Source organism: Lycorma delicatula, chromosome 2 (assembly GCF_047948215.1).
Source record: "Lycorma delicatula isolate Av1 chromosome 2, ASM4794821v1, whole genome shotgun sequence".
In the NCBI taxonomy this organism is placed as follows: Eukaryota; Metazoa; Arthropoda; class Insecta; order Hemiptera; family Fulgoridae; genus Lycorma; species Lycorma delicatula.
The window spans coordinates 129,238,369-129,382,547 of NC_134456.1; the positions used below are offsets into that span (position 1 = coordinate 129,238,369).

At 29.2% G+C, this 144,179-nt stretch overlaps 1 protein-coding gene across 1 annotated transcript; it reads left to right on the top strand.

The window, feature by feature from the left end:
• Positions 1–6,388: 6,388 nt before the first annotated feature.
• Positions 6,389–64,227, top strand: LOC142320251 (uncharacterized). Its single transcript, XM_075357954.1, has 3 exons — positions 6,389–6,423; positions 57,095–57,406; positions 63,282–64,227. Exons 1-3 carry the CDS (start codon positions 6,406–6,408, stop codon positions 64,194–64,196), a joined length of 1,245 nt encoding a protein of 414 aa, XP_075214069.1. The 5' UTR covers positions 6,389–6,405; the 3' UTR covers positions 64,197–64,227.
• The last annotated feature ends 79,952 nt before the right edge of the window (positions 64,228–144,179 follow it).

The window sequence follows — 144,179 nt, forward strand, 5'->3', positions numbered from 1 at the left end:
TTTTGGCTCTAACTCGGGTTCTTGTAATCGATTCCCTTGAAAGTCAATAGAGCTCTAATCCCAATAATTAGAAACTTATTTATTGCCCTACTCTGTTGCATCAAATCGGTCAAGATTTGTATCCGGTAGAGAAGATGAAAAAAATCTTGTGCATACGTATGTACGTAAAAGATTGCAGAATCGTGTTCAGGAGACTCAAAAACGTTAAGTAAAGTCGTTCCTCCCTGCCCCCGAAACCCTCTTAGAAAATCTTACCAGACGCAGTAGCGATTTATAAAAATTCTTTGGAAATCCGCTAAAACGTATAAACAAATAACCTAGAACTTCCTTTACTAAATTTAATGTCATTAACATTGTCTGCCAGCCTCCGTGGTGTAAGTGGTAGCGTCTTGGCCTTTCATCCGGAGGTCCCGGGTTCGAATCCCGGTCAGGCATGACATTTTCACACATGCTACAAATCATTCATTTCATCCTCTGAAGCAATACCTAATAACAGTGGTCCCGGAGGTTAAACAAAAAAAAAAAACAAAACAAAGAAAATGTCATTGTCTATATCGATAGATATTGTATATATTGATTTTTATTGACAATATCGACTTTTTCAGACAATTATGTGGTTACTAAATTTAATGTAATTATCTAAAAAGTAGATCCATTTGTATTATTATCGTAGTATACGTAAAAACAAATTAGTTTGATAATAAAAATAGAAGGAATGACGAATATTTACTTATTTAACAACTGAAAAGTTATTATACAAATTAATCTATTTTATCCGGTAAATTGTGAATAGCGATAACTCTAAAAGCACAGGTCACACATAATCACTAAAATAACAACTTCCAATTTTTGAAGTTCTATACACATGTAACGCGGGTGAATTCGCGATTGAGTATGCTGGTATTTTTATGGTTAAATATATTTATTTAAATTTTAGTGATTTAAAAAAAATAATAGGTTAATATAACTAATAATTTGATTAAATTTTGCAAAAGAAGAATATTAATAAAAGATTAAGAAAGTTGTTAAAAAAAGTAAAATAATTATTTTCTATTTTACTTTAGAAAATTTTAAAATTGTTACTAAATTAATAAGTCATTTTATCAGAGCCTTGGCATTTTAAATAATAACTAGTTACTAGTGAAGTCTGAACGGCTTGAATCTTGAGAACGAAGGTCAATATTGTAGCTTCTTAGTTAATTCTTTAAATTAAATGGATAACAGTCACAAATAATGATATTATATTTATTTATAAAAAAGATAATAAGCCAGTAAGTATTACGTCAAGTATTTTTTGTATTTATTTAAAAATAATCCTATTTTCCAGATTAGCTAAGTGTATTAAAATAGTTTATTTAATTGATGTATTAAAGAATAAGATAGCTGAGATATATATTCGATGGAAGCATCTTGTTCATTGGTTTTGTTCGGTCTACTCTTAATATTATAATTGAGTACATGTATTTCGTTGATTTATGAGGGATTCAAGTACAAGGACCTTGCTGTTCAGTTAACACTACAACTTTCAAAAGTTTTTAAATCACCTAACTAGTACAGTTGTTATTGTAACGATGAAAAAAGTACTTCTATCTTGGCTTACAATTATTTTCTACCACTTCATATTTCATAAGATATTCCAGTATATTTTATAAAAGATAAGCTTACGTAAAAAAAACAAAAAAAAAAAAAAAAGAACAGAATGACTGGCTGACTGGCTCTAAAGCGTAGGAAAACTATGATTTGTAGCGTTGCGTTAATGTTACCACTAAAATAAAAGCAAAGAAAGTAGAAATCGTTCGCTACAACGCGTAACTTGACCTTGATTGTAATAACTACGTTATTTAGAATATTCCCAGTAATTAGATAACACTATGGTATTAAATTAGGTAATTCATTACAACTAGTGGGTATTTATTTATTTTTTCTTTGCTCTGTCAAAGTTATTTAAGGAGAAAAATCTGACTGCTTCTTCCTACAGCAAACGACTTCTAATCGACCATGATAATGTCAGAAAATAATCTTACAGTTATGTCTGTTGAGTAAGTTTTATCGTTTTTCTAATATAACCGATGTTATTTACAAACATTATTTTAAACTGTATATTACTTTTTCGTATAAATGTACATATTAAGTTACGTATAATTTATTATTTTAAGGTTAATAAATTTCAACATTTTATTTGACTTTCTAAATTTCTTACTTTGATTTTTTACTTCAAACAGAAAAATATGTAGTAAATGTTTGAAACGTAAATATGTTATTTAGAAAAAGTATACGGTAATTGAATCGTAAATACTCACAGCAAATGGTTGTTTTTATACAATGGCGGGATTACCTTTAAAAACTGAGAGTAGCACTTTTCATTTTCAGTTTTCCCTCATCTGAAGGCATTTCTAGATACCTTCTGCCGAAAACTTCATCTTTTTAGCTTTCCGAAAGTTTTTCAAATAATCATCTAGACCTTATGGTTTTTTATATTCCTCTTGGGAGCATGGATTCAAGATACCTCCAATTTTTTTCTATCTGATTAAAAATGCCTCATTTTTAAACCTTCTTTCTCTTATCTACCCAAAAGAGGGTAGTCTACAACCGCTTAAAGGACTGAGAAACAATCATGCTACTTTACACTGTTTCCAATCTAGAAGTAATAATACTTCGGATTTCTGAAAATTTCAGTTTTCCAGCTTATGAAGAAGTATTGAAAAAACTCCTGGAAAAACTAGCATACTGAAAGCTAATGTTTTTTTACGTAAGAGAACTATAGTTCAATTATTAAGAATATAATTATTTTATGGAGTCCAGAAGAATAAGAACTTTGAATCTATTTTTTTAACGATAACGAGTTAGAACTGGAACATCAAAAGGAATTTCATTGCACGCTTTGGGATAATTTTCTTTCTTCGAAATTATGAAATATTTATTCTTTTCTCTTTTGTCTTCTTTATTTAATTTCTTCTTTTTTTTGGTTTTTCTTTATATTGATATATATTTTTTTACTTTTATCGTGTTTCATTTTGTAATTAAATATAAAGTACACACATAAGTAATTTTTTTCAACATTCTACTTATTCTCAGAAAAATTAATCGAAATTTTCAGTGATAAATATGGCTTCGAGGCAGCTATTTAAGATGTTGCTTTAAAAATACATAACTGAACAGTTCCTTTTTATTCCGTGTGGTTTTTTATTTAATTTTCTTTTTCTTCATTTTAGTTTTATTTTTATTTCCTTATGTTTACGTTGCAATCTTTTCAGTTAGTGAACAATAAACAACCTCTCCACAACACAATGAAATGAAATGAGGATGATATAGAGTTGTGGCTATTAAATAACGAGATTAATGCTGTAAAATATTTTATTCTAAATTTATACATATTTAATTATCATCCCCTTCAATATAAACCCCTCCTCTATCCCTTTAACGCTCCATTCGAATTTTCCATTGTTCGAAACAGTGCTGGTAGTCTTCTGCGTCTCTTTCATGACGCGTGCCGTTTTTTCTTTCACAGCTTCAATGGTCTGAAATCTTGTTCCTTTTAATGCAGATTTGACCTTAGGAATGTCTCATGGTGCCAGGTCAGGCGAATGGTCTAACACTGGAATGTTATACTTGGCTAGAGACGTCTTGACAGACAATGCAGTGTGAGCCGATGCGTTGTCCTGATGAAGAACAGGACAATAATAACAGGACAATAATTTTTTCTGTGTTGGTATAATGTATCTTCTGTGTGTTTATTAAGTAAATTGTAACAAAGTATTCGGCCGCTATTCTTTAGCTAACTGGTATTATAGTATACAATGTTCGCTGACTTAGTGGAAGGGAGATTATAAGAACATCGTGAGTGTCTGTTTAAACAGCATGTGGTGTACAGGCAGTCACTTCTTCCACAATTCGGGTAGTTTTTTCTTATTTTTTCACGGAGTTGAACAAGGACCTTGAATAAAGACAAGAATAGTTAACCGACGGTCAGATCGGATCAGATAACTAATTTTTTCAGTATTTTATCCGTTTTTGACGTGGGAGGGCGATCTGGACGAACATCATCTTAAACGTCTTCTCGGCCATCTTGGAAACGCTTAAACTACTCAAAAACCCGCGCACGTGAAAAACATTCATTGCCATATACTTTTTTTAATAAAAGATAAGTCTCAGTAGCGGTTTTTCCAAGTGTCATATGAAATTTCACAACAGTTTTTTAGTCTAATAAAGTTTGTTCGGCAAAACAAAAACAACTGATGTTATCCAAACGAAGGCCACGGCCAGACTAATATGTCTACAGAAACTGTAGTGGCAATAATCGAAAAAGAAGACTTCACGCTACACAGCTGTCGGTCGTACGAATTTGGCGCATGCACAGTTCTTCTGTAGCAGCATTAGTAGTCTCGTTATTTAATAGCCACACCTCGTATATGACATTTGAATGAGATTTTGTCTTATACAGACTCAGGCTGACCATTCCAGAGACGTGTGGTTAACTGGATCCCATCCACCAAAGTACGAGGGCTATCAGGAAAGTAACTTCCAGTTCGTTATAAATAAAACACCAATTGATAAAAAAAAAAAAAATTTATATATATATGAAACAGGGTGGATAAAGTGACAAATGAAGAGGTATTGCGGCAAATAGATGAAGAAAGAAGCATTTGGAAAAATATAGTTAAAAGAAGAGACAGACTTATAGGGCACATACTAAGGCATCCTGGAATAGTCGCTTTAATATTGGAAGGACAGATAGAAGGAAAAAATTGTGTAGGCAGGCCACGTTTGGAATATGTAAAACAAATTGTTAGAGATGTAGGATGTAGAGGGTATACTGAAATGAAACGACTAGCACTAGATAGGGAATCTTGGAGAGCTGCATCAAACCAGTCAAATGACTGAAGAAAAAAAAATGAAACAGCTTCATATTTTAGCTACTTTTCTACATAATTGCTGTTCAAATTAAGGGACATGTGATATCTGTAAACAAATTTTTGAAGTCATAAAACTTGCCGCCTGTGAATTAAGCCAGGTAGTAGTCCCGTTATTCAAAATCTCGTCATTTTCAAAACACTGCGGCGCTAACCATTTTTTCATTTTCTGGAAAAGGTGATAATCAGAGAGAGCTAAATTAGAGCTATATGGGGGATGGTTAAACAACTGCCATTTGAATTGTCGATTTGGCGTTGACTGCGTACTGCAGTATGCGGAGGAGCCTTGTCATGAAGAAAACGATGCCTGAACTCAGCATGTCGCGTCGTTTGTTTTGTATGATCCTTCTCAATTTCTTCAACGTCTCGCAGTGATTATCAGCTTTTTCCGAAAATGAAGAAATGGTTAGTACGCAGCGTTTTGAAAATGAGGAGTTGAAAAACGGTATTACTACCTGGTTTAATTTACAGGCGGCAAAGTTTTATGACAAGAGTATTTAAAACTTACTTACAAATATAAAAAGTACCTTAACTTATACGGAAATTATGTAAAAAAGTACCTAAAATATGTAGCTATTATATATATATATATATATATATATATATATATATATATATATATATATATATAATAACTTATTTTTTTATCAATCGGTGTTTTTTTTAATAACGAATCGAAAGTTACTTTCCAAATAGCCCTCTTACACCGATATCCACTGTCTAGTATTCAAATCTGTATCAAAGCAATTTATTTTAATTTACGTTTTATTAGTTTACATTGTATTACTTTTTTTATCATTAATATTTAACCGATATCTTAATCAAATCTTGCATGTTTTATTATTGCGTTCCTTGTTGGCATTTTTGGTATACTAGTTTGACTTATTTTGTTTTACTCTTCATTCAATTGTAAATTATTTTTCTAAGGAGCCAAAATAAATTTGCACATACAAAAAAAATAAATAAGTTCGCGAGAAGAACAGTGATTTCTGTTCTTTAGTTTAAAAAAAATGCTTAAGCTATATTTTTACTACGTTTCATAGTATAATTAAAAACATGATTTCCTACCAACATTTTTCAACATTTGTTTAATGGCGAATTTAAATCTACTTCATAAGATTGGTTTTCAAATGGGTTTTTTTAAGAAGTGTGATTAAGTAGATTATGCTAAAGCACATCATATTACTTCTTTACCTTAAAAAATAATGAAGTGCTCTTGGATTAAAAGGAGTATTGTAAAATTTAAATAACTGATATAAATCTATAAAACAAGTTTTAAAATTTTATCTTTTTTTGTAAATAATTTTTTCTGTGTTGGTATAATGTATCTTCTGTGTGTTTATTAAGTAAATTGTAACAAAGTATTCGGCCGCTATTCTTTAGCTAACTGGTATTATAGTATACAATGTTCGCTGACTTAGTGGAAGGGAGATTATAAGAACATCGTGAGTGTCTGTTTAAACAGCATGTGGTGTACAGGCAGTCATCAAACAGCATGGAACAACTACTCAAGGTAACTTTTACCCTTGCATTATATTAATTAATAGTTTTTATTGTTTTCTCCCTTTTGTATAATAAATATAATTTGACTACATAAGGTCGTTCATCTTTTTAATAAACTGATTTAAGTTAATTAAAAGTAATTTTTTTTTTAATTGTTTGTATATTTTTATTTTTTATTAACTAAGAGTTGTTTCAATAAAAATGGGTTGTTGTGTTAATACACTAAACATATCGTAATGTTCAGAATTTAACTAAATTTTTAAGTTGCACAGGTTCGACAGATTTTTTGATAAATTATAAAATTTGCATATTACACTCGGCAAAAGAAAGTAAAACTTTTTTCGTCAACTTGTGTGTTTCAGAAATTAAATATTATCACAAAAATAAATGACTTATTAAAGTAAAAGATTGTAAACATTTTTCTATAATGAGGTTGATTATTAACTTTTTTCTTTCTTGTACGAAGTAAAGGAAATATTGTGATCACGAAAAATCTCGGTTTTCAGATTTCAACGGAAATATCTATTTTGACCATCCTTGAATCCATTTTGACTAGTTTCGGCGTAACGTCTTTACGTGTGTATGTATGTATGTATCTTGCATAACTCAAAAATGATTAGACGTAGTATGTTGAAATTTTGGATTTAGGGCTGTTGTAACATCTAATCGTGCACCTCTCCTTTTGATTGCAATCGACTGAACCAAAAAAGCCCAGAATACAAAACAATTTGGATTTTTTACTTTTTCTTAACTGCAGTAATAAGCTCTCATTGAGAGCTTTTCAAGGATATATCATAAGTGTTACTTATGTTTATTGGTTCCAGAGTTATAGCCAAATAAAATTTTAATTAATGAAATATTTGGATCTTACAAGGGAAAGCATATCGGTTCAAATCAGACTTCAATTCATTTTTTTCTATAACTTTTTTTAAATTTATTTTTTCAACTTTTTTTTAATTTTCTTATATAAATTTATTAACAATTATTATTAACCCGTGATTGTAAAACCAAAAAAATTACAATAAATAATTATTCAATAATAACAATAAAAAAATATATATATGAAAAAAAATCAGAAGTTATTAGTGAAATAAAATTTTATGTACTTTTAAAATTGTTAATATGTAATCTAACAGACATTATTACATATGAGTATATATAATAGATTAGGTAAAACATCTGATTATTTAATATTAATTGAAAATTATAATTTAGAATCGTATTATTTTTAGATTTTCTATTATAATTTTATTTAATTATTCAGAAATTTCTGTTTAATTTTATCTACATAAAATTTAACTACGGAGTAACTGAAAAACAGACCCTCACAAGAACAATATATACACTGAGACATACATGCTCGATCTTTAATAAATTGCAAAAAGTTTTTATCTTTTAGTTCATTACTCCTCTGATATTATCGGACAATATTCTCCCTAAGGCGGAGTTAATTATCAAATCATTTATTTGTTTTTTATTGCCAATCATTTAATCGCTCTTTTGTTTGATTTAATTCTTCTGATCTTAAATTGTGTACACCTTCTCTAGTTTTCAAATTTTCTCTTTCTTTATATTCATTATCCTCTCTTAATCTTTGTATTCTTTCTTTGGTTTTAACATTTTCTTCCTCTTTATATTAATCATCTCTTAATTTTTTTATTCTCCCTTGTACTTAACATTTTCTTCCTCTTCGTGTTATCTTTCTTTTTCCTGTATGATTTTTTTTTTCATTTTTGATTATTCACCAAATAATCCAATAATAAAACTGAATATTTTACACCGTAAACTAACATTTGTAACCAGTAACATTTGTAACCAATTAACATTTGTAACCAGTATATAAGAGTTAGCTAAACGGAATAGTTTAATTATTACTAAGTTTTATTTATACTACACACCAGAAATCTGAAACTTTTGTTAATCAGCAACTCAAGAAGATATGAATAATACTGATCTAGTAATACGAGTAACAAAGAGGCTTTTATTCTAATATTTCATGTAAGATTGTTGAATTAATAATCGTATAAGTATTTGATGTTATTAAAAACTAATATTTCAGCAGTCGTGTAATTATCCACTTTATTAAAGAATTGGAAGATCGTATCTCACTTTCAAATGAAATAAATTTAAATGAAGTGCATTAAAAATGTGTATATGTAATTTAATAAGCGTACAAGGAAGTCATGTGGTGTTGACATCAGATTTGTTATCATATAAATTAATTTTTATAAAATTTCTTATTTTGTGTTTGAAAACAAAAAATATTTAAAATTTATTTATAGATCATTTACATAAATCAGTAGATATAGAAATTAATTAAAATAAGTAAATTAAAACCAAAATTTAAAATTGAATAAATAGAAATTCTTTAGAGAAGTAGTACGAAATTGATACTACAGAAATTAGAAAAAAATTTATTATAAATTACAAAAATAAAATGGTTTGAAAACTTATGGTATAACTTTAAAAAATATTTAATTTTTAGGGTATCATTTGTAACGTTTTAATTATATAAGTAAATACCATTTAAAAGAAAAATTTTTGAATTTTAAAAATACATTTTTAAATTTCTGAAATACTTAACACTATATACAACCGTTTCTGTTTAAACTTTTTCGCAATCTTTAATTTATTATTTGGTAATAAAAATAATTTACTAACTTTTTCAATATTAAATATAATTATTTTTAAATATAATTATTTTAAATAATTTTTATTTAGTTTTATTTAGTTTAAATATAATTATTTTTATTTTATATTATTTTTTTCTTTACTACCGATTAATCCCCCAAATTAATGGTTAAAGTAGATTTAAAATTATATCAATTTATTTGCGCACGTGCTCGTGAGTGTGTAAGGATGGGTGGTTACCCATCCTTACCACAACCAACCGGTTGTGGTTATGGTTAAAGTATAATACATTGAGCTTTTCTACAAATATGTTGACGTAATTATAACTGCAACTATTTGGTAGGGTTATTTCTGTGACAGCAGAACAATATAAATTTAACGAATTTTTATACCAGTAAATTCAATATGTTATGACGATTGTAGTGTGTTCTTTTTTTTAAACAAAATAACTCAAAAATACAGTGAATAGCAAAAGCTGCCTCTTTACTTAAAAACAGCAGTTCTCCCGGAATACTTGGTAAAATTCTATTAGTTTTTTTAAGTTTGAATTAAGGTCAAAACAAAATCATCTTGTCAATTTAATTAAAAACGGACAAGCTTATCGAAGTGATATCAAAACAGTTAAACTATTTAATATGAAATTTTTTGTTATTTTCAATATGTAAGTATTTAATATGAAATTTTACATCGCATGACCATTTATTTTTATTTCTAATCAATCACTCATTTTTAATCTTGTTTTTAGTTAATTATAATTTTTAATTTATAGGAAAAAGGTCTGATGTGGGCACCACATGACTTCCCTGTACGCCTATTAAATTGCATGTACAGGTTTTTTTTTTTTTAAATGAAAAGTATATAAAATTTTATTTCATTAACAACTACTGATATTTTTTCATATTTTTTTTTTATTGTTATTGAATTATTATTTATCGTAAAAATATGTTTTTACAATCAGACATTAATAAATTATTATATTTAAATTAAAAAAAGTTACAAAAAAAAGGCGATTAAGTCTGATTCGAACCGAGATGCCTTTCCCTTCTAATATCCAAATATTTCATTTGGATATAACCGGAACCAATGAAAATAAGAACCACTTATGATATATTGTTGAAAAGTTCTCAATGAGGGCCCTTATTACTGCAGTTAAGAAAAAGTACAAAATCTAAATTTTTTTGGATTTTTTTAGACACTTTTGGTTCAATCGATTGCAATCAAAAGGGAGGTGCACAACTAGATGTTACAAGAGTCCTAGTTCCAAAATGTCAACATCCTACGGTTAATAGTTTTTGAGTTATGCGAGATACGTACGTACGTACATACATACAGACGTTACGCCGAAACTAGTCAGTAACGGATTCAGAGATGGTCAAAATGGATATTTCCGTTGAAATCTGAAAATCAAAATTTTTCGCGGTGACAATACTTCCTTCCTTTACTTCGTACAAAGAAGTAAAAATTAGTCCTTCCATAATAACCTATGCTATATTGTATTACAAATCATAACTTTTTGTTTACTTACAAACCGGATAAATAATAAGTTTTGTAAAGCAAAGTTATTTAATCCAATTTAAAAAAATAACCACTGACGATTTATTTTTAATTATAGTGGAACTCGTACTAAAATTACAAATAGTACCGTAAAGGGCAAAAAATATTTTTTATAATTTACCAAAATTTGAAGTCTGACGCTTGTAACATAAATTGTTACATGAGTTACCAATACTCACTAAGTTTTATAATAGTAAATCCGAAATGGATGGTTACATAGTCTAATTTAAGCAATGGATAAATTAAAATGTCATATACTTGAATAATTAACTACATTGTAAATTGCTTACTTATTTATTTTCCTACAAGTAATCCTTTTATGAAGGTCATTACACCAGAGAAGTGGTTTGATATATACGTTAAATGATACAGGTGAACTTAATTAGTGGCATCACTAAACAATGTCAAGTGGGAGCCGTATACGTCATGTACAGCATAATATATATATATATATATATATATATATATATATATATATATATATATATATATATATATTTAACCACATGATTTTATAAAGTGCAATATTATTTATTTTTTATTTTCATTTAATATATGTTTCAATAAAATAAACTCATTAACATTTATGTTTTAAGTGCGTGAAATAAATTATCGAAATTGTTTTATTTTTATTAAACAAGTTTTAGACTAGCTAGGGGCTCTTTCCCTTGATTATCCAATTATCCAACAGCCAAATAAAATGTAAACTTAAATACGTGTCCATCAGCTAGGAACAACCGTCAAATATGTAATTGATGGATTTTTAAAATTATTTTTCTTTCAAGCATAATTTCTGTAGTTTTGATTTGGTTTGTATGTTTTATTATCTCTTAACTGTCTGTTGAAGTATAACCACACGTAATTCATTCACATTACTCGTGAATATGTATACTGTTGTTATAAAATGAAAGAATTTTTCTATCGAAAAAATGATTTTGAAGTTGAGAACACGCGCATTCAAACACTATACTCATCAAATATTTAATATTAATAAATTGATATAATATTAGTTGTTAAATTTAATTTTTATTAGTTTTTATTCATTACATATTTTTACGCAAAATAATATAAACAAATATATTAATCATATTATTAATAATAATATATAAAATTATGTTTCGTGTAAAATTTATGTTTCGTGTAGTATTTTTTTTCGTTACCAAAATACTGTTTATTATTATGTTTAATTAAGTATAATTATTTTCCAGACGTATTTTATTTTAAAATTATTAAATTTATAAAGTAAATTACTGACTATTTTTCCTTTGCCATTAATATTTTGTTCCACCTAAATATCTGTATGAAAAAATTGTTTTTTCTATAACTGACCTAATAAAGTCTCTATAAATGCCTGTGGATAATAATGATAAATAATATAAGGTAACGGAAGTAGTACAGTAACATAATAGGCATTTTTTTTTATTTTTGACAGTTAATAAATAATAAACAATAACTAACAATTAAGTTCATTGGCCATCGGTATCTAACTTACGCGGTCCAGTGATCTAAGAATCATACGATACGTGCCTCTCATTAGCAGTTACAGACAAGCTTGTAGGCACAACCTGTAATTTAAGTAGCCTGCATAACAAAACTTGAAAGAAACATAGACTATACGTGTGCTAATAGAATTTTATACCGATATTAAGATTTTAATGAAAAAATCGTAATTGTGAAAAAGTAGTATTTTTTACAGCATTAGAGTTTAATATTTAGTTTTAGAATAAATGACATTTTTCAACGAATAGTAACAAATAAAAAAGAAAAGAAATATTTATATAATGATTACCTTCGATTTATTTACATAACATGTAGTTTTACAAAGTGACCTTTCGTTGTATATGTAACCTTTAGGATTTATTTGTTCACCAATTTTCTTAATTATTTAACATTGTAAATCCAAAAATATATTTTTCTTTATTTTGCCCTAAAATCTATTTCAGTACTTAAAAAAATAATGGATACTTTTCTATTGACGATTAATGGATAGTCAAAAATACTTCAATGTTTATTAAGAATATAACACATCCAACGTTTCAAAATGATTACAGATTTTTAAAAAAAAATCGCTATCGTAACAATATTTATGCTGCCTAATTTTAATTATTTTTAAAAAAGTTAAGTTTGTTTTATCTAACGGTAAGTTTTTATTCGTTCTAACAGTAATCTTAGCAAAAATATAACAAAAATAAATAACTTCACTTGGCATGAAATATATCTCTTGTGTGTACAAGTATTTACTCGTGCATAACATATATACTATATAAGTACCAGTATATTATGTATACATATTTGGTTTACTAGCACTTCTCCCGCCACCACCCCATTCGGTCGCCCTACAACATAAGATCGAATGTCCGTGCCACGAAGGGCTACTGTGCCTCAAACAGTTTAAGCGACCAATATCCTATTTAGCTCCTTGAGTTAACGTAATAGCGTGAACCGTATAAGCTTGGTAAATACACCATTAGCTTTTTTGTGTCCAGCCGTTCGCTTGTCATATATTAAACTAAATTGGGTAGGCGCACCGTCTATACTATAATATATAACTACCATAAGTGTAAAATTTATCGCGTCAACTTAAATCTAAGGATAGCAATTCGCTACCACGCCTAGGTCGCTGAATGCCAGCAATTACCTGTCCACCATTTATAACGCATGGAGCTATTGACCGATGGCCGATCATTCCTCGAAGGTAGCCTCCTACAGCCGCTCGGTCGGGGTCTTTTCCCTTAATATACTACTGATGCCGGTTGAACAACGGAACCGCATCAAAGAACTCCCACACGGTCCGACAATCGGCTCACGCCATATTGACTTGCCGTTTGTGGGTGGCCCGATTTCTGTCCCTCCTAGAGGGGGCAGTTGAACATCATATGTTCCTTTGACCTGACCTCCTTGCAGATGCACAGCTCATCAGTTACCAGGCGGAAACAGAACAGATATTGTCTCAAATTAACGTGGTTGGTGAACACCTGGACTCCCGTTGCCCATAAAAATGAACTTAAGGCGTACCATCCCCCCACATCCTATATAAATTTATACAAGGATCGTCCCTTAGAAGTGGTGTTCCATTCCTGCTGTCATACTTCCATCGCGAGGCTCTGCATCCTCTTCCACAGGCGGGATTGGAGACTGTTCGAAATTTAGATCCAGAACATTGCGATCACCGTTCCGCTCCTTTACCGGCCCGGCTCGAAATCTCATTCCAAATACCTCGGCCTCCGACCTTTACTCAATTTCCTCACCACTAAATCGATTGGGAGAGCCTTTTCCAATACGGTAGTAGCCTCATAGAAGGCTGTTTTAAAAACACCAGTATATACAATCAAAGCTTTGCGCTGGGCACTCCTTAAATTAAAGTAAGTTCTCTATTCCTATCCAACGTATGTGCCCATAGGGGCGCCACGTACGTGGTCATATTCTTGAAGACACCATGTACAGTTGACAGCCCGACAACCCATAGTCTTTCCGAGCAATTTTAAATTTGTGCATCACAGAGATGGCGTTCGCCGTTACTTGTTTGACGTGGTTGCTAAACAGAAACTTCTCATCGAACAAAACACTTACGTACTTATGAACTCTAACCCGAATGATTACACGGCCTTTATATTTAATGTGGGGGTTTCAACTGCAAAATAATTTGTCTGCGCCCTTCAGAAGCTTATACTGCGTATAAATTTTGATTGTCCATCCAGCCCTCTGCAGTTGACAAGGCTGGTTGTGCCCTTTCTTCCAGCTGCGGTCGGTATTATATGTACACATATAATATTTCTGTATAAATTGTTTAGAAACCACCACGCTTGAGTTCAGGATAATAGGCTATGTCAAAACACTTGATCTTTTCAGACCGCATGTCCTATCCGTCCTCGGATAAGCTGAATTTTGTGGACTTCCATAATCTTCTAAATCACACCATAAACGTCCATCGTAAATGGCTTTATGACCATTTATGGTCGTAAATGACCCACTCCTACCACTGTATGCTTATTTGACTGATCAAATACCAGTATGTAGAATGCCCTTCCTTTGACCAGGTGCCTTGACGTCAGAATGACGATAAAGGTATAGATCTAAAGTTCTACTCTCACGTTAGGTATACTCTTTAAATTTAGTTTTCCAAGAGCGCCTGAAGCCGTCCCAGGCTATCTCCTTCAACATGACATCCAGGTACGTTAGTAAACGAATGGTCAATATCACAAGATATAATCTCACTTTTTCTACAAGCTGCACCATTTCCAGTAGAGTAGTTTTGCAATATATGACAGTAAAAATTCCAGTGAACTACAATGAGGAGCTTCTCCTGACTCTCTGTTCATGAAAGAACGAAATATTTGCGTGAAAGTATACAAATAAATCGCCCGGCAAGCGATCTCTGAATATCCATCTAAATTTGTCCGATGAAAGATGGATACCGGCGTGGATACCCTGAAACAAACTTTGTGTGAACGGTGGTTTAAAAAAGATCTTTTTCAAAAACTTATCCATCCTGTCCGGGGTAGACACTTCATGCGATCTGAAAAGGCTTTTAATCTTATGAAAGCAATTTTGCAGTGCTCTACTGTATTATCAGCTAAAAAATTAATATAAAAAAATATAAAGTTACTATTAAATAATAATTTGTACATAAATATTGTTCAATGCTGCCATGATACGCCCGGAATAAGTTATTTGTATCATTAGAAGAACATAGTATCATTAAATAATAAGTTAATATTGGCCACAAATTTTTCTGCACCTGTCACTATCTAGTTTTTCGTTGAGGGCTTTTGATACGTACATGATTTTTAAAAACAAGAATGTATTTTTTTTAAATAATATAACAAAGTATTTAACCACATCTGTTTATTTATATTATTTGATATATTTACTTTATGTCGAGTTAGTCTTCTCTGCCCTGAAATAAATAATTTTCCAAGTTTTCGGTTTTGTATTCTGTTAAATGAAATATGTAATATTAATTTTGTAATAGCAAAGATACGTCTAGAAAACGTCTTTTAAAAATAATTATCAATAAATCGCAACTTTTTTTCTCTGTGAATTGACATCTCATTATATGGAACGAGTCTGCAGTTAAGTAAATATTAATTACGGAACATTATTTTCTGAAGCTTCAATCCTTTAAAAAGGTGTGTGCACGCGCGCTTATGAGTGTGTCTGAAAATATGAATTTTGTGAATAATAGTTTTAGTTTTTTCTTGAAAAATAAACAAAAGAAATTAAATTACCAAAACTTACCAATACAGATTATTCTCCAAAATACGCTTGGTATTTTGCAAAATAGTATCAAACGATTTTGAATCTGTGATAAATAACGACAATTTAGATATAGTTAAAAACGTATGGAAAAACCCGTAATATATTTTATTCTAGGGTTTATTGATATAAATGATTATAGGGAGCTTCAGAAATACTAAATAATAATTCTAAAGCCGACATACATTTTCTCACTCATCCTGTTATTGTAGTTATCGTGATAAATCTTAATCACGAAAAATAGATTTTTTAAAATCTTTTCTAAAAAATCATATTTCAAATCGTGTTTATTTACTTATTTAAATGAATTACATCTGTAGTTTTTCCTTTTGCAGTAATCAGTTTCAACTGTTCTGTTTACTTATTTTCAATAATTCAACTTAAATTTATTTTAAAATAAGTTACCTCTTCATATTTATTAAGCAATTATCAGATATGTTAAAATTGCCGGCATCCGTGGGGCGAGAGTTAGCGTCTCTGCCTTAAATCCGGAGTCGCGGATTCGAATCCCGGTCAAGCATGACATTTTCACACGGTACAAAATTTTTATTTCACCTCATTATCTGAAGCAATACCTAACAGCAGTGGTCTCAGAGGCCAAGTTACCAAACACTTCGATGTAAATTTATTTTTTGGAATTTTTGTTCATCGTTTCAAGTAATTTTTGTTTACGAAAAGAAAATCGTTTACCGTTTTGTTTTGATTTTTTTAAATATCCATATTCCAATATCATTGGCGCAATTTAGGCACATCATCTGATACTAATTTAATGAAACTATCTGAAATTTAAGTGAAACAAACATAAACAAAATTCATATATCCTAAATTGTCAAACAAGTTATCCATTTTTAGGAATTGAGTAAAAGACGTCTTAAATTTTATTTTAGCCTATGACCTTTTTTATCTGGGTCTAAATCTGATAAAAATATCTTATTTAAAAATAAATTATTAAAAAATTAGACCAACGTTAATTAATAAAAATTTAATGTTATATTATGTTTATCCGCTAAACAACAAATTAAAAAATAGTTTATTAAAGGAAATTGTTTAACTCTGTATAAAAATAAAAACTAAACTATCTTACAAAATAGTTAGTGAATTTAAAGTCTAAACTCACATTTTGCAAAATATTAATTTTCCTGAAATTTATTTATAAGTTATAATTATTAATAAATGATTATTCGGTAAAGTTTAGAAAACGTAAACACATAGTAGTTCTGTTTAGTAGCAGTAGTTCTACTTGGGGTGTCTGAAGTAGTGTTTGCAATATTAATACAGAGGGTGATAGGACGATATAGATACCAAGAAACCAGTCGTCGTTCTAGCAATCCATCTCCACTCTGAGCTAACCTTGACGAGTAACAATTTTAGTCCGTGGAAAATGCCGATCCTGAGTTCGAACCGGTTACGAACTCAATACCTATGGGATGAGGCAAAGAGACTACCATTCCACAGTATTTTATTAATTTTTTTGTAAGAAAAGAGTAATTTTAATATTTTTCGAACTTAAATTTGACTATACGCGCCTCCGTGAATTAAAAATTAAAATACTTAAGGAAAAATGTTACAAAACAATAATGCTTATAACTTTAAAAAATTAACAAGTTTAAAATCTTTGTAACAGATCATACTCAATTACATCAGGTTATGGGTTGTGATTTTTGTAGTTTTTACTTTCACTTATTTCTTTATATCATACACACTCATCTTAATTTTACGTATGTGTTTTAGTACAAACTATTGATTGATTGAAAATAGCATTTTTAACTCGGTTAAAATGAAATTTTATTATTATTTTGTTTACTATAAAATTGGCTTGTTATTATTGTACATTTTAATGTAGAAGTTGAAATTCATTATTACTGTACATATCATAAAAATCAACATGTCTTTTGAGGCATACCGAAGTATTTCGTAAGTTCGCTTATTTAGAAACTGTTATGTTACTATTCTTTAAATTAAATGTGCACATTTTTTTTAGCTTGCATGTGATAAAATAAAAACGTAATGTAATTTTGATATATGACTGCTGTAATAAAAGTTTGTTTGTCTTAACTGAGCAGAATTAATATGTGCTGCTGTAAACTTTCTTTATTTGGTTCTTAATGATTATTTATATAATCTTGATCGGTTCTGGATTTTATTATACAGTGAATTATTTATATTGCGATAAACAAAGCAGTAAAGTTATTTAATGATTGAAAACAATAATTAAAAAAATTAATATTTAAATATATAATAATAATGAATCGTATAAATACTCAACAATTATTTATGCCTTTGGAATAATCTTGCTCTAAAATATATAAACAATTCATTTTTATTACCTATCCAGTAAAGTTAACATTATTACTTCCATAAATAATTTAATGCGCTTGTATACATTGGTTGATAGTACAAAAACCATAAACCCTTTGACAAAATACGAAAAAAAAATTGTAATCGGTAATTAAAAACGGTAAAACTCATTTGTATTAAAATACAAGTCTATATTTGTAAAGTCTGTTTAGTAGACCGAACTTCTCCATTCTTTACCAGAGGTGTATTTTGTGGGCGGTAACTTCAACTTATTTTTAAAAATGAGACTAGAATCTTGGAGTACAAATAAAATTATCTCTATAATATTACGTTTTATTTTCGCGATTATTATACATGTAACGAATTATTTGATAATATCTCTATTATCTGTTTATTTATTTTATTTACGAATGCATGAATACTGCGATAAAATAATTAGCAAATAAACTAATCTTAAATATTATTACTATATATTAATAAAGAAAAAGTTTATTTATATGTTGCGGAATGCGGAACAAACAATGTTAAAATCACGCAATGTTATCGTATTTTTGTATCTCATACTAATAATTGTAATAAACTTAAATACAATAGTAATTAAAGAAAGTAACTCTAAATAAATAAAGACAATAAGAAAAATTAATAAAGTTCATCATAGTCAATGTTTTATTCATTAAAATTACAGTATTTTAAAATAAGTATAATGAGATAAATCAAGGACTATTAAATCACGTTTTATGTTTGGGTCTACTTTTGTATAGTAGAACTCATGTAATAATGATAATAATGCATAAACAAAAGACTGCTTCAATTTCATGTAATTCACGTATAATCATTCATTCGTTCGTTTGTTGGGTGCTTTTTACGATAACAAAGTATTACGATAATTTTTTTATATTATTATTTTTTATTAAAAATTTTATAAACGTGAACGATAAGTTTTATAATTAAAGTAATACAAAGATATGGTGAAATATTTTTGTGATATAACGGATTATAATTGTTCACAGATTTACCTTCAAAATAATAATAAAACTTAACCTATTTTATCAGTATGATGATGTCTAATTTAAAACAAAAGATTCATTTAATTGATTAAAAAATGAATTTGATTATTTTACTCAGCACAAAAAGTAACACAAATTATGAAGAATAACAACTACGGTTAAAATACAAAATATATTATTGATATATAAATAAGTAAAAACAAATGTTTTTGTAATAGAAGATTCAGCGGAGACTGTAAAATCTCAATTCTTATTTTCTAACACGTGAGGTTAATTTGTTTATATCATTGAAGCTTCAAAAGTACATAGTCTCTACTGATTTTAGTGAAAGGCGTAACGAATTCTTCGTTATAACCTTGCAAGTGATGTTGGGTACATACAGTTTGAAAATAATATACCGGTATCCACTAGATCGTGGAAATCGGTGTTCTTTGGTGATTGGGTTTCAATTAACCACACCTCTCAGGAATGGTCGAACTGAGACTGTACAAACTACACTTCATTTACACTCATACATATCATTCATCCTCTGAAGTATTATCTGAACAGTAATTACCGGAGGCTATACAGGAAAAAGAAAGAAAAGAAGTTTGAAAATAAAAAATGAAATTTACGTTTGTGAAGTACACGGAAGCTAGCGATAGTTTCTCCTTGTTTAATTGTAACTATTTTGTTTATTCTTTCCAAATATTTTATTTTAATCTAATTAATTATTAACAAGGATATGGAATTTCTTCCTTAGTAACATAATCAATTTGGTTCTATACAATTTAACAACAAATATACATAATTTGGTTTTGTTAAAAAATATTTATTTCAATCGCAATACAGATAAGTAAAATACAACGTGTTTACTATATATACCTGGAGATTATTTTCTGCATATCACATGTTCAATATGACCATCATCAGGTCTACCAACTTCTTCGACACTCTATGTTGATAAAAACTCGACAACACATATCCTCGGTTTTATCGTTGCACGCTTCGATGATCAATACTCGCAGTTCCATCATTGTTTGAGGATCTTTAGGGAAAATCTTCTCCTTTAGAAATCCCCAAAGAAAATAATCACGCGGATTCAAATCAGGACTGTTAGGCAGCCAGTTCTGTCCACATGCAAAACGATCAGAAAATCAGTTTAAAATGACATTTGCGTTAAAAGTTTCATACAGAAAATCTAAAACAACATTAGCTGTGTGCGGTTTGGCTCCATTCTGCATCAGCCATTCGTTTTCTAATCGAAACCCTTTTGCAAGAAGGTGAGGAACAAAATTATGACGCAGCATGTTTAGATAACGTTCACCGTTCACTCTCTGTTCAAAAAAGGATGTTTCTATTACTCCAAGATTTAAGATACCGGCCCGTATCGTAGTTCTTGGAGCATGATGCACCTTTTCATGAAGCACGTGTGGATTTTCGAAAGCTCCAAAACGCACATTTTGTTTATTAACAACCCCGTCTAGGTGAAAATTGCCTTACTTGAAAACCAAACATCGTTCAACAATATGTCTTGGTTCACAGCCGTTCATCGAATGTCATTCTTTGTTGTCAACCGTTAATTTAGGCAAAACTGTTATTTTATACGGATACAAATTCAAATCGGTTTTTAAAGTTCGCTGCTTAGATCGCCTAGAAATCCCAAGCTGTGCACTGTTTTTCTTGTTGATTTGCCCGGGCTCTGACAGCTTCGACGTTCTGTGGAGAACAAGATCGAAAATAGGTGAGCAGGCCGTTCACGCTTACTCTCAAATACTGAACCATCACTATTGAAGTTTTCGTAAAGTCTACGTTTTTTTTTTTTTTTAAATGAGGGCGACCACCGAGTTTGAAACTGTCCACGAAACCGTCTTTGTGTAAGCACCACACTTTAATTTTATTAAAAAATAACACAGTCTTTATATGCTGTTAACAGTCAGTCTTCCTTTTTCAGCCATCTTGGAAAGATACAGAAAGAACGCACTAAGAAAGAGAATAAACTAATATTCATGAACTGCTGTCACTTCTGCCAACATAAATCGCATTAATAAACATAAATAATTATTGCCAAAACAAATGTTGGATCATTTTTTGCGCCACCTGTATAGTGAAAAGAAACTATGAAATACAATAAAAACTTCCCGAAAAAAAATTACAATAAACAAAATAAGTAACAAAAACTTACGTGCATTAATAAAGCCAAATTTAAAAACAAAAAACAAACTTTTTAAAAAACAAAAATTAATTGACCAAAAAGAATATAAAAAAAAAATAAAATAAAATAGTTAATCAACAAAAAAAAGGCATTAAAACCCAATACAAAAGAAATAAAGAAATTATACGTTAAAAACATCAAATAAAACTAAAATTAAAAAATTAAAAATATATATATATATATATAAAATTAAACCAAACTTTTTGGTTCGTTGTTAATTTGTGGCTTGTTTACTAAAACTAGATTAGGGGGCTAGTTGGTGCTGTTTCTTTTATAATTGCTCACGGTTTGGTTTCGAGTAGTCTTTTTTATTTCACTGGTATTGTTTTTTTATATTTTTATGTGCTGGTATTGTTGTTTTTTTTTGTGTTTATTTTAAACTACTTTCTTTTGTTTATTTATTTTTATTCTAAATGTGAGGATGAGTCTTTTTTTAATACGTTAAGTTTTAAAATTCTATTTTTTAATCTTTTTAATGAATAAAATTGTTTTCATTACTCTACCAAGTGAAACCAAGCATTCTTAGGAAATAAGATATTAATAAATATAAACACAAGTCTTGTTTTTATATTAAATCATTAATTGAAAATAATGCATGTATAGATTTCTTTTTATATAAATAAAAATACATTCATATAAACCCAGATTTTATGACTTCTGGGTCGATATTTTTTTAGAAGAAAAAAAGTGTTAAAACTAATCCTTCTGAATTGAAGAACACATAACATGTACAAGCAGAATAAGCTACTTTTTTTAAATTATTATATTTAAAGCATTACATTTTTATTTGTGTAAACAAAATTAGTTATTTATTCCTTCATTAGCAATTAAGCCCGTTGGATGAAAAAATACAGAACGGATTCTGGAAGTCGTTGTAAGTGTATTTTATTAAGATTAAGAAGTAAGCTTCCACATTTTGCGGAAAATTTAATCTGCATAATGTAAGATAATAATCATTCTAATCAAAGGGATGTGAAACCCCTTCCCTGTTTTCTGCTTTTTTTCCTTATATCTTAATTTTTGGGTTTTTTTAACATATGTAAAGGTGTTTTTAGTTTTTATTGTTTCTTACCTTGCATTATTTATATCGTACAGTTGTTTGCAAATCAATCATACATGTTAAACGATTTTTTTATACGCAAAAGTATATTAATTGTAATGAGAAGAGTTGTTTATTATGTTTAAAAAAATAATATGGTTAAAGGAAAAGATTTGGTAAAATAAAATTATAAAAAAACTGATTTCATAATATCTTAATTTATCTTTAGCAAAAATAACTTTTCTGTTTAGGGGGTAGAATATACAACTTGACTTCTTAGCTAAAATGTGAGCTCTCGGCTGGTGTGATAGTGATGTGGAAAGGAATGAATGGACACAATTTACAATGACATTTAATTCTACATACTCGTCTAAGAAGAAGAAGTGTCGACCATTATCAATCAAAAACATTTCTTAACAAATTTTGCGATACAATTTCCAGATTTAATTTTTACACAAAATATCTTTAGTTTTCCAGGTCGGAGAATCTATTAAAAAAAGTTCAAATTCGATATATTCAATGGTTAAGTAAAAATCGGATAACCTATTTTCGATTTTCAGAGAAAAACGGCACTTTAAGAATTCCTGAAATACGAGTATATACTCAAGAATAAGTTTCAAATATAACAACAGTTAAAATATCGGCCCGATGGAATTTTTCAAATAAAGATGTATTTCTTATAAAAGATTATTTTTTTTATTCTTTAAAAAAATTCCACAACATTGTAAGCTATAAAAATTCTTGAATCTATTGAACCAACTTAATAATAATTATTGCGTTCTGCTATAGGAAAGTATTAATAATTAGCATATTATAACTGAATCGTTAAATGAGATTTAAAGAAATTGTTGCTATAATACAGTTTTAACTGTACAGTATACAGTGAAACTCATTTCTATTCCAAGTTTGAGTATTTAGAATTAAATTTTGTAAAATACAGCTTATTATATTAAAAAAAAACCACCAAATGTTGCTCATAATATTGAAGAATTCATTTTGTGTAAACTCAACATTCTCCAAATTCAGATATTTAATTACTTTGTAAACTGCAATACATTTTTTATATAAATTTGACTACAATTTATGTAGTCAATACAATTTATACCGTTGGACGGTATCAGCGCTTAACGCTGTCGAATACGTGTTGTGAAATAGAACTTAAGCAGAACTCTAAAATTTTTCACGACTGTGAAATGTATAATGTTGACAACTTACTTTTCTATACAGATGCGTCAACTACTACTACTAATCGATTCAATAACAAACTAAGTGTTTACAACATAATTTATAGATAACTCTTGAACTTATTGATTAACAATAATTAATCTTTCCAGATAGTAGGAAAAATTTATGTATTAAACTCAGAATTTAATTTCAATATCATAACAATCTTAAATTATTGTAGATTTTGAAGAAAAATTATGTGACCTACCTTTGAATGCAGAAGCGATTTCTCTATAGCTTAACGCTAACTTTTGTAATAGTAAATTTGACTATAGGCAGAATTTTTTTTTTAAATGTGCGACTTTTGAGGACATAAACTCATTTGTAGGCAATAATTCCCATCCTCTAGCATTTAAATAAATTAACTGCACCTTTTTATGAATTTTTAACTTAATAAAGTTCTGTTTTATCGGATAAAGATAAATAAAAAAATAAATCAATGAAATAATTTTATTTCCAGTTTCTCTAATACCATCTTTTGATAATTTTTCACCCTTTTTGAGATCACTTTCATAAAATATTATTTTCTCGGAAAAGAAAGTTGCTTGCATAAAATGGTTATGTAAATTTTATATTTTACTTTATAAGAAATTTCCTTTTGATCGAACTTAGGTTCGATACGATTGTACTCAACGGTAAAGTAATAAAACTAAATATTATTTATCATTAATTTTTTTTTTGTCTTCAGTCATTTGACTGGTTTGATGCAGCTCTCCAACATTCCCTATCTAGTGCTAGTCGTTTCATTTCAGTATACCCTCTACATCCTACATCCCCAACAATTTGTTTTACATACTCCAAACGTGGCCTGCCTACACAATTTTTCCCTTCTACCTGTCCTTCCAATATTAAAGCGACTATTCCAGGATGCCTTAGTATGTGGCCTATAAGTCTGTCTCTTCTTTTAACTATATTTTTCCAAATGCTTCTTTCTTCATCTATTTGCCGCAATACCTCTTCGTTTGTCACTTTATCCACCCATCTGATTTTTAACATTCTCCTATAGCACCACATTTCAAAAGCTTCTAATCTTTTCTTCTCAGTTACTCCGATTGTCAAAGTTTCACTTCCATATAACGCGACACTCCAAACATACACTTTCAAAAATCTTTTCCTGACACTTAAATTAATTTTTTATCATGAATAAATTTATGGTATTTTGAATGTGTAAATTAATTCTGTTAATTATCAGAATTTGATTTAAAATTTTATGTTAGGACTTTAAGGTTTCAGGCCCGCATGTGTTCATGCTGAGATAAATTAAATTCCATTATTTTTCTCTGAACACATCCACCCTCTATCTTCTCTTTCACACACACACACACACACACACACACACACACACACACACACACACACACACACACACACACACACACATATATATATATATATATATATATATATATATATATATATATATATATATATATATTTAACCTAAATAATTATTTTCAAAACAAATGTTGTCATTTCGTGAGCCGCCTGTAAATATATTTTATAAATTTAAGTTCAGTAATATTTAATTTTTTCGTGATTTTTTAAAAACTTGAAATATGTAAAATATTTTTATTTCTAAGAAGTAATTTCTTATTACAAAATTAATTAATATCCAATAGAATAGATAGTTTAAAAGCTGAATTTAATTAAATAAATAAAATTCTCCTATGCTAAAGTTGTAAGAATTAATAAAAGTAAAAACAATTAATAAATATATTTCTAATTAATTTAAAATAAAACAATATATACAAATAAGTTGATGTGATGGATAATAAAAAACTGGACAAATATTGCATGACTTTCCCGGCTAATTCGGTCAAGTCCATGATTTTCAAAATAAGATATAAGCATCAAAATTCCCAAATTTAGAACAAAAGATTTTTTTTATTTTTTATTTTGTGGGTTCCTTACTCTTTGGAGAAAATTTAAGAAACATTTATTTATAAAAAATTCATCCCTAACCAAAAAAATAATAATTTAAAATTGTTTGAAAATATTTAAAAAATAAATTATAAAGTTTATGAAATAATGAAAAAAAAAATTGCTTATTGGGTCCGGAATATAATATAGTTGCCAACGCTGCTTTAATTTTAATTCCCCTTAAGTGAAGAAAAAGTACAAAAAAAAAAACTTTTAATAATAAGAATTAAAAGAGTTAGAGCCAAAAAAAAACAACAAATTATATATCTCTTAGAGGTAGGGAATACATTTTAAGAAAACTTTCTAAAAATACTCATTTTTAGGTTGAGTTTAAGAAATTTGTTACAAATCATTCTTATCATCCTCTGAAGCAATATCAAACAAAACAAAAAAAGAGTCCAAGTATATAATTTTTTTAAAATTGTAAACATTTCTTGACAGCTTTATATATGAACTAAACTTTTCCGAAAAATGTTTGAAAAATATTTTAACCGAAGGGAGATAGAGCAAAAGAACAAAAAACATGTATTGTAATTTTATGAAGCGAGGATTGATATTTTGAAAAAAAAAGATTTCTTGGATAATTTATATATGCATTATAGCTAACAAATTTACTTTAATAAAGTTTTCTTTAAAAGGTCTCTGAGAAAAATTGAAGTTGGTTTTTATCCCTCACCCCGTTAACGAATTAAAAAAATAATATGATCAATGCCCCAAATATAGTAGTAATATTTGAGCAAAATTTTAAGAAAATCGATTCGGTCAATCCTGAGCAAAGGCAATGCGATACATGTTTTGGTCTAGATGAACTAGTTGGACCCTAAAACATATATAGAAACATATCTATGTAACTATAAAAAAAGACTGTCGATAAATTCGTTATTTTTTCACAGGAAATTATCAAAGAAAAATAAAAAGTTCAGGAAGAAAATAAAAGCCAGATTACTCGGTTACACTGTTTTTTATACTTATTAAATAATTAATTTGTGAATTAAATTTTTAATGTAAGAGAAAACAAATATAAATGAACAATTTTCAGCGTACTTTTAAAAATGTAGTAAAAGCACGTTAATAAATAATATCTAGTAAACAATTATATTAGAGAAAGAATGGAAAACCGTGTTAGTTTATTTTAGGGCTACTTAATAAATAGAAATAAATAAAACGTTTCTTTCTTAGTTTTGTTCTTATATTAAATTCTCAGAGAAAGTTTAATGTGGGAAAATTTTATCTAGATAATTACTGTAGTATTTGTTTATAAATAATATTTTATTGTTATTTTGTATTTGCATGCATAAATATAATGCATTTTATTCATTCTCAGTTAGAGAAAAAATGAAATGCATAAATATTTTTCATACTGCTGAAGGGTTTATTACTCTGTGAATGTTTACAAATAGTACAAGTGTACTATGTGTGATACAATTACAATATAAGATCTTAGCAATAATAGTAGCTGATACTGTGCACTTTCCGTAAAGAAAACCTTTTGTTAATGTAGCCTTAAATTGCTGACCTGGTAAAGGTTATGAGAGGTGAAACAGTGCAATTTTTTACAACTCTCGTTTTTCGGATATGTTAGTCTGTAAATAACCCACTTGTTCTGTGAACAGTAAATCCCGCTCAATTTGTACTGTATTTGACAAATTGAATTTACAATAAAATTGAATTATTGAAGTGAGGATTTAAAATAAAAACTGGAATTGACGACGATCTTAATCGATTAAGGAAGGTTACTAAAAATATTATTCTATTTGCCATATCGTAAGCATTATTTCAATAGATTGACTGTCAAGAAGATATTTCCATTTAATACATTATCTCTAACACACACACACACACACACACACACACACACACAAACTATATCCCTCCCTCTCTCTACATATATATATATATATATATATATATATATATTAAATTGGAGACAAGCGTAAGGTTTATAGATGAAATAAAACGTAAAAAATGAACTACCTAACGAGTCTCCGCTGATAGATGACTAAAAATAGTTAATAGAGAGGTCCCAATAGACTCGGAGAGGGGACATTTAGAATGGCAATGGAATGGAGTTGAGAGAAATGTATTGATGGTTTGGCGACTGAAAGTTCCTCTATCACGGTAGCTTTCCAACCTGTCTAAGTAAATAACAGCTGTCAATTTTTTTAAATGTTATGAAATATTGTTATAATAAATCAATCTGACTCCAGCGAGGAACCAACCATGTTGTAAAACTGCAAAAATAAAAATAAAAAATTCCATCTAAGTCGCAGCACGTATAGAAATAAACAGATGAAATGCCAAATAATCGAATTAAAACAATACCTCACTTTGCTCTGTCAGTTCAGTTAATTTGAATTTAATCAAACAGGATTTTAATTAAACGCCTTCACACTGTGAAAATGTGGAAGTACTTGATCGAATAGTTCAGTTAAGTACTTTCACATATTTCCACAGTGTGAACGCTTTCTGTATAAATCGTTCAGTCAGATCCCCACAAGAGGGTAAGATGTGTTATTAATTGAAAGCCGGTGTAGAACGGTGGCCAGAACACAGAATGAGATTTTAGCGTTAAAATATAACTGTAAGGCAACTATCAATCTCCGGGACAGAGTTGGTGTAGTGGCTATTGCATTCTTTCCTGAGCCAGACAGTCTCTCGTTCAATTTCCGAATTTTTTCAATGATTATTTTTCATTTACATCAACTTCCTCATTAAACTTTGAGTATGCATTTCGGGATCTTAAAAAAAAAAACATTTATTTACAAACTCGTTTTATTTTTTTTATTTTTCAAAGCTTGCAATTACTTTAACACGTTTTTTTTTTAACTTGCGTGTTCAAGTTAAACAGAATAATAATTTCTCTCATAAAATTGAATAAAATATACGATATTACTGATTCAAGAGTAGGCATTTTTTTATATAAATAACAGAATGGTAGACGTATAACTAGTTATAATTATTTAATATGTTTCACAAAATATCCCAGTTTTAAAAGACATGTGAGAATTAAACGTGATGTAATAAAACAAAACATACTGTTAATTACAAAGCAAAACCACCTTCTCTATCATAGATTATCACGCAACTGAAAGTGTATAACGTAGTGGGTCTTTATTCTGTGAATGAATTTCAAATAGCTGAGAGGAGGTAAAATCATGCTGGTTAAGCAATGCTGGGAGTATTTATTTTTTTCATTATTGTTCTCTTTGTGAAACTCGTACTGACAGCGAGAGCGCCCTACCATTTGTGTAGTATGTTTTAAGCGTCAAAAATTTAATCTTAAGTAAATTATTAAAAATAATTTTTTATATTTATACAAATAATATATATATATATATATATATATATATATATATATATATATATATACAAATCTTAAGTTAATATGAAAATAAAAAAAAAAAACTGTTTCTTGAATTTATTTAAATAGTATTGCATGTTCTATACAAAAAATATATATCGATGTCATTTACATAGAATGATGTTTGTAGTTAGTTTGTGTTCTAAAATGATAAATTTGATGATTTAAAATTTATAAATAATTTTAATGAACGTATAATTTGATCCGTATTTTATTTACATTTTTTTTACGTACCTCTTCGTTAGATTATTAACTATACTTTCTTAAGATAAAAAATCTTCAATTCAGTTATTACTCGTTCGTCACGTTGTTGCAAGATAAGATAAAATAATTTATCTTATAATCTACTCCACACTCCAATTCGACGGCAGTATTTATTATTTTTAACGAAAGAAATGATCTTTAATAATATATATTACTCTTTGTTTTAAAGAATTTTGATTTTTTTTTTCTTGTACATTAGACAACATGATTATTAGTTCCTCAGTAAAATGATTAATATAAGCTACTGAAATGAAAAACATAAATCAATTTATTTAAGTAGCATTCACGACTATTCGACTGATCTCAACTAAGATTATTATTAATATTAAACTCAATAACGACCGGACCAGTTTATATTAAAAAATCGTTTAGCTATTTCAAATTAATACTATTAAAGATTTATTATGTAATTCTTATCTTATTTCAAGATTAAATTGTTATAAAATCTGAAAACTCATATCCAAAATCCATGACAAAACTTGTTTTTATATCGCAAATAAATCTGATGCTTAGTAAAGCTTATGTTAAAAAAATTAATATTTAAAATAGCATTAAATAAATAACTTTTTTAAATTCCATAAATATAAAAGAAATTCTTGCGCAGTTCTGCGCAAGACTGAACTTTTCGTTATTTTTTCGCTTCCTTTTGAAAAAGTATCAACTCATTCTTATCTAAAGTTTTACCAAAAAAAATAAAAAATAAATAAATAACCTTTGATCCATCAAAAAATAGTTACACGACAAAAACGCACTGCAATAAAAATTATAAATTTCAGTACTTGGAAAAACATGCCATGTTTAACTCAACAATAGATACCGTAGATAAAGAAACGTCAACGTTCCAACTTGCAGCATCATAGTGAACTAAGCTTCTAACTTGCCCCGCTTAAATTTTTTCGACTTTAAATTGAGCGTAACTCAAGAACGATTCAACCAATCTTCATCAAATTTTCACATGCACAACTACACTGCTATAGCATACCTAAATTTCAATTAAATTGATGAAGTAGTTTTGGAGAATTTCGAGCCACAAAATTTAATACATAGGTCTATTTATATAAAAATAAACTATATTGTAATGTTCAGGAGTTTCACTCAGATTGCTTGATAATTATATAACTTTATTCAAAACTTCCTCAGAATACAAGACATTTTGTTTTTCACATTTTCTTTTTATAAATTTTTTATAGACATTTTATAAACATTTTCTTTTAATAAATATTACTGAAGTTTAAAGTTTAAAAGTAGATTAATAAATCTTTGATCTTTACTAATCGTTAATAAAAAACGTAAATTATTTCAGATAACGGTTTTGCTTCATAAAAATAAAACAAAGTTAAATTTATATATTCACACACATAATTCGTATTTACGCAAATAGAACGTTTAGCATTGCGAAAGCTATGCTGGTTACTGAAATATAACAATAAAAATGAACTTGTGGAATGTTAAAAGAGCGAAAGACAAAAGAGGAAATGAATTTATTTTAAATGTGTGAAAGTGTAACAATAAAAAGCAATTAAGATTACTTTAAGACAGTTAGTCAATTCATAGAGCACTTCAAAATAATAAGAGAAACCAGTCTACAATATTAATACTATACGTGTTTTATTTAAAGTTAATATTATTATAAAGCTCTTTATATATATATATATATATATATATATATCGTATATATCTCTTTATATATATATTTTCACACTTAATGTTGAGAATTAAAGTGAAATTCTTACACATAATTGAATTAAGATTCAACAAGAAATAATTTCTTCAATCATAGAAGAATTAGAATTAATTTAAATACGCACGTAAGGAGGATTTATACCGTATATCTTTGTTTGATATAAATTACAAAAGCAAGTTAATACCTTTTGATATCAAATATGGTAACAGGAATTAGCTCCAAACTTAAATCGTTTATTTTTAAAATGACATTCATCTTCTTAGGCCTACTTTATCTCTTCACTGTTACAAATCAGAGAATATAGTATACTGTAGATTCTTCTTGTATTTATATTCATTAGACGTATTCAACAAACTATAAACTTAAAGGATGTGTTTGTCGGCCGTACAATACGACACTGTAAGTCCTTCATAATATAAAGGCCTCATATTAATCATATCATCAATATCCAGTACAGTTCATAGACCTTCATTAGCTAAGAATTTTTTCCTACTCTTGGTCTTCTACGATTTCTTCACTAGTCAGCCTGTTAGTCAAATTTTTACAGAATCGTCAATCTTATTAATTTTTTTATTTAATTTTAATTAAACTCATCTTCTCTTTTAAAAAATTCTAACTCTCATTCTCTTAAATGATCCAAAAATTAATATCGATTAATCTTAGAAATTGTATTTCTGTTATTCGAATACGGCTGCATTCTCCTGTTTGCAGTATTAGGACCTTTAATTATAATTAATTAGAGAAGGTTCTGTCAATGTCTTAAAAATTGCTGTTTTATGTACTTTTTTTTAACTTGTTGACTGAGACGGAATAATTTTCTAACACTAATAACTTATTTTTACTTTTGAATATTTTTTTTTTCATCAAATACTAATGGACCCGGCAATGCTTAGTTAGCTATTACTAAATTTGAGTTTGAGAATTGAGAGGAGAGTGGAGGAAGTGTTAGGAGAAGACCAATTTGGTTTCAGGAAAAGTGTAGGGACAAGGGAAGCAATTTTAGGCCTCAGATTAATAGTAGAAGGAAGATTAAAGAAAAACAAACCAACATACTTGGCGTTTATAGACCTAGAAAAGGCATTCGATAACGTAGACTGGAATAAAATGTTCAGCATTTTAAAAAAATTAGGGTTCAAATACAGAGATCGAAGAACAATTGCTAACATGTACAGGAACCAAACAGCAACAGTAATAATTGAAGAACATAAGAAAGAAGCCGTAATAAGAAAGGGAGTCCGACAAGGATGTTCCCTATCTCCGTTACCTTTTAATCTTTACATGGAACTAGCAGTTAATGATGTTAAAGAACAATTTAGATTCGAAGTAACAGTACAAGGTGAAAAGATAAAGATGCTACGATTTGCCGATGATATAGTAATTCTAGCCGAGAGTAAAAAGGATTTAGAAGAAACAATGAACGGCATAGATGAAGTCCTACGCAAGAACTATCGCATGAAAATAAACAAGAACAAAACAAAAGTAATGAAATGTAGTAGAAATAACAAAGATGGACCACTGAATGTGAAAATAGGAGGAGAAAAGATTATGGAGGTAGAAGAATTTTGTTATTTGGGAAGTAGAATTACTAAAGATGGACGAAGCAGGAGCGATATAAAATGCCGAATAGCACAAGCTAAACGAGCCTTCAGTAAGAAATATAATTTGTTTACATCAAAAATTAATTTAAATGTCAGAAAAAGAATTTTGAAAGTGTATGTTTGGACTGTCGCTTTATATGGAAGTGAAACTTGGACGATCGGAGTATCTGAGAAGAAAAGATTAGAAGCTTTTGAAATGTGGTGCTATAGGAGAATGTTAAAAATCAGATGGGTGGATAAAGTGACAAATGAAGAGGTATTGCGGCAAATAGATGAAGAAAGAAGCATTTGGAAAAATATAGTTAAAAGAAGAGACAGACTTATAGGCCACATACTAAGGCATCCTGGAATAGTCGCTTTAATATTGGAAGGACAGGTAGAAGGGAAAAATTGTGTAGGTAAGCCACGCTTGGAATATGTAAAACAAATTGTTAGGGATGTAGGATGTAGAGGGTATACTGAAATGAAACGACTAGCACTAGATAGGGAATCTTGGAGAGCTGCATCAAACCAGTCAAATGACTGAAGACAAAAAAAAAATTTGAGTATACGAATTAAATAAATTTTGTATTTTATTTGACAAATTATGTTACGAAAATAATAAAATGTACAATATTAATTGTATTTCAATTAAGTAAATCAAAATCATTGCAATGTTCTGGGGAATAAAAGTTTATATAAAGATAAAAGTTATACACATTTTATCACAATTTTATACACATTTTTTGCTGCACTTCATTTGAACTTATTTCATTTGTGAGAGAGATACGATCCTCCATTCTTTAATAAAGTGATCGATTTGTTACACAATTTCATTGTGGTGGACACCACATTGCATCACATTTTTTTTGTAGGGTCCGTATCAGCATTTTATATTAGTTTATATATTTTGTTTCACGTCGCTGAAATAGTTATGTGGTGTAAGTGAGAATGTGTTAGATCCGTAACCAAGGATATATCGGTTCGAATCCGACTTCATACACATGTATTTTTTAACTTTATTTAATTTAAATATATTGATTTGTCAATAAATATTAACCTGTGTAAAAATTCTTGAATTAAAATGAAAACTACATAAAACTTTATTTCACCAATACTTCTAATTTTTTTTAATTTTATTATTGAATTATTATTTATTGTAAAAATTTGTTATAGTGCTTAATAATTAATAAATCAATATATTTAAATTAAAAAAAAAGTTAGATATAATATATGTATATGAAGTCGGATTCGAACCGACGTGCCATCCCCTTGTAAGATCCAACTATTTCATTAATTAAAATTTCATTTGGCTATAACTCTGGAACCAATAAAAATAAGGACCACTTATGATATATCATTGAAAAGTTTTCAATGAGAGCTTATTACTACAGTTAAAAAAAGTCCAAAATTCAAATGTTTTGGATTTTGGACTTTTTTGGACATTTTTGGTCCAGTCGATTGCAATCAAAAAGGGAGGTACACATCTACTCGTAGATGTTACAACAGTCCTAAATCCAAAATTTCAACATTCTACGGCTACTCGTTATTGAATTACGCGAGATACATAGGTACGTACATACAAACGTACAGATGTCACGCTGAAACTAGTCAAAATGGATTTAGGGATTGTCAAAATGGATATTTCCGTTGAAATCTGAAAACCGAAATTTTTCGCGATCACAGTACTTCCTTTACTTCGTACAAGGAAGTAAAAAAAGGTATAAATAAATAACCTAAAACTTCTTTTACTAAATATAATGTCGTTGTATATATCGAAAGTTATCTTCTATATCGATCATTGTCTATGTCAATATCGACTTCCTCAGACAGCACTGACAGACAAAAAAATTTTTTTTAATGTTTCTCTAAGTGTGATACCATTTCTTGAATTGGTTTTTTGCATACATTACAGATCTGTAAATACAATTTTTCTATCACCCGTAGTTTTAGGTAAATTACTCTTCAAAAAAAATTAAGGGAAAATATAATTAAAATCTGTAAACTTTATCATTTTTCATGGCCATACCTGTGTTAGAATGATTTCACTGATGCTTTTCTTTTATAAATAGCCTCAAGAACATCCCAAATTAATGTTCTACTGTAATCGGCTTGCATTTAGTATTCCATTTCCCTGTATAGCGGCTTTCAATCACCTAAATGTCTTCGTGGAAACGTTCACCGTCTTTGTCACTTACGTCTCCGAGGTTGTCCGGGAAAAAATCCAGATGTGAGTGGAGGAAATGGATTTTCAAAGATATATTACATTCCATAGCTCTGTATGAAGTAAGAAATTGATTAACAATATCGGGGTAATTGTCGGATTGACCAATCCTCTTATTTGAGGACCAACAAGTATTCCTTCTTTAATTTTTCCGTGTCTTATATTCGAAAATCTCTGCCTGATGTACAAAAATTTGTGACTATCCATCTTCATTGCTTTTACAAAATTTTTCAATAGTCCTAGCTTGATATGGAGAGGGGGTAAAAATATTTTTTTGAGTTCAACTAAGGGCTCATAAATAATATTTTTCCCATTTGGAGTTAAGTTATCTCGTTTCTTCCACTCTTTGGTAACATAATGTTACCATGTTATGTTAATGTTAACATAATGTTATCCCTAGCTCGGCTGTCCCATTCGCAAAGAAAGCACATGCACTTAGTGTAGCCTAACCTAACTGCATGCCTAACAAAATAGCTATAACTTTCAAATCACCACATGTTCCAGCTATTTTTTTTTATAATTTATTTTTTCAAGAACATCTTTCATCACATGTCTCTTTCAAGTTAATACCATAAGCGACTGGTATCGAAGGATATTTGTTACCGTTGTGTAGTAGAACCACTTTATGAACTATACTAGGACGAATGTATGAGAAGGCTCCAGTCCTCAGGTTTATGAACTTGTCCTAAGTGCAACAGAAGCTCATCAATATTTATGCAATAAACCAAATTATTTTCATCAATAAAGTACTGAGAAACTTCTTTTTATCGGCTTCGAAAGCCCAAAATTTTTGTATTTTTTGAAGTAACCTTGCTTGATCCTAACAGTTCAGCTTGATTTTTTGATAAATTTAAATTCCTAATCAAGTCATTTAATTTACCTTGTGGTATAAGATGTTGCTTACTGGAAGATAATTGAAAAGCAAAATCAGTTTTGTCTTCTTCAGTACTGCCTGATTCTTCATCGCTGCTTTCGAAACATACATTCACAGGTGGCTCAGGAACTGGAATGATTTAGTGTGAGGTACAGGTTACATGATCCTTTGGTTTACGCCAAACTTTAGATACACCAAATGGCAAAGCCTTTCATGTACCTTTCAGCAATCCTCTTAAATATACAGAACAATTAGTGCATACTATATGAGGATCCCACGTTTAATCCTGATCACCAATTTTACACTGAAAGTACAAATGATATGCTTTTTTAATTAAAGGTGTAATGTTTTTTCTATTTGATTTTACGGTAAACTCACCACATACATAACAAAAGGCATCCACATCATTTACACAATTTTGAGACATTATGACACTGTACTGTTAACTAACTTAAGACAGTAATAAGACTGAAGAAAATTAATTCATTCCTAAATCCAGTGCTTAATACAAACAGCACAGCTGTGTTTCCAGCTGCATGTTTTGACCTGCACAGACATGATTAAGCTTGTTCATGAAGGCTTACTCTTCAGTATTAGATATGATTCAAATTAAGTGACATATCATACGATTTAATTCTTTATCTAGTATTGTTTATTTATAGCTTACAAATTATGTTAACAAAGATAAACAGTAGAAAATGCGCTAACAAAATACAAAATAGGAGCTTAAAATGCTAACTATACGTTGAAAAATGAAAAAATCCTTTAATTAAAATTTTAATTTTTTTCAAAAATGGTGGATGATAGAAAGATTCTGAGTTCATATTCGTTTTCAGCATCAGAACCAGATTAAAAATATGTATCGCGTGTTAGAAAACAAAAATTGTGTTATCAGTGCAGTTAATAAAATGCACTAATGAAGTGCATAATAAACTTTAATGCATAATAAAGTGCTGTTTTTTTAAACTTTTAATGTATCTTTTTAAACGGTCTTGAATATATAGAAATAAAGACATGTAAAGGAGTTATCGGCTATCGATCATTCTCTATGTCAATATCGACTTAATCAGATAGTTAATAATGGTCTGTGTTTTTAATTGTTTAATGTATCTTTTTTAAACGGTCTCCAACATATAGAAATAAAAACATGTAAAAACTCCCGAGACAAATAATTATAAACTGTGAAATTTTCAGCGAAATCGGATAAGTAGTTTTTGAGTTATTAGGGCACACAAAACGAAGGTTGTCTTATTTATATAAAAGATTAGATTTCTGTTGTTATTTTAGCATTAAGATTTTTTTTTAAAGTACTGTAAGTGATTGAAGTTTTACTTTCAATACAATGTTTTTGTATTATTTTTAACTTTTATTTGTCTCACTACAACCAGTTCACTCGTTTATAGCCTAGAAAAAAATCTAATTAAAGTGAAAATGTTAAACTTGTTTTTGGTTTTATATTTTATACATCTTTAATTCATTGCATCAACTTGTATTACATGTAACGATTATATTTTTAATCGTAATAATAATAATAGTTTTATTTATTTATTCATTACTTGAACAGTTAGTTAGCTTTATTTATTTGTCTTTAAATTTACACTTTATAAACAGAGTGTATCACGAAGTTCTTCCGGACTTTCATAACCTAACCTATTCTACTCGTGAAAATAATGGAAAAGGTTCATATAAACATACATCCTAAAATGTTTCGTTTGCGAATTATGATAAGTGAAATATTTCGCTCAGATTTCACCTACCCAGGTGAATTTTCTAAAATTAAGGGACATAATTAGTGATTTGTTACAGTTTTTGACCTGGAGAACCTAACAGAATAGGTCTCAAAACCTTAAGTTATCTTAAGTTTAATAATAGTTCATAAGGATAAATTAACTTTATCATAAGAATAAATTAAGAAAATGTAAGCAATATTATCATACTAATTTGAAATTGGTTCTACGTAAGTTGTAACACGTAGATCACCAATAAAATTTTAATTAAATTTACACTCAATAGAGTTAGTAACTGATATACTACAGGAAATGGGTTGATTTATCGTACTGAATTTACAATTTTCGTTTCTAATTCAGATACAAAGTATTAAGTATTCAAATTTTTATCGATTATTACATAAATCTATCTATCCAATTAATGATGCATATGTAATATTTAAAAAGTTTCCCCATTATTTTTAAAACTTATGTTTTAGTTTTAATATTATTAAAATAAAAATGGAGCTCTTCACAGTGGGATTTTAAGAAAAGTTCATTCAAGTAATAACCAGACAAAAACGTTGCTCTATAAAAAAATAATTCGTGATGACATTTTTTAAGGATTTTAGGGGTTACATATAGCTAATTAATTTAAAATTTATGAAATATATCAGTTACAAGTTAAATTAATATTTGAAAGGGTATTAGACTTAACTTATTATATAGTACGAATTTTGTTGGTTGCATAAAACGCATGTAATTCTAATAATTAAACCGTTCTACTAACCACTTTATATAGCGTAATTGATTTATAATTTAGGAATTTTTTAATGAAACATTTATTTCCATACCCTTTTTATCTATTTTATTGCTCCAGATAAGTGTTAAGAAAATCTTTATTCTTCTAAATTTATTCTGAGAGTCTTTCAAATCCATGCAGATTTGATATTGTCTCGATCAATTTTTTACCATTTTGTTTATTCTTAACTGATGGAGGGGTTAATTTTTATACTAGTCAATTTATGTATTTGTCAATATAAACACCATGGTCATTTAATTTTAATCTCTGCACTTTTTTTCTACTATGTAATATTAATTAATTAGGTGATTAATTCAATGCTGAAAATTTCCTTAAAAAAAGTTGACGGCAACTAAGAAAACTTCTCCGTTTGAATAATTTTTTAACCTAAAACGACTTTAATCATATACTTTTTTTTAATTTGATGAATTAATTCACCACAGAAACTTTGAACAGCCTGTACTTGGAAATATGAAAAAGGAATTTTGAAGCGTATGAAAAATGCTACGCCTGAACGGCATTCGAACCCGGCACCCCTGGGTGATTGACCGAGACGCTACCACACGTTTACGAAGATCGACTTCCCTTTAAATATATATGTCCTTTAAATTGCTAAATAAATAAGTCTTTCTTATAGTTTTTACTCAATATTGATCAATAATTTTCCGGTAATCGGTCAATTTTTAAGTGACGGATATTTGAATAAGGAATGTGGTTCTTCTTTCGGTTTATTGAAATAAAAAGAATTTCTAATTTATGACGTGAAATACATTTTCAATTTCTAAAAGTAACCGACTAAGCAAAAAATAATTTGGTGATAGATATTTTAGGAATATTTTCAGAAGCTGTTTTTGCGCAGTTGTTATGAACAAATTTCGAATTATGTTAAAAAACTATTCCAAAAAAATACAATATTCTTTAATTTATTGCTAGATTTTTTAACTTCAGAGATAAAATGAATTACCTAATATACTATAGTAGTGATCCGGAAATAGAACAAGAGTCAACTTTTACCATAATTATTTTGATTGAAAATATTGTCTAAAAAATAATAATGAATATAAATTTTTGTAAGTAAATCTTGTAATAATTGGAATCTTGTAAATTTTGTAAGTATCTGCATTATTATTTATTTAACTTTTTTGCCAGCTTGACTTCTTTTCAGGTAAATTTATTACAATGAGTGATAAGCTGTATGTATACTAGTACATAGAAATTTTATTATCTATTCATGTATGTATGTTGCAAGATATTAAGCACTTATTATGTTATTGACTGTAACAATATAAGAAAAAAATAAATTCCCACAATTTGAAGATCGTGTATACATATATGCATATTCCTTAAACGTATAAATCACTTTTATGAATATTAAAAATACATGTAATAAAATTTATAAATAAGGGGTAATTAGCATGACAATGTTATTTAGTCACATAGAGGTTTAAGGATTTCTTTTACCTTATTTATACGCTGGATGAGGTGGGTCAAGGAACTGAGTAATCTGACAAGGTCATTTATTTGACCCGTTTATAAATGAAATAGCTTGTAAGCCATTAAAAACATTATTAGTTATTGAGAAAAAATTGACTGGATTTACTTTATTACTAATTAACAAGCACTATTTTTCTATTTTTTTTATATTAGCTTTGTATTAAATTAAATGTAATAAAATATTACTTTGTTTCATTCTACCTAAGATAACCCTCAGGTCATATTGAATATGTGTAACTACTGACTATTAGTAAGAGCATGGTGGATTTTACTATAGAACAGATCTATTTAATTAATACATACGTCTAAATTAAATATCATATCTTCAGGGCCGCTGGAGCTGAAGGGTCTCGATTACAAATCAGCTTTTGTTGGAGAAAAGCTGGTGTTGGAGAAGGTCGAGACTGCATTAATATCGAACCTGAAAATATTTATACTCATCTAATAGGACAACAAAACTAATAGTTGTACTTTTATTTATGTACCTTTTATTTATTTATTTAATTTATTACCGTTTTCATGTTTTATTAGTTATAATTCATTATTACGTAATTAGTATTAATTTCATAAATAAAGACTGCAAACACAAAAATTTTAATTTATGTATTTTTTTAAACTAAAAAAATCTTAACTAGTGCTTGAATGTAAATTTTATCCGTAATTACACTAAATTAGATGTACAATTTTTTTCTCTACAATATTTAGAAGTTTTTATTATTTAGAATTTTAAAATTCTTTTTTTTACGATTGTTTTCATTGTTGATTATACTATTATGATTGTTAACACTTGAAATTTGCATTATATATCCAGTTTCTGTGCAAGTTCACCATCTTCTCTGTCTTCTTCAGAAGAGTCACTTTCACTACCACTGTCTCAACTATCATTCGTTCTCACTATCATTCTATTGTTTCACTATCATTCGTTCTCAAAGCGGGCGATAACGCCCCCTTGTGGGCGCTGGTGACCTTCAGGGGGGGCGGTAGAAAGCCCACAGATAAAATTTGGAAGATTCAGGCGGTCTAGGAAGGTTATGGCTGATTAAAAAAAGGAAAAAATTATATTTTCCTGATAGTTTTATCTAAAATATAAAACAAAATCTAAGTTTCAACTGGAAATAGGATATGCCACGTTTAAAAACAATAATTGCAATTGCTGTTTTTAAGAGTACATTTTAAAACAGCAATTGCAATTATTAAAGTAAGTTTAAAAATGTTGGGGGCGCTAGAAAATGTTTGATTTTCAATGTGGGCGATGGGCGAAAAAATTTGAGAATCAACGGTTTAGATGTATGATAAATTTATCTGTCATTTCGTGGATTAGCGGTTCCATCTTTTAATACTCGGTTTCTTTTACATGTTCGCAATGAGGTCTCCAATCATTCTTATTCATTTCATTAATTTTTTCCTTAGCTAATTGTTTAATGTTTGATATTAATAATGTTGTGTTACTTACTACCAACATATCTTTTCAGAGCGGACTATACCATGTCAGTCGAATTTAAATCGGGTTGGTAAGGTAGAAATCGCAGAGCCTGATTCCCGTTTTTTTTTTAATACTTTATCGAAATGGTACTTTATTTTTGAATTTCTATGTGATTTAATTATTTCATACAATTGTGATTTTTAACACTGCTTTATTAAACGAATATTATTCTTTTTAACCAATTAAACATGCCAATTTTCCTATCATTTGAATTCGTAGGCTTCTTTAAAAGCGAATTTTGGTATGGCGCATCATCGATAACAACCACTGACTGGGGAAAGACCAGTAATTATTTATCAGATGCCCGTTTCATGAAATGATTGTTTTTGATGCTATCATGATAGTCACATCTTTTTGAACTCGAAATGGGGAATAAATCCCATTTTCCCTCCAGCGTGGATTATCTCTATTAATCGGCATTTTTACTCCTGAACCACTGTCATCCGATAACGATTTTTTCGCCGAATGGGAGTTAAAATATACGATTCGTTCAAATAATAAACAATCGAAGAATTTTCTTTTCTAAAATCGGCCATTTTTCTTAAATATTCTATCCTCTTCCACCGGATGTCTTCTTTCTCAATCAAATGTTTCCTATTATTATCAGTTTTACTTAAACCCTAATTCTTTCAGGATAGCCGCTAGTCTAGTTCCAGAACCTTTAAATTGAATATTCTTTTTGAAGTTCTTCGCGTAATCTATTTAATATTGGCAGTTCATTATATTTTACGTGAAATTCATCAATTGTTATTACAACGCCTTAATCAAAACTATCTAATATACAAACTGGTTTTTAATGTTGTCATATTTTTTGGTGTGTTGAATGAGCACGACTGCAATTTAGATTTAAGAAGATCCTCCTGTTTTTCTTTTCCGAGTTCTTGAACTTGTGTTCTTGAAATCCCATAAGCTGCAGCGGTTGTTTCTTCACATTTTTGAATGCATATTAAATCTTTGTCATTTTCTAATTTTCCTAATTTTATAGCTTCTTTCTTCGTAAAATGGTATGCATTATTAATTATTGACTACGGAACTTTTTATTCTTAACTATAAATTTAAATTTTGCCATTACAAAAAAAAACATGAATTTATTAAAATACACAAAAAATTAAATAACGCGCCACACATTACAGAAGGAAACAACGTTAGTATTTGTACACGCCAAGAATTGAACTAAATTAGTTCATGAAAATGAAAAGTAAAATTAATATTGAATATTAATCAACAATGCAAAAAAAAAATTACTTAGCTATTCTGTGAATACGTACAATTGACTAATTTATTAATGAATTATTATAATTTGTAGGGTGAAGGCTTACTATTTGGTGTTGATGTGTTTATGCAATCATCAACAATACGAATACCCATTACAATAGATCATATAAATACAACTCAAATTAAATATTTTGATAACCTTTATTCCTATAAAGTGGTCATTCATTTATGACTCACTTGATAGCGAGTATAATAATAATAATTTATCAAAATACAAGTATAAACTATTCTTTTTTATACTACGTACAGTAAGAAATATTTATAAGTAGTATGCTAAATATTTTAAAGAGATTGAAAATATGTGAAATTAAACAAAATGGTAATAAATTTTAATTATGGAAAGAATTTTTGCTACTTATGAAAATAGTTAAACACTCTATTGCAGAATACTCGTTTTCTGAATGAGCTGTTACGAAAAAAGAATAATATAATTCCCTGCAAGACTGTCTCTCCAAGCAAGCTTTTATTTTCAACGTACGCACTATATATTTTCTCTAACTATGTAAATTTAGAAAATGACTGAAGTAAAATAAACATTCTTATTATATTAATTATTTTATTGGTTAGTATAAATGTCATTCATATAAGAAGATAAATTATTACAATAGCCAGTAAAACTAAAAATTCTTCCCCAGAAATTATGAAAATCCTTTCTCATTGTCCACTTCGAATCATGATGAAAGTTCCTCAAAATCCAACAACAAATGATGGGCATCACGTAACTTCCTTGTGAGATTTCTGCTCCTTAGAGATCTAGAGACATAAAACAGATGCGTATATATTCATTTCTGCGCCTACATCTCGATTAAGCATTCCATGAAACTAAAGAATCATTTCCAAAGCCGTGCTAGATGAAACATGGGGAGCATTTTTAGCATAACAAATAGTGTCGGCAATATTTCTTCTGATATTCCAATTCAAATAAATAAATAAAAGGTAACTGATCTATTTACTAAATAAATGCATTCAGGTGAGTATTCGAATCCATTTATCTGTAAGTTACAAAGGAACTTACAGATACAGAGAAAGTTACAAAGGAAATACAGCGTTAAAATATAATCATTCGGGCTTCGAATTGTCTACCTCCTGTATGGAAAGGCAGGTTTTCAAAACCCTTTCTGTCTTAAAACAATGCCTTATTTATCATGATCTGCTCATTAAGAGAGATAGTGGTGGTAATTTATTTAAATTTTAAATAAATAACGAAGATGAAATTTTTGAAAACTATAAACCATTATTAAAAAATATGTTTAAAATAACAGCTCTTTATGCTAAGTTTTTCAAAAAGAATCTTGAGATTTTAAATAACCTTTTTCTTATAATGAATATTGCAGAAGATACTAAATAAGTAAAAACTTCAATAGCACAAAACTCTCTCTATTTAAGCTTCCGAATATTTACTTAATTTGATTGGCTTACAAAAGTATATTAAAACATTTTGAGAAGGAATTGAATCTTACTGAATATTTATTTAGTTTTCAATTAACTAGAATACATTTACTTAAAAATAAGAATAAAAAAGATTAAAGATAAATAAAGAACATTTTATTTGATTTATTATTTCATCCAAGGATTGATAAATTAATCAAAATATTTTAAATTTACATTATTTTTTATTAAAGTAAAAATAAGTAAATGCAATTTCTTATTAAAGTAAGAATGCAAGAAACAGTATTGAATCAATAATAATGAAAGCTTAAAGCATTTCAGCAGATGAAATTAAACGAATATAAATACTTGTAACGTGGTCTTAGTTCACAATCTCCTTACTTATAATCATTTTTATTAACTTAAAAAAAAATAAATTTTGTATTTGTCTACTTACTCTTATGTATCGGTAATATTCTGTAAATGTAAAATAAACTTTAAATATCCGGAAACTATGATGACCTTAATCGTACAAGCATTATGTTCGTGGATATAATTATTTATTTTCAATATATCATTTACTTAAAAAGAAAATAATAATGTCTATATATTATTACTGAACTATTATTTAAAATTAGTTTTCTTACAGTGAAAGTAAGCGAATTCGTGTAGCGTATTTCCTGAATACTAAGGTAAGAGATAATATTATTTTGATCAAGATGGAACCGATCATCTTGACGAATGATGTAAGTATCACTAAATTGCAGATTTATTTTAATGAAAATTATGTTTGTATAAAATCAATAAAGATTCTATTCTAGAACTTCTTTAAAATCTTATTTTTTAAACTCTAATTAATTTTTTAATTATATATATATATACATATATTTAATTATGAGTTATAAATTATCCCTACTGATAATATCTCACATAATAGCATTAATTAAAATATAAGCCTGTCAAGCGTTTGAGAAGTTACTATGTAAAAAGACTGTTATACCTCATCACAATATAAATGAAAAAAGAACCTATAGAAATTGTTAGACTGCATCTTATCTAATCGAATCAAACACTGTGTTTGTATAAAAATGATTAAAACTAACTTCTAAAAACGTAAAACAAAAAAGTAAAAAGTTTTAATTTTTTATATCTTTAAATTTCATTTATTTGAAGTTGGCGCTAAATTAAAAACAGTTGTCTGTTAAGTTGTTGATAGTTATCAACAACTTACAAGATCCTTTATTGGCGTAAACATTGGACTTTGAAGTCGAACTGAAAACAGTAGTGACTTTTTTTAAAAAGTACCTCTTTAGTACGTTTCTTGAGGTAGTTCATGTATGTTTTTGTATTTTATAAGCTGTTTTTTTACCTATAAAATGTGGTAACATTCTAAAGTCACTGCACAAGAAAAAAGCCGTTTACAAGAAACATTGAACATAAGAAACCTTCATAACAATATGATAAAGAATCCAGAAAAACGATAAAGAACCAACCAAGCTTATAAGTTAATACTCTCTGGATTGGAGAACTTTATTACTTTTCATGTTGACTTTATACATCATAAAGTTAACATTCCACATACTGACAATTCCGTTTAACTTACTAGTCTAGTAGACTTACCAGCATTCTTTAGCAGGATTACCTAGTATTTATAGGTTACTCTTTAGTTTCTATGTTTAAATTTATATTATTTACATAGTTTACGTTTGAATAAAGAGTAAATGCGTTTTAATGTATCCGAAACTGTTGGTGTGCGTGTGCATGCCGCATAATCCGTATATTGGCATAAAATATAATATCAAAACAGTTTTGAATATTAGAATTATATCAAAATATATTAAAAATAATAATTATAATAAAAACAACAACAAAATTTTTGAAAGATTTTAAAATCGTCCTCACAAATTACATAACTTTTCGTTTCAATTATTTTCTACTTACTATGAAGAACAACTTACCACGGAAACAATTACAAAAAAAAAGTGATGTGGGCACCACATAACTTCCTTGTACACCTATTAAATTACATACACCCATATTTTTAAAAATAAAAGTACATAAAATTCTATTTCTTTAATAACTTCTGATATTTTTTATTGTTGTTATTATTGAATTATTTATCGTAAAAAAAATGTCACAATCACAGGTTTAATAATTATTAACAAATCAATGTATTTAAATTTTTTTAAAAAGTTAAAAAAAAAAGGAGATTAAGTCTTATTCGATAAATAAGTCTAATTCAATAAGTACCACTTATGATAAATTGTTGAAAAGCTCTCAATGAGGGCTTATTACTGCAGTTAATAAAAAGTCCAAAATGCAAATGTTTTTGGATTTTGGGCTTTTTGGGACACTTTTGATTCTGTCGATTGCAATAAAAAAGGGAGGTGCACAACTAGGATGTTACAGCAGTCCTAAATCCAAGATTTCAACACCCTACGGCTAATCGTTTTTTAAGTTATGAGGGATATGTACGTACGTACGTACGTATGTATGTATGTACGTACGTACAGACGTCACGCCGAAACTAGCCAAAATAGATATAGAGATGGTCAAAATGGATATTTCCGTTGAAATCTGAAAACCGAAATTTTTCGCGATCACAATACTTCCTTTACTTCGTACAAGGAAGTAATAAAAAAGTCATCTAAATCGGTGCGTTTGATAAAAGTTAAGGTTATTTTCCTTTCTGAAAAGTATCACCTCATTCCAATCAAAAATTTAAAAAACCTTTGAACCCGACATACAATCATGAAGTTTCAACTCGTTCACCACTGTCACTCGCTACATAAGCGCGTATGAAAAATACACCACCACGCAGTCAACATAAAATCCTTAGATAAAAAACACATACCCAATCATCATGACTCTCAAAGCATGCAACGCTACCTTATTAGGCCGAACAATATTGCTAACAATCGATAATGCAGATAAAGAAACGTCAGCGTTTCAACAGCATGATAACGAACCACGCTTCTAACTTGCCCCGCTCAAATTCTTTTCAACCTTAAATTAGCGTAACTCAAGAACGACTCAACCAATTTTTATCAAATTTTCACATGCTCAACTTCAGATACACTACACCATATTCAAATTTTAATGAGATCTTGTAGTTTTATGGATTTTAGAGTCCATAATTTTATACACAGGACTCTGAAAAAATATATTAAGAAACCACAATTTAAATGAATAGTATTTTAGTAGTACTCTACCACAGAAAATTCAATTTCATCTCCCACCCACTCTCAACGTGCGACCGACAGTAATACTGTTCTTTTCTTTGAAAAGTCGGTAAAAAAATACGTGAACCGAGAACTTCCTACTTTTTTGAAGCAGATTTAAAATAGAAAAATATTTCATCTATCTTTCCAGTTTTTTAAAACTTATTCATTCAGAATATAATAATAAACTGTAAAGGAAGTTTATTTCCAATCATAAATAAATGACTAGAACAAAATTTGTTAAAAGATTTTTTTTAATAAACAAAAAACATTCTGCCATTATAAATCTGTAAGTTATTATGAGATTTTCCAGTGAACCATCAGTCAGGAGTCTTCAATTTACCAATTGTTAAGAAAAAATTTTCCCACTGTTTTATTCAATATCATTAATAATCTTACTTATTTAGATGACATTGTTTAATCGCAAAGAGAAGAGATAAAATTTTTAGGGGAAAATATTTATTTATTTTTTTTTAATAAAAGTTTCCTAAGAGTTTATTTAAAAAATCGTAGATAATTTTCAACGGTGTCTTCACTTCGGCAAGCCATCTTCCAATATTAACAAGCTACATATCTCACAAGACGGTAACGAATATTTTGTTGTTATTCCTACTTACAAAAGCAGTGGTTAGCTGAAACTCTTAAATTTAGTAAATAAAAAGTTGTTAATAAATCTTAATTTATTAAACTGACCTAATGACAGAGTATCATTGTAAATTCACTGAAAAAGCAAAGTATCAGATAACTTTCTTCCCCCTCCCACACTCTTTCTTTCTTTCTTTCTTTCTATATTACTAATACTTATACTGCTTGTTGCTATATTAGTTTTCAGCTGTACTAAATATTATTATCTATTACTTGTTTACACATTGGTACCGTCGTGCTGGATTAAGTACTGTATTGTAGCCTATTACATAATTATAATGCTGCAGGTATAAACACGAATGATTTCTCAGCTTTTGATTGATCTAACAAAATAATTTCAGGGCATTTTCAATATGCTTACAGAATGAATAAAGAATGCCCTTTATTAGTTATGTATTTATTCCAGTATATAAATATATAACTACATACATTTTTTTTTTAATGCAGGCTATACCTTAAAGAAAAATATATCCTTCATAGATAATCAATTTTGTTTCTATTAAATAAAACATTTGATTAAAAGTAAGATTATTTCTTTAGAATAATTCTTTTAAATTCAGTAGGTATACTGCTCTTTTTCTGTTTAGCCTCTGGAACCACCGTAAGGTATTACTTCAGAGGATGAATGAGGGTGATATATATGAATGTAAATGAAGTATAGTCTCATACAGCCAGTAAAGGCACAGTCTTATAGTCAGTAGGTATACTGTAAAATGTAAATTTTGCTTATAATACTTAATAAAGCTTTAAAAGTTTCTTAAAAATATTTTTTATGGTTAAAAGTCACGAATTATAAAAGAAGAAAAACTTTTACCGGTTCAAGCAAATTAAAATTAATTTTACTCCAAGATAGAATTTAGAATGAGGGATTTCATCATTACAGATAACACAATTAAAATTACAAACAATAAATTTTATTTATTTATTTTTGACAATAAAGGAATCATGCTTCTGATGTTCTACATTTAATGTATTAAATGCCCATAATGTGAAGAGAATATAAAAACGTACAAGTGTCAACGCAATCAATATTTTGTAATGTTATAATGAAAAGTGAGTTTGAAATTGACAGATCAACATGAAATTTATTTTAATTAGTTTTTTCTGATATTTTAATTCAGAAAATTGTTTATGGTTTATTAATTAAAGTATATTATTCAATAATTAATTAATCCGTTTTTAAACATATTTAGGCAGCTATTTGATGAGGTAGGATTTTTGGAGTAAAAGGAATTAAATAGTTCAGTATTAATTAAATAGTTCAATATAAACTTAAATAATATTATTTGAAGTTATATTTGATATATATTTTTAATCTTGTTTGAGTACTTTACTGAATTAATGAGTGTATGATAGATATTGAACTGGTCGCTATTTAGAAAGATTTTTATGTACCTAAACAGGTAAAATTTTTAAAATAAATTATTCTGAACTATAATAATGATGAGAAGAATTAATTTTGAGAGATTATTATTCTGTAGTTATGTGAATATAAATAAAAACTACTTAGAGTAGGATCTAAAACAGAATCATTTTTTCTCAGATTTTCAGACCTTTGTAGTTAATTTTTAACCAATTTTCACTTGACTATATCTGAATTTTTCCAAGAGTTGTAATTAATTAAAATAAATTATTGAGAGAAAAGAAGTGACATCATTAATCAATTAACATTCGTAATTTTTATAGATTTAATATTGATATTATAATTTTCTTTAGATGTAGTAAAAGTTGGTTTTATTTCAGAATTTAACAAATTATACTTTATAGGCTTATTTAATTATTAATGTAGTCATCCTGGTGAGTGTAAATTTGTAAGAATAACACTTTTAGATTGTGGTAAGTGTCTATCAACAGTGATAAAACTAACAGTGTCCAGTAGTACATCCAGGCCTGTAAGGTTGGTGCTTGTTCCTACACTCTGGTGACATTAAACACATTATATATTTCCTGATGAATTTGTGGAATAAAAACTCAATTTGTAGGGGCATTAACAAATTGGCTGCTGCTTAAAAAAATATGAGTATAAATTAAATTTATTGCTATGAGACAAATTTGTGTCTCATATAACTGTAAGTTAACTGCTGAGTAAAATGCAACAAAATTTACCACTAGCATTGATTTTCTTCTTTCCTAGATTTTTATATTTTACATAATAAAATCACACTACAGACTTAAATTTTATGTAATAAGAAATTCTAGATGATAACAGTGAAAAAAAGTTTTTACATAAATTTAGCTCTAATAGCAATACAATGTGTGAGATAAGAATATAATGCTTCAAAATTAATTAAAACACTATTAAATAATGGTGATATATTATTTTGTATAGTACATTAATTATAAATCAAGTAGCAATTTCACTTATCTCTAACTGATATTTGAAACAATGAAAAAATATAATACTTTAATCAAAATACGAAACATATTATTAATTTCATTGTAAAGCTTGTTGTGAAACACACAATTTCACTTTAAGTTAATTTAAGTTTACACACTACTTAAATTTGCAAAAATAATTGATAATTTTAAGAATATTTACATTAAAATTTTTTTACAATTTTGTACTTATTTTGCTTTAATAAAATAAGTGTTAAAGAAACACTCACAACACATTTGAATAATACACACTGGATAGCATTTTTTCACTATTTTTCTTTTTCTTTGAACAGCTGCTTCCCCACATAAGAAAATATTTTCTTATAATATGGAAGGTTTTTTTTGTGTTTTTATAGGATTTATTGTTCCAGAACTGATTGTGGATTTTTTTATGTTTCTAATAATGATATGACAATTTGTTCTTTGAATATTGTAATCTTCTTATTACTGGTAACTGCACAATAAATGCATAAAGCATTTACAGTAATAGTTGTTAAAAATAAATCTAAAACAACTTTACAGTACAATTCTATGATTTGCTGTACTAAAGCTCTATGGAATCCCATTTGGTCTGACAAATATGTATGTTTTCCCTTTATTATAATCCACAACTACGGCAGTCTTCATCACTTCTTTTCTTGAAGTTGTTTACTAATTATTTCATCTGTATTTTTTGTATTTACCATTGGTACATCTCTCTTGGCCTTCTATTTCAGAACAACTATGATATTTTCTTTTTTTTTAACAATACGTTCACTCAACTTCAGCTTCTTTCTTATTACATCATGTGGATTTAATTTTTGTTTTCTATCCAATGTACCAACAAGATGTCTTCCACAATTCAAAAGCTTTTCAGAAAGTTCTATTTCATAACCATGGTTCTATGAGTTCAAGTATTACTTTCTGGGAAACAGGTACATTTTGAGAGTATTTTTCCTTACTGTAGTAAACTTTATTACGAAATGTACATTATTCTAGCACGCATAATTTAATAATCTTAATACCATAATGATGGCATTTGTTTTTCAAGTGCTGCCAAAAAATTTTTTCCAAGAATAAAACTATGCTTTCATCAATGATGTAATTTTACCATTCTTCTAGATTTTTGGCTCATTTTTCTTTTGTTTTATTTCCAAAAATAACTACTGATGTCTGAAATAATAACTGCTTGGAAAAATGGATAATAGCTAGAAAAGTTCTGTGATCCAAAAATTTCAAATTAAACAAAGCTTATACAAGAGCAATAACAAAAGAGTAGAAATCAACAGCTAGTAAATAGTTAATAAGAAATTATTTAGAAATTTTTATGGTATTCTAAGTTACTTTTTCTCAAAAAAGGATTAATACTTTATTTTTATTTTTATTATTATTTGTTTTAGTACTTAAATTGAATTTTTGTAATGAAATGAAAATAAATGTCAGGAAACTGACAAGGAAATAAAATTAGAACTCTCTGGATTTCTTTTAATGTTAATGTAGTATGTCTTTCAGCCCATCATTATACACTTATGACTGATTGACTATGTCTTAGTCAAAATCATCGGTGATTAATAACCTGAACGTTTTGGAATTAGTTCCTGATAATAATTTGAATTTTTCCACAAAACTGAACTCCTCTTATAAAAAATAAAAAACTACAAAAATTTTTAATAATTTTTGATGTTACATAAAATAAAAGAGAGAACAAACTCTCTCTCCACAGGGGGTGGAAAAAATGGGATTTTGAAGACAAAAAACAATCATTCCTCCCTTAATAGGCACAGTATCGAATCAGTTTAAAGTGATCGTTAGTCCTCTAAACATTACCTAAAACCTTTGTCTGAAACAGTTTTTGATATGACCAACCCTTACGGTAAAGGATGACCAAAATTTGCTGAAATTATAAGAAGATGGGCTTGTCGTATGCTAAACATGTGAAACGTTTTTTCACATGCAACCATTGTTGTATTGAGTAAATTTGACGTTTTTCTTCATTTTAAGGTGGAAATCTTTTTATCCCCTACTTAGCAGTGATGAAATCTACCTCTTCCTTATGGCGTGCCAAAAGGGGTTTTTAAATTTCAACTCAAAAAATAAAAATCAAATAACTCAACAAATAAATGAACATAAAATAAAAAGATTAGTTGGGTGAGTTTCCTAATACATGTAGATAAATACATTCCTACAACACTAAATAAAAAATTTTGTTCATTACCTTAATGGATTTTAATTAATTTTTTGTATCGCTTGCTCATGAGTGATGAAGAGTAAAGTATTGGTGATGAGTATAAAAAGTATACATACATTTTAGTGATCTATTTTTTCTGGTTTTGATTTTATTTCAGTTTCAAATCTTCACAGTATCTCAATACATTAATTTATTATTAGTATCTCAATATATTTATTATTTTTTGCGAAAATAGAAATAATAATTGAAAATGAGAATTATGGGGAGAATTTATTGTTCTCAAACTGAACTTTTTTTATAACATCCTTGGTAATACAGTAATGAGTATAGGTGAGAACATTAAACTTATTTTTTTCTTAAAACCTATCCTAAACTACCTAGTATTGGAAAGACAATTCTTTAACAAAAAAATGTTCTTTAGAATTAAAAACTGCTGAAACCTTTTTAATAAAATGTTTGTATTACCAGCTGACAATAATTTTATTTAGTAATTTGAGAAGATGTTCAAGTAACGAAGCTCTTTGAACTTCCATAAACCTACTTCTTCCTTCTACTTTCTTTTTTTTTTTAAAGGACTGTTTACAGGTTTCATATTTGCTTTGCTATGTAAATTATGTTTATTAATCATAAATTTTTAAAAATTTTTGCAAATATAATCTTCATGATCATTCCAAAATATATGAAAAGAACATAAATATATGTTTTAGTTTATTATGATCAATATCCATTAAAAAGCAAAAAAACAAATAATATTGACTTCCCTTTTTGAAGTCTCCAGATAAATAAAAATAAACACAAACATATCTAAGAGTTCCTAAAAATAAACTACCTAGGCTTTTGACAACTAAAGACATAAATTGTAATTGCTGTCCTATAGTATTTTTTATTGTTATTTTTTTAATATATGGGTATCTACTTCTAAGGTGATTAGCCCTGATCACATCATTTAAAAGTAAAGAAAAATCACCAATAGGAACTTCAGATGGTGACCCTGACATTTAAATAAAACACAAAATTAATCATAACAATAAAACCATTTAAATAGTATACATAAATTGTTAGATTATACAAAAAAAGGCCTATGATCATATGTTAAAACGCCTACTCTCAGGGAATTGGCAGTCAAACATAATACAAACGGTTTAGTAATCTACTGGAACAAAGATAAGCAACTATTGTATCTTCTTTAACATTTTCAAAATCAGCAGCAATATAATTTCTTAATCCATACCTCTTTCTGAGGTTATCATAGATTGTACATTCTTCAAGCAGATGCTTAACACTGAGCAGTTTGTCACATACATTACCCACTGGTCTTTCTTCACCATTAAGCATATATGAATTTTTTATTCATGTGTGACTGATTCTCAATATTGTCAATGCCACTTGTTCCCGGTGAGTCAGTTTCACATCACTTTTCAATTATATGGAATAATTTTGATTACATTTAATTTGGCATTTAATCTTCTCCATTCTTTGCTCCAAGTAAAGTTTCTGATAATGTTGGTTAGATGATTTTTGACATCTGCCACTCAAATAAGGATTATATCCATATTCACACTCTCATTTACTTTCCTAAGATACCAGCATAGCCTGAAGTCCATGTAAATACACATCACTCTCTCATTCACTATAAAAATATAGAACAGCAAGATGTTTGCAACAAGAGTATTCTCAATGTTTTTGTTCTGAACAGCAGTTAACCCGTTTAAAGAGCTGACATTATAAGCACTCTCTGTTCACAGAAATGTTCTATGAAATGAAGATCTTACTGTATAGAAATGATCTCTGCTGTATAAATACTGACTATATTTGGCAATCTTCAAGAATGAGCTTCTCCAGTAATGTATGTAGCTCATCCAACTCCATGTCCGATTTTAGAAACATCAGTATAAATTTTCATATATCCTTTGTAGCAACTGAGGATCAATGAAAATTCCTGTTAAATAATCACTTCTGGTTTCTCTTTTATTTTTCCATATGAGTGATCTAATCTTGTAATATTTGACAAAAGCCATGGAGGTATTATTTCTCTTGTAAAAATTTCTAGACTGTCAAGCAAAGCTATTTCATGTTTAATTACTAACTTGTGGTAGTGTATTGTAGCTGGTCTAGAATAGGTAGTGTGGTGTTCATATTAAGCAGCCAATGAGTTTTATTAAAATATTTATAATTTATATCAGCAAGAAGGGACCAAATATTTAATGCATATCATAATAGTAGAATTTCTCTTCTATATTGTAATGGCATTATGTCAGTTTCAGACATTAGCCTAGTCACCATTCTTATATAGAAAGCACCTGTGAAAAACCTAATTCCATTGTTATAAATGATATCTAACTTTCTTGGATGAGACTTTCTAGCAGTTGAATAAGCAGTAAACATGTAATAGATCGTTGATTGAACCTGTGCTATATAAAACCACAATAATGTTTCTTTACGTGAGCTCCAATTAATATTTGATAAAATTTAATATTGAGGGTTTTCTTGCATCTTATGCTTAAATCCTGTATGTGTAATCCCCAAGTAAGGTATTTATCTGATATTAAACCCCAAAAGCTATCTTTGTACTGAAATAAATGGCCATCAATAGTCAAAATAAAACTAGAAAGTGGATTTCTTTTTCTGCAGTAGTGAACACAGCATGTTAACTCTGGTGAAAATTTCAATCCATTATTTTTCATAACTTCACTATAGATTTTTTCAAATATTCATTAGTGTAGGTACTAAGTTACTGATGTATTTCAATGAACACACTGTCGTGATATAACGACAGGGGGGATCGTCAGTTGAGCTATGGTTACCATGAGTAGAAAGCAATGTGCATACTGTGATTTCATGAAAACAGATTTATTATTATTGTTTAGACATTTTGTTTAGTGTATGCCCATGATCCTCCTAATAAACCTTCTTATTAGACATTGGTATCAGCAGTTTAAGGATAAAGGAAGTGTAGTACACAAAAATGGTGGTGACAGACCTCCCGCCTCCAAGGAAGTTGTGGATCAAGTAAGAGAAAATTTTCTGAGAAGCCCAAGTAAATCGACCCTTCATGCAATTTTAAAACTGGGAATACCAAGATCTACAATTGTGAAGATTCTACATAAGTGCTTAAAACTTCATGCATACAAAATTTAGTTGTTGCATCCAATTGAAGATGACAATAAACCATTCATTTACAAAAACACATTATCTTTGGACATTTTTTATAAAATAAACAAGGATAATGTGTTTTTCGAAAAAGTATTATTCTCTGATGAAGCAACCTTTCATGTATTTGCCATCATAATTTCAAATTTGTTGTAGCGGAACCCACATTCCGTTTGACAAACACAACATGATAGCCTGAAAATTAACGTTTGGTGGGCGTTGAATGCTTATGAAGTGATTGGACCATTCTGTTTTGTCTACTAACAGTTACTAACGCTAGTTATCCAGATATGTTACAGGAGTGTGCAGTGCAAATTGAATATTGGCAACCACCAAAAGTTTACTTCCCAAGATGGCACACCACCACAGTGGGGTTTGCGTGTTACGGGCTACCTATATGAACCCACCGGGTTGGTCTAGTGGTGAACGCGTCTTCCCAAATCAGCTGATTTGGAAGTCGAGAGTTCCAGCGTTCAAGTCCTAGTAAAGCCAGCTATTTTTACACGGACTTGAATACTAGATCGTGGATACCGGTGTTCTTTGGTGGTTGGGTTTCAATTAACCATACACTTCAGGAATGGTCGAATTGAGACAGTACAAGACTACACTTCATTTACACTCATACATATCATCCTTATTCATCTTCTGAAGAGAATTATCTAAACGGTAGTTACCGGAGGCTAAACAGGAAAAAAAAAGGGCTACCTATATGAACAATTTCCTCAATGTTGGATTGGTCGTGATGGACCAATTTCCTGGCCACCTGATTCCCTGACGTTACAATACTCAATTTCTTTCTTTAGGGGTTTGTTTAAGACAGGGTGTACACAACGAAAGTTGTCAATATCAATGAACTAAATCATCAAGGCTGTTGCTGGATTAGCTGTGGAGGCCACCAATAGCTAATATGCTCATCAACGTTGGTTGGAGGGTACTGGATAAATAAAATACTCAGGGTGGACAAAAACCAATGAAGGCAGTGATGGCCAATGACACTGAAGGCAGAAAGGGAAGACTTCCCCACAGCAGAAGGGGTGGATGAGCATAGGGAGATAACCTGAATAAAACCCAGGGGAAATAAAGCTCTGTAAGCTGGAGAAGTAGTCTGTTTGAGAGAATCGGACTCTTAGAAGAAAATTCACTGGTCCTTCAGGTTGGGAGTTGGGTGTGGTGTTAAAGAAAAAAAAAACGGCTACAAAACCAAATGATGAGCCTTGAATCAGGATGGATTGGAATTAAAGATAATGGAAATGAACATGTCAAACACAAACCAGATCAAAAATGGAAACTTACTTTAAATATTGCATTCTAGAATATACAAATGATAAAGAATTCTCTCGAGTCCTGCAGATTGTGCATCGAGGAATAGACACGAGTAGGGAAAGAGGCAGGCCAAGAATTAACAAGAGCTCTGACATTGATAGGGATGAGAAGATGGAGAAAAGTGGCAAGAAACAGAGAAGATTGGAGGCAAGTCAGTGAGGAGGTCAAAGCCCATGCCAGGCTGTAGCACCAGGATACACATACAAAAAGAAGAATCAAAGGTATCATTAGATAATAACTGCAGATATTCTTCATAATGTGTGATGTGAAACTGAATATCACTTAGACTTTAAGTACTTCAAAAGGTGATCATGTGAAACTTGCTTGAAATTATTAAGTGTGTAAATAAAACTGTTTGAAATAACTTGTTCAGCAACAAAAAATTCCTGAATGTATATATTTTTTTTTTATTAACACCTAAAATGCACTGAATAATTTACAATCACTCTGTATTTAATTACGAAAATAATTAATTTTAATGTATAATAACATAAATTGTTAAGTTATCGTTTGATATTTATTTTGAATAATCAGTAATTTAATTGCTTTCGTTTTTTGTTACAGAATGCACTAATTCTGTTGTTGATGACAATATCAGTCATCTACAGCCAGGAAGTACCAGTTCCAGAACGGTTCCTCAGACCTAGAACTTTTAATCCACATCCATACACAGCTGATGCTGGTTTAAGGGATTATTCAATCGAATTAGAACCAAATGTGGAACCTGAAGCACATCCAACATTAGATCAGCATCCTTATCCATTGTTCCAAAGAATTGATACTCGTAATAACGATAATAGTCCAGTGCAGTTCCCAGTTGTACCACCTGTCCTTAAGAAAACACTAAAAAGTAAAACCTCTTCAAAGTACATACAAGTAAGTATTTCATAGACCACTCTTTACTTTCCTTTATTGTTTGTGATTAGTAACTGTACATGTATGTATGAACAGTAAGTGTATATATCTGTATATCACAATAGACAGGTCTCCATTATAGTAATATTTGTTTGTAAAGAAGAATTTTCTTTAAACATTCCAAATGCTGAATATTGAACTAATTAGACAATTTTTATAAAAATCACACATATTGATTATTTTTTAATGAAAAAAAAACCTGTATAAAATTTAAACTGTTACATCAATTTTGAATTAAAAAAATTTAGTCACATCCAAGTTCTCAAAGATTCAGTGTCATACATAACAAATTACACTTTGTGTAATTTTTATCAATGATTGTATAGACAATTATAGCTATTAGGATATATTTTGGATACCATAAAGTTGCAGTTGAAGACCTAATATGAAATACAAATTAATGATGAAAGTGGTCTCACAGCTCTCAGGAGCATTAAGCATACTGGCTCACGAATATCAGTGAAGAAATTAAAAAAAAAAAAAGAATGATCCGGCCGATTTCAAATTATTCATTTTTAATCTAATTATTAATTTCAAATCGCATTACCTTTCAGAAATTTTGTTTTGCATTTAATGATGTTAAACAGCGATTGTTTTACTAATTTTTAAAAGTATGTAGTAAAAATGAAAAAAGTTTTCTATCCTTTATTCTGACCCTGATGTGACATTAAAAAAGTACCTTACCAATTATAACAAAATTTTGCACAAAGTAGCTCATTCTATAAACTTACTGCCCCACTAAATTTCAGATCTATATCTGAAACAGGCCTTAAAAGTAGAGCTAAATGTCTACCGCTTTCTTTCTTTTTAAGTTAATACCAGTATAACATTCTGGAGATCAAAGTAAATCATATCTTTTATTTTAAAGAAATCAATCAATTTGTTTACATACTACCATTAAACTTCTCATTTTTTTACAAAGCTACAAAAAAATTAAATAATTGTTGTACTCTGTTAAAGATTAAAAAGAGTAAGAACAGCTTATATGAAATAAATTCTAAACAGCTCTTCAGAAATGTGAATAATATGGAATAAATAAAATCTTAAAAACTAAAGCAGTAAATCACAGAGTTTATTTTTACTAGCTTAGTCTTAAATACAATCCTAAAAAACTGATGCCAGTAACAAATTTTTTTCATGTCATATAAACAGTAGTATTCCAAAAGTAAAAAAATACCATTTGACACTTTTTTCATTAAAATTTATTAGTCATTCCTTAAATTTACAATATTAAACAAGAAATGTAAGCATTAAATAGATCACTAGCCTTAGTTGTCCGATTAGGTAAGAGGAATATTATTATAATTTCATGGAAACCTGCTACCTTCCATCTTTTAGGAATTAATATGGAATTCATTTTTTAGTGGTATTCCAGGGGATCACCTGTCGAAGATTTCCTGTATTCCCAAGAATTAGCACATCTTAATATTCATACATTACACTATCTTGTGTATATGCATATTTTGTAATGTTTAAAAACTAAGATGCTTTTGAAAATGTAAATAAGAATTTATAGAGGAATTTTTTTTAATGTATTTATGGTTTTTAAAATACATTCTTTAATGTTTATGTCTTTAAAAATTGATTTGAAAATTTCCTGTATTTATAAGTGGCAGATCTCTATCCTAGTAAACAAACTCTTTATAATGTATGTGTAAAAGTGTTTTAATTTGTTACACACCACTTCACACTACATATCAAACATATAAAATCCAATGAAACAGGAGTAATTCAATTGTCTGACAAGAGTATGAAGGATTATGTCCATATGAACTGGATACATATCTTGTTGCAATCTAGACGTCAAGAGAAAGTACTAATTACATGTGCATAATATGTTGTCATACTTCATTAAAAGCAAAATACTTTTTGTTGTGTATATTTAAGTACACACTCATATATAAGCAAATCCTTCACAAGAATTATATTTTTATAATATAATAATAAAAAGAAAGTATTTTTTTTTTTTATAGAAAACTCTTATTTATAAAACAAAAAAGCAAAACGGATCATGATTTAAATTTATTTTAAAGTATAATTGTGATTACTATTCTGAAACACTGCCTCATTTCAAAAAATAATTCAAGCAGAATTAGTTATCCAGCCTACTATTAATAATGGTTTTTATTGTTTGATAAGTTTCAAGTATTGATCAGGAAAAGGTGTCTATACTGTATTTCTTTAACTCCAAAACCACCATATAAATTTTTACTTTTTGACTTGATTTTTCTATTATGGCTAGGATCCATAAACTCAATGTTTCGATGAAGCTAAATGATAATTTTCATAGAATTGCAACAATATTATATTACAAATTTTACCTAACTGATGGTACTATACTAACTATATAGAATTTTAACTTAAATAATGTTTACTTTTTAATATGCACGCTTTTAAACATTTGCTACTTGTAGTAATAATAAAATAAAGGTACTTTAGTAGCCCTGAATTACAATTCAACATTAACATTGTATAAAAATTCCAGTCTTTACCTCTGTGTTCAGAAGAAATTGCACCTTTTCTAACTTTTTACTCAATTAACTAACTGATGAAATTGGAGAAGGCTTGGACCAGTATGATAAGCAAGTTTCAACATTTCTAAAACGTCAACAAGTTTAATATCACAGATTAGTTATGACAAGGATAATAAACATTGGCAAACATATCATTTCTCACAGAAATTTTTAAAAAATTCTCTTTTATATTTGAATAACCCTCGTATTATTATTATTATTGATTATTCATTTAAAAACTATTTAACCAATAAACTTTATAATATTAGGTTACTATAACTATTAAGTTACTGAATATTAAATTAAGAATTAATATTTCTTCAGCTGTACCTTGTTATATTACATCTACGAGTATGATGCTTGTACATTTATTTATAAATACAGGCAATAGGAGAGAATGGATATCACTTAAAGATTACAGATAATAAGAGAATGGATATAAACATTTTCAAATTTGAGACTGGTGGTTGAATTATTGTTTCCGCTCAAGAAGTAATGCATTTTCTCTCTTTCCTGAACTGAATGTCTCACCGTGTTTTATTGTTCCAGTTGTCACCATGCAGGTCTGCATATAATATTCTATTTTATTCAAAACTTTTCTCAAAAATATTTCATTGTGTAAGGTAAGAAACATGTAAGTTTTATTTAATTACTTACATGTTAGCCCCTTGACACTTCACCATGCAATATGTTAATTATATTTCATATTCAACTAGTAGAAATCCTCAATTTCCTTATGCAATACTTTCATTGTCTCGTGTGGCTTTATATCTTTCTATGATGTTTAACATAAGTATAATTAATTAATTCTCTATCTCTCTTCTTCATTCACACTGTGTATTAGCTTAGCAGTAAAAAGTGAGATTCCCCAACCTATATTGAGTCACTGTATTTGGTCACCCCAACAGCTTCATTGTAGTCAACTATTATTATTGTCTTCATTTCTAGTTTATACTGTAAATAGTCTTTTTTACTCAATGCTGCTCTTAATGGGAGATAGGAAGTTCTTTTAATTTTTTGTTATTCTACTCCAAATACTGAATAAATGAATTTGACAATGATTATGAGATCTGAATAATTTAATTATGTTTTTAGTATTAATATCTACTAGTAATAGATTTTATTTTTTATTTAGAAGAAAGCTATTTTGTGAAATGTTTTGAATAAATAAGTGAGTAATAATAAGACTTTTTTTTTTGTTACATTAACATGATTTATTTCATTCAAACTTACACTTTTGCAATATTATTATATCAATTTATTTCAAGTTTTAAGTATGCTATTTTTATTTAAAGTTAATTTATCTCATGTGTTTAATTGACTCCATCTCATTAAATTACTAAAACTAATAGTATTTCAGACGATATATAATGTCCTGCTGGTATTTTAGAAACCAAATATAAAGATAATGTTAAAGGCTTGAAAAATTGGCAGGTTACAGTGAACTACAGTGTATTAGTACACCATAGTGTACCTTATATTTACTTATTTATTCATGTTTCCAACTACAGAGTGATGCCAAATTATTATTAATTTTCTTTGTTTTTGGATAAGAAATGAATGTTGTAATATGGAAAACATGCCTGATGAGGACTTGAAACCAGAACCATTTAGATGAAATACAGAGATTGACACAATGTTTGGCATCTTAAATATAATTATTTATAAGTCTTACAGTTATGTTACAAAATTTAACTAAAATTCCTCTCATTCAAAATATTATTTATTTAGTTCTTAAAGAATGTAACTGGTATGTGAAGAAATTGTAGCAAAGAAAAATAATTAACTTTATAAATAGTGAAATAAAAATTTATCATGGTTAACAGTACATAATATTCATATTAATTAATTAATTTCCAACATATTCATATCATTAATCACAAGCAAATAGAACATACTGAAATTGAATTATTAGAGCTATAAACATTACTGTCATAGATATCTTTATTAATTATAAATGCATTAATGTGTACTACATATGTAGTTGAGATGAGTAACTTATTACATTAAGCAGATACTGAAATTAATCTAACTAAAATCTAAAATTTAAAGATCAATTCCAACATTAAGATGATGTATAATGTTACAGTATGTTAAAATTAATTATTAGATAAGAATCTAAATAAATTGTGAAGAGTAATTTCAGGCCTTTATGAAATTTAATTATGTATGTATAATTGGGCCTAAAACCTTACAGTTATAGGTAATCTGCCATGAAATACCAAAACTAACATTTACATTGTCAGAAATAACTCTTATCCCGTTGCAAGCTTATTAGGAAGAAAAGGACTGAAATGATTTGTGATTACTATCTTCACTATGTGTAATACTGTTAAGTCCTCCAAAATGAATATAGTAATCTTTTTTTAAATTAAATTTGTAGTTCACAAAATAATACTTGATTTCATATCTTGATATTTTAACAATTATAAAAATGATCTTGTAAAAACTGCTACTTATAACTGACTGATTGATTGGTAACACTATTTTTTCTTTTGAAAAAGTTGATTTCATAAATTATTATAAAATCAACACAAACACACATTACACATGGGCTAGATAAGTACAGGATGAGTGGGAGGGAGTTTTGTTTTGTTAACATGCACTTTCTAAACATCTTGCATTAAAGTGAATTGGATAACTCCCACAACACAAATGGAAAAGACATTGTATAATGATGTCATCTGGTTTGACATTTTAAATGAGGCTTCTATAAATTTGTATGTTTTAATTGTGTTTAAACATTCTGTCAGTTTAATTTAAAGACCAGCTATAAAAATAGATTTTCTGGTTAACTTTTATTATTCAAGAAACTTTATTCTTGCAGAAAATCTTTAGATACTTTTCAATCATAAGTGCAGTCTTAAAATATAGATAAACAAAATTTTTAATCAAAGTAATGTTTACATGTTACCTCAATTATTCACCCTATTTAATTTTTATTATATGTATTTTTTATACTCAATAATAGTATATATGTACGTAAAAAAAAATTAATTTGTTAACTTATATTCACATTTATATCATGCATTGGTATGCATGTTTTGTTTGTAACTTTAGCTTACTCTTTAGTTAAAGTCATTTATTTAAAGGAATCTGTTACAGCCATCCTCTACAATTGCACTGTTGTACAGCATATACACACTATGTTTTTAACCATGGCTAGTGGGAGAGCCACTCACCTATCTCAGTGCAAATTTGAAAAATTCTACTGTACTTTAGTTTTTATAGCAAGTTATTGCACACATAAAATAGGAACTATAACCAATTATCATTATTATTTTTTTATTGTTTCAAACTAACAATGATTTCTTCTGTTGCAGGTCCCAAAGAACTATGCATTCTCTTATGCAGTAAAAGATCACCAGTCTGGAGATGACTTCTCACACTCGCAAGCACATGATGGAAAAGCAACCCAGGGAGAGTACAGAGTAAAATTACCAGATGGAAGAATCCAAGTTGTTAGTTACACGGCTGATAACAAAGGTTATAGAGCTGATGTAAGATATGATGGTGAACGAAATGAGAAAGATGTGTATAGAAATGAACAACTTCCGTATCCTCATCCAGTACCAGGTTATATATCTACTACGCTATTTGATAAAAAAGTCCAAAAAGTTGGTCCTACAACACCAACATTTCTTGTTTATACACCTAATTCAGGTTATAGACCCGCACCAGCTCCACCAAAATATAAAACGCCTCCTCCTGCTCTACCAAAAATATCACCAACAATATCAACTGATGGTAGTTTAGGATATCAAAATCCTGTGTATTACAATACATACAATGAAGTTCATACTTCTCAACCATCAGATATAAAATATGTAAGTTCTGAAGAGTTTTTACAGTCAATAACAGCAGCAAAATATTTGCAAGATGTGTTACCAAAACAAGATCATCGCACAAAATCAGCACCATCGTTACGTGATTATGCAACAGTCCATCAAAATGTGTCACCAAATCCTGGACCAATATTCCAGGCAGTTCTATCATCAACTTCTGCACCTAAAATATCTGAAGATGAGAATAACAGCGATGGCATTGATTATTCATCAGAATTGCATTCAACTGTAGCAGCTCCTCAAGCAATTTATCCATCTTCAACACCATCAACTATATATCAAGATTCATATTATGCTTTACATCCATCACAAACGTCTCAAAAAGTTATATCACCAAATGTAAAATACATATATTTAACTTCATCACAGTATGATGCTTATAAAGACCATTGATGTCGTATTATACCACATACACTTACTAAATAAGCAGATTTACAAAAAGCTCAATTTTATTAATGTCATTACTTCATTCAACTTCAAGTTATATTTATTTATCATTCTAATTTCTCCAGTGATTATGTACCCAACTTCTTGTAAAACAGCATCAATTTTTTTTTTTGCAGTGACACAGATTAGCATTATATATATATTGTAATTATTTAATGTATAAACTATCTCATTTTAATTTCTTTGATACAATTCCATAAAAAATAGGAGAAATCACTGAATGCATAAATAATCAAAACTGGATTTTGTTTTATGTACTTATGTACATTCATTCATTCTGTAAATTTTATAATTCAAAGATCCAGTCAATTTAATACTATCTTTTATTATCATTTTTAGTTAATATTCACTTAACCCATTTCCTTTTCTTCTATGTCCTTCTTCTAGTCCTTTTCTTCTATGAAATCTAATAATTTTTATTCTGGACTGTAAATATGTTGTCCTCCCTCTCACCATTGATTGCTTTGTCACACCATTGTGAAAGAATTCTCTTCTTGGAATTCCTCTTTTCCTTTAGATTAGATTTGATTTATGTATTTTTCAGATTACAAGAAATCTCTCTTATGAACAATCTCTCTTATGCTGATACTAGCAGTGGTGAGGATTCAAACTAGACTTCCTGAGAATTTGTACATATACAAAAAAATATATGTTTAAGGCACATCGGGTTGTGTAAGTAAAACTATGTCATAGACCCCATTCTTCCCTGGGATTACTTACCTAACATTCTGTTGAGTTTCTGAGCTTACAAGAGAGCACCTTAAACATAAATCTTGTTCTGGAGTTAGAGTAAAGGCTTACCTAATGCTGTTTAAAATTCTTATCTCTCTCATTACAATTCTAATAAGATTCAATAATCATTCTAGGACAACTTCCAGAATTGTTTATTGTTAGATAAACCATAAAATGTTTTTATACTTTACAAAAAGTTTCTGATCAAAAAAAGAGAGCAAAAAAAGAGAGTTTTTTTTACAAGAGAGCACCTTAAACATAAATCTTGTTCTGGAGTTAGAGTAAAGGCTTACCTAATGCTGTTTAAAATTCTTATCTCTCTCATTACAATTCTAATAAGATTCAATAATCATTCTAGGACAACTTCCAGAATTGTTTATTGTTAGATAAACCATAAAATGTTTTTATACTTTACAAAAAGTTTCTGATCATGTGTGTATATATGCTAAGTAGTTCATTTTACGTGTTTTTGTTAATTTTTTCATTTCTCTTCAGAATCATCCATTTAGCAAACTTTTTTGTTTTTTTTGTCCAGTCATTTGACTGGTTTAATGCAGCTCTCCAAGATTCCCTATCTAATGCTAGTCGTTTCATTTCAGTATACCCCCTACATCCTACAGCCCTAACAATTTGTTTTACATATTCCAAATGTTGCCTGCCTGCACAATTTTTTCCTTCTACCTGACTCTCTAATATTAAAGCGACTATTCCAGGATGCCTTAATATGTGGTCTATAAGTCTATCTCTTCTTTTAACTATATTTTTCCAAATGCATCTTTCTTCAATTTTCCGCAACACCTCTTCATTTCTCACTTTATCCACCCATCTGATTTTTAACATTCTCCTATAGCACCACATTTCAAAAGCATTTTGTCATGAAGTAATTTTTATATATATATTGTGCATAAAATATCACACCACTTTATGTATCAGTAGTCATATATTAATATTACTGCCAAATACAAAAATCTGAAAAACCAATACAAAAAATATTTTTTGTGTTGAAAAATATTTTATTTTATTTATTTTTTTAAATACGTTTCAAAATCATTGTACTGTTAATGCATTTTTAAAAGGAGCATAAAAAACAATTACTTGTCATGATTATCATAAGAACCTGTAATCACTGAGTTTTTGAAGGATAGAAGACACCCCTTTCATACTTATTATGTTCATGATTTTCCTGAGAATTAAGATATTGTACGGATTACAGGAAAATACTTGTGCAGTTTAAGAAATAATCTAAAAAAAGTAATTATTTATGTTCTTAACTTTTGTGAAATTCCTTATAATTTTTGTATTGATTTATTACGTTATAATTTGAGATAGTACATCTGCCATAACAAGAACTCATAGAATTACAACAGAATCAGTTCAAGACAAGGAAACTACCAAATTACAATTGGGCTATAAAGTAATAAATCACAAAATACTGATTGGCTTTAGTGTTAACGACCTACCTATTGATAGATTAACTGTTGTTAAGAAATAAAAGGAGGTTTTTTCAGATAACTATGATCTCTTTGTTTTATTAGCTAATTTCAGTTTAACTTTGGAACTTTATTGATTAAAAGAATTTAGTTTTTATTTACTTAATAATGAATAAATAATATAAGAGAAATGAAATAAAACATATAATAAAGATCAAAAAGTAAAGAACAAAATATTGTATCGATACAATTTCTTTATTTTAGAAAAAACACTTTTCAGAAAAGTTTTTCTGTGTAAATTAAATAATGTCTTTGTAATTTTATTTCTTTTCAATACATTTAGGCATTAAGTTTCATTTATTTATTAATTATGTATCTGAGTTAATTACTTTAGTAATTATAATAAGTAATGATGATAAAGTAGTTGATAAGTAATTAAAATACGCATAAAATATTTGAAGAAAGTGACAGATATTTTCCATTTTATAAAACAAGATATATGAAATCCTTACCAAATTATGCAGTAATTTGGGAATTAAAGAGTTCAGCATGGTTGCTTGATGTATAAATGTGGAGCCACTTACATCAGCTTTAAGATTTAAAAATAAATGAAGCAGATAATTATTAATATTATTTTAGTTACTTTAAATTTCCTTCTGTCTGGCTTTCCAGGAATTTAGTGTTTCTATTTTCATGTGAGTTATCTACTGAAACTAATATAAACATTTGTTGTTACTTTTTACTAGTTACTAGTTAAAACCAAAGAGAAGGATGAAAGCCTATGAAGTCAGATGAGCCCCAGGACTGCTGAGGTGCCCAGAAAAGGGCTGGTTTTCTCTATAAAAATGAATTAGAGATTATACTTTCAGATATATCATTCAAAGTAAAGAGATAAAATGTATGTTAAAAATATTTGTTTGATTTTACATGACAATAATAGCAAAGGAAATGATTAGTTTCATTTTATTTTATTCATTGAACAACATGATGAATTGAGATTACATAAAAATTATAATCCACTTACTTTCAGATTATTGGAACATTTCTTCCAAAGAACCTTTTGAAATTAATTATCATCGCCTAATTCAATTATGTTTTCGATAGCACTAAATATATTCTCTTATCATCTTATATGGGCACCAGTAACAACAGAGCTTCCAGAAACTTCAATAAAAAGTTGAAAAGTTTTAGTAATTTTTTTCCACTAATTTGTGATAAAAAAACGATCAGCTTATTCTCATAAAATAACTTTCTTATCAAGTGCAAGAGTTGTAAAATCCATGTATATTTAACTTAGAACCCTTTAATACTATTTGCAGCTCTCCACTGCTGTTTAATATCTTCATCTCCTAACATTTTTCCTTTAAATACATGTAAAAAGATTACAATTCAATTAAATTCAATTATAGTATTAATAAAATAATATTTAAAGTGTCTTATTCAAACAGATCATACACCCTTTAAATTATTTTTAAATTATTTTTAATTAGTTTTGTTAATAATAGCCACATACATGTTTAATAGTGCCATGTGTTATGATTAGACGTTCTGTTCATTAAAATATTTTTTTCATCTATAAAAATGTATTTCAGTTTATTTTGTTAATCTCATTTATGCTGCAGTTTTTATTAACAAAACAATTTTTATTATTTAAATATTTACCATGTTAAATCATATTTTTTTTTTTTTTTTTTTTTTTTAGTAATTTAAGAAAATATTAGGACATGTTTTTTTTTTTTTTGTATTTTATTCTAAGTAAAATTTATACAATTTTTAACACAATTTGTATGAATGAGACTGTATGTACTTACTGTTAAAAAAATAAAAGTATTTCATAATATCCCTGAGTCTTATTTACTAATCTGATTAAACAAAATTAAAAGCAAAATGTCTCTTTGTTCTTATCACGGTAATTATAAGAATAAATGTCTATTTATTAATTTATTATACTTTTTCAGCTGTCTCTACAGTGATTATTTCCAGTCTATTTATAAAATAACTAATTTTCTTATGTCTAAACTCTTAAATGATTTAGTAAAATGCTTCTAATTTTAACTATATGACATAGATGGTATGCATTTTTGTATTTCTGACTTTTATAAGTAAGTTCCCCACTAATTATTTTCTATCATTTTTACTTCCTTGTACGAAGTAAAGGAAGTATTGTGATTACAAAAAATTGCAGTGTTCAAATTTCAACAGAAAACCCACTTTGACCATCGCTGAATCCATTTTGACTAGTTTCGACATGACGTCTGTACATACATATGTACCTTGCATAACTCAAAAACGATTAGCCACAGGATATTGAAATGTTGTATTTAGGACTGTTGTAACATCTAGTTGTGCACCTCCCCTTTTGACTGCGATCCAAAAGTATTTTGGATCAAAAGTGTCCAAAAAGCCCAAAATCCAATTTTTTGGATTTTAACTGCAGTAATAATCTCTCATTGAGAGCTTTTCAATGATGTATCATAAGTGGTACTTATTTTCATTGGTTCCAGAGTTACAGCCAAATAAGATGTTAATTAATGAAATATTTGGATCTTACAAGGGGAAGGCACATCGGTTCGAATTTGACTTCATTTCCGACTTTATTTTTTCAATTTAAATTGATTTATTAATAATTATTAATCACTAATTGTAAAAAAAAAATGTTTACAATGAATAATAGTTCAATAATAATAATAAAAAAGAAATATGAAGAAATATCAGAAGTTATTTATGAAATAAAATTTTATGTACTTTTCATTTTAAAAAAATGGGTACATGTAATTTAATAGGCGTACAAGGAAGTCATGTGGTTTCCACATCAGCTTTTTAATTTAGAGAATCTTATGACGTTTATTTTAGGCACAAACACCATTTTTAATCTATTCTAAAATAAACAAAAAAAATAAATAAATAAAAAAAAAAATTTTTTTTTTTATAAGTGTAATGTTAAAGCAGGTTCTTAGACATGTTTTATGGTTATAGACCACCAGGAGGTGCTGCAGTAGAATTGTTTCTTCAAAACAGCTTCGTGGGTTTTTAAAATTTTTAATTTTATCACTTGTTAACCTAATGTTAACAAAAAAAAAACTGAAAGTTTTTATTAGGTTTTTATTTAATATAACAATGTAATATTGTTAGTCATGCAAGAGCTCAAATTTAATTTCTAGGTGATAATTCATTCTATCTTGAAATGCTCTCTGCCCATTTGCAAGCATGTCAAGGGTAAAGAATTGACATGCATCAGTTCTTCAAGTCTTCAATATCTGCTACAGAGGTTTTGTAAACTTTATATAGCCCTGCAAGAAAAAATCCAGTGGTATAACATCTATTAAAATATCTCTAATAGACTGTTTAGGTTTGTCCAAAACAAAGAAATCAATTTTTTTTACTATGATCTAAAGAAATTGACCTGTGTTTTTTATTGTTAAACACTTCCAGAGTTTCTTGAAACAGGATGATCAATGAGATCATTAAAACAACATTTTGTTTTGATAATTTCTATTTCAGCCTGTTCAAGCCGAATTGGCAAAGATCTGATGAACAGCATACCTGTGTATCTTGCTGCCTAACGAGCATGGGTTTAGAATACTACTCAATTAAAGACAGTATGTGTACAATATGACTACTTTTTATTCCAATCAATGAACAAATTCACATCTTATATTTATTATTTACTTATTTAATCCAGAGTTTATATATTATTAGATTAATAATTTATTTCTTTAATAGATACTGAAATAGATATGTTATGCAATATTATGCAGACTAATCGGCTCTTACTGGTTAGTGTTTAGGCCTAAATGTATTTATTTATAGTTTTATAATTGTATAAAATATCCAAGCCAAACATGCACAAGATTGATGTCTACTGTTTATGCTACACTCTTCGCCCTTTGTTCTGAGAGTGGCGAACAACTGTATGCTAGCCTAGGCTATGAATCAACGTAAGAAAATTTTCTTTATTCAAGTTTGTGTAAGTAATAACCGAATGATGTGTCATTCTAAACATTCAAATGAAACAAATAAATGAAACAAATATCTCTATTTATACAATTTCCTGATTCCTTCAGACTAACTTGTTTTTGTAAATGATTCCATTCTAATTTATACTATATTTGCAATTAAAACTTGTCCAGTTAATTGTGTGTATCTAAAGAGTATGTAAATTGATTTTATTATTTTGCATATTATGTCTAATTTACGTGGAAAAGGCTCTCACCACCAAGGGAAAGAAATTATACACAACATTTTTAATTGTATGGCAGGAGAAGCTGCAGTTGGAATGTTTGTTAGTGACGCCAAAAAAGTTGTAGAATGTGTTGTGTCTGCCACAGGAGACTCAAAAAGGACAGTTTAATGAATTACTAATGAAATAGCTTCGGAAAAAAATTCATTTCTCCTCGCAAAGGAATGGGATGCTCATGTTTGCACCCTACTTTTTAGACCATTCATACTCATATGAAAAAATTGGCAAAAACAAGAAATTTTTAATTTGAAGCTATGATTTTCACATAATCTTACGCATCACCATCAAAGTTTGTTGTCAAATCCATTCTGAAATACCGTCCTAAAATTATTTTTTAGCTTTTAGTGCATTTAATTTAAGAGTGGTTTTAAATTTTTTTTTACATATTTTTTATTTTCTACTTTTTAGTGCATTTAATACAAGAATGTTTTTTAAAATGTTTTTTTTTTATATTTTTTATTTTCTATTTTTTATTCTTTATAAGTTTATACATTATAACTGCGCTAGCGCGCAGGCTTGAGCGTGCTTAGCGAAAGATCGGTACGTTGTACGGTGTGCGAGTGCAATCAAAACATAGAGTTAAAGGATTTAATTTCCGGATAACCAAGCTCCGGTCGATCAAGAGCATACTCGTTGCATTAAACAGTTAGCGCTCGACTTGGTGATACATACGCCGAAAATCGGACGAGCGGTTGCCGAGATATTACGGTGGCACCCCATCACCCCGTCCCCACGAACCGAACGGCGTCCTGGGGGCACTTGAAAATATTATCTTTTGACGGATACCACTGGGAGTGGATGGGTATATTTGCTTTGGTCGAAACATTTTTTCAGAGCGCTAGGACCGACCGTTTTCGAAATATTTGTGATTTTTGTCTGAAAATTCGCATCCGGTTAAAAAGTACTTAATTTTCCCAAAACTTCGGTCGCTACAGTACAGAATTTCTAGTAGCAACAGTGTACCCTAATATATATCTCACTTAAAATTTCTTTCACTAAGAAAATATGCACTAAGATAACATGTAAGAGAGGTTGGATAAGTTCAAAGGGCATCTTTTTCACTTAGCAACTTACAGGCATCTTAGCGACTTGAAAATGTTGCTAAAATGTTTTGTCATCAGGAGCAAACCTGTATGCAAAATTTCAGAGCGAATGGATAAGCAGAAGTGCTTCAAAATTCGACTAGAAAGTTCCATACCATGAATCACATACATAGACCAAGAACGTGTTAATATAAGAGTGGTAAAAATAAGTTAGCTAAATATTTGTGTATTGTTTTATTCAGATATGAATTTATTTATTTTTTTATATAAATATAAGACTAAAAATAATTTAAAAAATTTTGTTGTGAATTTATTTATTGACTGGAATAAACATTACTATTAAAAATACAAAAAAATATTTATACTGTAAATTACTATCCAAAAACATTACAATGAAATTGTAAACCATATGATAAGGAGTCTTGCAGATATCACTTCTTCCACTCAAAAAAAAAAAATTTCTGTAATATAAATAAAACTGTTTTTAAGAAATCAATACTGATGTCAAAAAAGGTAAGACACTACATTTATATTATCAAAATCTGTTATTAATTTAGAATTAAAAAAAAAAAATACATGTTAAATATATGTAATAGACAATAGGTATACAATAATAGATAATAAACAATGTTTAAGCGTTCCATATAATAAGCAAAAAAAAAGAAAAAATTGTTACATTCATATGTAATACACATCACATTTACAGAAATAATACAATTCTTATGATTATTCGTTGTTTAATAAATAAAATCGGGCTGGTAAGAGTTTTGTAACAATTTTTTTTTTCTTATTATATGGAACGCTTAAATATTGTTTATTATCTCTTATTGTATATCTATTGTCTATTGCATATATTTAACATGTATTTTTTTTAAAGAAAATTCTGAATTAATAACAGATTTTAAGAATAGAAATGTAGTGTCTTACCTTTTTTGATATCAGTATCGTTTTCTTAAAAACAGTTTTATTTATATTACAGAAATTTTTGTTTTTTGAGCGGAAGAAATATCTGCAAGACTCTTACCACATGGTTTACAATTTTATTGTACATTTTTTGTATATCACTGCATTTTGTTAGATTATTCTTTTATTTTTTTTTTTTTATGAATTACTGATTGTTCCCTTATCTTATCTCAATTAATTGTCCAGTTTCATCCCTAAAATGAAATTATGCAAAGTGTCATGCTAAATAATTTTAGCCACAATTCTTCTTCACTTGACACATTTGTTGCACAGTTAGATTAGTGATACTGTAAACAATTAGACAGTATGAGTGGATAAAGAATATATTTACAAATAAAAAATGTTTTTATTTGTTTTTATTTTTAATTGGTTAGAATAAATACAACCTTTCTGTAAAATTATAATACCTTTCAATATTTTGGTAACAGAGGGTTTTCTTTTAATCCTACTGTAAAGCATTCACCCCAAAAGTATTTACCACAGTAATTCATTCTAATTAAATCTTATTTAATATTAGGGGAAACAAATTAGAATATTTTTTTGTTGTTTTTGAATTAAATTATCTTTTTTTATGTTGTATGAGATTCCTCACACTTATTTAACCTTATTTCACCTTATTTAACAAAAAATCAAATGATTCTGGTTGAAATTCAGTTCAATTAACAGATTTTATTATTACAAAAACTTCATCTATTGGCGTAGTTTAAAACTATTCAGGTTAAAGACATAAGAAGAACTGTGACAGTATCTTTGAGTTTTTATATTTATGATTCACAATGATTTAAAAATTTGAAGAAATTCTACAAGTGGCTACAATATATGTTATTGTGAACTGAAAATCATAAAAGCTTTGTTTGAGATCTATGAAAATTTTAATATGTAATGTGGTTTGAACAACATGACAGGAAGGGAATGGAAGCTGGTGCAGCATTCATTCATCAGAAATGGTGAGCCCAAAAGTTATACCATGTATATTAGATAGATCTTAACACATGAACCAAATGAAATAAAAATAAATATTCCTCAGCAACTTTTGTGATTAATCTTGTAAATATATTATATTAGTTATAATTAGATACTGACATGTTTCAAAGATTATGTTCCTACTTTTTATGGAAGATAAATAGAAGATACATTGACAACTGATACACCAATATGTAAGCTTTTGGTTAATAGAATTTTCACATACCATTCTATTCTATAAACCCTTAAAAAATAGTTATTTTCCTCTCTGACCATAATTTATTTTATTATTTTTTGTATTTTTATCTGATTATGAGACATAACAAATATGAATCATAAGTCTCTAGAATCATGTCCATGTCATGAATAAGAAAGAAAACATGTATTTTAATTAGTAATATGATAAATTAAATAAATGAAATAATGTCAGATTTACTAGACTAAGTTAGAAGTCAAATTGTATAGAATTAATTAAAATACTCCCTATTTTTTGTGATAATATGAATGTACTTTTAGTTTTTGTATACATCTATTAAGTTATTTTCATTTACATTATTTTATAATTTGGCACTACTTGTCAGCTTGATAATTTTTCTCCTATTCCTCCTTAACAGAGTTTTATAGCTTCTTACAATGATGTGTATTTTTATACTCAGGATATAATAATAGTTAAAATTATATTTCATTTGTTTCTGATCTGTTGGACACAGTAACAGAGAAGAGATAATAAAATAACTTTTTTTTTCTAAATGTTATACGCACAAATTAATTGTAATTAATTAAAAAATGAAAATTAATTAATTAATTAATTTTTTATTTTTATATGCACAAATTAATTGTTTTACTGGACAAAACATTTTTGATGATATTAATAAATGTATTCTTGTGTTCCATTTCTCTGCATACAAGAGTGTACTACACTTTTCATACCTTGGAGTTTTTGTGTTTTTTTAGATGCACTGCAAGTTTAAACAAAGATTTACACTAGATTATAATTAGGTGCATTAAGCATATTAACATATCATATTTGGATTAATTAACACTACATTACATTAACCAAATTTACACAGTGACATAAAATCAATACCACTTACCTGTTATCCTTTACTGTAATTTCAGTTCATTTGTGAACAAGTTACTTCATGCAGAAGAACTGTTGTGAGTTTAAATACTTATCTATTTATTTTACCAAATACATGCCTACAATTGATTGTCATAAGCCAGAAAGAACAATCAAACATCAGTTTTAAAAGTTGTTGCAAGTAACACCTATCACTTCAGTACTTGATTTATGAAATCTACCAAATTCTTTGTTTACCTACAATTGGTTATTGTATTTAATTATATGAGTTTTTAATGGACATATTCAAACAAAATTTTCTCTGCAAATCCTCCACTAAGAACAACCTGTGATGCATGCCATAGCATGGCGCTCATCACTACGTCTCCTTAACCTAATGAAATATCAACAATACTTACTTTCCTAATCAATAATTAATATTTAAATGTTCTGTCAATATCTGTATCAACAAACGGTCCATGACACCCCCTCTAGCTTTAAGATAAAGTCTGAAAAACTGATGGAATGAAGCAATGTTTAATCTTTGTATTTTTCCTGGCATTCATCCATCATTACTTGTTCTATAGTCCTATCAACTACTTTTTCTTCATAAATATGATCACATTAGAAAGCTTACAGTTTGGGCACATTCCGACAAAACACATAGCACATGGCAAGCCATTGTACAGTAGAACCTAAAAATCAAAATTAGCATTATTTAACAAAAATTAATCTATCAGCATAAATGAGTGCATCATACAAAGGTGCTAATCCTTATGTCATAAAACGATGCAGCAGATATAAATATGAATTCAACACGTATGAGTTATCTCATTAGTTTAGGCTGAATAATCCTGTCAACGCCATATGCAAGTGCAATTATTATTTTATATGTATAATAATGTACTGTAAGTTACCACTTGTCTGGCGTTATAGCATGCCAGTGATATGTAATTAAAAATTTTGTTGAGTCTTTGTTATTGATTATTAATATTTATAACGTCATTTGCAATTCTTCACACCATTATTCAATTCAGTGAAAGAAGTATTTCAGTCTCTATTACCGTGTTATTCCATATGATACGACACAGTTTAGTAGTTCATTTTTATAAGAGTTTTATTCAGTATTATTTTCATTCATTTTAATTTACCGTGTTTTTGTGCAAATCGGGTTTTAACAATGAGTGATTCTGTTGTGAAACAAACTTGGAAAATCCTTAAATAGCTCCAAAAAAAAAATAATCAATCACATTGTACAACCTTAAAACAAAATAACCCTGAAACTAAAGTCAGAGACATTGCTTGGAAAATAAGTAGTGCAACAGACGTTAGTAAAAGAACAATTTTTAATATAATAAACACAAAATCGAAGGTAAACATGTTAGTCCTAAAAAGACTCAAAAGCGTGTGAAAATGATTGAAAAGTTGGAGGATTTTACTAAAACCATTATCAGAAAAATAGTTCATTAATTTTATTTCAATAACGAGCTTCCTAACTTGAACAAAATATTAAATGCTGTGAATATCGATTCTGAAATGCCGAATTTTTCTAAAAGTACATTCATTTACATTGTGTTTAAAAATCAATGAATTTTCGTTTCACGTTCAGGAAAAATAATTCCTTATTGATTGAACGCAAAGATATTATTTTATGGCCTAGGGAAAATTAAGAGATATAAAGCGATTTCGTAAAGAGGTAAGACAATTTATTATCTAAGTGAAACATGGGTTACGGGATGTACGGGAAAAGGCATGGATGGATAAAGAAATAAAGGCGCAAAAAACTATTTTGTGAAAGATTTGTCAACTGGGATTGAAAACCGCGGATGAAAAAGTTAAAGATTAATAGTAACGAAAGTAGGAAGTAAAAATCGGTCTTTGAACGGTGGTTTATGGGTATTTGAATCCAGATATTCCCAAGAGTATCACGATGAAACGAATGGTGACAATTTTACGCAGTAGTTCAAAACACTTTCAGGCCGAGTATACGGCAACAGGTTATTTCGTTCGTAAGACCGGAGCCCGAGTATTTGTCGGGCTGCTGCATGTAAATGAATAGTAAAGTGACGGACTTAACACTCGTTGCTAGGCCTCGTAGACTCTTTCAGTAGTTCATTATCAAGATTCAATATGAATTTCAATGCTATCTAGCGGATGTTTTAGTTAATAACAATAAAAACAACACCACATGTTCAACAGCGCTTTAGGTTATAAAACGTACGGTTACATGTCGTTTATGTGCTTTGGTTTCTTTTCTGTTGGTTTATCTTTATTTTAACGTTTTATATTGTGTGTGTGTTTATTGTAAAGCTTCTATAGGCAAGTCTGAGAGAAAAGAAATAAGTTGGTGTTGCCCTGTGTTCAGTTCCGTTGTGGTTACCTACTTGCTTCAAATTGTACCACACAGCTAGGGCTAATTACTGTATGTAAAAAAAAAACTTAACGAAACTAATGTAAATATATTTAGAAACTATGTCAGTGAACTATGTTTGTAAAATTAAATGAATGATAAATATTAGGGTAATATTTCTTTCATTAATTTATTTTGACCGATTTTGTGTGAAAAAGTACTGTAAAACGAATCAATTTTCAAAAATTCGTACCTAATTTTCATTAGTTATAATTTTTTTTCTATTGCCATTAGAAAGTGTGAAATTTTATCTTGTAGACAGTTCAAAAAAATGTCATAATGTGTAGTGATTACAACAACGTTGTGTTTATTGACTAGTCTGTGTGCTGTTGCTGTTTTTTATTTTTATGAAATTTGAAGGAAATATAGATGGCGACAATTTTTTTCTGTAAGTAATCTATTACAAATATTTTTATCTTTACTGATTGCTCATTTCTTTCTCTTTCAGGTGATATAACGTATAATAGGTTATGCAGTAGCTTATGATTTTTTTTAGATACCTCATAAACGCCCAGGCTCCATTCCAACACGTTATTAAGGTTTAGGTCTGAAAGTGTTAAAAAATTGTCGAAATTGTTGCTGAAGGATCCGTCATAGTAACGGGTAATGCCGATGGTTAAAATCAAGAAAACCACCTCGTACATCAAAGACATGTTAAAAGTAGAACTAATAAGATTAATAAAATCAGTTAAACTAAAACATATTCATTATAAAGAAGATGAAATAATAAAATTAAAAAATTGCGTCTTCCTCCATACCATTACAATTTTAATCCAATAGAATTGTTACGGGAACAAGTCAAAAACTACATTGGGAGTAATAACAAAATTTTTAAGTTAAGTGATATAATAAATTTTTTGAGAGAATGTGTTAATAAAGTGGATGCGAATGCTTGGAAAATTGTATTCAACATATAAATAAAAAAAGAAAAAAAGCATGGGAAGTGGACAGTTTGTATGAAAATATTGTAGCAGGTATGATAAATTTGGGAAATGTTGACAGTAGATTAATAGACAGCAGTTTGTAGGTGTTGAAGAAATACATTGAGGTAACAAATATTATTTTCCGTTTTACTTGATGAATTTTAATATAGCGGTAACTTACTTTCTTAATTGTTTTTATCTTTAAGACAAATATCATTTTATACAATTTTCTAATTTTTGTATTTCAAGTTATTTTTACTTAAAAGTAACCTTTAAAGTTATTTTTGTTAAAAATTAAGATTTTTTTTTTTATCGGACGGATTACGCCAAATTGAATTTAGATAATCTAATTAAATTAGAATATCATACTGTCACGTTTTGGTTTGCTGCATGCTTTCGTGAAACAAATTATACTTCAAAAATCCATGATAAATTGTTTGTAGATAAAGGAGCTCGGTTCTAATTCTAACTTACTGTTCAATAACTTTCCTACATGACTTCAATGTCCTTATGGAGATCACGGAATATGTGGTTTAAGTCTTAATTTTCCATCCAGAATTGTACATAAACACCAGTGTTGTTGAAGATATCTAATATTATATTATAATAATTTGATGTCTTGGTCTGGAACAAATTAACTCATAACAAATTATTTATATTTTGCCCTTTTATTACATAAACTTTATAAAATAAAATCCATTCCTCTACAATCTTGCAGGCCTCACTTACATGATCTGCAATATTGTTTTAAAATCAGTTTCTGTTACTACAGTACTATGAATTTTTTGATAATTTCTTATTAATGCTCAGATGTCATTGACTCTGGAAAAAATACTGATGATTTTTCTACGAAACACAATAAATCAAATCCGATGTTCCCAGAATGAATTAATTGCCCATCGAAGGTATTCCGGTACTCATGATTTCAAATTTTTCTGTTTAAGTATTCACTAACAGAACAATATTCCGTTAGTCAGGTAAACGTTATCTAAAACAGTGTTTTCATTTTTAACGGAACGAGTAACCTACTTTCAGCTCTGTAATTATTTTTCATTGTTGGTTTTTTGTGAATCAGGTAGGGTGGAACTTCAAACAGTTTTGTCATTTTCAATTCTCTTCAAAAACGTAGTCCACACTCTCTCCTGGATGAGGAGGTTCTCATCCAGGAGAACCTGGATTATATTGGTTTATATAATTGGTTATATAAACCAATTCTCCGATAAACCATCGTCAGTCAAAACATTCGAATGCTTGAAACAAACACGGTCAGCAAAACTTACAATCTCTCGAAACAAGTTATTTTCCTGATCTCCAAATTTGTTGACACTTCAAAATCTGGATAATACAAGAATAGTATTCTTGATGATTTGCGTACGATTAACATAGGCGATGTTTTATTATTCTATGACGATCAGCGGTGAAAATTAAACAGAACTATTCTAACAATTAATCGACCCAAAGTTGTATAAAACTTTCTAGACTAGGTCATAACACTTTCAGTCACTATTGAGGCCATTTTCAATAACTATTGCATAATAGACTAGAAACGTAAAATCACGTTGACCATAATAATAATTCAATTTTTTTCTGAACATAAGTTGTCCTTTTTATTGACTATTTGATTTTTCATCATTTATATTTGAGTTTAGAATATGTTTAATAATAAATTCTAATTAAAAACTGAAATGAGCTAAAAATTAAATAAAATGTCTCTTGAACGTATTTCTATTTCAATTGCTAATTTATATTTGGGATTTGAGGTTCTGATATTAATCAATAACGTACACTGGCTATTACATTTAATTAATAATGTGTGTGTGCGCGCGCGCATAAAAGTTAGTTGCTTTTATACAGAATGGAATACTAGACAATCGATACCGTACTGTGTACTTTGCTAGTTGGGGTTCAATTAACCACACATCTCAGGAAGTTGAATATGTTTCAAACTACACCTCATTTACATATCATGCATATCACCCTCATCAAACTGGGCCATGATGGGGGGGGGGGTGCTTGTTGTTATATATAATTTGTGTATATATATGTGCGCGCAAACAAACACACTCATCCGCGCTTAAAAATCAGCTACTTGCAATTGGTGGTTGTATAAACAATTATTATTAAAAAAAAAACTGATGTGAACACCACATGACTTTCTTGTTCGCCTATTACATTACATATACACATTTTTATTAAAAGTACATAAAATTTTATTTCACTGATAACTTCTGATTTTTTTCATATTTTTACTTCCTTGTAGGAAATAAAGGAAGTATCGCGAAAAATTACGGTTTTCAGATTTCAACGGAAATATCCCCTTGACCATCCCTGAATCCATTTTGATTAATTTCGGTGTGACCTCTGTACACGTAAGTACGTGTATATCTCGCATAACTCAAAAACGATTAGCTATAGGATGTTGAAATTTTGAATTTAGGACTGTTGTAACATCTAGTTGTGCACCTGTCCTTTTGATTGCAGTCAACTGGACCAAAAGTGTCCAAAAAGTGTTTCAAAATTGGACTTTTTCGTAACTGCAGTAACAATCCCTCATTTAGAGCTTTTCAACAATATATCATAAGTGGTACTTATTTTCATTGGTTCCAGAGTTATAGTCAAATAAAATTTTAATTAATGAAATATTTGGATCTTACAAGGGGAAGGCATATCGGTTTGATTCTGACTTTTTTTAAAATTTATATGTATTGATGTATTAATAATTATTAACCTCTGATTGTAAAAAGAGTTTTACAATAAATAATTATTCAGTAATAACAATAAAAAAAAAATATGAAAAAATATCAGAAGTTGTTAATGAAATATAACTTTATGTACTTTTCATTAAAAAAAAACAAAAAAAACGTGTATATGTAATTTAATGGGCGTACAATTAAGTCATTTGGCATTCACATCAGATTTTTTTTTTTTTGTTATTATTAAATTATTGTTTATTGTAATTTTTTTTTACTATCACAGGTTAATAATTTTTAATAAATCAATATATTTAAATTAAAAGAAAAGTTAAAAATAAAGGAAAGTCGAATTCGAACCGATGTGCCTTCCCCTGTAAGTTAAAAATTTTTAATTAATTAACATTTTATTTGGCTATAAATCTGGACCCAATGAAAATAAGTACCACTTATAATATATCGTTGAAAATCTCTCATGAGGACTTATTACTGCAGCTAAGAAAAAGTATAAAATTCAAAATTTTTTGATTTTGGGCTTTTTTGGACACTTTTTGACCAGTTAATTGCAAACAAAAGGGGAGGTGCACAACTAGATGTTACAACAGTACTATATCCAAAATTTCAAAATCCTATGGCTAATCATTTTTGAGTTATGCAAGATACATACTTACACACATATACATACGTAAGTACAGACATCACGGCGAAACTAGTCAAAATGGAGTCAGGGATGGTCAAAATGCATATTTCCGTTGAAATCTGAAACCCAAAATTTTTCACGATAACAATTCTTCCTTTACTTCGTACAAGGAAATAAAAAAAACTGAAGGAAACTTAATAATATAACCTAATTTAATTATAAATGACCTCTTCATTTACACATTAAATGTACAGAAAGTATTGTAGTTGGTGAATATAAATAATTTCCTACCCCGCATAATCATTTTTTTCTACATTAGAAATAAAAATGTTGTGTTTTTTTTTTAAATTGTTAAAAATTGTGTTTTTTTTAGGTTGTCATACAATCTTTCATCAGTAGCTAAAAAAAATAAATCAAAATTCTTCCATCTTCCTCTACATGTCCTATAGGTCTTTCCACAGCCAATTTTTTTCTGCTTTTCAAAATTGTTTCCTTCATATTATCAAAATTATTCTTTCCACTCTTTCCCTTCTGAATAGGTTTCTCTCTCTTTCTTGGAAAAATTACTTTGTTCTAAGAAGTTAAAATCTTAGCGTCACTAATGTAAGCACAAGATAAGACTATCCAATACTAAAGTTAACAGTGAGGAACAAAAAGATTTTTTTTTTGTCTCTGGAAGAAAAATATGTGATTCTGATACTATTTTTTCTCCTGAATTCAAGTATGATATTGGTTTTTCCCCATCACATAAGGTTTTTGAGAAACAAGCATTTATAATTTCAATCATTTTAATACTTTCTGCATTCTTAACTACATAATTTTCAAATATTTTCCTCACCTATAATGTACGAAATGACAATTTTCTGCAATATTTCGCCTGTGGAGCATCCCTCTTGATGGTCCAACAGTAATCAGCCAGCATATTAGGATTACATTTGCCTTGATACCTCTTTTCCATAGGTGAAATCATCTGATGAAAGTATTCCCCGTGCTCATCCCTAACTTCCCCAAGATTTTCCGGGAAGAAATCGAGGTGCGAGTGGAGGAAGTGTACTTTTAAGGACATATTAAAACCCAAATTTTTATAAGATGTGATAAGATCGTTGACAATATCGCGATAATTTTCCGTCTTACAATTTCCCAAAAAATTATTAAGTAACATTTTTGAATGCTTACAAAGCTGCTTTCTCCAGTAGATTCAATAGTTCCTCAAACTTTTTATCATGCATTAGTGATTGTATTTGTGGACCCACAAATATTCCTTCTTTAATTTTTGCATCACTAATTTTAGGACACTTCTGTTTTAAGTACATGGAATCAGGAGAATTTCCATGGCCTTGACAAAATTCCTCATTAATTATAGTTTGATATGTAACAGTGGTAGATACACATTTTTAAGATTACATAATGGGTCATGTTTCATATTTGTCTGTTCAAGAGAAAATGAGTCGGGTTTAGGGGCCGACTCTACAATGAGTCGGCCTAAACCGACTCTAATGAAATGGTTTTTTCTGTCCCTACAATCCCATTCACACAAAAAGTACTTTGTGTAACCAAGCTGCAGACCAAGAATAAGTCCAATACATTCAAATCACCACAAATATTCCATTCATATTGAAGCTTTTCCAATATAAATTTAAAGTTTTCATAGTTTCTTTCATACTAGCAGAGTGAGCCACATGTACTGATGGAAATTTATTGCCATTTTGCAGAAGCATAGCTTTTAAACTAACTTTAGAGAAATCAATGAACAAGTGCCATTCTGTTGGGTTATGTTTATTACAGAGTGTCTCCATAAAAGAAGAAATGTGATTACAAAACACTAAGCCCTTTTCTTCAGAAAAATAGTATTTAAATTCAGAAATTGACGATTAATACATATCTTTTTATTCTTTTGAAGAAGATTCTATCCTTTTAGCCAGGAATCACACATTTCAGACTGTTTTTTGGATAGCTTTAAATCTTGGATGAGGTTGTTAAGATTTTCTTGAGTCAGTAAATGAGGCTCAGAAGAACTGCTTTGTTCAAAGGTTGTGTCATCTGTTTGTTTTTCTTCCTTCTTCCATCAGACTCTGAGCTCTCTTCGTCTAATGTCACATGTTCTGGAGGCTTTGGTATCGGCAATTCTTCGCAGTGTGAAACTGGTCTCAGTGCAGATTGCAAGTTAGGGTACACCACTATATGTTTTGATTTTAACATTATTCCTTTAATCTTTGTTAAGCAGAAATAACAGTCAGTTTGGGTTCCCTCTAAATCATAGGGATAGCAAATGGCATATGGCGTGTGCCATTTTTTTCATGCAGTGAGAAGCCTAAAACACGATAAACAACAGATATGTGGGGCTCAGGCTCTTGTTTGGTCCCCGACTTTACACCCAAAATAAAATTTATAACACTTTTTTACTGATGGAGTAAGGTTTCATGTTTAGGACTTCAGTGTCACTTCACCACGTACATAACAAAAATTATTAGGATGATTTAAAAAAACTCTAGTCATTTTTTAACTAATGACTAATTAAAAGAAATAATATTATAAATATAATACACAATAATTCAGACACACAAAGCACTCACAATGGCATGTTTATTGGTTCACTACCATCTCACAACTGACATCGTTCTGATGAATGTGTGCTACACTAGATCATGTTTGTACATGTCTGAACCTGGACAATAGTAGCAACGCTACCCTTTGAGGTAGCTCATTTGGTTCCATCATATACAATGCTCTAGGAGCTTTTACTTGACGGTGGATAAATGGACAAAAAATGTTATAAAATATTTAAAAAAATTAAAGTAACAAAATAACTGTGGGTGATGGAGAAATTCCGAATATATATTTGAAAACAGGATAAAAACTGCATTAAGTACACCTCTTGGTACTCGTGAGACAAAAATTTTGTTGACCAGTGCTGGAATAGTCCAAAGACATATCTCATTTATTTCTCACCAATTCCTGTATCTAGACCCTCCATGTTGTTAGATTTATAAACGATGGACATGTGAGTTTACTCAAGATCATTTTAATTCAGAAATCTTATCTTAGTACTTTTTAATAATGATAATAATTATTTTGTTGATTATGACTTTGATCCACAAGAATTAATCAGGTGTATTATTATTTAATGATAATATTCTTATCTTTTTCTCTATTATTTTCAGTATGACATAAAGTAATATTAACAACATAAGCAATTGAATCATTTTAATTTACTCAATATTAAAAGATGACCAGGTGAGAAGTGGGAAATTCCAGAATTTGAAGTAACTTGCTTTAGTTAGAATGTTAGCATCTCTTATTGTCCTTTATAGAACTTATTTATCTGCAGCTTAATGGCAATGTACATATGGATGTTTAAGCCCTTGATTCACTAAACCAGGATGTGTCACTAATTAAACTATAGTGAGAACACAAATCAAGGAATCAACTATTATATTAATATTGAACTGACACACTTAGGCATAAATCTGTTACACAGATCGAAGTGAAAAAAAAATTTCAATAATTTAAAAGTAATATACACAATATTTTATTTGTTAATGAAATCAGTATTAATAAATGAACTACCAAGTATGGTAACTGAACAGAACTTATCAATTGAGCACTTTTTGATCCTTTGATCATTTTCATTTTTGATGAATTTTACTTAGAATATACTGTACATAGTTACGTATTGTTGATTTCATTTATTCATCTAAATCATTACTACAAAAATAATATTTCGTAAAAAAACCTTGTATTATCATTTCCATCTCTTATCAGTCTGCTCATATATCTTGAATAACTAATAAGAAGCTTGAATTAGAAAATTCAGTTTAGTAAGTCTCATGAAAAACAGAAAGAATCTTGAGCTAGAACTTTCAAAAGTTAATTGAAGATTTAAGAATGGGATTGTTCAGTAAAGGGAAAACAGCTAAGATTAATTTAAAAACAGATCTAAGAATAATTTTATTATGGTTAAACAATCCAAAAAGAATAATTGTTATTTGTCATATTATTATTATATTGATTCAATTTTAAATTCATGTAAATCTATTTCAGCTTTTTATGCTGAAAATTAACAAGTACTTAATATGTGGGCACATAAGAAAATTTGTATGAGTAAAGTATAGCTGCACTGATCATTTAGAAAACTGCATCTAACATCCATTTAATCAGTAAGCTATGAATAATAAATAAAATAAAATCAACCGCCTTTAAAATTTCTTAATACTGCCATGTTATCAATGAAAACTAGATTTGTTTGGTAGCATTCATTTATTTTAATCCAGGTATTGAATTTAAATTTGTAATCTTATTGAAGAATAAATAAATGAAAACTAAATTGAAATTGATTTCTAATACTTTATAAATTATGGACCATTAAGTAAAGAAACTGAATTAACAATAATGTAATCTAATGTTCATTGTCAGCCATGTACATATAATGAACAATTTTATTTCTGTAATTGAAAAAGGAAAATGAAAAGAAAAAGATTTTCCCTATACCTACCACCTTTTTATTAAAAATTAAAATATCATTATTTTCCTCCAAAATGTTATTAAAGTTGAATATATAATAAATTAATACTTGCATCTTCTGAACTTGATGAAGAATTACTTTATTGAAAAAATACTCCTCAACATGGTTCAACATGATTTATATTAAATGTTTTGTATTTATTAAAGTTGTTTAAAATTTTCTAAGATTATAATTCTTTTTTTTTATTAATTATTGTATTTTATTTGAAATAATTTTTGATTATTTTTTAAATTAAAAAAATACTAGACTTAAATAAATTTCAACTTTGGTATCAGTTTTTTCTTTTTCATGTTTTATAAGAAAATCAACATCTATATTAAATTTTACCTCTTTGTTTTCATTAACGTAATTATAAATTTTTTATCATATTGCAGTTCAAAAAAACATGATAGAACTGTAAACATTTTTCTAAGTAATGCACAATAAAAATGAAACAATTTTATAAAATAATTTTAATAAAAATCTGTTTTTATTAATTTTGCATATTCAGGCTGATTCAGGAGGCTAGGGAAATACTTTGACAACTCATTCTAGAATCTAAAAATGCCGCGTATCTTTACTAATGCCAAATATGCTGACATGATTTTCATCTATGGATTTTGTAATGGAAGTGCTGCGGCAGTGGTTACAGAATATCAACATAGGTATCCTGGTCGTGTTGTACCAAATCATAAAGTATTTATTAGAATTTTTAATAATCCTCGTGAGAATGGTACACTTCCCAGTGCTCATATTTCATCTGAACGACAAGCAAATCAAGCTGATGAATGTGAAAACATTCAGCAGATGGTTCAACGTAGTCCGGCAACGAGCACACGATTAATTGCAACACAGCTCGATATTTCACAAAGTAGAGTATGGAGGACATTAAATAATAATGGATTGCATCCTTTTCATATTCAGAAAGTGCAACATCTGCAGCCTGGTGACTACGCCAGCCGGCTGCAGTTTTGTCAATGGGTTAATAGGAATCAACATTTAATTCCATTTATACTATTTTCGGATGAAGCTACTTTCACTTGTAATGGACTAAACAACACACAGAATGCGCATCGATGGTCTGAAGAAAACCCACATGCTACAGTGGAAAAAAATTTCCAGCAACGAATTTCAGTGAATGTTTGGTGTGGTATCATAGATGACCAATTAATTGGTCCTTCCGTACTACAACATCGTGTCACAGGGAGAAATTATCTTGAATTTTTACGTAATGAATTTATTATATTGCTGGAATATATCCCATTAGCAAAACGAATTGAAATGTTTTACCAACTTGATGGAGCTCCTACACATTTCACATTTCTTTTTTTGTAACATTTTCTTCTAAGTTTTTGTCAGTTTTGTTGTTAATAAAAGTCGACATGTTTAAAATTTTATTTCTTTTTTGTTGACATTATTTACATCAGTCTTCTTATAAGTAAATTCTCTACAATTTATGTTTAAAAAATGCATGATTTATTGCTAATTTAACAACGTTATTGTACGTCAAACATAAAAAAATGTGTTTTTTGACCCTATTTTTGACGTTTTACATGGGATATCTTAGAAACTAAGAGAGATACAGTACTGTAAATTATTTTTTTCGATTTCCCAGCTCAAAAACCATAAGAAACATTTGAATTTGCCCCTCAATTGACCTTCCCAGAATTTCAGAAAGCCTTAATTTATTCAGAGGAACTGAAACTCGGGCAAAATCTTTCACTCTGTATAACTCGCTAACGAAGCGTTTTCGAACCTATGCTTATATGAACTTTTTTCTTATTTTTAGCCTCAAGAATGAGTTGTCAAAGTATTGCCCTATCCTCCTGAATCATTCTGTATATATATATATGCAAACAAAATATGTATACATAATGAAACCAGTATTAATAAATGAACCAAATATGGTTACTGAACAGAACTTATAAAAATAAGGTAAATAAGAATTAATAAGATTAAGGGGTAAGATTAGTGTGTATAATATGTAGAGATTGTATATACATCATGCGTGTTTATGAACATATATTTTTAAGATGCCGTACTACTTTTTAATTTTTATATGCACTCATGAGTGCTTTCATATCAGTTTCCTTATCAGATAAGTTTTATGTTTATTAAAATCACATTTATATTTTAAATTAGCTAAACCTTGCTTGTAAAGAAACCTTATCAGCATTTATTCCATTAAGCTTCTTGATTTTCATTAACAGTATATTTAACACTCAGACTTCCCAAATTTATTAAATATAGGAAAGACATATTTAAATGTGTCTTTTTTATCATTCCATGAACTTGATATTGCTACTATCAGTTAATGATCTCCTGCTAGTATTGCAACCATTAGAGATTACAACCAATGTATATTATCACACTTAAGCATTATGAAATACATAAATACACAATATATCTTAGATGAACATACATATTTAAAATCATGCACACTTTATAATCACATTATAAATGTGTCTGCCCGACACTAGTGTGAGAATAACAGCACTCTTCTTTGAAGACAAGTCAAATCACATAGACAACTATAATTGTTTTCAAGTTAACTTATTTAAAATGTTTTATTATAAGCTTTAGTTCAGTTCATCTATAATTTTTTTGTAAGTTTAAAATTTTGGTGTATTTTGTATATATTTGTGAAAAGTAATTAGCCTTTTAATATTACACAACCTTTAAAAGCAACATTCTGTGATTATCAAATGGCTGGAAGAAGACATATCTATTTCCTATGTTTTAAAATTATTAATTTTTAAAGAATTTTAATAAGAACATAACTCATCATCTAGTTAAAGATTATCAATTGCTATGAAAGCACTCAAGAGTACACATAAAAATGTAAAAAATACGTGAATCATTTTTAAATGTGTATTTATGTGCGATTCATATATATATAGATGTGTACTATGTCATGATTTATTCATAATCAATGCCCAGCAAAAACTATTCAAGATAAAAGTGATGAGTATTTGTATGCATGTTCTTTTTATAGGTTAAGTGCTCATTAAGGAGGATTTTTTTAATTTTCAAGTTTAAGGGTTAAATGGAGTAAGAATTAAATTTATTAGTTTTTTTAATTTCTCAGTATAAAATGAAGATATCAACATGATTTTGGTGTAATGTATCTTCTTCATGTGAATATTTAAAAAAAATTATTTATAGATTTTTTTAAATTCAGAGTTTAAAGGATTAAAAAATGGATTTGAGTTTTTTGAAACTAGACTATTTTTTTAATTTCTTTGTAACAAATGAAGATATCAACTTGATTTTTGATGTGTGTAATCTTCATATGAAAGCAATTTCTAGATTTTCTGAAGTTTGGCCTTGAAAAAGGGGGAAGAAAGAAAAAAAATTGATTGCAGATTTTCTCCATTTCCCACTATACTAAACAAGATATTCAGTAGATCTGGGCTTGCAAATACTCCTCAGATAAATATCTAAAAACTACTTTCGGGCTTTTTTAATTAAAATTTTTAAGGGTGCGACAATATACAGTGCGGAGGCTCAACCAACACTGCCTTTGTTACTATATGTGCACAAGTCTGGCTGTAACATACATTAGTGTTACAGTGTAACTAATATATATACATTATAGTAAATGTTTCAATTTCAATGATGTACTTAAGTATTAAATGCAATAAGCAGATGCATTAAGTACAAAGCACTTGTGTAGAACACAAGCTTTAATAGATTGACATCACATCATGTATATCCTATTGACATAGTAATCAAATATCACATAATATATGTAATGCTGATAAACAATAAACAACATTAATATTGTACTATCTGTGCATGTAATTTGATGCACAGGTTAATTCTTCCATTCATTTATTGGTATCATTGTTATTAGATGATCTTATATACAATTGTGTTTCATTTATATGAAAATGTATTCTCACATGCTCAATCATTTTATCACCACTGAGCCAATTAATCAGTTGGAATAAAACTCAGTCATATTGGAATAAAAACATGGTGGAGTTTTATTCAAACATAAAATTAAATTCAATTCAATTCAAATATAAAATCAAAATTCTATCACAAACTAATTAATGGAATACCCTATATTGATATGTTAATAAATAATAAAACAATTTTATCTTGATCAGTACAATATGTAGATTACACCATGAATGGGTAGATATGCAATATATATATGACTAAAAATAGTACTACCCCAACAGTTGCTATTGTTATTATTTTGTTTCAAATTTAATAAGATCATAATATTCACATTTTTGATTATATTAAGTTTGTAACTTTTTTGTGTTGTATGTGAATTTTCATAATGTTATTGATAACTTATAAGTGAATTCTGTAATTTGATTTACTAAGATTGATTGTTTATGCATTAATGTCTAGATTTATTATTTATATATGAAGTTAGAAGTGCATCCAATCTTCCTAATGTTTTGTTGGAGCCACTTTAATAAAATAAAGAAAATAAATCTACTAATTATTCGTATAAAAAAATTAACCGTTAAGAGAGAAAAGACATTATTTCATTTAATTTGCACTTGTTAGTAATGAAACAAATTCAGATGTAATTACAACATCACTGATTAGCAGGATGAAATGCAGTGAACTTTTCTAACAAATTTTGATTTCACTAATTTTTTAGATAAGTGGAATTGTATTTCTAATAGATCTTCTTACAGCTATTGTATTGCTTCCTTTTTAGTGGAGTTATTACAATCGGACTCAATTTAATGGCACCCGTTAAGAAGTGGTTAGGAATCCTATTTACTATGTAGTCAAACATTATAATTAAAATTAATAAGTATTGATCAAAATTATTAAGTATAATTAATTAATAATAAATTAAGGTTTTCTTGTCAGCTTTACATCTCTTAGATTATGTGTGATTCATTTTTTGTTAAGTATTTTAATTAATTTTTGTGAGATTGTGTGATAAGTGAAAATCTGGCACTGCATTATGTGTGGTTGGTTATTGAAATTGGTTTTTATGTGCTTTTGAATCATTAACATACCGTTTGTTTATTCAGTTACTAATAGTATAGTATAATTATACTGACAGTATAGCACATTTAAGATCTTTCTATGAGTACAAAAGACAAAGGTATTTTCGTACAATGGACTGATTTCTTACAGTGCACAAAGTTAAGTAATATTTAAGTTTACTTAACTAACTAAACAGTAATATAATAAAATTATTAATAGCAGATTCAAATTATGACATGAAATTATCATCACTTTTTGAATAAGTAAAATAAGTAAAATAAATGAATTATTTGTTTTTAACACTGCAAAAGTTAATAGATAAACAATTTTGAAAAAAATAATAAAGTAGAAGAGTAATAAGAAGTCTCCTATTGTGCTTTTAATGATACCGACTTGCATTCTTTGTTTTCTAACCACTATTTATTTAAATTATTTTATTTCTCACTTTCCCTAGTAAACCTGGCATGGGATGTTTATTATTCATGACAATGGCTAAGATCCTTTTGGAAAAGATTGTGATTAATATCATGTTATCAACAATTATTATTGTTGTAGTATATAACATTCATCTCCATAATATAGCAGATGTACTACTGATATGAATATATTAATATACAGGTGATAATTATTCAGTGCATTTTAGTCGTTAATAAAAAAAAAATAACAAAGCAATATACTTAAATGAATGTTTTATTGTTGAATATGGCATCGCAAACAGTTTTGTTTACAACACTTATTAACCTCAAACAAGTTCCCCATGAGCACCTTTTGCACACGTAAAATGTCCACACATTATTCAACTTCACGCCACACATTATGAATAATATCCAAAGTTATTCCATTAATTACACCTATGATTCTTCTTTTTATTTCGTTAATGTTGATAACGTTCATTGCATACACCCTGTCTTTGACAAACCCCAAAGAAAAAGATCGATTGATATAACATCAAGAGATCGAGGTGGACAGGGAATTGGTCCATCACGACCAATCAGATGTTAAGAAAATTGTTCATGTAGGTAGTTCCTTACATGCCTAAAGCCCAGTGTGGTGGTGCACCATCTAGTTGGAAGTAAATGTTGGTTGGGTTGCGGATGTTCAATTTGTGGTACTGCGTACTCCTGAAATATGTCTAAATAACTAGCGCTAGTAACCATTGCTCTCAAAAAGTAGAATGGTCTGATCACTTCATAAGCATTTAATGACCACCAAATGTTAATTTTCGGGCTATCGCGTTGTGTTTATCGAACGGGATGAGGATTCCGCTACCCGAAATCCAACTGATATGACAATTAACGTGACCAGAAACGTGTGAAAGGTAGCTTCATCAGAGATTACTTTTTCTAAAAACGAATTATCTTCGTTTACTTTATCAAGAATGTTCACGGTAAAATTGTAATGGCGTGGTGTATCGTCATCTTCAGTTGCATGCACAGACTGAATTTTGTATGCATAAAGTTTTAGGGGTTTGTGTAGAACTTTGACAATTATCGGTTGCGGTTTTCACAGTTCTAAACTAGCACGACAAGTTGATTTAAAAAGTTAATCGAGTAAAAGTTTTTTTACTCTATCCACAATTTCCTCGGAGACGGGAAGGCCAGCATCTATTTTTTGTATTACACTTCTTGTATGCTTAAATTGCTGATAACCAACGTTTAATAGAATGTTTATTAGGAGGATCACGGCCGTACACTAAAGAAACGTCTAGGTATAGTAATTATAAATCCGCTTTCATGAAACCATAGTTCACACATTGCCTTCTACTGCACAGTTGCCACAGCTCAACTGAGATCGCCCCTGTCGTTATATCGTGCCGGTGTGTTTATTCAAGGTCATCAGTAACTCTAGTACCTACCCTAATCTTAGAAAAAAATGCGCACCACTTTCCTTTGTTAATTATTTATTAATCTCTAAAAAGCGTGCCGAATGATTTTTTTTCACTTTGTATATAATTTTGAGAGTTCTAACGCCTAGAGCATTAATAGAAATAACTGAATATAAGGTAAATTTTTAAATTTTGTTTAAGATATTTATGTTTTGGATCCATTGTAACCGTGAAATGCGTGTTTAGAGGAGGGTTTCTGGTAAATAAACTTAAAAACATCTAACTTATTGCGTATAAATATATATTTTAAAATATTCTATATGGCTTCAATTCATGAGATAAGTAATTAAAAAGACAAAATTAAATATGAGTAACTACAATGATAAAAAAATTTAATGTAAAATAATTATCATATAATGCATTTGTTTATAATTCAAATCTTTCATTTAAAAGAATATCATTATCAATATTCTACAATGCCGTCAGATATGATGTAATTTTAGAAAATGTTTTGATCGCTTTGTATTCTTAAAAATAAATATTCACATTCAATATTATGAATAAATACTACTACAGTTAATATTCAATAAATAAATTACCATAATTGTATCCATTCATTACAGTTTCCTCTGGCCATGCTTCTGGCTTATTAATTATTAATTAATAGTGGTTATAACTGTGGAATAATTGAATAGGTAAACGACAATCTATAATTAAACCATACTTGTCAGTCAGTCAAAACATGGTAAAGATACACAATATTATTTTTTAATCAGCAAATATGTGAGTAGTTTCCTAAGCAAATAATTGCATGACTAATTACACCTTTCTTCTTACCCTGTTGTTCATTATGTTTTGTTTAAGAATTGATGAAAGCATATTGAATTGATGTAGTTTTCATTTTTACAGTTGGTAACTTCATTATATAATGAATTGAGATATAATTTTTTTTTTATTATATGATGATTATAATGTTTTTAATATAAATTACATGATATGACTAGAATCTTTTGTTTACTTTCTTCTTCTGCTATTTTATATATATGGCTGAATTTGAATTTCTGTATGATTCGTAAAAAAATTTACCTAAACCCATTCTAATTGATCTTATGGAAATTAAAGTGCACACTGATTTTGGTATAATTCATCAAAAATTATTGTCATTTCAACAAATTCAAATTTTAATTCTTGATAATGACGTTATTAAATTGACTTAAAAAATGGAGGAGGTTCTCAATTTAATTCATATGTGTTTTAATTTTTATAATTTTTCAAGCCTTAACTTAAACAATTTTGATGTTTCTTTATACTGAATTTTAGAATAAAGTACGTTATTACTTTCTGTTGCCCGGTGGGATTGAGGGTGAAATTGAATTTTCTTTACATTTTGAAGTATGAAGATTACAAATACCATTCTTGTATAAAGTTTTGTGGCTCAAAAATCTTCATAACTACTAGATCAATTACAATGAAATTTAGATATTATGCTGTAATAGTATATCTGAAGTTATGCATGTGACAATTTGATGAAGATTAGTTGAATAGTTCTTCAGTTACGTTCAATTTAAGGTAGAAAACAATGCAACCTCAAATTGAAGTTATGTTATTTGTTTTTACATAACCTCAGATTTGTTTGGTATATTTTTCATACGCACTTATGTTGTGAGTCATAGTTGTCAGCGAGTTTAACTTCATGCTTATGTGTGGGGGTCTACTAGTTAATTGAACTATACAGTGCATTATACTCCGAAAATCAGAGCAATTCTGACTGCAAAATAGTGAGGATGTGTGAAACAAAAAATTTTTCTTCTTGTGCAAACTACGCCAGAGTTTTTTTTAATTTTTTAAGAGAATATTCTTCATGCAACTTGTTTTGAGTTCCAGATAAATACTAAGCAGTGTTTTTTCTTATTCTTTTTCTTTTTTTGTTCAACTTTGATGAATCTGGCATTTTAACTTTATCCGTAAACTTTCAAGATTCTGTTCATTCCAAGTGTTCTGAAATTATCTGGTTTGTTAAAGAAATTAACAATTTTCTTGAATATTAAGAAAAATTAAGTTTTAAAATTAATCAAATTCTCAAAAGATCTTCATTACAAAGCTCAAGAAAGTTCTTGTTTTAATTAATCTTTTTTTAGTAGCTTAAGTGAAAATTTTTTTTTACTGAACAATTTAATTTTCTTCACTCTACGTACATGTAGACTAAAGATAATTAAAATAATTACACATACAGCATGGTGGTGTCCGGAATAACTTGATGGAATTCTGATATTAAAATTTTTCATGCTAAAAATCATAAATATGCCTCAGTATAAATCTTAGCTTAGTTGAGGTAGTATCTTAATATCATTTCTCTGTACTCTTGTAGCCATTTGATAAAAAAAAAGTTTTTTGCCTTTTGTATTACTTGTGAAATTCATAGTGTTTTTGTAAACTTTTATTTTAAATAAAAATGAAGCTTACAAGTATAATTTTTATTTATTGTATATTTTCTGAGATATTCCAGGTGCTGTAGAATTATTTAATTATGAGGAATTCAATTAACCATCTTACCCAAGAACCTAAAAGTATGTAAATTAAATGATAAATATTAAAATAAAGGTTACTGTGATTGAAATTGCAGAAATAATGATTACAAAAATAATAATTGTTATTATTTTTAAATTATAAAAAATTCTTAAAATTCAGAAAAAGGTTAAATTCCTGATCACTTCTGATTTCTCTTAATATAGAAATAACATGTATATTTCAAATTATTTAAAAAGTGAAGTATTACCATTTAATTAAAATATTTTACCATTTGATTAAAATATTTTTAATCTTTCTCTTAGACTTAAATTTAATATTTACTTTACAAGATTACGGTTAAATATTTTTTTAAATGCAGGAACATGAATTTAAAATTTCTTTGAAATGATGTTGCTGGATGTAAGTTATTGTAGATATATTTTGTAATTCATATAGACACTTCATATGAAGTTGGTTGAACAAAACTACGGTAGTAATAAATATATACATACACAAACCTAAATAATCAACATTAAAAGTTTTACGATGTAATATGTTGCTTTCTTCTCTGTATTTAGAAACAAAACTCAAGAAAAAAGTAGTGAAATCATAATTTACAAATATGAGTACATTTTATTTCATGAAGTAAAGTTTAAATGTTTGTTATATATTACAGTTCGTTTATTCTAAACAGAGCATACAATTCTACGTATAGTAAAACATTTAATCCAATATTTTGAATTCATGTATCATGTGAAACAAAGTTGTTAAAATACATAAGAGAGCTTACTTATCTTAGAGCAGGATTAAAGTTTAATCATTTTACATACATTAAACTTGGATAGGAACTTTATTGTTCTGTTCTTAGATCAACTTATTTCTCACTGTTGTTTGTAACAGATAACAAAAGATATAAAATAATTTTCTTAATTATTAAAAAGTTTTTATTTAAAATTAATCTTATTCTCAGAAAAAATCATTTATCCTGGTCGATATATGTAATGCCAAGAAAGTATGAAAATGCTTCTTTTATATGAATATTGTTAATTTATTAGTAAAGTGAAAGGCAAAACTTACATTTTACCTAAGAAATATTAAATAAACAAACTCTTTACGTCTTCTTTTTCTAGTTTTAGCAATCTTAAAAATATATTTGTATTACAACTGGATTGAAATAAAATATTTAAGAAATATAAGTCAGTACATCCAAATTATTACCACTATAAACAAGAAATTATTATCAGCATATTTTGCTGATTTGTTGCCCCTGTTAGCCCAACTTTTAATAATTGATTAATATTGTAGCATAACTAGAATTGATGATACATACTGATAATCAAAAGTTGGCTGCTTGGAAACTGGTTTTTAAAATGTTAATATGGTTCCCCCAATACTCATTATAACACTAATTACAAAACAAATAAAAACTCATCATTTAGTATATACATCTGACAAAAATTCACAAAACCTAATTACATGTACAATGTTTGATTTTATGTAGTGAAATTTTTGTCTAGAATTATCCTAACTTAACAAAATCATACGTTTATGTTTTTATATGTTTTTTTTGTAATTACCAGAATATATTTGAATAAACTTATTCTAATCTAAAGGTCCTAATTTTACTTGTAATAAATATTATTTGGAATTGTTTTATAAAAGTTATGGAGCATGGAAATAATATATATGCCAAAATAGAAATTTAAAATCATTGTTTTTTTTAATATATTTTCAATTGTCTTTATTCTTTTTGATTACATCTTTCTACATACCAAAATCATACTGAATAAAGTAATAGTTATAGGTAAAATAATAGGTACAGAAACAGGTATTCATTTGTTGCATTACCTGATATATTTCAGCATTTCTTCTGACAGTAAACCTATAAAGTAGATAGATTACAAGAGGAACCAGTCATATCTGCTTTTTCTAATAATTTTGATGTTCACTATGGTGAAAAAAATGAAAGCATCACTAGCAGCACTGGAAAACATTTGCATTTCACTGGTTTGCGATGCTGATATGTAACTGAATAATTTGGCACAGTGACCAAGGCAATGGGAGACCACTTCACTTCTCAATTTCTTCATAAGTCTAGCATAAGGATGATTCTTATTTGGAGAATGGCTGTTATTTTTGGGACAAACTTGTGAAGTTTGTCCCAAAAATAACACTTTGTTTTGAATGCTTCTCAGTGTTATTTATGCCTCTAAAAATCTATGTACGACAACATAGGCATAGTATCTCTTTGAAATAATAACATATCAATGGATCATTTATAAAAATTATATTAAATGTGTAGAATAAATATTATATGTGAAAAATTTTAAAGAAATAGCTTTTCTCTCAAATGACTTATAGCTAGAGAGATAATTATTTGTACTGCTGTGTAAAAGATTGTACTCGTATTTGCATTTAAGGAAATAAATGAATTTGAATAATTATTAATTAATAATAATAATAAAGTGAAATTAGTTTTACAGTGCTGATAACATTTCGTGAGAAACGGTTTCAGAGGTAATGTGTATTTGAAGTGTCAAGTGGCAAGGGCCCTTTGCACCCTTGTCATGTTGTGTTTCTTTTGGGGCTTTGTAATACACCTTGACAACTCTATTTCTGAATGATATGTTATGACAAGAATAGTCTATTGACTATGTCACTCGTGCTGTTAACAGGGAGGGAAAGAAATTTTTCTTTTTGGTGTGGAAGGGGCTAATGGCCATAGCAGTCGATGCCGCTAAAACTTTAAAAAAAATTTATTTTAATTTTAATTATATTTTCATATACAGTGGAGTCCGCTTATTGTGATCATGATGGCTCCTGTAACTATTGATAACAATAACTGATTGATAACATTAAGCAAAGGATGAAAAAAAATTATTACACAATTAAACAAACCTAGTTGCTATGAAATCAAAAAAATTTTTTTCACCATGGAGTTATTTATAGACAATATTCTCTCACCTCTTCCATCTGTTTAACCACCCATCAATATAGTTTGCCCACAGTTTTTGCTAATTTTTCTGTTTTTTGATCCATAGGTCCATTAATCATAGCATTCTTTTCACAAACATTGCTGAATCAATTTTTTTATGCCGACTTAAATTGAATGTCTTTCCCAGATTGATCTCTCTTTTGATCCATGTTTGATTGGAAATTTGAGAAGTTTATATAGTTGCCACTTTTTTTAAGATTTTGCATAAGAACGGTTGCAAAATTTTTAAGTACACAGCTGTATTCCATGACTCATTTTAGCCACCTTTTCAATGCACTCTAAAATTTTCCTCTTTTCTTAAAGAGATAAATCCACATATTTTTTTCTTTTGTCTGCCATGATATGTAGGGTTACTATATGAACTTGTAACTGAATAGTGATAGTTTATAGTCATAGTTCGCATCAATAGATCACAATTAAATTCGATAAATCACAACAGAATACACTTCATTTAGTCTTTAAAAAAATCTTTATTTATGATGCACTTTATGTAGTCTTATAGCTCAATACTTCACATCAACAGATCACAAAATAAACTACATAAATCGCAACAGTACCTATACACTATGCACGTCTTTTGTCTTCAATAGTGAAATGACAATTATGCACTGAACCTCCTTGTTCACACTGTGCAGTTTAACCACCCATATAATGGCTATGCTTCAGGTAAAAACCCATTTATGTACCTACCACCTATTGTCTAAGAATTATATTGTTAGGCCCTTATGTCATGTTTATAACCAAAGTTATAGCAATATCCAAAGTTTGGTCACAATATGCGAATTACTTTTATATAAATGGTTTTGGGACTGACTATGATAACAATAACCGATTGATATCGTTTCTGCGATTCTAATATTTCTATTAGAATAGAAATATTCTAATATAATAGAAATATTCTATTCTAATAGAATATTTCTATTAGAATATTAGAGATATTCTAATATCTCCAATATTAGAGATATTAGAGATATTAATGTTCTAATATTTCTGGATTCCACTCTATTTTCATGGGAGCCTCCCCAGGTTGCGGATACGGGAATGTTCACTAGATATAGTGGATACCGAGGAAATAAAATTCCCGGGGTGGACAAAGACTAACATTGCTGCCTTGTAGTTTGGAGTTGGTTCTCCAAAGGCTATGGGAAGAAGACGCCGATAGAAAACATCTGGTCCCCCAGTTGGGGGTTAAGGCATTAGGCCAGCACCCCATCACTCATAAAACGTTTTTATCAATCACTAAAAGTTTTAACAGAAAGAAGCTGGACCAGATTACTCGGAAAAAATAGTGGATACATCAAAGAATTGAACTTTGGATCATGGAATATTCAGGAGATTAGAACAAGGCAGAGGAAAGTTTTCCAACAGTTGGATAAATTTGGAATAGATATTGGAACATTAACTGAAGTACAGAAGAAGGTAAAGGAGATGAACAATGTGGTAATCATTTGATGTTCTATAATGGAGTCGCTAAGAGTCAAAGAGCTAAGGCAGGAGGTGACTATCATAGTAAGGAAAATTTTTAAAAGATTTATAAGGAATTAGAAAGAGGTAAGTGAAAGGATTTAAAAAATGGAATTTAGGATTTAGGATCACTCGATAATGGCGATTGCAATCTACACTCCTGCAGATGATGTGGATAGTAATACAGAGGATGATTTTGAGAACAGCTTTGTTGATATCCTTACTGGAGTAAGCCAGACCAAAGAGATATTTTTTTAGGGGATTTGAATGCCAGAACAGATGGAAAAAACATGATGAAATCATTGGAAGGTCTGGCGATAAAGTTGTAAATGATAATGGAAGATGGTTGATTAGTGTGTGTGTGAGACATGTGAATTGTGGATAATGAATGGATACTTTCAACATAAGGAGATGCACTCGTATGCTTGAATACAGCCTTCTCGGAACCTTAAATCTGTTACTGATTATTTTATTCAGAGACAGAAATCTCATTTACATACCAAAGATGTAAGGGCGTTCAGAGGTGCTGAGTGTGGAATGGATCATTTCTTTTAGGAGTGAAGGAAGGTGTGTATACAGTTTAAAAATTGTATTAAAATCCAGAAGAATGAAGAAGAAACTGAAGAAGAGACGCAACATACAAGCTGGAGCTGTACAATCAGAAGTCAATCAGGTTCTTGTACAAGTTGCGGTTGGAAAAAATGATTACTGATCAGAGATGGTCGGAAAGTGTAGGGAAGAATTATAGCCGACTGAAAGGGTTAGCTATTATTCATGAAGCAGCAAGCAAGGCTTTAGGGGAGATAGACAAATCAGTGAAGTTGGAAGGCAGTGAAGTCGGTGGAATGAAGGATTGGATGACTTGATTAAGGAGAAGAAGAAAGTGTATTAGAGACGGTTGGGTAGCAAAGATATGGAGAATAGAAATTTGTGTACAAAAATTAATAGGGAACTAAAAAAGGCAGTGATGAAGAAAAAAGTGACGTGTGGGAAAGTAGATGTGAAAGAATCAAGATGTTTGTGGGTGGCAGTCAGACTAGGAAGGCATAGGAGGTTCTAAAGAGATTGAGGGAAGGTAGCTGTGAAAGGATAAATTTGGCAATGGTTAAAGTGGAGGAACGGGAAAGATATTATGAGGAAATGCTGTAAGAGAACCATGAGATGTTTGCTGGGGATGTAAGGTTGTCTGGTATTGGGGAATAGACGGCAGAAGGTGGTGAATGGCATAACAAAAGAAGAAATTTATAGGACACCGAGATAGACAAAAAATGGGAAATCACCAGGTCCTGGAAACATTCCAATAAAACTCATTAAGAATAGTCCAGAGAGTATGATTGAAGCCTTGCAGAATACTTTTATTAGATGTCTTATTGCGGGACAGGAAATCCCAAAGGAATGGAAACTGGCATATATATTATTTATTAATTGTCATGTCTTCTATTGAACATTTGTATAACGCGTTGTTAAAATGAGAATAGAGAGGGAGATAGTGATTCAGGATGGTATTACATCAGGAAGGTCATGTGAGGATAATATTTTCATTCTGAGTACATTCTTGGCCCACAAGATCCCCAGATATTACACCTTATGACTTTTTCGTGTGACCTTTTTTTTGAATCAGTGTTATGTTCCATCATTACTTGGTGGTTTGATGAGCTCAAAACCCGCATCACAGCTGTAATTACTTCTGTAATAGAAGACTGTCCATAACGTGTTACGGAAGAATTTAGCTATCATCTTGGTATTTTATGTTTTTTTCTAAATTTCAAAAAGTATTATAAAACCCAATTAATACATTTTTCAAAAATATTAAAATTATGCAGCTGTTGTAAAAAGAAATATTGGAAATAATTCTACCCTAATAAAGGACTTTTGTGTGTGCCCGCGCGTGCGCGCGTTACCCCTTAGCTTAGCACCAGAATGTACCGATCACTAGCGGAAAATCCCGATTCGTTAGTACATGTCTCGTGATGGTCAGGTGTAAACTTGTTGCCGGTCTCTGTGGCGCGAATCCTGGTCAGGCATGACATTTTCACACACGCTATAAATCATTCATCTCATCTGCTGAAGCAATACCTAACGGTGGTCCCGGGGGTTAAACAAAAAAGAAAGAAAAGGTGTATACTTGTTATATTATTATATATCGATGTAGACTCAAGTTTCATTTCCTCCACTTTTATTTGTAAAAGCAAAAATTTTTCACTTTATTTGTTATTCTTTATTAAATAAATTTTTCTAATGTTCTCTGTTAGTCTGTCTTGTAATAATTATAAAATAAATTAATAAATTTTACTGCCGTAATTCATTCAGATCGTAACAGATCTTATAACCCAACTATTTTCGGTACAAATAAATCGATACTGAAAACACTATCGATTATCCATTTAGTATCGTATATATGATTATTTTTTTGGCCTTCTAGTTGCAATTAAACATATATATACATATGCAAAATACGTGGGTCAAATCAAATGGTAAACAATAAAGGTCAAAAGTAGAAGAATTTTGAATCCTATATGTCCTCCTTAGCAATTTATTGATTTTAAAGCAAACTTCTCTTTTGTTATTGTTTCAAGGAAGGTTATTTTCGTATTACGATAATTTGTTTCGTAAATTGAATAGAATATGTAAATAGATTAATTAATTTAATTTATATTTAAGCTTCCAGCTCTTCTATAGAGTGAATTTACATATGGATATTATAGATCTTGTTGAAAATGTTGAGAGTGTGCAATTTTTAAAAGATGCCTAAACCGATCTAAACTAAATTTAATTGGGAAGATTTGTTGATATTTTTTTCACTTTTCAGTGATCAATTTTCATCATTCAAAAAAAAAAAAAAACATTTTTACACAAGAGGTAATCAATTTTGGACACCTAATAATAGCATTCGGAGACGTTGCTCGCCCGGAGGGCCTTACTGCGAAGGCGTACAGTGGTATTATAGTAAACAGTATCTAGATTCCGGCCGATCGGTAATGGAGATAAAAAAAAATATCTCTAAGCTTTGCTTTTCCTTTGTTTTTTTCTTAAAATGTTATACAAATCAAATGAAAGAATTATTTTTATTTAGAAATTGATGACTACATTAAAAAAACCAAATTTCATAGTGTCAAAAATAAACGGAAATAAATAACTCTATTATATAATATAATATTAGATGACTTACCGTACAAATAATCGTAATACAGTTTACCTTTAAATTGATCCTGCCAAGCAATAAAATAGTTGGAAAATACTTAATGTTAAATCACCGTAACATGTAAGAACTACGGGAAATTTAATAATACAACCGATCATTTGGTTGTAGAATGATCTATTAAATTTTAGTCAATCGGCAATCGAGATACATGTGTTTTTTGGTACATTTTTTCTCGCATCATATATTAACGAGGAGAATATAATGAATGGATTACCACATTTTAATGAAAATATGGTAAAAAATAAATAAATAATTTTAACTTGTAAATTGATGAAATTTAAAATAAAGTACAAAGTGAAATATTTAAGTTTTAAACAAATATATTTTTATAATTAGGCAAAAGTGTATTGACGCTTAGCACCGAAGTACAAATACAAGAGGTAGAGAAAATAGCTAGACTAAAAATTAAATAAAAATACCAGATAGTTTATTGTATTTTACAATAATAATATATTTCTAAAAAGAAAATTTTTAATTTATATTTTTTCATTGCTAGCCAGCTATAAACCATGAAAAAAACTTTTTATGCAGAAAAGGAGTTTTCCTTTTTTCAGACCATTTCTTTCTTTTAGATATTCATTGGGGTTTTATTCGAGGATACTTTTAAATTCTTTAATTTTTTTGAAGTTTTTTTGTCAGATTGTAAGTCTTGTTTAATTTTTATTTCTTCTATATCTTTTCTAGTTTGTCCTCCCCAACCTTTATCTGGGTTACTTTTCCTATTTTTATAAACGTTATTTATTTTTTTAGTTAATCATTCGTCATCCATTTTCTGAAGGTGGTCATAAAAAGTAATTTTTATTTTCCTAATTTCATCTGTTACTTTGGACAAAAGTTGTACAGTCAGGGTATGATCTTATATTATTACGAGAGCCAGGAAGTAACTTACGTTTTGAAATAGAAAACCACCAAATAAAAAAAAAGGAATTTTATTATATACGAATGAAAGGGACAATCTTAAACTAATTTTCTACATAGTCGCAATTTAAATTAATTCACTTATCATAACGATGACTAGCTTTTCATTCCTCTGTAGAAATCTGCCGCCTTAGATTTTTGGCACACATCTTGCAAAAAACTTGTGATAACCAAGCTTCCCCGTGCAGTAAACTTCGTGAAATTTGGGGGAAATGAAGCGAGAGTTTCGTAATCGTGATTTGGCAATTTTCACGAATTTTAACATTGATTTTCAAAGTCAGTCAAAAGGCTAGGCCGACCATTGCGGTCTTCATCATGAAGATTTGTGCGGCATTTTTAAACTAAATGCACTACTGCCTCAGTGCAACTTCACTTATTCCATCTCCGTACACTTCACAAAGTTGCCGATGAATTTCATTTGGTTTCAGTTTTTTTGACAGTAAAAACCTAATCACTGAACGCACCTCACAACTCGCGAGATTTTCTATTGAAGCGCACATTTCAATAATTCACAACGAACAAAGTAGAAAACGACCACAGTCCACACGCTACGACAGCTTGGTGCGTACTGAGTGTAGAAACGTTTTGACGCCAAGATGGCGGCTCTTTCTTTTTCCTGTTTAGCCTCCGGTAACTACCGTTTAGATAATTCTTCAGAGGATGAATGAGGATGATATGAGTGTAAATGAAGTGTACGTTCTTGTACATTCTCAGTTCGACCATTCCTGAGATGTGTGGTTAATTGAAACCCAACCACCAAAGAACACCGGTATCCACGATCTAGTATTCAAATCCATGTAAAAATATCTGGCTTTACTAGGACTTGAACGCTGTAACTCTCTACTTCCAAATCAGCTGATTTGGGAAGACGCGTTAAAGATGGCGGCTCTATCTCCACCCATCTCCACGCTAGGCACAAATGTAAGTTACTTTCTGGACCGCCCGCTTATAAATATTTTATAATAACAAAATAATTAAACTAAAACTAAATGTGTTTAATACCATTTTTTATAAATATATTTAATAAAAAATAATAATAATAAAAAAAAAATAAAAAAAATTAGAATTCAAGTATTTAAAAATGTTATTTGGAAAAATAAATACATAGATGAATAGTTACAATAAGATTAATAGCGTTAACCAATTAAAATAAAACGATGTTCTTATACCTTTGATTCAATTCATGGCTTGTCTCTGTTAGAGATTTTAACCTGTGTAAACATGTTACAAGGTTAACATGCCACAGAAAAAAAAAATTGAAAGTAAGGGAAAAATTGTTTATATCATGATTACTTACGTTTAAACTTATAATTGTTTTCATATATTAATTTTTTAGTTCCTCGTACAAAGTAAAGGAAATATTTTGATCGCAAAAAATTTCGGTTTTTAGATTTCTACGGAAATATCCATTTTGACCATCCCTGAATCCATTTAGACTAGTTTCGGCGTGGCGTCTGTACGTACGTATCTCGCATAACTCAAAAACGATCACCCATAGTATGTTAAAATTTAAAAATTTTTTTTGATTCAGGACTGTTGTAATATTTAATTGTCCACCTCCCCTTTTGAATGCAATTGACTGAACCAAAAGTGTACAAAAAAAGCCCAAAATCGAGGACCTTTTCTTAACTGCAGTAATAAGCCCTGATTGAGACCTTTTCAACGATATATCATAAGTGGTACTTACTTTCATTGGTTCCAAAGTTATAGCCAAATGAAATTTTAATTAATGAAATATTTGGATTTTACAAGGGATTTTTTAAAAAATATATTGATTTATTAGTAATTATTAACTTTAATTGGAAAAAAAATTACAATAAATAATAATTAAAAAATAACAATAAAGAAAAAATGAAATAAAATAAGAAGTTATTGGTGAAATAAAATTTTATGTACTTTATAAATGTGTACATGTAATTTAATAGGCATTATTATTAAAGTTGTATTTTGATTCACCTTTTATAGTGAATCGTTATACATAATGAGCTATGTGTGTTAACCACATGCATAACTCAGTGTATGTGAGCGAACACATGTGTTTTTTAAATTCCTATAAGTCAACTCATCCTTTCTGTAGAAGAGCCACATATGCTAACAAATTTTTTTATCATATTTGAAAAAACCCAGTAACTCCCTAGTTCAAATGAAAAAATCAAGTCATCATACTTTTTTACTGTATTTTGCGTCATGAAATTTAAAATAATTTACTGAGGCGCCTTCTGTAAGTTATAAATATTATACTTTATTTATTTATTTTGTTGTACTTATTTTACCCTTGCATGAGTTCCCATTGTAATTATTAAATCTTTTTCTTCTATTTTTACTTATAATTGTTCATAGATTACTGTGTGATTTTCTTATGAAGTAATAATTAGAAAATTATGTTAGTATTAATAATTATAATTGATAATAGCTTAAAAAATTTAAATGCATATAATTCAATGTAATTTTAAATAATATATTTACTGCAATATGAATTGTGGTTCATTTAAATGAAAAAAAGAAGATAATAATGGAAGTCTACAAAGTAGTCTGAAGGAAGTGATTTAATTAATATGTGGGAAATGCAACCTAGTGGAAATATTTAATTACATAGATTAACATTGGAGTCATTCCATTCCAGCAGTATTAGAAATTTCACTTTAAATTATGAGGTAATTTTAAAAGCTGATTAAAAACATAAAATGTACGGAGCACTATTGCTGTTTTAATAATTAAATTTTACTTTTTTTTAGTATAATAAATTTTTAAATAAAATTCTTGTCTGTGTCTGTGTGTGTAATGGGAGCCATATTTATGCATGTATAATTTATAATTGTCTATGTGTGAATAAATTATATTTTCAGGTATATTCCATGAAATATATATATATATTTTTTTTTTAATGGAATACTCTTATTGCTGAACACAACAAAGTAATTTGCTTAAATTTACTTTTATAGAATAGATAAGTATTTTTTCATGAAATTTATTTTTTTTTAGTTATAATAGTTTTTAAAATGCATAAAACAAATAATCTAATTTTTCTATGTGATTACTACATTAAAATCTAATAAACAACATTTTTTAAAGCCGATTTAAAAAAATTAATTGATATACCAAGAGCAATTCCATAAAATTCTTCTGGATGAAAAAAAGTTGTAGCTACATTTATTTTCTGATTTAATAAATGCAGGATTTATTTTAATCAAATTGGAATATATGTTATGTGCCATAAACTAAAACTTGTAGATGATCTTACATGAGACACAATCATTCATAGAAATAGTATAGCCATCCTCAAGGAGATTGATTATCTCATGTCAGGCTTACCAGGGAATGTGAGGAGTAAAGTGATTTTTCCATTGCCTCTTTCAGTATGTCAGCATTTACTGATATGCTGTTTCATGTCAGCACGCAAAGCTCTCTGAAATGCAGAAGATATTCACCCTACAAATGAAACAGTTACTCTGTTCACCTTAACAACATTATCTTCAGAGAAAGCAACTCTCGCCAGTTTCACTTCAAATGGTATATCTAGATCATACCCACAGATGGGTACTTAGTTACTTTATAATGTCTCCCAGAGACATTATAAAGTAACAATGTAATATTCTGCTTTTTGTAGAAAGTGAAATATTAATGGTAATGTAGAATTACATGATTTGTTTGTGGAAAAATACATATAATTACATCAGAATCAATTACTTGACTGTGAAGAAAATGTAAATTAATTTTTGTTTGTGCTATTTTACCATTGATTTTGATAGGCAAATCAAAAATATAATCATGCACATTAAGTAAAGGGATTTATTTAAAACATAATTAAAAAAAGTCTTTATTTGATATATAATCTAATAATTTGATATAATTTAATAATTATTTGATTATTATTTAATAGTTATAATTTGATATAATTTAATAATAAAAAGGTGATCTGTTTCCCTATATTCAGATTAGATACAAAGTAAGCAATGGATCTGCATGTTCTACGTTTATTTATTATTTTTATACTTCTTCAGACAATTTTGAATTAGAAGAAGAAAAAGTTTAGTTGAGATACTTATGTAGGTTTTAATAAGAATTAAATCTTTGTAAATGATATCTTTTTAAATGATATAATGACATTTCAGATTAACAATGGTGACTTAACAGATTTGAAAACATGAATTGTTTTTGATTCAAAATTAAATTAGAAATCTGTCTTTGGTGAAAATCTTTATTGAATACCTCAGCAAATGTTTTATATATGTGCATTTTTTATCAGAAATTTAAATACCTGTTTGGAAATGGCAATCTCCGTGGCAGAGTGGACACATCTCAGCCTTTCATCTGGAAGTCCCGGGTTCAAATCCTGATCAGGCATGGCATTTTTCGTGCGCTACAAAATTCCATTTCCATATCACATGCATAAGCTTTAAGCTTCTGTGGTGATATCATCAAGCAAAAAAAAAAAATTCTTAAGGTTATACTGAATATACGTATAAGAAAAAATTCTTTTAAATAAAGAAAAATATTCGATAATTTACTGATGGAAAAATAAATGACTTAGTCATCTGTCACTTACAGAATATTTACTTTCTACATAAATATAGAATATTTCTTAAAAAATCAATTTAGACTTTTTTTAAAAAAGGAATGACAAGAAGTTTTTCACTTAATATTATATTAAAAGTTTTTGTGTAATTTTATAAGAAAAATAATCTAAAATTAATATTACAATGTAAATATATATATCAATCGTTTAGTAACAAAAGATCATGTATATTTGGATATAAGTTAAAATATATGTAGATCACATATATTGTTTATGTTGTATAATGTAATATAGATAATATGTTTAGATCATAAGGGAAATATGTATGTAAATTAAGTTTGTGAACAGAATATTTTTGACATATATTCTAATTTATTTTAACTACTAACTACTCTTAAAACAGGCAGCAGTACTACTTATGTATACAGAACACCATAATTTTCTTCAGTTACTTTTAAGAACAGATACTGAATTATTTTAAATAAAATTTTTGTACTTTATTGAAACAAAATAATATATGGTTGCTGGATATTAGTTATTACTGTAAGATAAACAAAATACACATTAGTTGGAGGGAAATTTGACAGTTAATAGATCAATAAAGTAAGTAAAAAAAAAGTTACAAATACTTTGGTATACTTTTTGAACTCAGATAAGCAGAATTTATTGAAAAAAGTTGGCAAAGGACTGCCATAACCAGGATGCTACATCTGGTTCTTTAGAATGGAAATATTTTATCTTGCATTCACGCATATGAAAATGACAACCACATGAAAGTAGAACATGAAGAAGACTCATAAGATGGACAGATAACCGTGAAGAAAAGAGGTTTCAATGATGATTTTTGTATGAAGAAACTGTGCATTTTAGTGTGTGTGTATATATATATATATATATATGTGTGTGTGTGTGCGTGCGAGCGTGCGTGCGTGTTTTGTAAATTAATAATACACAACTATGGATTCTTCTCCCCAAAAGAACATTTTTCTAACGGGAGGCTGTTATGTAGAAATTGGTTTAAATAGTAAATTAAGAATAAATAAATTAACATTTCTTTGATATGGATTAAAAAGGGAAGTGCATAAATACTAATTTCAGAATTCTTTTTAGCTGAATATTTTTTTAAGTTTGCTGCTGAATTTTTTTTTGTAACAGTCCGAAATACATATGACAATATGTATTTGTTGCTGGATGTATTTTATGTTATATGTTTTTCCATAAAATTTTTTTTGTAGATTCACAGAAAATAGTTTATAAGTTATATTGGTGTGGATTTATTTTTAAAATATACTTAAATGCATTATTTATCCATTTACTTTTCTTTATTGATATAGTATTATTAAAATAGATTATTTATAAACATATTTATATTCATTTATGTCTATTAAAAATTAGCGTGTATGAATTTTTCTAGTTTTAGAGGAAATAAATTGTACGTAAAATAAAAAATTTGCTTGTAAATTTGTGCAATGTATTCCGTAAGATTAATAGTGTTATTTTTCACCCAGACGACCTAGATATATTACACAGTTCTTCTGTTTATTTTATTTCCCAGAAGGATCATTTTAAGCATTTTATACAATAGAAATAAATTAGATTCAACTATAAGAGACATCTAAATTATATCCTTTCCAAATTTTATCCAGAAATGTAAGAATATTTAACAAACATAATATTGTAGTTGAGTAAAAAGCAATGTTAAGAAATAAAATAAGTTTAATAATCTTACAATTTATCCTTAGAAGTATGCATAAAAGTGGAAGTATTAAAATGACAGATTTTTTTTTTTTTATCTCTGATAATATATTCTAATACTAATATATTCATTAAGATGGTGAATATTTTCTTCAAAGTTGATTTTGATCTGTAAATTATTATTTTTATTGATATTACCCAATTCACAGTAAAAATGTGATCCTGAAATTTTTATATGAAACGTTTTTGCTGGGAATCATGATTTGAGTGTCAGTGTAGTATTACACAACATTTTAAAGAACAAACAGTTCATCAGTTATATTTTCGTTTATTGTATACTTTTCTTACTGCTTATAAGATAAAAATAGTTACATTTTTTTTTTGAAAACTGTAAACTTACTATGACTAGTGGTTTTTCAGATTAGTTCACCATACATATGCTGATTTTTCAATAAAATGTTAAAAATTACGCACTCAAATTGTATTTGACACAAGTTTAAAACAGGAAAGTTTAATTTAAAGTTATAATTTTTTTGATGGACAACTGTGATAGAGTGAATGTAATTATAATAACTCTGATCAATCTTAAAAAATAAACACCATTTATATACATTATTAACTGACAAAATTCATACTATAGCATTGTATAGGGGATGTAATATTGACACCATGTTTTTTGTACTGAGATTATGATGTTGCAAAATCATGTTGTTTCCATATTGGAAACAATTGAAACATTTTTATACATTCCATTGCAACTACTGACAAAGCTCTGTTTTGAAGCAATTGAAATACTGAATAAGTCTGTAGGTGCAACTTTAAGCACCAAACATATATTTAGTAACTATATATTGTAACCAATTTTTTACACAGAGTGTGATTTTAAATTTAATTTAATAGATTTACTAAATGCTGTTGCAATCAACAGTAAGTTCATGGTATAGCACATAAATTCTATAAAAAATAGCTTAATAGCTGATCAATAATTAATTATCATAGATAATAAAATAAACCACAATGCCTCTTATATAAGGGACAGTATTTTAGATGGGTTTTCACAAGTATTTCAGTTTATTTCAATTTTTTTCAACTAAACAAAATACTTCCATTATTTTTCTAGAAAACCACTCTTTCTCTGTTTCTCACTCACTCTCTCACACACACACTCTCTCTCTCTCTCCTCCTTCCCCTTCCTCTAAGCATCACAGAACCATTATCTAAAACCCTTGATATGAGTTTTGACCCTGATCTTCAGTAATTATTTAAAGTAGTCCATCCTGTACTGCATACTTTCTGATATAATGTAAAGAAGCGCAATCTTCTACAAAGATTTTTTAGAACTTCTAGACTGTTTTACTGTTATAAAGAATTAAGTTAATTTGTCTTTTTTTAATTTGTCTTTTAGAGGGGATAGGGAATACATTAACTTCTGTTCTTATGCTCCAGGAGTAATAAGGTAATAAGGTCTGGTTTAAATCCAGATAAGATTATTACTTTTAACTGGATTTGCTTTCATCAAGTAATAAATAGTGCTCTTTTACTGTTATCATTTAATTAATAGGACTTGGGAACTGTGGACTAAACATTGGACCAACTATAAAACTATAATTAGGGTCAGGCTACAGTTTGTTAAAATGACGATGGCTTCAGCATAATCTCAAAATAACAGTTGTACCTTTATTATACATTTCAATATCATTTTATAAATATACATTTAAAAATTTTAAAACTGAAAAAATTTTTTGAATAAAATGAAAAATTATTAAAAAAATATATGTTAATGTAGTTATTCAATTTAGTACCAATTAAAGATGTGGGATATCATGAAAATCGATTATTGGAAATTAATATGGTAAGTTAAACTTATCTAATTACTGTTTTGGTGGTTTATATTTAATACAATATAAAAAAATATATATATCATGTATATGTTTATTTATTTATATCATAATTTTATTATGCTATATATTGTTTGGTTATTTAAAAAATTGGAATGACATTTATTTGGTAAGCTACTTTGTATTAAACTCTTTAAAAATAATTTTTTTTTAAATATAAGGTTACATTTTAAAAAAATTATAGGTTTTGTTGTTTTTTTTAGTCAATTTATTTCTTAATTTATGAATATTTTTATATCATCCTTTTTGAGATTTTCAATGTGTTTATTATTCCTTTTTTAAGAAAGGTTAAAATTCACATTATGAAAGCTTTACAGTGGGAAATATCCTGTAGAATGTAGTTTTATTATAATGATATTTAATTTGCTAAAGCTAGAAGTGAAGCAGTAACACCACATTTTTTATAGTATTTCTAGAGGGAAGGTTGAAGGCTGTAGCAAAGCTGAAAAATGTTTAATAAAAGTGACTCATTAGTATGGTTCAGTTTTCACTTTTTTCCAGTCAACTTGTGTTTTTATTATTATATATGTTTTAATAAAAATTTACATTTTGTATACTATATTTTCAGTTATCATGATAAATAGTTGAACAACAAAATGAACTATGATAAAACTAGAAATCTATTTCTAAAATACATTGAATGTCATAGATGAATAATATAATCTTGAGAAGGCATTGAGTAAAATTTTTTTAAGAATAATAATATTCAATGAATTTAACATGAATATTTGTAACAGAAAAGAAGTTTACCATTTATAAATATCACATTAATTACAATAAAAGGTTATAAGCATCTGATAAGCTTGGATTATTCTAGAATACTAATATAACTACACGCAACTGATTTTTCATTGAGGAAATTATAATTTCTTTGTACAAATTACTTTTGCTAAATTACATTATTACACTGTTATTTTTTTTAACTTTACAAGGCCAACCGGTAACTGCCTAGAAGACATTGCCTTGGTTGACTTTATGTGACGTGGCGATGTCTAACCATCACCCTTCAGCATTATCCACCCATTGGATCTTTACCAGGAGGGGAAGGTCCGATGGGTGGATAATTTTTTTTTTATCACAAATAAAAGGACCAGTTCCAGCTTCGCCTATGCGGCATACAGCAACCCCCCCTAAACACCGCTTACAAAAAGTGCTTATAGGGTTGCACCTTTAGATGACAAATATCAGGAAAGCAAAACATGTGATAAGAAAACACAGTTATAATAAGGAGAAATATATAAGACCAAGACAATAAATACACAAAATAAAGAAGTCACAGCAGAGTATACATGTTAGGACAGAATAAAACCTCAATATGAGACAAAGGTGTACCTGACAGAAATCTATATAACTAGAGGTTAATCTTTATCTTTAGCACATGGCTAAACACATTAATCAAATATAACAGTAGCAAAAAAGAGAAAAGGAAGCAGGTATCTTCTTACAATTAACATACATGAACAGTGATAAAAACTAATGATACTGGGCAAAAAAAAAAAGACAGTAAGGTCGCCCCTTAGAGATTGCTAGGATATCATGCCTAGCGTGAGCCTTCGATGAGGTTTAGTGTCACATTTCAGTTTAATCTCACTAGAGTAACAAGAGTCCCATTCAAACCAGTAGCAAAAATCAGCTTCATTATAACAGTCATGAGGAAGATATATATGAAGACAAAATAGCAAAATAAACATAATATATCAGACATAGCATAAAATAATATAAACAGGTAATGCACATGAAACAAAGCAATTCAGCATGAAGTGAAAGTAACTTATATCTTAAATTTGGTACATTCTGAATCCATCCTGGGGGTGAGATGGCGCCAATTGCTTCAAGAAGGGCAGTCAGTCCGAGCCCCATTCCATAGCCTCCATCGACTTGGTCTGTAGGATGCCTGAGACCAGTGTAGACACCCCTGTCCATTACCCCCTATCTTTCAACTTGTGTTCAACGGTATTATCTGGTGTTAACCAATCAAGGCCTGCGAGTCTACGCCTCCCGGCCCATCTGTCACATACGTAAAAAGTATGAAGCAGGGTGTCCATCTGTCCGCAATAGATACAGTCCGGGGTTTGACGAATCTTGAAGCGGTGCAAGTAAGCTCCAAATGCCTCGTGTCATGAGAGGAATTGTGTAACGTGATGTGTGCTTCCTTCGGATCCACGGGGCCAGGCGCGGAATAAGACAGCTTGTCTATGCACCCTTCTCAGAGGCATCCCACGCTCCCTGCCACACCTGCTCCATCAGTTGCCGTGCGACATTCTTCATTGTTCTGCCCTGCACACGGGTCAGATCCATGGCTCTGATTTTAATCGGGGGAATGCCTGCGATTACCCCAACCATTTCTCCGGACATAGTGCGGTATGCTGCCGCAATCCGGATCGCCGCACGACGCTGCAGAGAGGCCAACCGATCTACATTCCTTTGTCGGTCCAGCACTGTAATCCATACCGGCACGGCGTACATTACTGAAGACATCGCCACCGTCATCAGTAACTTCCTCTTGCTGGCCCGAGGTCTCTTTTGAGTCATTATCAATCGTCCAAGTGCCACAACGGTTTTTTCACTCTTCGCCGCCGCCTCACAAAGATGGATGGTGAAGAGCCCAGACCGGCCTAACCAAATACCGAGATATTTCGCCCTGCGCTGCTCCAACACCCTTACTCCATCAATATCCACTGCAATTGGCGCCTCCTAACTATCGCCACTGCCGCCGTTTTTCGGGGGACAAGCCTCATGCGCTTCCTCTGCAACTCACCCCCGAATTCGCAGCATTGGCAACGTCTTTCACCTCTTGTTCAGTGCGGCCGGCGATCAGGTCATCGGCATATGCAACCACCTCCGCCCCTTCCGATAGTTCCGTCTTCAGGAGGCCGTCATATACCAAATCCCACAATAACAGCCCCAGCACAGACCCCTGCGGTACTCCACATCTCATCTCAAAATTTATTAGTTCTTCTGTATTCTGATTAACCCTCCGATCGTGGAGGTAGCTGTTGACAATAGCTATGATGTAGTCGCTTAGGCTCCTGTTCCTAAGAGCCTCCACGATCACCGTTCAGGGGGGTCGCTATTAAACGCGTTTTCTACATCGAGGAGCACCACTAGGGGGATCCGGCGTCGGCGTCAGGTTCCAGCCGCACGTTCTTGGGTCCAATTTACCACATACTGCACCGCGTCGATGGTGGAACGCCCCTCGTCGAGGCCAAACTGGGTCGGAGAAAGTCCTCCTGTAGCGTCAATTTCGGTCCAGATACGGTCCTCGAGCAACCTTTCGTAGAGTTTTCCTAGCTCATTCAACATACAGATAGGTCGAAATTTTGTTTCTCCATGTTCTCCAGTTCCGGGCTTAGAGATGAGGACAAGCTTTGACTCCTTCCAGTATCGGGGAAAAACCTTTCTAGTCAGGGCAGCATTAATACAATCCAAAACCGCCCACGGATGGTGGTCTGCCCAAATTCTTTACTATCATTCCTGGAATTCCATCGGGGCCCGGACTCTTCTTCTGTGAAGGGCCTTGGAACTCCACTCGGGATCTTCTCCCAGTCCTAATTCTCAACCGGGAAGAGTCCCCGGACCGCCCCCATCGCCTGACTTCATAGCAAAAGGGGGAGGGGAAAATCTCCTTCCCCTCTTACCAAATATTTTCATCACGATTTGGTAAGCCCTCCCCCATGGATAATCATTCAGATCTTCAATAATCTTGTCTTATGCCCCTTGCTTCACTTTCCATATCTGACTCCTTAGTTTCCTTCTTGCCACACGGTAGGTCTCGGCATCTTGAAGACAGCCCAGATGCCTCCTTCTGGCTCGAATCAAAGCTCTTCTGGCCCTAGTAGCGTCTGCTCTCAGGGTCGCAATGTGATAATTCCGCTAATAAACAGTACGCCTTCGACGGGGGGGTTGTGATGGCCTCCCTCTGGCACAAGTTCGCCAAGATGTTCGTTAGTTCTTCGGGATCGTTTGTTTGCCTGAGAGCAATTACTGTGGTAGCCAGCTCCACTATTCTGTCTACTTGTCGTGTCGTGGGTTTCCAGTGTGGTGTCGGGTCCCCAGTTTGTGGATGACCACATGCGGCTTCAAAGATAATGCCTCTGTGATCGCTGCCGTAGTCCTCTTCTAGGACTCTTCAGTCCACAATTCTTGTTGCAGCATCTTCTGTTATGGCAGTTATGTCTACAACAGAACCACTGCCTCTACCAACAAAGGTGGTAATCTCAGGGTCACTCACTGTGACCATACCCACGGTTCCTAGCACGGCTGCTAGCATATACCCCCTAGGTGTGAACCTAAACCCCGCTAGCTCAATGCATTTCGAGTTCAGGTTCCCTACTAAAATCACCGGCTTTCTTTCCGCTGCAATACATCGCTCTAGTCTCCCGATGACATTGGAGAACCAATCCTGATTGCAATTAGGGGATATGTACACGTTGAGAAGGACGAAGTCCGTGAGTTCCAAAACAACATAGCCCCTTCTAGACTCTGTCCTCAGGATGGCATGTCCCAGTAACGTAGGAACGTTACTGGGCGATGCCCAGTTTGCGATGAGGTGATGCAGCCATCCTAATGGCTGTATCAACTCGTTCATCCATATGCCATTCCCCTGTAGCCAAGAGTTGGCTACAGACAAACCCAAGTTGTGGTTGGGTTCCATTACACAGACAAAGTTCACACCATTGGACTGCACAGCTGCCCAGATCAAGTCGTGGGCAGTGACGCTCCTGTTAGTTTTCAGAAGTTGGCATCTCATTTTCTTGTGTTGCATGCCCGTCCTCCGGTCCGATGTCCGCTCTCCTTGCAAGCAAGGCATTTTGTTTCGTTAGTGCAGCCGCCCTCCAGTGTCCTTCCTTGCCACAGTTGTGGCAGCACCTCCTGCGGTCCGGTCCGTTGCAGGCAGAAGCGACGTCATCGTTTCGCCAGCACCTATATCAAGTTGTGTCTGGCTGTCTTATGACTACTCGACAAGATTGCCACCCGACGAGCAGTCTAACAATTGCCTCCTTCTGAGGCAGGAGCATTATTATACTATTAAAAAGTTTTCTTTTACCCATTTTTATTAGGTCCTGAAATTATAATTAATTCACTGTTGCCATCATTTTTTAATTATACAAGCATATAAGTATATATACAGTAAGTATAATATATTGTATTATGAGTATATTTTATTAATACAATAATTGCTTTTCTTGCAAGTATACACATATATGCCCATCATTTCTATAAAAAAAAAAAAAAATAGCAGCAGCTGACATAACATTTCTAATTAATCAATACTAAATTTTACCCCATTTTTCAGAATTACTATGGTTATCAAAATTTTATTTTTAGCCATATCTTATAAGTGAACTTTTTACTTTCTCAGCTATAACGATATATGTTTCTATAACTATATAAGTGAAAAGTATAGAGAGCAGTAAAAAAATCGAAAGAAATTGGTCTTTTTTTAAGTTTTGTGCCTTCAGGAGACATTTAAAAACTTTTTTTAAAAATAAATTGTAAATAATCTGTGAAGAAATTTCTATTTCACTCAAAGCCCAAAAAATTTATTTTTGTCAGATAGATATTTGTACGTGTGTATGTTTGTGTTTATGTAATATGTATGTTGGCTTATTTATTTGGTCTTATATCTCTGGGTTCCGTCGACTGATTTTTTTCAATCTTGGTAGACAGGACCTATCTACCTTCGGGAGAAAAGAATGTATTAAATGTTTCAAAAAATTGAAAATTGAAAATTGTCGCCCAAAATAAAATCTCAAATCTGTACTGGCGCATTTTAGCAAAACAATTTTCCTACATAATTTGAAATTTTTGTCAAAAACACAAATTACCAAAAAAATTTTATTTAATATTCACCCTCTCCCAAAAGCTGACTATATATTTTTATTTTTTTAACTATATGTTGCTTCAGAAAAGGAGTTAATGGGGAAGTTTTTGCATCTATATTTTCGGCAACAACGGACCTTCAAACCACTACAAAAATTGTTTGCCCATCCCACTACACTGGTCTGTGATAGAGGTCATCAAAGTTATCTAAGCGTAAACACAACAATGCGCAATAGAATAATTTGTGTGTTTTATGGAGGGGGAAGGTGATCATCGGTAGCATTCCTGTCTAGTCCTTTGCTTGTTTGTAATAAAATATTATTGCCTTTTGTTATTTTGTTAAAACAGTATTTATCAATACTTTCACAGTGTAAAATATAATATTTTCAATACTACTTCCGCAGTTGGTGTATTTTCAGTTATAGTGTATAGAATTACGGTGTGTAATGCTTCAACCAAGATCTAATTGTAGATTGGGACGGAGAATGGCTACAAGAAGCAGACTAAAATTATTATAATGAACGTCTACAAAAAAAAAAATCAGAAGAAAATCCCGATATGTTACGTTCAAAAACACAAACTCGCGTTGCTGTTTATGTGGCATATTAGTTCACATGGTGAAAAATTGTAACTGAAAAAAATAAACTTAGTAAAGACGAAAGTTTCACTACACCAGGAAAATCTCGAAAAAGAATAAAAATAAGCTAGTATCGATGATTTTCAAAGATGTGCATTAAGATCGTGTATAATTTTCATATATTCCATAAAAAGTTACTGACGTTAAATAACATGTTAGCGGTTATGAAAACAGAACATAAAGATTTGGATTCGAATTTACGCGTGAAACGTTAAGAAAGATTTTACGGAATTTGGGTTTTAGGTGGAAAAAGACTGCTGATAACAGAAAGTAGTTAGTGAAAAATCACGACATTCAGTTTAAAACGCCTAAATGGACGATGGTATGGATGGCAATGAGCCACTTGACTGACTAAAATAAAACATGGTTTATTAAAAAACAAAATAATACAATATCATCATTTATAATCTACCCACTCAATATTATCGTACTTTTCCTTTCTGAAAAATAAAATTGAGAATTAAAAAAAAAAGAATAAATAAAATATGCAAAAAAAATTTCGTGAAAAATAACAAGCAGCGCGCCTAGTTGCCATTCATCACCTATGTGTATTGAATGAACCAATGGAATGCGTACGTGCGTGCGGGCGCAGGAGTTCGTGTGTAACACCACAGTCTCAGTCTTACTTCTTACCCGTCTAGCATTCCGTGATCATGCTGCGCGGTGGTTGCGCTAAGATAACTTTGTTCTACTCAAATAAAAAATATATTTTTAATTTAATTTTTTTTAAAAATCCATGTCACAAGTCACCCAATGCATTTAAAATGTAAAATCTTAATTTTTTGATAGCCCTTACTCTTTAGTATATCTAGAAAAAAAATTAGCCAAAAACTTTCACCCCCTTCCTAGAAAATTACAACATTTTTTATTTAGAATTATAGCTGTATCTTTGTATTTTAAACAGTTTAAAGTCTCTTTTTTAAATTTATTATCACACTTCAGGATTATTTTCTTAAAATTTAATTTTACCTGAATGCTTTCTCTTGAGTGTGGAAGCACCCAAAATGGAAAAAAATTTTTTTCACAATTTCAAATTCTTAGGTCTCAAAACGTATTTTGTTAAACAATAAAGTAACTACAGTAATTTAATACCACTCTTCTGATGGGGGGAGCTCAAAAATTTAAAAAAATCAAACAATTATTTTTAATTATGATTAATTTATTCGTAAAAAATTTTAGTGAATATTTTCAATATTGTAAAATTAATTGTAAATTCATTTTTACAATTTAAATTTATTTTACAACTAGCTACGCCGGTCAAGTTATTAAAATCATCGTCAGCTTTTTTTATAAAATTAAGATTTTTAAAATTAATAATTACAAAACAAATCAAACTAGTTATGAAGATACCAGTTCGTAATGAAAATACAGCAACCATAAATAAATTTAAAATAAAAAAAATTACTTCTAAATTAAATATTAATTATATAATTAGTAAACTTATAATACCTCAACCTATTTGTATTATAATTAAATAGAGATTAAAATTTTATTTGGACCTACTGCAAGTTAAATTTTGGTTAAAAGAAGGTTTTTTTATTTTTAATGAGTACGGATTCACCACATAACCTTATGTATGATAAAAAGCAATGAACATTTATGAAAAATGCCATGCATGTCTGTGAAGATTTCACAAAAAGAACCTTTCATTTGAAAGGTCTTGCAACTCGAGACCTTTCAAATGAAAGATTGAAACACTATCACACCACCATACAATAGAATTTGAAATTATATTAATTATTATGAAATCACATACTCATTATATTAATCTTGAAAATAGCTGCAGTAAACTTCAGTTTCAACTTCATGTAAATCCTAGAAGTCATCACCAATAGATTTCGAAGATCACAGTGATTGAGATAAATCCTCTTTTAATGAAATGATGATGTTATCATGCAGCTCATTTATTTTCCACATTTCTTTTTCAAGGTTTTGCATATGATAATAGTAGTTTTCTTACAGTTGGATTGTAACTGTTTCTGTTGCTTTTACTATAAAATTTTCTGTAGATTTTAAGGAAAAATTAACATTGTATATAACATGTCATTTACTTATCTCTATATCATTTCAATGTGACTAAACTCACAATGGTATGGAATTAGTGGGGCACAAGGTTGGCTTCTGTTATATACAATTACGTTAGATGTAAATCATCTGTGATGGCAAAACTCTTGCTTCTCAGCTATGATTGAATCATGGAATCTGCTTTTCTGTATTCTGGGTAATTTTTATATTAATCAACAGTGATAAATGAATGAATGAAATGAATGATGATTTTCACTTTGTCCGTGACAACTATGCCGCTTTCAGAGATGTTGGGTTACACCAGATGCTGAAACCAATCTTTAGACTCATCACTATCCATCTCACTTTGAAAATCAGTACTGTTTTTCATAGCTTGGAATACTGCACAATTTTCAAAAACCTGTTTTTCTATTTGCACAAACAATAACAGGTTTACACCCTCTTTAGGTAAGTACCTAATCTAAACTCTTTAGGCAAGTACCTGATAGACTTTTCAGGAAATCATCTTTTACATTTTTTACTGTTTTATAAGGTTTACTTTCCATTCATAAATTTTATTACTTCTTACATTTAATTATGTGTCTTTAATATGTATAATTTTTTATTATTCTTTTCCAATTTTTCCATTTTCCCCGGGTGTATGCATGATGCCCCCTTGCGTTCTAGAAATATACTTCCTTATCTTCTTTAATAAAAAAAACTAAAAAAATTATGAAGTATTATACATTACAAATTTTGAAGATGCAGTCATAATTAAGTATGCCAAAATATTTTTTTATGAGCTAATGACATGTTATGAACTTTTTTTTGTAAACTAAGGAATTCATTCAACTAAATATTGTTCAAAATATAATTTTCATTGAATATAGATTTATATACGGTATTATTTATTATAAGAGCATAAGTTTAATGCCAAAAACATAGTGGTTATAGGTGATCTGATATAAGTAAAAACTCACAACTGAAAAAATGAAGTGTTTTCTGGATAGCATATTTTACTCACTAGAAAAGTGAGGAGTAAAGTGGTTAACTGTTTTTTGCCTTCTTTATCGAGAACCGATAACCAAATTTGCAGTTGCTTATTAATTTGCCAAGCCCTCTAAAATACAGATAACATTCAGTTGTTAAGTCATACTTTCTCCCTTTCACCACACTCAACATAATTTCTATCAAAGTAACTCAGATTGGTTCCTCTCGTTCCTTAGGTGCTTTACATGTCACACTCATTTTGCATTACAAAACGTCTATCACAGACATAGATGATATAAATTAATCCTACCATTGGCTAATAATTTCAATTTTCTGGTTAATCATAAACCACAAAAAACAACAATGAAAAATTGTATGTTTTTTTTTTTTTAAAGAGTACTTTTGTTTTTAAGTGTATTTTTGTATAATTTACTTTAAACAATATTAGGATGATAGCATTTCTCTTTATAAGAAAAAATCGAAATAGTTTTTACATAGTTCTTTGTTATCATAAGTCTCTTTTTATAGGGAAATATCAAAAGTAGTTTTTCTTTCTCATTAAAAAAAACACAGCCTTGCCAGGAATCAATTCTGGGACCTTCAGTTTACCCATCAGTGATGGTATTGATTGAGCCATCTTGGTACTATCAATGAGATTTGATATGAACAACTTGACATTTATATAATGTAGGAAATAAAAATAACATATTTATTATTTGAAAATTTTTAATAAATATATTGACAAATTTTTTGTAATACACTCTTATATAATTTTATAATATTAATAATATTATTTGATAATACTTATATTATTGTTACATGATCCACAGATGTATCCTGTAGAAGGGGCAATGCTATCAGTCATAATCTTCCATCATGAATGATCATTACTCTTAATTATGTGTACATTAATCCAAGAAAACACAGGTAGATGAATCTGTAAAGATTTCATATTTGTATAAAATTCCTCTTATTAATTGATGATGAAATAATTAAAATATAATTAAAGTCTGGTCATGAAATTTATCATAAAAATTAGTGTGTTCAGTGTTTAGCTAACATTATTTTTTTAACTACAGATAGTTTAATTAAAAGTGATAATTAATTTATAGTACAATTTTTTACGTTACACCTTATCTATATTTTTTGCATCATCTTCATAAAGGGGATAAGAAAAGTTTCCCTTATTTTTATTATGCTTATATTTCTTAGTGTATCTCATCTTTTACCAAGTAGAAACTGAGATTATCTATTTAATTATTATCTTTGTTTAGTTAGAATAATAATTAATATAATGACAAAAATAAATTAGATTATATTTCTTTATACTAATGTCTAAAGGATTTCTTTGAAAAATTGATGATCTTATGCAGTCATGGTAGAAGCTTTTCAGCTAAAATTCAACACTAAGCTCTCTAAACTACATTAACCAAATGCATGTAAGTATTTGAATCTGTCAAGTGATTATAAAACACCCATCTCATACGTATTTCCTATTTAATCACTTCCATTTATTAACTAAATCCAACAGAATATTTTCCAGGCTTTATTGAATTTTTAGCCTCTTCATGTTATCCACACTTCAGTGTGGCTAATTTTAGTAAATTACATTAAAAAAATACATTTCAAACAAAAACAAAACAAATAGATCATTTGAGTCTTCACTTTTAGGTATGTAGTCATATATTTTCCCGCTCAGAATGATCACACTGTTAAAAGAACTCATCCTTTTATTTATTATGTGTTATTACAACACATTTTATTTATAAAAACTACTTGAGTAAATTACTTTCATTCTAAATTGGATTTCTTTAGAAGAACACTCAGATAAAGTTTTTACAATTTGGCTATAAAATTAAAACTATTAGAATGGATTTAAAATCTATAGAAATTTGAAATGCTATGCCATGATCCCAAAATTTAAACTTTTAAAAGATTTCTTTGCCAGTGCTTAGAAACTATATTTAATCCCCATAAAATTTAATTTTCTTAGGACTAATGGTTTGAGTTATACTATGATGAAGTGAAAAAATGATTTATGTATCTAAATATATAGTTGAATATTTTTTTAACCCTTGGGGCACATTACCTAAAGCAATATGCTTTGAAACAGATTTTCATACATAATCTAAAAAAAAATCATAGTTTGTATTTCTAACAACACAGTAAATAGCATTGTGAAATGCTATTCATTTATTTACCAGCTTTACTATTTAATCTAAAGACGTATTAATAATATTCCATTTGAGGAATTGAACATGCCTACCCATTGAGTAATAAGTGAATAAATTAAACGCTCAGTTTTTGGTTTCTGAATGTTTGAGAAATGAAAGAACTGCCATTATTCTGACAATCAATTCAACTCCAAAATAAATAAACATTTACTGTTCAAACTGTGTCCATATTGTACTACAGCCAATGATTTGAAAGTTACACAACATTGTGGCAGAGTGTTAGCATCTCTGCCTTTTATTCAGAAGATTCTGAGTTCAAATGCCATTGAAGACGTGATGTATTTCTAACATCACAAAAAAATTGTTTGTCATCATTAAAAATCAGAAAAAGACAGCTACATTGAATAAACAAATACAAGTACACATACCCAACTTTCATTACATTTTTTAGTTTAAGACGAATGTGAGTGTGAGAAATGTTTTCTTATATTAGCAATAATTCTCACCCATACTGAAAACAGAAATCACAGTAATATTGAACCAAATTGGTTATTTTTCTTGTATATAGTTTATTCTTCCTTTATTAAACAAGCAAAAAGTATTAATAATACTTACTAATACTAATATTGAGATAAGCTATTTCTTGAAAAAGAGTCAGTCTAATCTTTCTTGTTTTATCCTGAAAATCAGTAAACTATTAAATTTCAATTGAATTTATTGTACCACATCATTTTAATTGTTGTATCATAGATCTAAGATTGAAAATATTTGTCTTTTTAATGTTAGTTTCCTATGAAAAAACTGAGTTAACTATTGTGTAATTATAGGAACTGTACGACCAAAACATACACTCAACTATTCAAAAGAAAACTGCTTACAACATTGCTCAACTTCTGGACTTAAAAAAAATTGCACCAGCTATTAGAATCTAACCTTTATTTGATGTCCTCTTATTTTTAGAATCCTATTCATTGAGACATATGCAGTAATGAAACCATGATTGCTGTAATGAAACTTGATAGCAAGTGTAAGTGAATGAAGTCAACCAATTTCTCTACAGTCGATGAAATACGTTTTTAATATAGACCGTTACATTATTCAATGATTACATTGTTGAATGAGGTACTTTTCATTTCATTTGCTTAACTTTCACCATCATATTTTGAACACCTGCCAAAATAAATACATCTGCCAAATAAATGCAGAATATGTGTTTTATTTGTATTATTTCAGCATAGTTTCTGTTTAACATTATAAAAAAAAGCATACATTTTATTTAATTTACACCATCTGCAAGTTATATCAAGTTAGGGATTATCAATGTTTATTCTATTTTAAAATTTAGATCATTCCAATAAAATTCTAATGTAATTAAATTTTTTTTTTAATATAGCATTTCAAGACAGCTGCACAAATAAACTTGACCCATAAATAATAGTTAGGTAACATTTACACTGTAGTAACTTTTACAGCTGTTTGCTTAATCATTTAGTTGTCAGACATCATTAGATAAAGAACAACTGCCTGTTGCTTCCCATCAGATTATCACGTGATTAAATGCTTAGACTAGGAATTCACTAAACAAGATTATTTTTATCTTTTTATTAAAAGTTGAAATATATACATGTACAAAATATGTGCTTTTATACATGCACATGCAATTTGAAATGAAAATTTTACCAAACATTTTCATGCAGTCAATCATGAGTATAGTTTGTTCTAAAAAAAGTTAATAATAAAGTATTAACTATTGCATATATTTTATTTATTTATTACTTATACGAGTATATGCATGATTTTATGAAAACATTCCATAAGATGAATGAAAATACTATAAAATAATTACTTTATTGAATATACTCGTAATATAATCATCTGCACTTCAGCACTTCATTGTGGTATTAAAACAAATTATCAGATTAATGGACAAATATACACTAATTAAGGATATTAGTAATATTTTAAAATGTCTAATTAATTTATTGATTAATATAGTTTTTATATTTCATAACTCTTCAAGATAATTACTTATAATTTTGAGTATTTACTTATTATTTTGTATTTCTTAATAACTAGAAATTATGCTTTAATTCATTCATTAATTGGTCTGTATAACAATAATAGTTAACACTTCTTTCAAGTTATTAGAAACCATTTTTAGTACAATACAATATCTTTTTACTATATACAAACTGAGAGTTTTACACTACAAAAATTTAAGTGACAATTTAAAATTATTTCTTTATGAAATTTAGAAAAAAATAAAAGTTAATTCTTCTGGACAAAATCTGGATTAACGTGAAATTTGGACAGTTATTAGGGAATAGGTCAAGGAATAAAAGTTATATAGTGCCGATGTATGATTTTACCCTGGGGTTAAATGCCACTCCTTCTCTAGGGTGGAAATTATTACATTCAAAATAACCGCAGAAATCGATGGGGCGATAAATTCTAAGCAAATGATATTCTATAAAAATATTTTGTAGAGTCAACACTTTTTGAGTTATTCATGATTGAAAATGTTAATTTTTTATCCAACCATTGAACGATTTTTCACGAATAATTTAAAAACCTTTCGTTTTATCGAAAAAATTGTTATTGTCAAAAATAAAGCTTATAAAATAACAGATTTTTTTTTATTTCTGTAGATGCATTACGAACAAAGATCTCCCTCATTGAAAATAACTTTTTGTTCACCGAAAACTGAAGTCGAACCGTTCAGCCTTAAATAACGGAAAAATGGAAAATTTTTCGAAGAAAACTTATAGGGTATTTTTCAAAGTACTTGAAGAGACCTTTAAAATTAGCTTTGTTAAAAGTCATTAGCATGAAAACTAACGAAGTTATGATGAAAATAAAATGGTTGTCTTGTTTTTTCGGAGAAAAAATCAGCAATAAAACAAATGACTTTCCCGCAAGAATTGGAATTGAACGTAATCCTTTTACAATTAACTTTATTTAAGTACTAATAATATGTTCTAGAAGTTTGATCGGTTTGGAATGCCTAGATTTAAAAAAAGGTTGAATCAAATTTGAAAATTTTTTTGAAATTTCTTAATTTTTTTTTTTTTCATAATAATTCAAAACTAAAGAAAATAAGTAAAAAATGCTAGTGACAAAAATGTTGTTTTTTTACTGAAAATTTTGTTTTTTTCATTTCTGTAAATAGAAATGGATTGAAATATCACCGTTAGAAGTTTGCATTTGATTGAAAGGACCACCTTTTCCAAACCCTTTAAACTCAAAAATTTCAAAAAGGGCTCAAGGAATTTGAACGTTACATGCCTGGTAACCCTTGAAATTCTCTGCAAACTGGTTTTTGAAGCAATTGATAGCTTAAAAATTAAGGAAGTTATTGTTGAAAAACCAATCACATTTTTTGGTGAAATTTTTTGAGCATGTAAATTTTTATATTCTGGAGAGTTTCGGAGCATTTATGAATACTTGTGAACACATAACTGCATCTACATATGTATAAATATATCCTAATACACTCATATCTGTGTGTGTGGATATATATATATATAGATGAAAGTATAGGTAGGAGAAGAAAAATAACAGAGCACACTGTATATGAACACCTGCTGCTGGATGATAGAACTTTGTGTGCATAGAACTTTGTGTTCACGGGCGTACGCACAACTCACGAAAGTTTCATTGCAATCAAGTGAATGGTACAAGGAACGTATAAGAGACAAACAAACATTCATTTATATATATATATATATATATATATATTATATAATATAATTAATGTATGTAATCTTTTATATATATATATATAAGATTACATACATATTAGCAACATCCTGACCAGAAATTAGCTATGTTTAACAGATGGATATGTTTTACTAGATGAAGCTGTAATCATTCACTTATTATTTTTTATTCATCTACTTTCTGAGATGTAACAATCGTTCAAACCACCCCTTGATATTGATTTTACATCTTAATTTCTTTTGAGTAATTGTGATAATACATTTAGTAATTCAAAAGAAATTATTATTTTTTTTTAATGAATATGGCATTCATAGTACATTATACATTACACAGTAGTCTAGTTTAATATTCCTGCTCATTTTAAATTAACAAAACAAACAATTATAGATTACTTAAAAGGATTTTTTATATTACATTTTGAATGATCATGATTTTAAATTTCTAAATTTTTTAATTCTACAATTAATTATTGGAATTCTTCTTTATTTATTTATGATACTATAATTATTCAACCGTGTGCATGCAATCAAGTTCTTTTTCTTAATTACATACTCGTCCTTTTTTTATTTTTAGCCTCCAGGACCACCAATAGGTATTGCTTCAGAGGATGAGATGAAAAATGTCACGCCTAATCGGGATTCGAACCCAGAACTTTTGGATGAAAGGTTGAGCCGCAACCACTCATGCTACAAAGGTCAGCACATACTCATAATTATAATATAAGAAATATAACAAGTAGGTTATATAGAAATATAACAAGTAGGTTATATAGAAATATAACAAGAGTGGGTAAGTGAAAGACTATGACCTCATTCAGTATCCACAACTATTTTAATTAATCGCAACTATTTTACTTCAATAGCATTCACATTGCAAATTTTATATAGATTTTGCTTAATAACTTGCCTAATTTGTTTAATAAATTGTTTTTCTGAAAGACTGTGGTCTCATCCACAACCCACAATCCTTTCTATTAATAATAAGTATTTTACTCAGATTGCATTCATACTACAATTTTTACACAATTCTGTGCTCAATAATGTAATTTTATTAATTATTTGTGTAATTAACAAATTAGACATCTTACTCAACAGTGATAATAATTTTTCTAAATTTGTTACTTTATGAACATTTAAATATTTACTTGATTAATTTTTAAGGCTGCAATATGTACTTAAACCCAGTTACCTATGTAAAAAATGACAAGTCTGGATTCGATCCAGGGGCTTCTGGGGTGTAAGGTATAGATACTTCCTCTCACAGTAGGGTCACTACAGGAGAGATATAAATAATTTAAAATAAATCTTCATTTTCTCTTGGAAATTTGCTGAAATGTAATGGAACAATTTCACTTGATTCATCATGAAAGTGGATAATACTTTAATTAATACTAATGTTTTCAAATGTTTCTTACATTTAGAATAAAATACGTTTTTAAAAATCAGATGCAATAAGAAAATTGCTGGAAAATATCCTGTTGCATCCTTTATAGAAATCAAAGTGAAGCTTTATTGCTTATCAATTATAACTAGATGTATGTAGGTTTGAATGGTTATGTTGTTAATATTCTTTGATTATTGGAGTCAATTAAGGGTACTGTCTCAAGTTGGCAAGCATCTCTTAGTTGGCAAGTTAAGAGTGTTCCGACATGTGACGATAAATCTGTAGATCATATTTCATGTTCTACCATTTCCATACTTATCTTTCAGATCTAACTGAGAGAGTAAAATACTTTAAACTCCATTTATAATAAAAGTTAAAGAATTTAAAAAAATTGAAATTATTAAAAATGTATATTTATATTTAAAATTACATTAATGTATAATAAAAATGTATTCTTAATTTGCTAAAACTACTGTGCAGGTTTTATGCATTATTAATACCAAATTCATATAAAAAAGGATATGTTTTATGACAGTAACTGAGGCCCTAATTTGGGTAACTGAAACAGTGTCGTCTGTCTTCGACCTCCACCCATATAAACATTAATCTCTAAGAGAAATTTTATGATTATTTAATTTCTGTTTATTATTATTTACAAACAGTAAATAAATGACAAATATAGTACAAACTAGTGGACTCATTTTTGCTGGTTAATTTTTTATACTGCATTAAATGATAATATTTGATTTCCAATGAATCAATTAATTAACTGATTCATTATAAATTTATTAATAAAATTAAAGTGAATAATAATGGATTTTTTTTGTATGAACCTACGTGAAAAAATTTACCTTATCATTTCAACCTAGAATTATATGTTACAATAATCCAGTTATAACAGATTTAAAAAACTAATTTGGTTCAGACTTGACAGCTGCTTGTTCAGAAAATAAAATCCTATTTTTTTTTCCAATAAGTGCCCAGAATTTATTTTTTTATAAACCAAAAATGGTAAAAAGAATATATAAAAAAGATTTACCTAAATGAAATACATATTTGCCCTGCTTCTACTATTACAACCAAATATAGCATAAAATGTACCTAGTAACGTAGTTTGATGAGAAAGAAATATAACAGTAAAATATATTATTATTAATTAAAAATGTGTTTATGAACGCTTGAAGGTCTTGTTTAATTTTTGCACTTTTTTATTCTATTTTGAGATGTTTAAACTTTTTCAAATGCTATATATAATGACGGATCTTTTGATATAAATAAAAATTATTGTTCAGTGCATATACTGTTCTTATATTATATTTTATATTACTAGCATATCTGCATACAGCAGGGCTTTGCACACACTACATCCATCAGAACTTCAAAAATTGGAAATATTCTTTTAGTAATTATGTGTGGGTTGTTGTTCTCAGTTATTGATATTCACAACTTACTAGATTAGATAGATTAATCTGGATGAATAACATCTTCTCAGTCAAATAAAATTTCATAAAACATGATAAGATATGGAAAATATAAAACTTCTTGTTTTGTCACCTGTTAGTATCAAGATTATTTGGTAGTTAGGATTTCAAGTTCTGGAAAATCTTACATATTACTGGCCATGGAAGAAATACTCTGAATGGAGAATATATTCCAACATGGTTGAAAGTTTGGCCTTGCAACTTTTTAACAATAATAGCAAAAGAATCTCTGATGAGAATTGTAGATGTTTAAATTGAAATAGTAGATCTGTAGGAATCATAGGGATTAGAAAAATAAATGCAATTTTCTTCTTGCTGACCTAGTCTGAATTATAGTTTCAATGATTCTGTTACGCATAGCCCTGATCTATAGTCTCGTCATATTACACAGATTGGAGGTTGAAAGTTATGTTAATTGGAGACCCAACTTTTAATTTCAATATGTAAGATGGAAAACATCATAAAAAATAGTAAAACATATAACTTTCTGAAGAAGTTAATGTTCCTATTTAGTAATTCAACATTACTCAATCCATCAAAACTTTGTTAAATACCTAAATATTGATTTTTTATAGACAATAACATTAAATTTATTAACATATAATAACTATCTTTAGAAGTCGATATTGAGATAGATAATGATCGATGTAGACAATGACATTAAATTTGGTAAAAAAATTTCTAGGTTATTTATTTATAGGTTTTTTACTTCCTTGTACGAAGTAAAGTACTATGATCGCGAAAAATTTTGGTTTTCTTTTTTCAACGGAAATATCCAGTTTGACCATCCCTGAACCCATTTTGACTAGTTTCGGCATGACGTATGTACGTATTATGTATGTATCTGACGTATTTATCTCACATAACTCAAAAACGATTAGACATAGTATGTTAAATTTTGGATTTAAGACTTTTGTAACATCTGGTTGTGCAACCAGATGTTACAATTATAACAATTATATTAGTAATTCTTAAACTTCATAATAGATAAATAAGTTAGCTTAGTTGGAATTACATGGTTGTTAAATTCTTTAACTGAAGTACAGTTACATTAAAAAATAAATAAAAAATTAGAATGAAAAACTGAATTCAGTCAATTATCAAAAAATAAATACTAAATAGATTTTTTTTACACAATAATTGACTGAATTTTATGTTTTATATATTTACATATTTCTTTTCATATACACATAAACTGTTAATTTGAATAAATCAAGTAAAAAGTGCAACAGTGTGGCAACGATGGTAGATCAAACCATAGTGGATTCGTAATTGCAATAGCAAACATTTTTAGTGGTGTCCTAACTGTTAAATATTTAATATCCTATTTTTCAGTAAATCTAGAATACTGGTAACTTTTTTTGATTTTCTTCATTAGAATAATAACTACTGGATTACTTAATTTAAAGGTTTATTCGTATTTGCAAGATGTTTTATAAACATAAAACATCCCCTTGATTGGAGTCGACTGAACCAAAGGTATCCAAACAAAGCCCAAAATAAAAAAAAATTGGATTTTGGACTTTTCTTCACTGCAGTTATAAGCCCTCATTGAGAGCTTTTCAACTATGTATCATATGTCGTACTTATTTTCATTGGTTCCAGAGTTATAGACAAATTAAATTTTAATTAATGAAATATTTTATCTTACAAGGGAAGGCACAACGGTTTGAATCAGATTTCATCTACCTTTTTTTTTAATTTATTTGTTTTAATTTTTTTTTTAATTTAAATATATTGATTTATTAATTAACCTGTGATTGTAAGACGTTTTTTACAATAATTAATTATTCAATAATAACAATAAAAAATATATATATGAAAAAACATCAGAAGTTATTAGTGAAATAAAATTTTATGTATACTTAAAGCTGTGTGTATATGTAATTTAATAGGCATTATTACATATACACATATGTAATAAATATTGTATAACTATTACTATACCTATTGTATAAGTATCTTATGTTAATAAAAACCAATACCTCAGCAATTGTGTAACTGTCCACTTTATTAAAGAATTGGAGGATCGTATCTTACTTTCAAATGAAATTAATTTTAATGAAGTGCAGAAGAAAATGTATATATGCAATTTAATAGGCGTACAAGGAAGTCACGTGGTGTCCACATCAGATTTTTATTTATTTATATACATGAATTTCTTATCTCCGACGGGGAGTCTTACTCTTTAAGACTTTGGGGGTTGGTGTCCCCATCGCCCTAGCCTATTCAGCTTTTCTTGCTACTATACTCCGAGCTGTTGAACTTTGTACACTATACACGTACACCACACAAATTACAACATACACACTTACATAACAACACTTTACACTATTTCTTCTTACACTTACATTCAGTGGCGTTGCGACAGTGACACCTTACGAAACCCAAGATGGAAATTATCGTGCCGATGGGTAAATGGCTCTACGTAGTGAGTTTCAAATGATGTCCTCTGGGCACCTGGACAAACCCAGTTGTGTTAAGACTAACTCCAATACGTTTTGCTGGAGTGGTCCGTTAAATCGCCGGAACTTGTGCGAACCGTACGGCAGTCCCAAACAATAATGTTTTGGTGGTTGTCCATTTGAAAAAACCAACAAACCAAGTAGTTTGAAGAGATTTCGACTGACCTTATCAGCCGAAGATCTGGCCAATGATAAAGAAATGATTGACGTTATTGAGGGGGTTAAATTCTCCTGTATCAGGTTCTTGGTGCTGAGGTATAAAGAGAAAGGTAAATCGTTTACTAACGTTTCTACCTTTCTGATTAATAAGTACTTCATCACAGCTTGTGATTCTCCAAAATCTGTAAAAAAAAATTAGAAGTGGTGCCCTCCTGATTAAAGTTTATAATAAAAGTGATGTAGAAAATTCGTAATTAATTTTAAAATTTATTTAATTTAAAACATAAATATCGTGTCCGGACGCTGAAAGCGACACTTCGTTGTGCGCCCAGAAAAACTTATCTCTAGATTATAAAAAGTGAAATTAGAATGAATTGAATATTTTCATCTGGAGACATAATGTAGATTTTACAGTACGCTGTTTCATCAGAAATTCAACATCTCTGAATATCAGAAATATTTTTTTAAATTCAAGAAGTGAATAAATGATTAAAAAACAACCTTATTCTTTGTTAAGTATAATAATTAAAAGAGCACAAAATAATGATTTTTTTTCTCCATTAGTATAGTTGAGAAATTTCCAACTGAAATTTTAGAGGATTAGTTTGAAGTTGGTAGTAAAAGGTCGTGATGTTGTATCACACGAAATTTTATCTGTGATCGATAAAAAGCTGGGTTTTTTAAAACGAAATAAGAATGGAGGAAATTTTAAATTTTGTGTAACCTGTAAATTAACTTTTTTATTGTTGTACGACATTTCCAACTCTCGTTATTTTGATTATAATTAAGATAATAAGAAAATATAATAAAAAAAAAATTATACTAGAGTGTAATAACATTTGATTTTACTTGAAACTCTGAAGGAGTACGTCCAAATCTGATTTCATTTTTATGTTATCAGATACAGTCCACAATTTCTAATTTTTTTGCCTGCCTCCGTGGCGAGAGTGGTAGCGCCTCTTCCTTTCACTCGGAAGTCCTGGTTTCGAATCCCGGTTAGGCATGGCACTTTTCATACGCTAAAAATTTCCATTCGGTCTAAAGGATCACAGCAATTGATGACCGCACATATTATTAAATAAAAAAAATAATAAATTTTAATTGTTAAAGAATTAATTGAATTTGACTTTTAACTGTTTTAGTTACTTTAATGAGGAATCATAGTTAAAATGTTGAATATTGCATTATATATATATAAAAATATATATATATGTGTGTGTGTGTGTGTGTGTGTGTGTATGTGTGTGTATGTGTGTGTGTGTGTGTGTGTGTGTGTGTGTGTGTGTGTGTGTGTGTGTGTGTGTGTGTGTGTGTGTGTGTGTGTTTTACGGACTTTTTAATATTTTGAAACTATCCTTAAGTGATGAGATGTGGATTTTTGTGGGCAAGGAAATATGATTAAAATTCATGTAAAATACTTAACAATAGGGGGTAACGGAAGATGAATGTAACACCACTCATCATCAATTTTGTTTCTTTTTTAACAAATTTTTATTTTTATTTCATCAAATTACTAAATCGAAATTTTCTATTTTTCGTCAAATATGTAGAGTAGAACTCTCATTTTGTGTAAAATCTTCCTGAATCTAATTGCTTCTGATATCTACAGAGAAATCAATACCGTGAAGCTTATCAGCTTCAGGCTAATTGAAATTCACTGCTGTAATATTTATAATTATTTAATTATGTAAACTAACCACCTGAAAAATCAATCTTGCCTGAAAGTTTTCTATAAGCAAGATATTTCTAATATAATATGCTTGAAAAAATAATTTATTTTTATAATACAAAGAGGTGATATAAAATATCTTTCAAACTGACAAATCACAAATAAATAGGTTAATCCTTGATGTGAGCAGTAGTTATTTAAATAACAGTAGAATTGATGAAAAAATATTACACCCTTAAATAGACTAACGTCAAGTTGGTTATTGAACCGATTGCTTGCCATATGTAAACCACTTCCGCTAATTACTAGTGTCATCAATAGAAACGTACGTACGACACATACAAGTATATCGTTATTTCATTGTTTCTATGTTATTAATTGATTTTTATTTTTCAATCAACTTCAGTTATTATTTAATAAAATACTCTCTCTTATCGCCTAAACTTTAAATCTTCACCGGATTTTATTCATTTTGATTGAGTGTAATTACGTAATAATTTTTTATGTTTTTTGATATGTATACTTTTTGATGAATAATATATTTTCATGTATCCTAATAATTCAATCACGATATAATAAATTTTTCATCAAATGAATTGTCAATGCTAAACGGATTATAATTCCAGTACATCTATATTTTATGTATGAAGTGAGAAATTAAGATATGTATAGTATTATTAGGATGACATCCAAATTCATTAACAGGTATTTTAAATATGAAGAGAAGATCTTTATAAAATAAATAAAATAAAAAAGAACTGATGGAAAGCAGCCAAGATGATGACGTAAGAAAGATATATAATTTAAAGAAGTTCGATATATTACAGCAAGTATAACTTTGCCAAGTGAGCTAACGATCTCCCAATTGAGCCTATCGTTATTTTAAAGTAGTTTACTAGTGAAATAAAACCATTGCACATGAAGTTGTTAAAATTACACCACAGAAACTGTATATATATATATATATAATTTTATTTTATTTTATTTTTTTTATTTGTATTTTTAATTTTCGAAGGAAGCAAGAAAAGCTTATACACTGACTTCAACCGGTAGTTATTCAGTTATTGTAGGCATATTCAAAAATCCCCTATTGTTGAAATAGTTTTATAATGCAAAGTTTGTTAAAAAAGGGGGTTCATTTAATTTGTTACTTTACACTACTTGTTCCGATCTTTCCTTAAAATTGTGATGAAATAAGAAATTTCAGGTGCAAGAGTCACCCGGTTGCTTTCTTTGAGAGCAATGCTCTTCATTGTAGACCTACACCCAGTTCCTGTGGTCCGTTCGTAAAGATAAAACTGAAGACCGCAATACAATCTTTTTAATTAATCTGGCATGCCAATAAGCCAAATTATATTTGCCTTAGCGAAGAAAACAATGGGAAAATATCTCTTCCCAACATTCCCTATTAATCTCCGGATGGGTGTCTTTTATTCTTGAGAATTCTCTATTCAGGGGTATTTGTGTCAGGTTGTTTACAATTGTTACGATTACGGAAGTTAACTTACAACAATCAAAATTGAAGTAGAAGAGAATATCCGATTCAGATAAATTTTATCTTACAGATTTTTGAATCAAGGTTGAACACAATTATGTAACAGTCATGTATTTTAAACTCATCTTAAAATTCTTTAATGTAATTGATAGAAAACTGTGAATCATCTCTATAAGAATTATATTATTAAATGAGAAGAAAATAATCTTCATAGAAATTCACTTTAGTTTGCAATGTAGAGAAGAAGGCAAAGTTATTTATCCTCTTAAAAAGTTCAAAAAGCATAAAGACCGATGAGACTATTGTTTAAAAAAAAAAAAAAAGATTGAGTTCTTCCGCTTCTATTTGGAAACATCCTGACCACTATAGGGAAGACAACCGCCTTGTGACCATCCCGGTTGCCACATCATCCCCTATGACATAGGGGATCCATCCCACACGACATACTACCCGCCTTCGTATGTCCTTTTCAAAACACGACCACCTACAACAATTTACAGAAAAATAAAATGACGTTTCAGTTACGTAAAAACTTTATGAAATGATTTTTTTAAAATTAAATAAACCAAACAGGTAGATCTTTCCATATATGATACAAGTAATTCAAGTAGTGCTATAATGCAATATTGTGTGTTAAACGTTTGCTAACTTCATAAAGTATATTCATAAAACATTAAAATACTGTATTAATCTTTATATTACAATAAATTAATTACAGCAGAACAATCAGCTATATAAACTTGCCACAATACATTTTAAAAATTCTTAATAACTATAACAATTCGTTACATCATGAGCCGTTTCATTCGTAACTCAGAACAGGTAAATTCAGATATCCTACACATCAGTTTTAAAAAAAACATCCTTTTTAATCCTCCCTTTTGCCAATACTTTTCTGATTGCAACACAAAATACGATAACATAATTAATTTGTATTGAAAAAACGTGGCAAAACAAAACAAATCGGTTATACAATACAAACAGATAGACAATACAATATACAATAGATGGTGAGTTCTACTAAGTTATACTTGTCACATCCCAGTGTTTCCCAGATTATAGTGACCTTTTTTAATTATTACTTCTATGAACAAAGTACAACATTCTGGGCTATAGCCGGAAGTTGAACACAGAACCAGTTAAATGAGAAACCAGTATGCTGACCACCACAGCAGCCGACCGGTCACTTAAGATAAATTATAATCTCTTAATTATTTGAATCTGAATTCACGTATAACAAAACTGAGCTACTATCAGAATAAGATTGTACTTAAAAAAATATATGATGGTAATAATTTTATACTTCATTTAGTAGGCTTTGAAACCTCATTTTTTCACGAAATAGAAAAAAAAAACAGTCTGAAATGAATAGACTAATGAACTGTTGTAGGTCATGTTAACATCTATTTCTATTTATTATCCCATGTAATTACAAATTTTCCGATTGAATTATAAAACATTCCCGATTTTAATTTACAATAAAAAGATTCTAATGATAGATAATTCTACTTTAATTGGTTGTAAAATATAATCCTTTACAATAAAAATGTGAAAAAAGTTATAAACATTAATTTAAATATTTAAAAAATCATTCTTACATGTTTTTCGTTAAAAAGAAGTATTTTTTCCTTAATTTTAATATATTAAAAAAAGAAAGGAATACATCTAGATAAATTTTTCTGTCTGAAGTAAATTAGAATGAATATATTTCCTAAAAAACTTGATTCAATATAAACATTCACTATCCGGTTAACTTATAGTAGCCTATTTAATAACTTCCTTTATTGAATTAAGTTAATTTTTTTTCTTTTCCTTGTTTTTATACATCCGGAATTTAAAGAACTGAATCTTGTTTAACATCAAAAACGAATATTTCATATTATAAAATAAGTTTGTTTTTAAAAATATTAAATTTTTTAATAATATTAAAAAATGTTAAACTTGCTTTATGCTTTTTAGTAATACTTTAATCAAATCATTATCATACAATTGCATGAGTTTAATTAGTAGGTTAATTTGAATTTCAAAATATAACTTCATATATTGAAATTTGTAATATATTTATAAAATATCAAGCAAATTTCCAATCAAATATTTAGTATACAAAGTAACGAAATAGTGAAGTTTTTGATTATTGGAATACAATTGTAAATTAACAAAACTTTTTTTGTCGCTTATATAAATTTTACAAATTCACCCCCGTAGGAGAGGATGTTTGCAAGAAAAATGGTGGAATATTGTACTGTCACCCGACCTTAGTAACTGTGCAAAATTTCATCAATAGGCAATGTCAGGAAGTATGTTAAATTAAGTATGCAAGATTTGAGGACAAACATGAAAAAAAAAATTGAAAAAACATTGAGTTAAAATAAAGCAAGTAAAAAAATAATTGTAAATATATCGTATTAATATACAACGCCACGAATCAGAATAATTTTAATATCAATAGCATACTCGTAACTTGTATAGCGCCTGCAGGCTTATATTTAATTAAAATATTCATCGAATTTGTCTTTTACTGGCATATACGTTTTTCTAAATTTTATTTAAAAGTAATGAAAATTATTAAATTGTGTAATTAATTTTAAATTGTTGAAATAATTAGATATTCATTCTTTATTGTTTTCATTACAAATTAAAAGTGAAAATGGGAATATTTGTAATTTTTATAACGTAACAAAATTTATTAAAAGTCTATTATTATTTTCAAACAAAAAATGATTGCATTATTCATGTGCAACCCAGTTACTCTTTACATCAAAAAACCCCATTTAAAGAATGTAGGGAAAAATTCAGAATTCGTTTAAGCAAGATTGAATTTATGAATTAAGTTTTGATTTTAGTTGTATTTTTACTTATATGTAATGAAAAATTATGTAAACGAAGGAAGAATTTTAAATAATAAAATTATATGGAAAATTAAACTTATTAGATACTGATTTTGAAAATTTAGAAAACAAATTGTGTAATTCCTTTAAAAATGCAATAATAAAAAGTAATAAAAAAGATAATATTAGCAACTTACTGAAATTAATACTTAATTTTAGTTATACAATTAAAATGAAAAATTTATGTCTCTGAAAAGTATTAAAAATTTAAGTTTATGACCTAATTCTTGGAACGGATTTGAGTTTACATCTAGACCTAACGTATCTATTTCAAATCAAACATTTTAGCACTATGATTTGTAAAACTATTTTGAATGTTCACATTTAGCTTTCTTATCACACAAAACTGTAAGATAACTATGCTACTCTAATACCAAAAATAGTTCATACCTGTTTCTGAAATATTGGTCAATGATTTTCATGAAGAAAAAAATCAAAAGACTGAGTTTTTTTATTTACGATTCTTATACATCTTCAACATCCTTCACTTTTATATTAATATAAATTCCTTTTTACAGTTATTTTTTTCCGATTTCTCAGTTCTATCGATATAAATATTTTTGTTATAAATATAAAAATAGAAATTTTATTGAGTGGAAGATAACGGAACGGAACGGAAAGCAAGAATGGCGGGAGTTTCAATATTTCCCCCTACAGATCGCAGAGCCTGGACAATGTCCCTGCTGCTGTATCTTTCTATTATCGGGCGGATTTCATCGGTTATTTAGTGGCGGTTATAAATTTTAAGTTTTATTTATGGACGGATTTAGTAATTTGCGTTCCTATCCGTATGGACCAGCGTGAAATTTATTTACTGGTTCTGATCGTGAAAGACTAAGCTTTTGAGCCTAGTAATCCCGGCGTGATTCCCCTTCAGTACATCATCCGCTTTCGGTACCATCACTTATGGGCTAGCAGGAGTGCCCCTAACGGAGCCCTAGTTATTTGAAGGAAGAAATGCGCCCCGTTCTCCGGAGGGAGTCGCATATGCTGACTAACTGAAATTGTGGTCTCTTCGTGGAACGGTGTGGGGTGTTGTCTAGCTTTTTATAGTTTAAAAAAAATTTTATTGCGAAAACGGTCACTTTCGCGGCTGGAATTTTCGCGCGGTTTCCATTTATAGGTTACGCGATATAGAGGCTCCTAAGCCTGGTTTGTCATTTTTTGACTCTCATACCGCCTCTTCGCGGTGGTTCGTTTAATACGACATGAGGCCGTTTTCTTATACCCTGTGTAGTACGGTCCTCTCGGCAGATGTCCTGGAGATGGCCGTGTTCGGACACGGCCGCTCTCCCGAACAGTCTGCGTGCCTGTGCCACCCCTACCTCGGATACGGTATGTAGTCCCGCATCGTAGCTAAGAGTGACATTTCTGACGAACCACGGTGCTCCAAATATCGTCCGCAACGCTATGTTTTGGACGACTTCTAATTTCTTTTGAAGCGTGGAGTTCAACAAAGCCCTCCATGCCGGGTAAGCATATGTTAGAATCGGCAGGACGTATGGCCGTAAAATGAGCAATTTGGTCGCCAGTGGATATAAGCTGGCACTGTTCAGTACTGAATATAGTGAATCTCTGACGGCCTTCGCCCTTTCGGTCACATATTTAACATGTTCTCCTAAGGTAAGCCGTTTATCCAAGACTACTCCCAGGTACTAGACTGTTTTCCCAAAGGGGATTTTCTCTCCTGAGATTTCCAGCTGCCTGGCTGGAGCACGAGTCTTGTATGTTAACATCACTGCCACCGATTTTTTACCGTTGACCTTGATTCTCCACATATTGAGCCACGGCTCTACTAGATCCAATTGCCGTTGGAGTCTCTCGATCGCGTAATCTACACTTCCAGATTCAAAATAATATGCCGTGTCGTCTGCGTATAGAGCTGTTTTGACTCCTTCCGACAGCGGCATATCGTTGACGTAGGCCGTGTACAAGAACGGCGGAACTTGGGGGACTCTAGCGGCTACGTCTCTGGTGTAGGAGATTGTTCCCCCTATGCATACAACAGATTGTCGGTGTAGTAAATAAGACCGTATCAATCTTACATAGCGACAGGGAATCGTCGTATGTGCGAGTTTATACACCAAGCCGCTATCCCAAACTTTGTCAAAAGCTTTAGCCACATCTAAAAAAACGGTTGCAGTTACCGCTTTTCTATTTAGGCCTCCGACTAGACTGTCGATTATTTTAACCAGTTGGAGGGTCGTCGAGTGGACCTCCCTGAACCCAAATTGCTCAGGCCATACTCCTTTTTCCAAATGTCGCCTAAGTCACTCCAGGAAAATCCTTTCGAATAGCTTTGACAACACTGGTAATAAGGAAATCGGCCTGTAATTCTGGGGAAAGAGCAGACTTTTCCCAGGTTTGGATAGGCATACCACCTTTGCAGTTTTCCAGCAATTCGGAAAATATCCGACGTACAAAATTGACGTGAATATTGTGGTTATGGTCGCTATAAGAGCGGGTGGAACATTCCGGAATGCGCGGGCACCGATCCCGTCAACATCCGGAGTGGAAGATAACTAAAGTATACAAAATCTTTGTTTAAACAATTTTCAGTTTGAGGAATATTTAGTTTTAAGTTTAAGGATATCACTTCTAGGCATACACACTTCATCCTAAAATGTTTTTTGTCGCCTGTTAAAATTTAATTTTTTTAGTAAATTCTATATCTGTAACAAAAAGCAGAACCGATTTACAAAATTGTAATAGTTATTTATTTCCACTGGTTTCTTTCCTCTTTGAAAAAGACCCATCGTTTTTATATTATACCTGTACCGGTCAGAAATCTAAACCAAATCGGATAATTGGTTTATTTGAAACTTACAAAAAATGATAGTAAGTAGAGAGTAAAAGAGAAAAGAAGAGAGAACGAGAGAAGTAATTAAATTCGGGGGAATGGGTGAAAAGATTATCGTAAATGTACATTATTAATTAGAAGTATTTATCAGGTGTTACAAAAATGTATAATTTACTTTGTTAACAGATAGAGAAAGATAGAGTAATATTTACACGGATATGAGCTCTACCGAAAATAATGAATACCATCCGAATCACTCAACACAGCTTTAATGTAACATAAGAGTAAATGATGTCATCACTTGAGGAAAATATGTCTGCGCCAACGTAAAACACAGTACTCCCTTAACACGTTTAGCTTGTTTGGTGGTTAAGAACCGACGATTAATAACTCGTATTGTATTTAACAGCATTACTCGGGAATATTAATAATATAATAAACCACTTGAATTATTGTTGTGTGTTTTTACGTAAAAGATGAAATGATATAATTAAAATATCAGGTAATTTTAAATAAATACTTTCCTGAAAATAACAAGCAGTGTAAAAGAAAGTTATATTACAATTTGAAAAGATTTCGCAGCTTATTTCCTATAAAGTATTTTTTTGTTAGAATATTCTGCCCTATCGCAAATCTTTTTTAAAAAGAGATTATATTATCAGTAAAATTTTGCTTTAAGAAAAAGCCCAGTAATTGAGAACCAGAAACATGTAAAGAACGTTAAGCCTTTATTGTAAAGAGTGCCATCAAATTTAGAAAATATTAATATTCTGAAATAACTTAAGAAGTTCTCCTTTTAATCTTGAGCATTAGAAGTTTATTTTATAACCCCCATCTACCAAGATCGTTTGAAGATTACTTAGATTAATACATACATAAAATCGTTTTGCATAATTTAATATGGATACTCACGCGCGCGCACTCACCCTCACAAAATTTGCACATTTATATATTACATGAATTTAATGTGAAGTTTAATTTTTTTTTTTTATAAAAATGTTTTACTAATTTATTTATTTAATCAACATCTGTAAAGACCAAAAACACGTAAACTATATAAAAAGTGTAAGTAATCTACCGCATTTGTTTTATCTTCCACATCAATTGTTTATCTTTGTTTGATTCTATGATCTATCACGTTCTTCATATAATAATAAAAAATCGTGTCACTCCTATTCTATTAAGGAAAAATATTTTTCTTCTGCGCATATATTTTTTACTGCACATGTTACAATCTTCCAGTCATATATTGGATTCGTTGTTTCCCCATGTATTATCATTATTGTGTCAAGTTCTATAATAGAATTTATTTTGTCTTCCTGCCTTATACCACGTCACACTTAGACAAAACGTTCATCACTAAAATATAATTTTTTGCAACAGTTTTTCATTTAGTCGAACGGGTGGCCATATTAGTGGAATTTTATCCTTTCAAATAATCTATATCTTTGTGATATAGATTCCGATTCCGATTTTTATTCGTTTTTCGTATTTAAAATGTTAGTATTTTTTTAAATTAGAAAACTATTTTATAAATTAAAACTTCTGCTAAATAAATTACATTATCACTTATCACGATATCAAATTTTAATAACATAAAGGATTCTAATAATACTTATTTGCAACATATCTTAAAATAGTGATCGTTTTGTTTTCTTTTTAATTACTTTTTTAGAAATGTACTTATTTTTGTATGAATTTAAATTTCAGTTTTAATGGTGTTAACGTATTCGTTAAGGTTCAACTGTTTCAGTAACGGGTAATATTACAATAATTTTTTGTAAAAAAAACAAGCTACCAAACAAACTACAAACTGTTATAACCTGTTCGGTTAAATAATCTCAGGATAAGAAATTTCGAATACTACCTAACAGACCTATAATTATATCTTCATAATACTCGACAGTGATGATAATAAAATAATAATAATTTTTTAAAAATTGCTCAATTTATATATTAGTAAAATTTTTCAGTGTGTACTATTAATACAAACGTAAAATTTCAACAAAAAAAAACAAGAGCAATAATAAATATTAGAATGTAGCCTCCAGTCGAAAGATTAGTTTCAAGTAAGTGAAAGAGATGTCAAGCCTTACCTAAATCTCGTACGTTTTACAAGCAAATTAGAATCAGAATTATTGTTTATTCTATTTGTAAATTCGTTTCAAATTGTTTTTCAGCATTCTATGTAAGTTATTATTACTACTAAGGTGAATATTTTGTGTTTGTCCTCTTTTTTTATTTTAATTTTAGAAATTTAATTTTTTATACCTGGCATAGGAAAAATAAACGAATTACTTTAAAATTAATTTTTTTATACACATCTGTTGTTTCCCGTCCCCCGGAGCCAGATCGGCAATTAAGCATAAACTCAGCTCTGGGGGGGTGCCTTTGCTTCAAACTAGCTTGGAAGAACCCAAGGCCCCGTTCAGGCAGCCGGGACTCGGTCTTTTGCATGCCATGTCTCAAATAAGTCTCCAAAAGGGAACTCCCCACCGGACTCCGGTCTTGATGCCTCGCCTATAGCAGGGAACCCCCAAAGGGATCCCCCAACGGGACTATGGTCTTACATCTCCCCCTATGGCATCTCAAAGGAGTCCCACCTGATAATTGAAGGTGGAAGACCGAAGCCTCCCCCCTCTCTGGTGGAGCTGTCC

Excerpts from the sequence above, each read along its gene's own strand:
- LOC142320251 (XM_075357954.1), top strand. Across the intron at positions 57,407-63,281 it reads CCTCTTCAAAGTACATACAA|GTCCCAAAGAACTATGCATT; the intron begins GTAAGTATTTCA and ends CTTCTGTTGCAG.